The following is a 144179-nucleotide window of genomic DNA, read 5'->3' as shown; positions in this document are numbered from 1 at the left end:
CAACAAATCACACACCTGAGCGTGAGTGTGTGAATAACTAAGCTAAGTACAAGTGCTGACATTTCTGAGGACCTGATGTTTATACAACTTTCGGACTTGAGTGGATAATGCACAAGTCCTCTTGTTGCAAAGCGTAAGCAGCATCATAACAAGAACAGCTTTTATTTATATAGCGCCTTTAACATAGTAAAACGTCCCAAGGCGCTTCATGGCAGTGTTCTAAGCCAAAACAGATAAATTTGACACCGAGTCACATAAGAAATTACAGCAGATGAGAGGTAGGTTTTAAGGAGTGTCTTAAAGGAGGAAAGAGAGGTAGAGAGGCGGAGAGGTTTAGGGAGGGAGTTCCAGAGCTCCGGGCCCAAGCAGCTGAAGGCACGCCCATCAATGGTTGAGTGATTATAATCAGGGATGCTCAAGAAGGCAGAGTTTGAGGAGCGCAGACATCTCATGGGGTTGTGAGGCTGAAAGAGATAAGCAAATAGGGAGGGGTGAGGCCATGGAGGGATTTGTAAACGAGGATGAGAATTTTGAAATTGAGGCGTTGCTTATCTGGGAGCCAGTGTAGGTCAGCGAGCACAGGGGTGATGGGTGAGCGGGACTTGGTGCGACTTAGGACACGAGCTGCCGAGTTTTGGATGACAAAGGCATAGATGAGGGTTTGAGTAGCAGATGAACTGAGGCAGGGGCGGAGGTGAAAGTGGGCAATGGTGGAAATAAAAGGTTTTAGTTATGCCACGGATATGTGGCCAGAAGCTAATTTCAGGGTCAAATATGCCTCGGTTGCGAACAGTCTGGTTTAGCCTCGGATAGATGCTAGGGAGAGGGATGGAGTCAGTGGCTAGGGAACACAGTGGCGGAGACCAAAGACAATGGCTTCGGTTTTCCAAATATTTAATTGGAGAACATTTCTGCTCATCCAGTATTGGATGTCGGAGAAGCAGTCTGACAATTTACAGACCATGGAGGGGTCGAGAGAAGTGGGGGTGAGGTAGAGCTGGGTGTCATCAGCGTACATGTGGAAACTGACACTGTGTTTTCGGATGATGTCGCCAAGGGGCAGTATATAGATGAGAAATAGAAGGGAGCCAAGGATAGATCCTTGGGGGACACCAGAGATAACGATGTGCATAATTTTTTTTTATTCCATCCCTTAAATTCACTCCCCCTTTCATGGTTCAGGAATACCGTAGATTTCTATCACCCAGCACAGTGAAGTCATTTTCAAATTATTTAAATGATTTTGGGCGATGCCTTAACTCTTGGTACTACTCAGTGAACTAAATTAAGAATATTAAAATGCCCAGCACACTGTTAGTTCTGCTTTTTGATATTTTAAAACTATACAGCAATTCAGTTTCCTAGCTGTCACGCCAATAAGAATGTTCTAGGATGAGTTGATGCACTGGAGATAATATCAGTATGAGGATGGGTTTATGATGAGAGTCTGGCATTAGGGCAGAAGTATGATCCAGCCTCTTGAGAACGGGAAGGAGTAACCTCGAAGATGTTCCAGCAGTGGAGGTGTCCACAGGTGAATGTATCTGACTCCGGGAAGAAGATGCAACAGATTGTGTTTAAAATTTCTACACTTCCCCCCTCTGATTCCCAGATTTTCCACTGAAAATTCGCTCCAGCAGAACAAAGTGCCGCAGATATCACAAAACTTGCTTCAGAAACCTGAGCTCCTCTCTCCAAGTGATGCATCTTTTTTCCCATGCTGGAAAAGTAGGCCCCTTTTGTCCTAAGAGCAGACACCATTCTGACCTGTAGCCCAGGTCACCCAATACTGACTTCCCAGCTATTGAATAGGACAGATTGTGGTCTTCAGGGCTGACTCGGCCCGTCATTGGAGTACACCACATTCTCTCAATTCATTGGGCCCAAATTTTCCTATGAGTCGCACCGTTTTTTTTGGTGTAACTTGATTTTTTGGTATATGTTTTTAGTTGCAAATATGGCCGTTTAATTTGCGCAGTGTAAGTGAGTTTGTTAGGTTTTTTTGTTAGGTCAGGTTTTTTCAAAAGCCACTTACACCATTTACGCCAATTTGGCCAGAAAAAAGTTGTACTAAACTAACTTAGGGCAGCGTATATGTCCACTTTTGTCCGCACAGAAAGACCTTACAGTTAAGGAATCGGCGCAAGTAACTACATTCCAAGCACCAAACAAAGCACAAAAGGTAATAAGCAATTAATTAACAAATAAAATAGAAGGAACCTTGCCCCAAAGCATCAAGACCAAAGTAATAAGCAATCAATAAACAACAAATAAATAAAAAAAAATAGAAGGAACCCTGCACCTAAAGCACCAAAATCAATCAGTAAATAAAAAATAGAAGTCCCACGTTAGGGAACGCAGCGGGCTGCCGATGAGGGAGCCCATTCGGCCAGGGGCTATAGGGACGGTGTGCTTCGGGGCCCCTCCCACAGCCTGCAGCACGCACTCACAGATTCGACCTGCCAGGAGCTACTGCACATACGTGCAGACTCTAGCGCGCATGTGCAGAGGTCCCGGCACTGTTTTCAGCGCTGGGACCTGGCTCTGCCCCCAATCCATTGGGCCACGACAGAAGAGAGGCTGGGGAGCGGCCAGAATACCGACGTCTTTTTTCTGCGCGCTTTGAGGCGGACACAAACGGCGGACCTCTGGTGAGGGCGCCAGAAAAACAGGTTAGGGAAACTTGAGCCCATTAACTTCATTCAATCTCAGAGGAATTATTTGACTGCAAGAGGGCATTGGAAAGTCTTATCACACGCTGTGGCAAGAGCCCAATAAATAGCCCTGGTGTCTCATTTTCTTTTGTAAGGGTCTTTTGCAAGGTGACAAAATATGTTTTCCATTTTTGTTGGAAAGTGGAATTGTTGAGGAATTAGATTTTGTTTTTAAATGAAGTCAGCTTGATATTCACCTGAGCACTTTATTTTTCTATTCCCCGCCCCCAAGAAGAAGTTTTCATCAGTTTTTGATTCCACAGGCTGGGTCGGACAATGAAGAGGATTCTCGTGAATACAACAAAGAAAATAGTTTGGAGCTTTCATGTGATGCAGTCCGCGAGCAACTCACCAACAGCATTCGGCAACAGTGGAGAATACTGAAAAACCATGTTGAGAAACTAGACACCCAAGGTACGATTGGCTTGTGTATAATTGAATAGTTTAGGGCAGCGGTGTCCAATCTTTGTCTTTTGAGGGTCACTCGGGAGACTGCCATGGAATTTCACAGGCCATAGAGAGAGTGCACCTAACGGATGGTTCTAAACCAACAGGCCCACAAACTTCAAATGGAACAAAGCAAAGAGAAGAAATGCAAGTGCAAGTGCATGGGCCACTGTTTGCATCCCTGGCTTTACAACACTGGAGAGCAGAAAATAAGATATTGTTTTGCATTATATTGGGATTTTCATTTCTTTATTAGTTTGAGGATTGTGGATTAAATCTTAATCACTTAAACTGAGAAATATTTCAAAACAAATTCAGGCAAAGGTGTTTACTAATTGTCTCAACAGTGTGTCTGTTCAGAAAACCATTGGGGCCGAATTGCCCCTTCCGATAAGGCCTTTGACCGCCTGAAAGTAGCGGCCACAGGTGGCGTGGAATAGCCGCTGAGTTTCCACGGAAGGGCTGCCATTTTGTAAACTGCACTTCCTCAGGAGCGGAGCGGAGCGGTGTCCGGGTGCCCGTTTTCCCGCCGCGGTGTGCACGTGCCAACCTCTTATTGTCTGGCGGGGTTCCCCTCGTGCAATTGCCCTGCTGGAGCAGAGCCACCGCTGGCCGGCGCCCCTAGTGGCGTTTGCTGTTGCTGCGCTCTCTGTGCAAGGGTGGTGTGGCCGCCCTTAAAGGGACTGCCAGGTCGGGCCAACAATTATGGCCGCGGGTTCAGCCGGGCCACCAACAGGCAGCCTGGCACCTACTCTGTGCCAGGTCGCTGGTCCGGCCAAAACCCTCCCTGGTGGCACAGTGGATCTAATGTAAATGAATGCGGAGTTTGCAGTGGCCTTCCCCTTTAACTGAAGGGGAGAGACGTGATGTGCCAGTGCGATGATGCCATCAGCACGGCACTGATGCCTGAGAGCATGGCCACACCGCTCCCACCTCCACCCCCATGAGGAGGCCGCTCCTCGTGGGGAAAAAAACCCACGAGGAGCTGAATTTCGTCAGATAGGCCACCACATCCATTGCAACGGCTAGAACACTTCAAAAATGGGCGGAGCTGAATTTCTACTCCATTAACCCGACTATTACCAAGAGAAACCCTTGGATGGCAAAAGGTGATGCTTTATAAAATTATTTATGCCTCCTATTTTCCAAATTGGATTAATCCCCATATAATTGCCTTTCAAAAATCCCGAAGAACTTGCATTTGGTTCCAATTATAAGTTGGGTATCTCCCTCCTCTGTAAAAAGCTCCTCACTTGCTCAGTTTAAGCTGGCAGTTTTGTGATGAGATGGACTGGAACGATTGGTTGTCTACATTTTGTGCTGGGCCTTGTGAATTGTTGCTTCCTATAGTGAGTAACCTGTAAGTATTTTCTTTGTTCCATTTCAGAAAATGTAGCTAGATCCTTGAATTTTATGATGTCCTTGTACATTCTGCTTACAGTCTGCTGTGACTTGTGTAATGCACGGGGAAAGTCTTGTTCAATTGTTAAATGCAAAGTATGAGCCTTTTAAAATTTTGAAGCCTTCATTTTTTTTTAAATGTAGGTGGAACATGCAAAACTTTACTGTAATCATTTAAAAAAATGCTTGCAGGTGTATGGTTGATTTTCAACACCTCAGGTTCTTGCAGTATTGATGGATTAAGTGTCACTTATTGCAGCATCCTTGGTGAAGTCTGCTTCTCTGGAAGATGATGAAATAATCAGCAGAGAAGATCATGAGCAAGAAATGGAGAAACTAAAAGTAGAAATTCAGCAGTGCAGGGATGTTATCAAAGCCCAGCAGCAATTGTTACAGGTACGCTTTACATTTAAATAAATAGCTCCGATGTGTCGGGTATGTTCTGTAACGGCAACATTGCAATTTGTAGCTGTAAAGCCAGCTGCTGGTTTGAGTCGTGGGCCAATTAGTGCAGTCAGTATGGAGTATGAAAGTAAGAGAACCTTGCATTTATAAAACACCTTTCAGGATGTCCCAAAGCGCTTTGCAACCAATGAAGTGCTTTTGAAGTGTAGTCACTGTTGTAATGTATGGGAAGAGTTTGTTTTTGAGAAGTTGCTGGCTTTATTTTCAACCTGAAAAGAGTTACATAAAATAAGAAATAGGAGCAGGAGTCGGCCATATGGCCCCTCGAGCCTGCTCCGCCATTTAATACGATCATGGCTGATCCGATCATGGATTCACAGCAGACTTTCCTGCCTGCTCTCTATAACCCCTTATTCCCTTACCAGTTCAGAAACTGTCTATTTCTGTCTTAAATTTATTTAATGTCCCAGCTTCCACAGCTCTCTGAGGCAGCAAATTCCACAGATTTACAACCCTCTGAGGAAATAAATTTCTCCTCATCTCAATTTTAAATGGGCAGCCCCTTATTCTAAGCTTATACCCTCTAGTTCTCGTCTCCCCATCAGTGGAAACATCCTCTCTGCATCCACCTTGTCAAGCCCCCTCATAATCTTATATGTTTCGATAAGATCACCTCTCATTCTTCTGAATTCCAATGAGTAGAGGCCCAACCTCCTCAACCTTTCCTCATAAGTCAACCCCCTCGTCTCCGGAATCAACCGAGTGAACCTTCTCTGAACTGCCTCCAAAGCAAGTATATCCTTTTGTAAATATGGAAACCAAAACTGCACGCAGTATTCCAGGTGTGGCCTCACCAATACCCTGTAAAACTGTAGCAAGATTTCCCTGCTTTTATACTCCATCCCCTTTGCAATAAAGGCCAAGAGTCAATTGTCCTGATCACTTGCTGTACCTGCATACTAACCTTTCGTGTTTCATGCACAAGTACCCCCAGGTCCCGCTGTACTGCAGCACTTTGCAATCTTTCTCCATTTAAATAATAACTTGCTCTTTGATTTTTTTTCTGCCAAAGTGCATGACCTCACACTTTCCAACATTATACTCCATCTGCTAAATTTTTGCCCACTCACTTAGCCTGTCTATGACCTTTTGCTGATTTTTTGTGTCCTCCTCACACATTGCTTTTCCTCCCATCATTGTATCGTCAGCAAACTTGGCTACATTACACTCTGTCCCTTCTTCCAAGTCGTTAATATAGATTGTAAATAGTTGGGGTCCCAGCACTGATCCCTGTGGCACCCCACTGGTTACTGATTGCCAACCCGAAAATGAACCATTTATCCCGACTCTGTTTTCTGTTCGTTAGCCAATCCTCTATCCATGCTAATATATTGCCCCCAACCCCGTGAACTTTTATCTTGTGTTGTAACCTTTTATGTGGCACCTTGTCAAATGCCTTCTGGAAGTCCAAATACACCATATCTACTGGTTCCCTTTATCCACCCTGTTCGTTGCATCCTCAAAGAATTCCAGCAAATTTGTCAAATGTGACTTCCCCTTCATAAATCCATGCTAACTCTGCCTGACTGAATTATGCTTTTCCAAATGTCCTGCTATTGCTTCTTTAATAATGGCCTCCAACATGATCCCAACCACAGATGTTAGGCTAACTGGTTTATAGTTTCCTGCTTTTTGTCTGCCTCCTTTTTTACATAGGGGCGTTACATTTGCAGTTTTCCAATCTCCTGGGACCTCTCCAGAATCTAGGAAATTTTGGTAAATTACAATCAAGGCATCCACTATCCCTGCCGCTACTTCTCTTAAGACCCTAGGATGCTCGCCATCAGGTCCAGGGGATTTAACTGCCTTTAGTCCCATTATCTTACTGAGTACCACCTCCTTAGTGGTTGTGATTGTGTTAAGTTCCTCCCCCCGCTATAGCCTCTTGACTATCCACTGTTGGGATATTGTTGGTGTCCTCTACCGTAAAGTGATACAAAATATTTGTTCAGAGTTTCTGCCATCTCCATGTTCCCCATCACTAATTCCCCGGTCTCGTTCTCTAAGTTCTATTTATTTGTTTCCCACCCCACTTGCCCAACCCAAGGCTGACTCTTGCTGGGGTAAAATTTCATATAAACACTTCAAAAACAAAAGTAATTCAGTAGGTGTGAAGTACTTTGGGACATGCTGACGATATTAAGTGCAAGTTCTTTCCTTCTGGTTGGGTTGTGATGTAACACATGCACAGGCAACTAGACCATAGGGACATTTCTTTTTTAAATTCCTTATGATTTAGAAGACTACATCTTTTAACGATCTCACAATGCAATTTTGAAGTCCTGTAAAATGAGTAGCAGGGAACAGTGTTTCAATGTGACTGACCATAGGATCAATCAATCACCACCGAGAAGGACAAGGGCAGCAGGCGCATGGGAACACCACCACCTCCACATTCCCCTCCAAGTCACACACCATCCCGACTTGGAAATATATTGTTGCTCCTTCATCGTCGCTGGGTCACAATCCTGGAACTCCCTCCCTAACAGCACTGTGGGAGCACCTTCACCACACGGACTGCAACGGTTCAAGAAGGCGGCTCACCACCACCTTCTCAAGGGGCAATTAGGGATGGGCAATAAATGCCGGCCTTGCCAGCGACGCCCACATCCCAGGAATGAGTTTTTTTTTTAAATGTGCTGGTGGCATTAGAAATGCATTTGTCCTCCATATCAAATAAGCCAGTGTTGTTCAGTAGTTTAGTCATTAACCACACGGGGCTAATTAGGAATTCAGATGTGGCTGATTGCATTTCTGATTAAATATAAAGTGAGTAATCGACAGTTTTTTGACATGTGATCTCAGTACTCATTTGCACTGCGTATGTTTGTGTACTGTAACATGTTTTTGCATATTTGTTCCTAAAATAGTAAGATGAAAAATAGACCAAGTGTTTTTGATCATTGTTTGTGCTTTACTTCCTTGGTTATTGAATGATATTTGTAAGCAAATATACATGGGAGTGTACATGAGCTGTTTTTCTACTAAAATTAATGCAGTGACTAAAATGGTGTCCTTGTGGCCACACTTGGTCAGTAATATCTATCGCACAATACTGAAATAAGCTAAATGGAGCTGACAAGCTGCAACCCCATTTCTGCTCAGATCAGCAGCGGTTTTAGTAGTACTGTACCTCAGTGAAGGAGGAGCATTCTGTTTGCTGGTGCATATGAAAGTTCTTCACTTTATTTGAAGTGTAAATTGTAAGTGTTGGCCAAACGGCTGCGATGAAACAGTGGCAGCAACAGCAGCTGTGCTTTTATTTTCTTGCTGCTATAAATGTGATACTTGGACTCCATTAACACTTAGTTACATCGGATGTTCAGCACAGAAGCTGGCCATTCAACCCAGCCACTGTTTACCTTCCACACCAGTGTGGCTGCACTTCTGTTTTACTAGATTGGTTTTGTTACAGATCTATTGCATACAGACATTGACTGCTTCATTATCTGAGGAATTGTGAATGCACCTGATCCATTTTGATCCTTATTTTTTAAGGTGTTGGATATTGAATTTTTTAAGGGAAAAATGCCTAGAAACATAGAAAATAGGTGCAGGAGCAGGTCCTTCGAGCCTGCACCACCATTCAATAAGATCAAGGCTGATCATTAACCAGTCACCTTTTTCGAAATGTGAAGGTTAGTCTTGGTTTTTCTTTTCCAAAGCAACAGCTTAATGCCCAGTGTGATGATGAAACGGCCATACTACTGCGCGACTGCTACTTACTAGAAGAGAAAGAACGACTGAAAGAAGAGTGGAGACTATTTAATGACCAGAAGAAAAACTTTGAAAGAGAGAGAAGGAACTTTACCGAAGCAGCTATTCGACTGGGGCATGAGGTAGCTTTTTGATTATTTTGTGTTTGTTAGTCTCCACACAGAATAGTTAGCCCAGTCATTTTATAGACCAACTACAGAGGATTCTGTCACTTATCACTAAATTTGGAATTGCTGTGAAATGGTCATGCTTTCCATAGTTGATTGAGAGCACTGATTTGTTACCATGAAATGGTAAGCAGTTATCTTCTTGAATTTTGTATAGAACATCTGACTGTGCAGCACAAAAGGTCAATACGGTATGTGACATGCAGAAAGATTGTGTGGATTGCATGGATTCCATAATCTGCAGTCACATGTTTTCCAGCCATCAGGGAAAGGCGGGTATGAAAATTATAAATTGCAACTTGTAAGCAACTGTGTGTTTATGCAGAGCTGAGCTCACTATTATAAACAGGACAGAGTCTAAGGGCCCAAGTTTCCACCTTTTTTTTTCCAAGAATTGCAAATATCTGCACCATACTATAGAGACGGTACCCGATGTAAATAGGTCTGTAAACATGTGGAAACATAGGGCCCAAGTTTCCACATGATTCGCGCCTGATTTTTAGGAGCAACTGGTGGAGAACGGACTATCTTAGAAATCGCAATTCTCCACATTTTTTTTCTGCAGTTCTAGTCAGGTAGAACAGTTCTACTTTGGAACAGAATTTTTTCTTCAAAAGGGGGCGTGTCCGGCCACTGACGCCTGATTTGAAAGTTTCCACAGTGAAAACGTACTCCAAACTAAAGTAGAATGGAGCAAGTGAAGATTTTTGTAGAACTGAAAAAACCTGTTCTACACATTAAAAAATCAGGCGCAGGTTACAAATTAGGCGTCCAGAACGAGGTGGGGGGGAAGGGAAGTCATTAAATTCGACAATAAATCCTTATTTATACTTCTACAAATATTATACAAATAAATCCAACCTGAATAAACATTTATAAGCAAAGAAAAGATTAAATAAACCATCTTCCTACCTGTGTGAAAGTGCTTCAGGCAGGGAGAATGCTGCAGTCAGCCTGAGGCGCCCACTCTGCCCGCGGGGGGGGAGAGAGGAGAGGAGGCACCCGTTCTTCCCGCAGGGGGGGTAGGAGGCGCCCGTTCTTCTCGCGGGGGGGGGGGAGGGGAGAGGAGGCACCCGTTCTTTCCCGCGGGGGGGAGGCGCCCGTTCTTCCTGCGGGGGTGGGGGGGGGGAGGGGGAGGAGACAGTGAGAAGGCTGCAGTGAGATGTGCTGATGGCAATGTGCTTTTATTAAAAAAATGTTCAAAAATTGAACAGCTACAAAGAACTACAAAAATGGCCGAGTGCCAATGTTTTTTTCACACTGCGCGTGCGCGAACGCTCCAATGCGCACGCGCAGCGTTGCCGACAGGAAAAAAACTAATTTAAATAGTGCCCGCCCCCTCCCACTTATAAAATCGGCACGAGTGTAGGCTCCACCCCCCTGGGCGCCGCGCCAAACAGACAAGGAGCTGCAGAACGCTCCAGAATCGCGATTTTTTTTTTTAGGCGCGAAAAACGGGCGCCCAGCTCAGAGGGGCGCCCGTTTTTTATCGTGTGGAAACTTGGGCCCCATATCACTGGCACGCCCAGATATTATAAGAGTTCTTCCACGTGGAACCAATCCATGATATAAAGTTGGCATAAGGATTTGTTTTCTAGTTTTGGCAGTATATTGTTTTTGATAACTCTGTATCTTGATTCTCAAGAAAATGCATTTCATATTTCTGAAGCTAGCACTTATTAATTTACATATATTTTATCAAGCTATTGTACATTTTGATACAGTTGTGGGAGGAATGCATTGATGGAAACAGAAGGGACATTTAGTGACTCTTTGCCTTTCTATCTGCAGAGGAAGATTTTTGAGGAAGATCGTGCAACACGGTTGAAGCAGCAGTTTTTGAACATGACTCCTTTTGTGGAGAGCAAAAGGCCAAAAATAATGAAGCCACAAAGTGCCTTGTCATTTAGTAAGTTTTATAACCAAATGTACAGACAACTGAACACTTGGAATGTGATTCCGTGGCCACTTGTGCCTCTGTCCTCTGATGCCCTTCAACTAACGAATGTTTAGATTCATACATTTTTATTATTCAAGTGTTTTCTTGTCATAATTATTTTCTATAGTATGCTGCCTTGGGCTAACCTTCACTGCCATGCAGTTTCCTGAGCAACAACAACTTGTATTTATATAGTGCCTTTAACATAGTAAAACGTTCCAAGGAGTGTTCAAAGATAAAAAAATAAAATTTGACGCCGAGCCAGATGAGAGAAAATTACGGCAGATGACCAAACGCTTGGTCAAAAAGGTAGGTTTTAAGGAGCGTCTTGAAGGAGGGTAGAGAGGCGGAGAGGTTTAGGGAGGGGGTTCCAGAGCTTAGGGCCCAGGCAGCTGAAGGCACGGCCACCGATGGTTGAGCGATTATAATCAGAGATACTCGAGAGGGCAGAGTTTGAGCAGTGTAGATATCTTGAGGATCTTGAGGCTGAAGGAGATTACAGAGATAGGGATATAATCTTGGTCAATTCTCCAAAATTCACACATACCAATACTTAGTAAGCACTCCAGTCCAACTACTTTTGCACCATTACTTGAAACATTTTAAATAGGCAGTTTGGGAAAGAACTCGTGTGGCAGTCCTGTTGGAAGCTCACATTTAATATTAATATTTGCTGCTTTAGTATTAAGATTCAAATGGTCAAGCAGCAAGAAATGTAGATATTTCCCTGGCAGGTTATTAAAATGTATAGGTAGGTGCAGCCTCAACTTTGTAACTTAATGTTTAGGTAACTTTGTTTTCACCATTTTATATCCAAAGAAAAGTGTGATCCAGCAGAAAATTCTATTCAATCTTCTTTGATTCTTTCACCCCTGGGGAGTATGCGTTCTTAGCAAAACGAATTGCACAGAACGGGCATTGGGAACTGAGTGGGATGGGGGGGGACAACGTGCTGGGATTGCCAAGTGGCACGGATGAATGAGATTCACATGGGAACTATTAAGGTGCCCTTTCAGTTCACAGTCCAGGTTAGAATAGAGTGAACATAAGAAATAAGAGCAGGAATAAGCCATACGGCCCCTCGAGCCTGCTCCACCATTCAATAAGATCATGGCTGATCTGATCATGGACTCAGCTCCACTTCCCCACCCACTCCCCATAACCCTTTACTCCCTTATCGCTCAAAAACCTGTCTATCTCCGCCTTAAATATATTCAATGACCCAGCCTCTACAGCTCTCTGGGGCAGAGAATTCCACAGATTTACAACCCTCTGGGAGAAGAAGTTTCTCCTCATCTCAGCTTTAAATGGGCGACCCTTTATTCTAAGACTATGTCCCCGAGTTTTCCTTTTCCCATGAGTGGAAATATCCTCTCTGCATCCACCTTGTCGAGCCCCCTCATTATCTTATTTGTTTAGATAAAATCACTTCTCATTCTTCTGAATTCCAATAAATAGAGGCCCAATCTACTCAACCTTTCCTCATAAGTCAACCACCTCATCTCCGGAATCAACCTAGTGAACCTTCTCTGAACAGCCTCCAATGCTCTCGTATCATATATTAAATCAACTTGTAAGGTAAATAGTGTCTGATGGCAACCCATTGAATGAATCGAGAATTTGTTGTGCTCTTCATTTGGGTGAACATGACTTCATAGAATCAGAAATTTACAGCAGGGAAGGAGGCCATTTTGGCCCATCGTGTCCATGCCAGCCAACAAGAGGCTATCCAGCCTAATCCTACTTTTCAGCTCGAGGTCCATAACCCTGCAGGTTACAGCACTTCAGGTGCACATCCAAGTACTTTTTAAATGTGGTGAGGGTTTCTGCCTCTACCACCCTTTCAGGCCGTGAGTTCCAGACTCTCTCAACTCTCTGCGTGAAGAAATTTCTCCTCAATTACTTTAAATTTATGCCCTCTGGTTGTTGACCCTTCTGCTAAAGGAAATAGGCCCTTTCTATCCACTATCTAGACCCCTCATAATTTTATACACAATGAGGTCTCCCCTTGGCCTCCTCTGTTCCAATGAAAACAAATCCAGCCTATCTAATCTATCCTCATAGCTTAGATTCACCACTCCCGGCAACATCCTCGTAAATCTCCTCTGTACCATCTCCAGTGCAATCACGTCCTTCCTGTAATGCAGTGACCAAAACTGCACGCAGTATTCCAGCTGTGGCCTAACCAGTGTTTTATACTTCGAACATAACCCCCCCTGCTCTTGTATTTTGTGTCTTGGCTAATAAAGGCAAGCATATTCCGTATGCCTTCTTAACCACCTTATCTACCGGGCCTACTTTCAGGGATCTGTGGACATGCACTCCAAGGTCCCTTTGTTCCAATACATGTCTCGGTGTCCTACCATTTAATGTGTATTCCCTTTCCTCCCCAAATGCATTACCTCACACTTCTCTGGATTAAATTCCATTTGCCACTGCTCTGCCCACCTGACCAGTAGATTGATATCTTCCTGCAGTCCGCAGCTTTCTTCTTCATTATCAACCACACAGCTGATTTTAGTATCATTGCAAACTTCTTAATCATACTCCCTATATTCAAGTCTAGATCATTGATGTATATCTCAAAAAGCAAGGGACCCAGTACTGAGCCTTGCGGAACCCCACTGGAAACATCCTTCCAGTCGCAAAAACCCCCATCAACCTTGCATAGTATTTTGATACTTTGGTTCCACTTCCTTTGAGATGAGAAGCAATATATGATGGTTTGTGTTGAATGGACTTGTAAAGATTTATTGAGGTTTCCTGATTGTCTGAGATCCATGTTAAACATGACCTCCGGACCTCGGCCGTCCTGCCCGCCGCTCCTCGCCATGCAGAGGTCGGAAACGGAGTGGAGCGGAGCAGACAGATGAGGTACAGAGGAGCGGAGAGGTCAGAGCCCAGAGGTGGAGCAGCATGGACGAGACTAAGGGAACGCGTAGCATGGGCCAATAGCGAGGCTGTGAGGTCGTGAGGCTCACGTTGCATACTATGAATTCACGCAGAGAGGTGACCTGTGGGAAGGAGGACAGTAGGAGTATGTATTGACACATGCGGCAGAGCTTGGTCTCCAGTCGTCTTGGATCCCCTTGCCACTGGACCAAGACCTTGCTCTGTCAAGCCTGTGTGGTGGCTATTGTGCAATGGCCACCCCATTTTAAAAGAATTCATGCACAGGCATCTTCCACCGTTTAAAATGAGTTTTCATCAGTCTCCTGAGAACTCATTTTTAGTGTGGAAGCAAGTCATCCTTGACCCTGAGGGACTGCCTATGATGATAAACATGAAGTAAGCAGTGGCTCCCATCATTTCTGTAGTACTAGGGATGAGGTAAACATTAAAATGCCACATCATTAAACCTGGGAAAGGTTTGAGCTCCCCAGCAGTTAAATGAATCACATGGTCCAGTATTCAGTCAGACCTGGTGCAGAAAGAGCACAGATTGGACCCTGTCTATGCTGAAGTAGCTGATTTCAGCTGTGGTGGTAATAGTGAAGTACTGTTGATTTTAGTACCGTGGGCTAGGCGGGAAGTTAAAATTGCCAGGTTTCCTACTCCTTCTCCCCATCCATTGGTCCTCACGAGTAACTGGGTAAAGTTAGGATGCCCACGATTGAGCATTCTGCCAACATTCGATGACTTCACCAAACATTTACAAATGAGCACGGTAACTTCAAATGCAGTTTTGATGTTCATCATGTGTGAACATAGCATGTATCTTTATTTTTTGCTCCCAATGTGCTTGCTTTAACTTTATCAACTACTTAAACACTTCTATTAATTTGATTAACTTAATCTTTTACATACCATGAATATCTTCCAGGTCCAGAGCAGGATAAGCACACGATACAGTCACAGCCAAATATGTCTGCTTACTTCCGACCAAATACAGCTCCAGTAGCTACACCTGAGCCTTCAACAAAAATCAAATTTCCTCCAATAAATTGTGCCACGTCCGCAGACTCGGGACGAACCGAGCGCCTCGCTCCAGGAACTAGGTGTGTAACAAATCTGTGTGTGCATTTTCTGTGTCTGGTCTTTTAATACACCTGGGGATGGTAGGAACATGAATTTTAGGATAGGAGTGGATTGGAAAATAGTTAAATTATAGTAAATTGCAAACTAGCAGCAATAATCTTGAAGTTTCAATCCTTCAGTCAAACCAGTATTAGAGATTTGCTTATCTCTAGTCTTTCAAATAATTAAATTCAAGTGTAAACCAATATGGTGAGTATATTGTGTTTAATTGGAGTTTAGGACTATATATAGTTATACAGCAAAAACATACCACCGTGATAAATAACTCGCTCTCGCTCTCCGAAAAAGTGTTTGACTACTTGATCCATTCTTGGGAACTCCTCACTCCATGGTCTGCCTGATAATCTTCAGCTCTTCCTTTTATTCTCTTTTTAGGGGTGGGCCTGGGATCGAATTATTGACGAGACGATTTGACCTACAGATGTTCCCCATAAAACTCAGTGCCCAATGGGACGTCGAGTTCTTTGTCTAAACTTGCCGATGAAGCCACTCCCTAAAAGAGGGGTCTTGACAACCATTACACATCTTTTCTTTATACGCTTTGGAGGCCGATCCATCTATCTGGACTCTGTTATCTCAGCCAGCCCTGTCCCCCCAAAGCTATAGTCTCTTATCTCAACTGGTCTTGTCCTCTCCATATCTCAGGCACAACCTTGGGCCATTTAATCAGAATCCCTAGGCTAGAACTGTCCCCTTAATCTAACAGACTGTTCCATCCTGCGATGGTACCCTAACTCCCAGAAATTCTTCTATGTATTTTATACTCATTAACTTTTAATTATCTTCGCACGCAGTTCTGTTAAACAAATTCCAAATTCTACCTTAGCATTATAGTATGATTACTAGTAATAATGCAAGAAACAGGTTGGACCTTCATTGGCCAACTTAAAGGCTAAGTCAAAATCCTAAACTGGCAGCCGACAAGACAGTCTAGTCTGATAAGGCTATAAAGCTGTGGGGTCCCATTTGGAATGGTATGCATCCTCTAATCTACTCATTAAAAACACACTCTCTCATCCTAATGTTTTGTTTTCCGAGGAAAACGACACTTATAGTTTCAGTAAGACATTAACCCTACTTGTCTCGAGCAGAAACATACAATCATTTAAACACAGTATTATTCGCGCCACAGTTTCATTCGCATAGCCATACATTTTTAGGTATATCTAATTTCTAACACCTGCTACAATTTTTCCTGTTCAACCTGCACATGTGTGACTTCTTGGGTGGGCAAGTTGGAATTGTAAAAATAACTCTGCTGTTTTTGTTGGAAGCCAGGAAGGGGAGAGAAGGAAGAATTGTAGGTCAACGTCTAAATATATCCCGTCCCTCCCTGGTTGGATTGGACTGTACATAGCAACCCTCCACATTTGATGCAAGACAGTCAGTGTTTTGGGGGCATTGCCCACGTTTGTTGGTACCAAGGACCTCCAGTTGATTGATCAGGTTTTCAATACTATGAGTTCCACTTTTATTTTTGAAGCATGATGTAATGGTTAGGGCTGAACACAGGGGTGATATGCCAATTAACTCCAGATAACTAATCTCTCATAAATAGTATGGGTCCGCTTAAAGTATCCCAATAGCAACAATCTGGAAAAAGAACTAACATTTGATTGTTTTGAGATGGAGTGTTGCTGAAAGTTTGCACAGTACATAAAAACATACGAACAAAAGAAATAGGAGCAGGAATAGGCTATTTGGCCCCTCGAGCCTGTTCCACCATTCAATAAGATCATGGCTAATCTTCTACTGCAGGCAAATTGCTGTGAAGTCCAAAAACCATAGGGTAGTATTAGTAGGGGATTTTAACTATCCAAATATTGATTGGGACAAATTTAATGTGAAGGGTATAAAGGGTGCCGAATTCTTGAAATGCATTAAAGAGAACTTTTTTAGTCAGTATGTAACAAGCCCAACATGAGAGGTGGTGGTCTTGGATTTAGTTTTGGGGAATAAAGCTGGGCAGGTTGAAGGGGTATTAGTGGGAGAGCACTTGGGTGCCAGTGACCATAATTCAGTCAGATTCAAGGAGAGGCCTGGAATAAAAGTCCCAAATTGGGGAAAAGCTAATTTTGTTAAGTTGAGTGATTTGGCCATAGTGGACTGGAAACAGCTACTTGTGGGTAAATCCATGTCGGAACAGTGGGAGGCATTCAAGGAGGCGATCCGGAAGGCTCAAGACAAACACGTTCCCTTAAAGAAAAATATTGGGAAAAATAATTCTAGAACCCCCTGGACGTCTAGGAACTTACAGGGGAGGATTAAGAAAAAAAGGGAAGCTTATGTCATATACCAATGGCTAAATGCTATAGAATCTTTAGAGGAATATAGAAAGTTAAGAGGCAAAATTAAAAAGGATATTAGGAATGCTAAGAGAGAGCACAAGAAATTCTTGGCCAGTAAAATTAAGGAAAACCCTAAGATGTTCTATAAATATATTAAGAGTAAGAGGGTAACTAAAGAAAGGGTAGGGCCTATTAGAGGCCATGAGGGTAATCTTTGTGTGGAGGCAGAAGATGTTGGGAGGGTCCTTACGAATACTTTGCATCTGTTTTCACAAAGGAAAGGGGCAATGCAGATACTGCTATCGAGGAGGAGTGTGATATTCTGGATGAAATAAATATAGTGACAGAGGAAGTATTAAGGGGTTTAGCAGCTTTGAAAGTAGATAAGTTCCCAGGCCCGGATGAAATGCATCCCAGGCTGTTGAGCGAAGTAAAAGAGGAAATAGCAGAGGCCTTGACCATCATTTTCCAGTCCTCTTTGGATCTGGGCATGGTGCCAGAGGATTGGAGGACTGCTAATGTAGTACCCTTGTTTAAGGAAGAAAGAAAGGGATAGGCCGAGTAATTACAGGCCTGTCAGCCTAACCTCATTGGTGGGAAAATTATTGGAAAAAATCCTGAAAGACAGGATAAATCTGCATTTGGAAAGGCAAGGATTAATTGGAGACTGTCAGCACAGATTTGCTCAGGGAAGATCGTGTTTGACTGACCTGATTTTTTTTATTTGAGGAGGTAACGAAGAGGATCGATGAGGGTAGTGCGTACGATGTAGTATATATGGACTTTAGCAAGACTTTTGATAAGGTCTCACATGGGAGACTGGCCATGGGATCCAGGGCAAAGTGGCAAGTTGGATCCAAAATTGGCTTGGAGGTAGGAAGCCAAAGGTAATGATTGTTGGATGTTTTTGTGACTGGAAGGATGTTTCCAGTGGGGTTCCGCAGGGCTCAGTACTGGGTCCCTTGCTTTTTGTGGTATGTATCAACGATTTAGATTTGAATATCGGGAGTATGATCAAGAAGGTTGTGTGGTTGATAATGAAGAGGAAAGTCATGGGCTGCAGGAGGATATCAATCTACTGGTCAGGTGGGCAGAGCAGTGGCAAATGGAATTTAATTCAGAGAACTGTGAAGTGATACACTTTTGGAGGGCTAATAAGGAAAGGGTATACACATTAAGCGATAGGCCACTTAATAGTGTAGATAAACAAAGGGACCTTGGAGTGCTTGTCCACAGATCTCTGAAAGTAGCAGGCCAGGTGGATAAGATGGTTAAGGCATATGGAATGTTTGCTTTTATTGGCCGAGGCATAGAATATAAGAGCAGGGAGGTTATACTTAAATTGTATAATACTTTGGTTAGGTTACAGCTGGAATACTGTGTACAGTTCTGGTCGGCATATTATAGGAAGGACGTGATTGCACTAGAGAGGGTGCAGAGGAGATTTACTAGGATGTTGCCTGGAATGGAGAATCTTAGTTGAGGACAGATTGGATAGGTTGGGTTTGTTCTCATTGGAACAGAGGAGGTTGAGAGGAGACCTCATTGAGGTGTACAAAATATGAAGGGGCCTGGACATAGTGGATAGTAAGGGTCTATTTCCATTAGTGGAGGGGTCTATTACAAGGAGGCATAGTTTTAAGGTGGTTGGTGGAAGGTTTCGAGGGTATTTAAGGGGGGGCTTCTTTACACAGAGGGTTGTGGGGATCTGGAACTCGCTGCCTGGAAGAGTGGTGGATGCAGAAACCCTCACCACTCTTAAGGGATGGTTGGATGAGCACTTAAAGTGCAGTATCCTGCAGGGTTACAGACCTAGAGCTGATAATTGGGATTAGACTGGATGACCTTTTGTTGGACGGTGCAGATATAATGGTAAGTACTGCAGGGAATAGAATACGGCCAGGGTGATCTCCTGGACTAGTGTCGATCGTCTGGATAGGTCGGAGAGGAATTTTCCCAGATTTGCTTTCCCTAAATTGGCCTGGGTTTTTATCTGGTTTTTGCCTCTCCCAAGAGATCACATGGCTCCGGTTGGGATGGAGTGAAGAATGTTTCAGTATCAGGGGTGTTGCAGTTGTGTGAGGCGGTCTGGTTTGGGCTGGGTGCTCTCTTTCTTTCCGTCATTGTTCATAGGTTTATATGCAACCTTCAGGGTTGCTGACCGAGGGCCGTGTGGCTCTTTGTCGGCCGGCGCGGACACGATGGGCCAGAATGGCACCTCTGCGCTGTAAGTTTCTATGTTTCTAACTCCACTTTCCTGCACTGTCCCCATATCCCATGATCCCCTTAATATTCAAAAATCTAGTGATCTTTGCCTTGGACATAATCAAACACAGGCTCCATAGCCCTCTGGGGCAGAGAATTCCAAAGATTCACCACCCTCTGAGTAAAGAAGTTTCTCCTCATCTCCGTCCTAAATGGCCGACCCCCTATCCTGAGACTGTGACCCCTGGTTCTAGACTCCCCAGCCCAGGGAAACATCCTCCCTGCATCTACCCTGGCTATTCCTGTAAGAATTTTAAATGTTTCACTGAGATCACCTCTCATTCTTCCAAACTCTAGAGAATATAGGTCTAGTATGTTCAATCTCTCCTCATAGGACAATCCCCCCATCGCAGGAATCAGTCTGATGAACCTTCGTTGCACTCCCTCTATGGCAAGTGTATCCTTCCTTGGGTAAGGAGACCATAATACTCCAGGTGCTGCCTCACCAGGGCCCTATATAATTTCAATAAGTTGTCTTTACTCTTATCCTCAAATCCTCTTGTAATAAAGGTCAACATACCATTTGCTTTCTTAATTGCTTGCTGTACCTGCATGTTAACTTTCAGTGATTTGTGTACAAGGACACCCAGGTTCCTCTGAGCACCAACATTTCCCAATCTCTCTCCATTTTTAAAAATACTCTGCTTTTCTAGTTTTCCTACCAAAGTGGATATTTTTACATTTCTCCACATTATATTCCATTTGCCATGTTCTTGCCCACTCACTCAGCCTGTCTATATCCCCTTGAAGCCTCTTTGCATCCTCCTTACAACTTATATTCCCAACTAGCTTTGTATCATCAACAAATGTAGATATATTACATTTGGTCCCCTCATCCAAATCATTGATACAGATTGTGAATAGCTGGGGCCCCAGCACTGATCCTTGCGGCACCCCACTAGTTACAGCCTGCCAACCCGAAAATTACTCGTTTATTCCTATCCTCTGTCCCTCTGTTTTCTGTCTGTCAACCAATCTTCATTCCTTGCTGGAATATTACTCCCAATCCCATGAGCCTAAATTTTGTTTAATACATCTTGTGTGGCACCTTATCGAATATCTTCTGAAAATCTAATTAAACCACATCCACTGGTTCCCCCTTTTCTATTCTACTAGGGGGTTACAACCTTAAAAAGTTCAACAGATTTGTCAAACATGATTTCCCTTTCATAAATCTGTGTTGACTCTGCCCAATCCTATTATTATTTTCTAAGTGCCCTGTGACCACGTCCTTAAAAATAGATTCTAGCATTTTCCCTTCGACTGATGTCAGGCTAATTGGTCTGTAGTTCCCCGTTTTCTCTCTCCCGCCTCTCTTAAATAGCGGGGTCACATTAGCTACCTTCCAATCGGGAGGAATCATTCTCTAATCATTGGCTTTTTGGAAGATGACAACCAATGCATCCACTATCTCTATAGTCACTTCTTTCAAAACCCTAGGATGTAGGCCATCAGGTCCAGGGGATTTATCGGCTTTCAGTTCCATTATATAAGAATAGGAGCAGGAGTAGGCCATTTGGCCCCTCCAACCATTAATTTCTCCAGTACTTTTTGTACTAATTTATTTCAGTTCCTCATTCTTGCTAGACCCTTGGTTCTCCACTATTTCCGCGAGGTTTTTTTGTATCTTCCGTGAAGACCGATACAAGTATTTACATTTTCTGACTTTTCCTTATTCCCTATTAGAATTTCTCCTGTCTCAGCCTGTAAGGGACCCACTTTTACTTTCGATAATCGTTTCCTTTTTACATACCTATATAACATTTTGCTGTCTATTTTTATGTGTCTCGCTAGTTTACTTTTATATTCTATTTTGGCAACATTTAGAAGCCTCGTCCTTTGATCTAATACTATCTTTAGCTTCTCGTTAACCACGATTGGATCATTTTACGTGTGGGGTTTTTGTGCCTTAAGGGAATGTATGTTTGTTGTAAATTATGTACTCTTTAAATTTCTACCGTCATACCTTTTCGTGTAGTTTCCCAATCTACCTTGGCCAACTCGTCCCTCGTACCTAGTAGTTTCCTTTGTTTATTTAGATTTAAGACCCTAGTTTCGGATTTAACTAAATCACTTTCAAACTCGATATAAAATTCTTTCATATTATGCTCACTCTTCCCTACAAGCCCCTTTTATGCAAGGTTATTATTTAACCTGTTCTCATTGCACAATACTAGATCTAAAATAGTCTGTTCCCTCGTTGGTTCCTCAACATATTGATTTAGAAAACCATCTTGTATACATTCCATGAATTCGTCCTCCACACTATTACTGCATATTTGGTTTGCCCAATCTATCTGTAGATTAAAGTCCGCCATGATTACTGTATTGCCCTTGTTACATGCACCTCTAATTTCCTGATGTATACTGTGCCCTATATTACCAATTACTGTTTGGGGGTCTATAAACAACTCCCACCAATGTTTTCTGCCCCTTGCTATTTCTTAGCTCCACCCAAATTGATTCTACTACTTGATTTTCCAAGCTAAGATACTTTCTCTCTATTTTTATCCTATCCTTTATTATCCGGGCTACCCCCTCCTCCTTTTCCATTTTGCTCATCACTTCTAATAGTTAAGTATCCTGGAATATTTAGTTCCCAACCATGGTCACTTTGCAACCATGTCTCCGAAATGGCTATTAATTCATCTATTTTGTTATGAATGCTTCGCGCATTCAGATATAATGCCTTTAGCTTTGACTTTTTTCTATTTTTCCCTGATGTCACCTTAGTCAGTGATGCCTGATTACCTTTGTTATTCTCTCTGTCCCTTCCTGACCCACTCTGCTTATTTTAACCCAAAACTCTGCTCTGCTCTAGAGCCTTGACATTTCTCTTACTGCTTTTAAATTTATTCTTTCCTGAATCCTCCCACCCCTCCATTAGTTTAAAGCCCTGTCTACTGCCCTAGCTATTTGATTCGCCAGGGCACTGGTTCCAGCCCAGTTCAAGTGGAGCCCATCCCAACGGAACAGCTCCCTCTGTAGAAATACAGTGATCGGATTATGTTTGGGTGTGTTTTCTTTAACCAGATAGGCGTTCCTTGGGCTAAATACAAGTGAATGCAATCCAGATTGACGTGTTGTGATTTTATTCATTTTATTTTCCATTCCAGCTCGAGACCTCTACCAAAAAGAGGAAATGCAGGCAGTTATGATGTGAAAAGAAACAGTAATGGAACAGCTCATGAGAAATGGAGGGGCACTTCAAAGCCAAGCCCTGATCACAGATATCATAACGGCTGTTCGACACTCTGGAACCATTTGCAGGAGGCGGAGGACTTGGCTGAAAATTCCTTACAATCTGCAAATGAGCCGAATCTCGAATGACTTGAGCAGAAGGCAGAAACTATAACTCCAGATTCTGTAAAACTGCCCAGGGTCCTTGGAATGTAGTGTTCTATTTAAATAATGCACTTGCATTTAAACATGTCATGGTGACATTTAAACTGAGGATCACTTCAGGCCGCACTTTGAGTGGAAACTGTGAGAGTTGTGACTATGAAGCCTGTGATTTCTGGTTTTCCGTGGGTGCACTATGTTTTTTGTAAATGGGTATGAAGAATCTCATTTTAAATGATTGTTTTAGTTTATTTCTCTTTTTATTGATTATTTAAGGAGTAGCTGCAAACTTTTTAATTTTAAATGTTTCTATGATTTTTTTAAATCTTTATGTCGGTAATGTGATCATCTGGGGAAAAAAATAGTTTTTAAACCTTTTGACAAAACTGGCTATGCTGAAAAAGCCTTGCACGTGTCAAATCATCACTACAGACAATTGCTCCACTTAAATCAAGTCCTTGAAGTGTTCTGATAGAATTTTAATTTCAATTTTTAAAATCTAGTTGCTGCTTTAAATGTAACACATGAAGTTTTGTCCTAGAAAGAGGGGATCCTAATAAAATGTGTTCACAGTAGATCTGCCGCAATAACTTTATTCAAGGATTTGCGACTCTTAAACATCATGATCTAACTTAGCCACTGCTTGAGAAGTTTACACGTGCCTGGCTCAGAGTGGATTTGTGGGGTTAAGTAGACATTTGAAGGTTTTGTGCTTCGAACCAGAGTAGAATACAGGGCTGGAATTTCCAGTGGTTTACCGCCCGGTTTCTGGGTGATATTGGCCATTGTGGGCGGTAATCAGTTGAGTGAGAAATTCCTTACCTGAGTTACGCCGGAGGTTGAGGTACTGCTGGGGAGCGGACTGTCGGCGTGCACCGTCCATAGATTGCCCTGGTGCGATATTTGGCTCAGCGGTGACCTGTAGGTGAGTATTAAAAAAAAAACGCCCACGAGGATCAGCGAAGCTGGATGGTAGGTGAGGACCTCTGCAAGAAAAAGGTTAGTAAGTGGTTTTTTACTAATTATTTGAAAAATCTGTTGTGATTATTTTGTTTTAAAGTGTCTTGGGTATGTTTTTTTTTAGGTGATTTTTAAAAAAAATAATTTGTATTGTTTTTCTGGTTTTAGGCCTCGTGGTAAATTTTTATGTTTTTTACTCTATCGCCCATTTTGTTTAGGAATGGCTCAATCGACCCTAAATTGCACTTTTTTGCCCAGAATGGGGGTGCAACGCCCATGTTCTTCGCTCGGCGTATTTTTAAATTTTTTGGGGGGGCGCGGGTTTCGCCGACGATTATCTTCACAATCTTGGCGGTCTTTTGGCGGCAATCAGGCACTGCCTGGCCGATTGGAAATTCTAGCCCATAGAATCTTGAAGCACAGAAGCGGCCATTTGGCTCATCATGCCTGTGCTGGCTCTTTGAAAAGAGCTGTCCAATTTAGTCCCATACCTCTGCTTTCCCTCCAAAACCTTGCAAATGAGTCCTCTTTAAATGCATGTCCAATTGCCTTTTGTAAGTTCCTATGGAATCTGATTCCACCGTCCTTTCAAGTAGCGTGTTCCAGATGATAACTGTTGTGAAATAATTTTGCCTCATTTCCCCTCTAGTTCTTTTGTCAATTTTAAATCTATGACCTCTAGTTATTGACCCACTTGGCAGAGGAAACAATTTCTACCTACTTGCTCTATCAAAACCCCTCAAGTCTCCCCTCAACTTTCTCTGTTCCAAGGAGAACAATCCCAGCTCCTCAAATTGCTCCACATAACTGAATCCCTCATCCCCAGTATCGACCTGATATACCTGCTCCAAGGCCTTTACATCCTTCCTAAAGTGCGGTGCTCAGTATTGTACAATTGGCTGCCGCTGGGGCCCTACCAGTAATTTGTAAAAGTTTAGCATGACTTGTTTTGGTATTCAATGCCTCTACTTTCAGATCAGACGTTAAACCGAGGCCCCGTCTGCCACCTCAGGTGGTCGTCAAAGATCCCATGGCACTATTTTGAAGAAACATAGAAAATAGGTGCAGGAGTAGGTGCCATTCGGCCCTTCTAGCCTGCACCTCCATTCAATGAGTTCATGGCTGAACATGCAACTTCAGTACCCCATTCCTGCTTTCTCGCCATACCTCTTGATCCCCCGAGTAGTAAGGACTACATCTAACTCCTTTTTGAATATATTTAGTGAATTGGCCTCAACAACTTTCTGTGGTAGAGAATTCCACAGGTTCACCACTCTCTGGGTGAAGAAGTTTCTCCTCATCTCGGTCCTAAATGGCTTACCCCTTATCCTTCGACTGTGACCCCTGGTTCTGGACTTCCCCAACATTGGGAACATTCTTCCTGCATCTAAACTGTCTAAACCCATCAGAATTTTAAACGTTTCTATGAGGTCCCCTCTCATTCTTTTGAACTCCAGTGAGTACAAGAAGAACAAAGGGAGTTATCCTCGGTGTCCTGGCCAATATATTTATCCCTCAATCAACATAACAAAAAAAAATATATTATCATGTTGCTGTTTGTGGGAGCTTGCTGTGCGCAAATTGGCTGCCGTGTTTCTCTCATTACAACAATGAGTACTCTCCAAAAGTACTTCATTGGCTGTAAAGCACTTTGGGACATCTGTGATCATGAAAGGCGCTATATAAATCCAAGTCCTTTTTACTTACAAAGCCAAGTATCCTATATGCTTTCTTAACTGCCTTATCAACTAGTTCCTTCAAGGAGTTGTGAATATGCAATCCCAGTTCCCTATGCTCTTGCACTCCCCTCAAAATAGCGCCATTTAGATTATACTGCCTCTACATGTTGTTTCTCCCAAAGTGCATCACCTCACACTTAACTGCATTAAATTGCATCTGCCATGTATCTGCCCATTTCACCAGTGTGTCTTCCTGAAATCTGCTGCTAACCTGCCCACTGTTTACTACATTGCCACATTTTGTATTATCTGCAAACTACAAAATTCCTGAGGCATTGGGACCGATTCTAGGGGAGATGGGACCTATACAAACCGGACGGGTTGCATCTCAACAGCACCAGGACCAATATCCTCGCAGGGAGTTTTACTAGTACTGTTGGGAAGAGTTTAAACTAGCTTTGCAGGGGGATGGGAACCCGAGAACAAATTCAATAGGGAAAGAAGTAAAGCTGAAATTGGAAAGCAAGAATGTAGAAAGTGAATCTGTAAGACAGAGGAAACAAGGGTTAGTAAGTAATCAAGGAGGTCTTCCTGTACTGAATGACATATACTTTAATGCTAGGAGTGTAGCGAATAAGGCGGATGAGCTGAGAGCACAGGTAGACACTTGGGAGTATAACATTATAGCCATTACAGAGACATGGCTGAAAGGGGCAGGTTTGGCAGCTCAATATTCCTGGTTACAGGGTTTTTAGACTGGACACAGAGAGGGGGGTAAAAAAGAGGGTGGGGTCGTGGTATTGATTAAAGAAACTATTACAGCTGTGAGGAGGGATGATAGAGGGATCATCAAATGAGGCAATATGGGTCGAACTGAAAAATAAAAGGGGCGATCACACTGCTGGGCTTGTATTATAGACCCCCAAACAGTGGGAGGGAGATAGAGGAACAAATATGTCGGCAAATTGCTGTGAAGTCCAAAAACCATAGGGTAGTATTAGGGGATTTCAACTATCCTAATATTTATTGGGACAAATATAGTGTGAAGGGTATAGAGGGTGCGGAACTCCTAAAATGTTCAAGAAAACTTTTTTAGCCTGTATGTAACAAGCCCAACACGGGAGGGGGCGGTTTTGGATTTAGTTTTGGGGAATGAAGCTGGGCAGGTTGAAGGGGTATCAGTGGGAGAGCACTTGGGTGTCAGTGACCATAATTCAGTCAGATTCAAGGTAGTTAGGGATAAGGACAAGAATAGACCAGGAATAAAAGTCCCAAATTGAGGAAAAGCTAACTTTACTAAGTTGAGAAGTGATTTGGCCATAGTGGACTGGAAACAGCTACTTGTGGGTAAATCAGTTTCGGAACAGTGGGAGGCATTCAAGGAGGAGATCCGGAAGGCTCAGGCCAAACATGTGCCCTTAAAGAAAAAGATTGGGGAAAATAATTCTAGAGCCCCCTGGATGTCTAGGGACTTACAGGGGAGGATAAAGGAAAAAAGGGACGCTAATGTCATATTACGACTGCTAAATACTGTAGAATCTCTGGAGGAATATAGAAAGTTAAGAGGCAAAATTAAAAAGGATATTAGGAATGCTAAGAGAGAGCATGAAAAATTCTTGGCAAGTAAAATCAAGGACAACCCAAAGATGCTCTATAAATATATTAAGAGCAAGAGGATAACTAAAGAAAGGGCAGGGCCTATTAGAGACCATGAGGGTAATCTTTGTGTGGAGGCCGAAGATGTTGGTATGGTTCTTAATGAATACTTTGCATCTGTTTTCACAAAGGAAAGGGGCAATGCAGATACTGCTATCTAGGAGGAGTGTAAAATTCTGGATGAATAAACATAGTGAGAGAGGAAGTATTAATGGGTTTAGCAGCTTTGAAAGTGGATAAGTCCCCAGGCCCAGATGAAATGCATCCCATGCTATTGAGCGAAGCAAAAGAGGAAATAGTGGAGGCCTTGACCATCATTTTCCAGTCCTCTTTGGATTCAGGCATGGTGCCGGAGGACTGCTAATATGGTACCCTTGTTTAAGATGGGAGAAAGGGATAGGCCGAGTAATTACAGGCCTGTCAGCCTAACCTCAGTGGTGGGAAAATTATTGGAAAAATCCTGAAGGACAGGATAAATCTACATTTAGAAAGGCAAGGATTCATTAGGGACAGTCAGCACGGATTTGTTAAGGGAAGATCGTGTTTGACTAACCTGATTGAATTTTGAGAGGCGGGTTGATGAGGGTACTGCGTATGATGTACTGTATATGGACTTTAGCAAAACTTTTGATAAGGTCCCACATGGCAGACTGGTCACGAAGGTAAAAGCCCATGGGATCCAGGACATAGTGGCAAGTTGGATCCAAAATTGGCTGAGGTCGGAAGCAAAGGGTAATGATTGATGGATGTTTTTGTGACTGGAAGGATGTTTCCAGTGGGGTTCCGCAGGTCTCAGTACTGGGTCCCTTGCTTTTTGTGGTATATATCAATGATTTAGATTTGAATATAGTGGGTATGATCTAAGAAGTTTTCAGATTACATTGGCTGTGTGGTTGATAATGAAGAGGAATGTCATGGGCTGCAGGAGGATATCAATCTACTGGTCAGATGAGAAGACCAGTGGCAAATGGAATTTAATTCAGAGAAGTGAGAGGTAATGCACTTGGGGAGGGCTAATAAGGAAGGGGTATACACATTAAATGGTAGGCCACTTAATAGTGTAGATGAACAAAGGGACCTTGGAGTGCTCATCCACAGATCCCTAAAAGTAGCAGGCCTGGTGGATAAGGTGGTTAAGAAGGCATATGGAATGCTTGCCTTTATTGGCCGAGGTATAGAATACAAGAGCCTAACCAGTATAGAATAACTGAACATCCTGAAAATTTTCAACTGATCAGAGGGCTACCATGGATTTGTAAAGGGGCGGGGTCATGTCTTACAAACCTGATTGAATTTTTTTGAAGCAGTGACTAAAGTAGTAGATAGGAGACTGTCTATAGCTTATTTATATGGACTGCCAGAAAGCATTTAATAAAATCCCCCATAAGAGACTTAGTTAAAGTTGAAGCTCGTGGAATTGCGGGCCAATTATTGACTTGGTTCGGAGATTGGCTGAGCAGCAAGAGGCAGGGAGTGGGGATAATGGGCATCCCACGGGGTTCTATGTTGAGGCCTGAACTATTCACCGTATTTATTAACAACTTGGATAACAGGATAGAGAGCTACATAGTCGATGACACAAAGATGGGCAGCATTGAAAGCAGTGTAAATGGAAGTGCAAAATTACAAAAATATTAATTAAACTGGCAAATGGATTACAATATAAGCAAGGTGGAGGTCATCCATTTTGGACCTGAAAAGGATAGATCACAGTACCTTCTAAATGGTTAAAAGCTAGAAGCTGTGGAGGTCCAAAGAGACCATTAACGTGGCACTGCCAGTCCCTGGGGTTTGAACCTCTCCCACGGCCCCTTTCCCTGCCAGTCCTCAAGTTTTGAATCACCCGTACGGGGAGAGGGTGGCAGATTTGCCGATTCCAGGAGACCGTTGAACTGAGGTAGCAGTAGTGCCTGCCTTCCCACAATGCAATACAATGGGGAAAAAGGCCCATCGATGGCCATCTCAGGCTGCCCTGCACTCTGGGAGATCAAGTCACCTGACCCTTGATTTGAGAGAGTCACCAGTTGGCTTCTAATCTACACGGTGAAATGCACTGAGCCCACAGGTCCCACAACTCTCCCCTCCACCCCCACCCGCCCACAGACACACTTAACACAATGAATTCTTTGAAAACAATTACCTGTGGGAACTGTAATTTAATTAATCTAAATAGGAATTCAACAAACTCCATGCCGAGGGATGTGAGATTAACTTTGGGGTTGACGTACAGGCACTGAGATTTCCTCTGTCTATTTATTGGAAACTAGGGTGAACTTTAATGGCCAGACTAGATAGACTGGCATCCTAACAGAAAGAAAAAATTGAAACAATTCACATCTCATTACCAGTAGCAAATAGAAGTAATTTCACCAGTGGTGACCATCAGAGATCATTTGCCCTTCTCAATTTGAGCAAAATATATATGGGATCTTTTATGCTCACCTGTGAGGGCAGATGGAGCCTCGGTTTAACGTCTCATCCAAAAGCCGGCACCTCCGACAGTGCAGCACACCCCCAGTCCTGCACTGAAATTGTCAGCCTGGATTATGTGCTCAAATCAATGGAATAGGACTTGAACCCACAACCTACTGATTCAGAAGCCAGAGTGTTATCACTGAGCAACGGCTAACGTTTACGTTCAACAATCCATATCTGGCCATGCTTTTGATGTAGTCTGTGTATTGGTTATATTTCATATTTTAACAGTGCAATATGTTCACTACTAATTATTCTGCTGTGTTTTTGTGTTTCATGCACAAGGACCCCCAGGTCCCTCTGTACTGCAGCACTTTGCAATTTTTCTCCATTTAAATTATAATTTGCTTTTCTATTATTTCTGCCAAAGTGGATAACCTCACATTTTCCCACATTATGCTCCATCTGCCAAATCCCACTCACTTAGCCTGTCTATATCCCTTTGCAGATTTCTTGTGTCCTCCTCGCAACTTGATTTCCCACCCATCTTTGTATCATCAGCAAACTTGACTACTTTACACTCAGTCCCTTCATCCAAGTCATTAATATAGATTGTAAATAGTTGAGGCCCCAGCACCGATCCCTGCGGCACCCCACTAGTTACTATTTGCCAACCGGAAAATGACCCATTTATCCTGACTCTCTGTTTTCTCTTAGCCAGCCAATCCTCTATCCATGCTAATATATTACCCAACCCCGTGAACTTTTATCTTGTGCTGTAACCTTTTATGTGGCACCTTATCAAATACCAGTTCTGTTCAACCTATTTTTTACCTGTGTCTTGAACTATGCCATAAAAGACTTGGAGTTTGGGGTCTACCTGAAATATCGATTAGATGCTTCACTGTTCGACCTCCGCCGCCTTGCTGTAAGGACCAAAGTACGGAAACGACTCATCCTAGAGGCACTCTTTGCTGACGACTGCGCCCTTATGGCACACCAGGAAAGTGACCTACAATTCATACTCAGCAAATTTGTTGAGGCAACAGAATTGTTTGGCCTAACCATCAGCCTTAGAGAACCTCAGTTTTACTATCAGCCTGCCCCTGGCACCACAGCACCTGCTCCCACAGTCTTCATCGGCAGTATACAACTAAAGTCAGTGGACAGCTTCAAGTACCTTGGCAGTACCATATAAAGTGATGGGTCCTTGGACAAGGAGATTGATGCAAGGATCTGTAAAGCCAGCCAGGCACTTGGTCGCTTGGGCACTAAGGTGTTGAGTCACCACCACATCCGACTGTCAACTAAACTTGGTGTATAGAGCAGTCGTTCTCTCATCTCTCCTTTATGGATGTGAGGCCTGGACACCCTACAGGCATCACACCAAAAAGTTGGAAGCTTTCCATATGCGCAGTCTCAGATCTATACTCCACATACGCTGGCAAGACTGGGTGTCAAACTTTGAGGTTCTGGAGAGAGCACAATCAACTAGCATCGAGGTGATGATCATGTGAGCCCAGTTCCGGTGGGCTGGACATGTCATCCGTATGGATGAGTCAAGGATCCCTCGTCAGCTTCTTCACGGCGAGCTCTGTGAAGGTCAAAGACACCAGGGGCGCCCCCGCAAGCGCTACAAAGATTGCATCAAGGCTAACCTCCAGTACTGTGGCATCCGACCAAAGGACCTCGAGAATACAGCAGCTAATAAAATCCAGTGGTGAACCCTCACGAGGACTGCCTGCCAGACCTTCGAAGAAAGCCGATGACAACGCCTGTGGGACACTAGAGATAGACGACATCAGGTGGCAGTACTGTCAGCATCAGGTACATCGAACTTCCCTTGTCCGACGTGCAAGAGACTATGTGCATCCAGAATTGGCCTATACAGCCACTTGAAGACACATGCCATTGATGATTAGCACATCAACGTCTGTTGGATACGACAGACTACTAAGTAAGTATCAAATACAGCACATCCACTGGTTCCCCCTTATCCACCCTGCTCGTTACATCCTCAAAGAACACTAGCAAATTTGTCAAACATGATTTCCCTTTCCTAAAACCATGCTGACTCTGCTTGATTGAATCATGCTTTTCCAAATGTCCTGCTACTGCTTCCTTAATAATGGACTCGGTGAGTCGCAGGAGGAGAGAAGGTGGCCGCCACCAATACACGCACCACGTGTTCGCCATGATTCCTCCAACTGTCTTCGCCTCCACAGTCGAGTGGGGCCGGTGGCCGAAGAGAAATCGATGCTTCGACGGAGGCGGGCCAGTGAGTACTCGGTGGGATCCAAACCTGAGAGTTGGTCGGGAGCTCCCCGGACGCCGACAAGTTCAACTGCGATAACTACAGAAGAATCTCCTTGTTGTCGGCCATTGGGAGAGTCTTCGCAAGAATCCTCGATCATCTTCTCACTGTGGCTGAAGAGCTCCTCCCTGTCGCAATGCAGATTCTGTCTGCTAAGGGGTACGACGGACATGATCTTCACCGTGCGACAACCGCAAGAGAAATGCAGGGAACAGCACCAACACTTATACATGGCCTCCTTTGACCTCACAAAGGTCTTTGACACTGTCAACTGCGAGGGACTATGGAGGCTGTACAGTTCAATGCAGGAATTAGTCTCTGTCACAGGTGGGGCAGTGAGTGGTTGAAGGAAAGGTTGGGTCGGGAGTCTGGTTTGCCGCACGTTCCTTTCGCTGTCTGCGCTTTATTTTTGCATGCTCTCAGCGACGAGACTCGGTGCTCAGCGTCCTCCACTTTGGCCGGTCTTGGGCCAGGGATTCCCAGGTGCAGGTGGGGATGTTGCACTTTATCAAGGAGGCTTTGAGGGTGTCCTTGAAACATTTCCTCTGCCCACCTCCGTTTCGGCTGCCCCCAAAAGTTTGTCACCATCCTCCGTCTGCTCCACAATGACCTGCAAGCCGTGATCCTGACCAACAGATCCACGTCTGAACCGGGGTCGAGCAGGGCTGCATCATCACACCAACGCTCTTCTCGATCTTCCTTGCTGCATTGCTTCATCTCACTCTCAACAAGCTCTCTGCTGGAGTGGAACTAAACTATAGAACCAATGGGAACCTGTTCAACCTTTGCCGCCTCCAGGCTAGATCCAAGATTGTCCCATCCTCCGCCATCGAACTAAAGTATGCGGACAAAGCTTGCGTCTGCGCACACTGAGGCCGAGCTCCAAGATATCGTCAACACCTTCACCAAGGCGTACGAAAGCATGGGTCTTACAGTAAATATCTGTAAGACAAAGATCCTCCACCAACATGACCCCGTCACACAGCCGTGCTCCCCAGTCATCAAAATCTACGGTGTGGCCTTGGACAATGTGGACCATTTTCCATGCCTCGGAAACCTACTTATCAGCAAGGATAGACATCGATTACTAAGTCCAACACCGCCTCCAGTGCGCCAGTGTAGCCTTCGGTTGCCTGAGGAAGAGAGTATTTGAAGACCAGGACCTTAAATCTGGCACAAAGCTTATGGTCTACAGGGCAGTAGTGATACCCGCCCTCTTATATCGCTCAGAGACGTGGACGATATACAGCAGACATCTCAAAGCGCTGGAGAAGTACCACCAGCACTGCTTCTGCAAATCCATTGGGAGGATAGATGCATCAACATCAGTGCTCTCGCTCAGGCCAATATCCCCAGTATTGAAGCACTGACCACGCTCGACCAGCTCAGTTGGGCGGGCCACATCGTCCGCATGCCCGACACACAACTCTCTAAGCAAGCACTCTACTCGGAACTACGACATGGCAAGTGAGCCCCAGGTGGGCAGAGGAAATGTTTCAAGGACACCCTCAAAGTGCAACATCCCCATCTGCACCTGGGAGTCCCTGGCCCAAGACCGGCCAAAGTGGAGGACGCTGAGCACCTCGCGTCTCGTCGCTGAGAGCATGCAGAAATAAAGCGCAGACAGCAGAAGGAACGTCCGGCAAACCAGGCTCCCCACCCAACCTTTCTGTTATGTAATGTCCAGGTACATTAAATGTATAAGTACAATGGCGCGCCACAGAGGGCGCTGTGGTGGGAGACCTGAAAGTACCTGCAAGACAGAGTATAAAAGGCTGCCCACCACACCTGAGAGGCAATCTGGAGTTACACAATAAAGGACAAAGGTCACAGCAGTTACTACAACACCAGACCGTGTGGAGTCAGTGATTGGAGTGCTCTACATGCATCACATTGGCGACAAGGACACGGATGAACTTCATGCATCATGCAACTATGGCTACTCTGGGCTTGTTATAGGATTTTATGGTGGGAAATGATTGGGAGGCCTTTACGGAAAGGCTCGAGTACTACTTCACAGCAAACGACCTGACTGGGCACATGGACGCACTGAGAGAGAAGCGTAAGGCGATATTACTTTCCAGTTGTGGCGATGAGGTTTACTGTCAGGGATTTGCTGGCACCCGGGAGTGCCAGGGACAAGTCGTCATATGAGGAGCTGGTCGTGCTCATTCGTGACCAACTTAAACCGAAGGAGAGTATCCTCATGGCCCGGCACAAATTCTACCACCACTGCAGACCTGAGAGCCAGGATGTCAGCAAATATGCTACGGACCTCAGGAGACTCGCGCCGCCATGTGATTTTGGCAACACACCTTGAAGACTCGTTGCGAGACGTTTTTGTTATGGGGATTGGCCATGAGGGTCTCCTTCACAAGCTGTTATCCACGGAACCTACAGTTACCCTGAAGCAAGCCATCACCACCAGCCGGGCATATATGACCTCGACTTGCAGCACCAAGCAAATGATCCACACAGTCTCGAACCCGGCAGGCACTGTCCACAGGATAGTGCCCACTACGGACAAAACTGTAGAATGTGGCTCTGCCCAGGGCAGAGAGCACAGACCTTGGGGTCCTGGAACTCCGAGTCCGCCAAGGGGGGCTAATCGAGTAGCACCATGCTGGTGCTGTGGAGGATGCCATGGGGCTCACTGGTGCAGGTTTGCGGAGTACACGTGCAATACCTGCCACACGAAAGGCCACCTTCAGTGTGTGTAAAAGACACCTGACTCACCATGTGGTTGAGGAGATGGCAGAGGGTCTATTTTCCAGGTGAGGAGCAGGCAGAAGACGACGAGGCTTTGCTTGGACTGTATAAGTGTATCGAGGGTTCGGCCCCAGCGATTATGGAGGTCAAGATTAACGGAGTCCCAGTGAGTATGGAAGTAGATACTGGCTCGGGTCCGTCGTTGATGAGTCAGAGAACCTTTGATAAACTGTGGGGTAACCCGGCCGCACGATCCAAGCTGGTCCCGGTTACGGCAAAGCTGCGTACCTACACCAAGGAACTGATACCTGTTCTCGGCAGAGCGGAGGTGCAGGTATCTCATGGGGGCAAGACGCACGGTTTACCTTTGGCAGGAGATGGATGGGAAAGGTCCGTGGGAGCTGGGAAGACTTCACTCCTCCACAGACCGCTGTCCCCCAGGTCCCCAAAGAGCAGCACCGACCGAGCTGGAGAAGAAATAAGCAGTTCGTCAGCAGTCTCAATTCCACAGGCCACAGCAACCCTGCAGCCCCAACCCTGGAAGTGCAGCTGTTCAACCCGGCGGCAGGTGCTGGAGCAGGAGTGGAGGCCGCAGGAGAGGCGGCAGGGGCGGAGGCTGCAGGAGAGGCGGCACCAGCGGCAGGGGCGGAGGCTGCAGGAGAGGCGGCACCAGCGGCAGGGGCGGAGGCTGCAGGAGAGGCGGCACCAGCGGCAGGGGCGGAGGCTGCAGGAGAGGCGGCACCAGCGGCAGGGGCGGAGGCTGCAGGAGAGGCGGCACCAGCGGCAGGGGCGGAGGCTGCAGGAGAGGCGGCACCAGCGGCAGGGGCGGAGGCTGCAGGAGAGGCGGCACCAGCGGCAGGTACGACTCTGGAGAACCCGATTTCTCGGGCAGATGCAGGAGCCAGAGCAGAGGATACGGCCAGATTCAAGATCATGTTTTGGCTGTTTTCTTTCCTTCTTTCTTCGTTATTTCTTTTACAGAGAGTAAAACGGCAGGCCAGCGAGCTCAAGATGGCGGCAGCAGAGCTCTGCAAAGAACAAAGGCAAGCAGTACAACTAAAATGGCGGCGCCCAAGCCTTGTTGGGACCACAAGATGGCGTCTTAAAAGGGAAATGCACCCGGGAGTCTTAAGAGCCTTACACCATTGGTGGTCCCCACAGAGACTTTTGTAAGGCAAGAGCGAGTCTAAATGAGCAATGTGAATGTAGGATGACGGATTTATGATGAGTTAATATTTTAATGCTGAATGGTTACTGTGTTTAAAATTATGGATATGAATTACGAAAAGAATTAATACCACGAGGTTCAAGTAAAAGGGATATGGACCCATGATCAACGGGCTAATGCGATTTTCGATTTAGGGGATTCATGCAATGGTTCAGCGGCTGCTAAGGCGACTACTTCATGAGAACAGAGGCAACGCACCAGTTGCGATACCCTGTCTCAGTGCAGCCCATTACCTCGGACAAAAAGGGGCAGTATACCGCCACCGTACCTCACCCAGAGGAGCTGGGATTAAATAACCGTTCAGTGTACCGGCAACTTTTTGACATAACATCTGTACCATATATTATATGTACCATACAAATGTACCGCCTATGTATACCTGCTTTCTGTTGGAGGTTATGCTCGTGTACCTTATCACCCATGTAAGGACTGCAAATACCACATGTGTGCACCGGGTCCTCCACATGGGGGAGAAGAGGGAAGTGGATGGTCATGGATTCACACTCACAAATCAACCAGGATGAACAAGGCCGAGGTCACCGGCAATGGCTTTTGGAACTGTGGGGAGCGGGGGGGAGGAGGGAGAGAGGGAGATGTTCCGTGTTGTCCAGGTACATTAAATGTATAAGTACAATGGTGTGCCATAGAGGGCGCTGTGGTGGAAGACCTGTAAGTACCTGCGAGACAGAGTATAAAAGACTGCCCACCACATCTGAGAGGCACTCTGGAGTTACACAATAAAGGACTAAGGTCACAGCAGTTACTACAACACCAGGCTGTGTGGAGTCAGTGATTTGAGTCCTACATACATCACACTTGCCTTCAACCACTCACTGCCCTACCTGTGACAGAGACTGTAATTCCTGCATTGAACTGTACAGCCACTTGATAACTCATATTTTTAGAATGGAAACAAGTCTTCCTCGATTTCGAGGGACTGCCTATGATGATGATGAATAATGGACGCCAGCATTTTCCCAACGACAGTTGTTAGAAACTATAGTTTTTTGCTTTCTGTCTGCCTCCTTTTTTTTTAAAAGAGGGGCGTTATATTTGCAGTTTTCCAATCCGCTGTGATCTCCCCAGAATCCAGGGAATTTTGGTTGGTTATAACCAATGCATCCACTATCTCTGCAGCCACTTCTCAAGACCCGAGGATGCAGGCCATCAGGTCCAGGGGACTTGTCCGCCTTTAGTCCCATTATTTTACTGAGTACTACTTCTTTCGTGATAGTGATTGTATTAAGTTCCTCCCTCCCTATAGCCCCTTGATTATCCATTATTGGGATGTTTTTAGTGTCTTCTACTGTAAAGAACAATACAAAATATTTGTTTAACGTCTGTCATTTCCCTGTTCCCCATTATTAATTCCCCAGTCTCATCCTCCAGGGGACCAACATTTACTTTAGCCACTCTTTTCCTTTTTATCTACCTGTAGAAACTTTAACTATCTATTTTTATATTTCGTACTAGTTTACTTTCGTAATCTATCTTCCCTCTTTATGTTTTTTAGTCGTTCTTTGCTGGCTTTTAAAAGTTTCCCAATTCTCTGGCCTCCCACTTGTCTTGGCCACTTTGTATGCCCTTATTTCCTTCGTTAGCCACGGATGGTTATCCCTTCTCTTAGTCTTTCCTTCTCATTGGGATATATTTTTGTTGAGAGTTATGAAATATCTCCTTAAATGTCTGCCACTGCTCATCAATTGTCCCACACTTTAATCTATTTTCCCAGTCAACTTTAGCCAACTCTGCCTTCATACCTTTGTAGTCTCCTTTTGTTTAAGCTTAGGACACTGGTTTGAGATCCAACTTTCTCACCCTCCAACTGAATTTGAAATTCAACCATGTTATGGTCACCCGTTCCTAGAGGATCCTTTACTAGGATATCATTTATTAATCCTGCCTCATTACTCAGGACAAGATCTAAGAGAGCCTGCTCCCTGGTTGGTTCTGCAATGTACTGAGATGTTTGCCTGCTTTGAAGATGCTATATAAATTCAAGCTGCTGTTATGATATTGATCAATAATAACTTGCATTTATATTGCGCCGTTAAAGTAGTAAAGTGACCCAAATACTTCTGAAATCTGAAATACAAACCGAAAATGCTGGAAACATTGCCAGCAGCATCTGTACCGAGAGAAACGCACGTTAAAGTGTCTGGAAACAGGCACGTTTCAGGTGCAAACTCTGTTTTGAGTTGGTTTATAAGGGATTACCAAAACCTTGGACATAAACACAAACCCTAATCCATCTCTCTACATCTTGTACCAGGAGGGATAACCTGTTTTTCATCCAAGGTTAGTGTGATTATAACTCAGACACAGACGGTGTCTTTTGCACTGGATGAAGGACCACCTTCATCTGGGAGAGCAGTTCTGCCTCTGTGTGACATCTGCAATAAGCTTCTGGTCATATCTTGTCAAAAAAACCAGGAATTTCGAGTAAGACCAGGGCTAAAAGTTGCATGATAAAATTGTCACCACGTCCAGGAGAGGAGTGGAGAAAATTGGCTTTACAAGCAAGAATAAAAAGAAACTAACAGTAGCTTTCCGGAAAGCGATGTAAATCACAGCAGCACAAAAAACTTTCCGGACTTTCAATCTGTGTATATTAACTTACTTCTAATCTTTAATTGTATTTCTTTATACAAGACCAAGGGTAAACACAGCACAGCGGCCTAACAGAAATGAATGTATCTGTTGATTTTTGTTTATTGCTGACTGGATCATTTTGGTTAACTTTTTTCCTGCATTTTGCAACCCATATACTTCTGAACGTAGAGAGTGGGGGCGGATATCAGTGAAGGTGCCCAATCATCCTGCTGACTAGTATGTTGTACACAGGACGTGAGATCAGGATAGGAATGAGCTGTGACGCTTCCTATAGTTGAATAGCTAGTCAAAATTAAATGACAATTTCCAAAGCTCCACTTTCCGGAGTCTTGCTGCACACAGTGAGTAATCAGACCCACAACATGGCGGCCCTATCTCCTTCCCAAACACGCATCGAGTATAATTCTGCACCTACATCTGAGGCATCCTGATATTGTTCTCTGCTGTGCTCAGTGGGTAGCCCTCGCTTCTGAGTCAGAAAGTTGTGGATTCAATCCGCACTCCCAAAACTTGAGCACGTAATCCAGGCTGACATTCCCAGTACTGGGGGAGTGCTGCACTGTCAGAGGTGCCATTAAACTGAGGCCCTGTCTGCCCCCTCAGGCAGATGCGAAAGTTCTCCTGGCACTATTCGAAATGTGTCCTGGCCAATATTTATCCCACAACTAACTTCGATAAAACAAATAATCCGGTCATTTCGCCTTGTTGAGTGAGGGAGCTTGCTGTGTTTAAATTGGCTGCCATGTTTCCTACATTGCAATAGTGACTACGCTTCAAAAAGTATTTCATTGGCTGTAAAGCAATGGGATGTCATGAGGTTGTGAAAGGCACTATATAAATGCAATTCTTTGTTTTCTTATGCTCACGGGAAGAATAGCCACTTGGCTGAGATACCAAAGATCATCTGGTGCCCATAGAACTGTACCTCAGCAATAATAATAACCTTCAGGCAGAGAAGGGAGGAATTTGGAGGGGAGAGGGAGGCGTGGGGTGGAAAGTGAAATGTTTTCGTGATGATTGAGGGATATCGGCCAGGACACTGGAGAGGAGTCCCCTGCTCTTTGAACCGTGCCATAGGATCTTTCACATCCACATGAGAGAGCAGAAGGGGCCTCGATTTAACAACTCTTCTGAAAGACGGCCCCTCCCACAGTACAGTGCTCCCTCAGTACCGCCCCTCTGACAGTGCGGCGCTCCCTCAGTACTGCCCCTCCGACAGTGCGGCGCTCCCTCAGTACCGCCCCTCCGACAGTGCGGCGCTCCCTCAGTACTGCCCCTCCGACAGTGCGGCGCTCCCTCAGTACTGCCCCTCCGACAGTGCGGCACTCCCTCAGTACATGCACGAGGAGCGTCAGCCTAGATTTTGTGCTCAAATCTCTGAACATGTTAACCATAAAAGACTGCAGTCCTTGTGGTGAAGGTGCTCCCACATGTTATGCTCCTCCTGTACCATGTGGGAACTCAGGGACGCTTCCAGTGTCCCTGACGACTACGTGTGCGGGAAGTGTATCCACCTCAAGCTCCTGACGGTCCGCGTTACGGAATTGGAGCTGAGGGTGGATTCACTCTGGAGCATCCACGATGCTGAGAATGACGTGAGTATCACGTGTAGTGAGTTGGTCTTACCGCAGGGAAAGGGTCCACAGCCAGATCGGGAATGGAAGACCAGCAGGAAGAGTAGTGCAAGGAAGGTAGTGCAGGGGTCTCCTGCGGTCATCCCCCTGCAAAACAGATACACCGTTTTGAGTACTGTTGAGGGGAATGACTCATCAGGGGAGGGCAGCAGCAGCAAAGTTCATGGCACCGTGGCTGGCTCTGCTACACAGGAGGGCAAGAAAAAGAGTGGGAGAGCAATAGTGATAGGGGATTCAATGGTGAGTGGAATAGATAGGCGTTTCTGCGGCCACGACCGAGACTCCAGAATGGTATGTTGCCTCCCTGGTGCAAGGGTCAAGGATGTCTCGGAGCGGGTGCAGAACATTCTGAAATGGGAGAGAGAACAGCCAGTTGTCGTGGTGCACATTGGTACCAACGATATAGGTAAAAAAAGGGATGAGGTCCTACGAAACGAATTTAAGGAGCTAGGAGCTAAATTAAAAAGTAGGACCTCAAAAGTAGTAATCTCGGGATTGCTACCAGTGCCACGTGATAGTCAGAGTAGCAATCGCAGGATAGCGCAGATGAATACGTGGCTTGAGCAGTGGTGCAGCAGGGAGGGATTCAAATTCCTGGGATATTGGGACCGGTTCTGGGGGAGGTGGGACCAGTACAATGCAAGTGCTGTTGGGGAGGATTTAAACTAATATGGCAGGGGGATGGGAACCAATGCAGGGAGACAGAGGGAAACAAAAAGGAGACAAAAGCAAAAGACAGAAAGGAGATGAGGAAAAGTGGAGGGCAGAGAAACCCAAGGCAAAGAACAAAAAGGGCCACTGCACAGCAAAATTCTAAAAGGACAAAGGGTGTTAAAAAAAACAAGCCTGAAGGCTTTGTGTCTTAATGCAAGGAGTATCCGCAATAAGGTGGATGAATTAATTGTGCAAATAGATGTTAACAAATATGATGTTGGGATTACGGAGACGTGGCTCCAGGATGATCAGGGCTGGGAACTCAACATTCAGGGGTATTCAACATTCAGGAAGGATAGAATAAAAGGAAAAGGAGGTGGGGTAGCATTGCTGGTTAAAGAGGAGATTAATGCAATAGTTAGGAAAGACATTAGCTTGGATGATGTGGAATCTATATGGGTAGAGCTGCAGAACACCAAAGGGCAAAAAACGTTAGTGGGAGTTGTGTACAGACCTCCAAACAGTAATAGGGATGTTGGGGAGGGCATCAAACAGGAAATTAGCGGTGCATGCAATAAAGGTGCAGCAGTTATAATGGGTGACTTTAATATGCACATAGATTGGGCTAGCTAAACTGGAAGCAATACGGTGGAGGAGGATTTCCTGGAGTGCATAAGGGATGGTTTTCTAGACCAATATGTTGAGGAACCAACTAGGGGGGAGGCTATCTTAGACTGGGTGTTGTGTAATGAGAGAGGATTAATTAGCAATCTCATTGTGCGAGGCCCCTTGGGGAAGAGTGACCATAATATGGTGGAATTCTGCATTAGGATGGAGAATGAAACAGTAAATTCAGAGACCATGGTCCAGAACTTAAAGAAGGGTAACTTTGAAGGTATGAGGCGTGAATTGGCTAGGATAGATTGGCGAATGATACTTAGGGGGTTGACTGTGGATGGGCAATGGCAGACATTTAGAGACTGCATGGATGAATTACAACAATTGTACATTCCTGTCTGGCGTAAAAATAAAAAAGGGAAGGTGGCTCAACCGTGGCTATCTAGGGAAATCAGGGATAGTATTAAAGCCAAGGAAGTGGCATACAAATTGGCCAGAAATAGCAGCGAACCTGGGGACTGGGAGAAATTTAGAACTCAGCAGAGGAGGACAAAGGGTTTGATTAGGGCAGGGAAAATGGAGTACGAGAAGAAGCTTGCAGGGAACATTAAGGCGGATTGCAAAAGTTTCTATAGGTATGTAAAGAGAAAAAGGTTAGTAAAGACAAACATAGGTCCCCTGCAGTCAGAATCAGGGGAAGTCATAACTGGGAACAAAGAAATGGCAGACCAATTGAACAAGTACTTTGGTTCGGTATTCACTAAGGAGGATACAAACAACCTTCCGGATATAAAAGGGGTCAGAGGGTCTAGTAAGGAGGGGGAACTGAGGGAAATCTTTATTAGTCGGGAAATTGTGTTGGGGAAATTGATGGGATTGAAGGCCGATAAATCCCCAGGGCCTGATGGACTGCATCCCAGAGTACTTAAGGAGGTGGCCTTGGAAATAGCGGATGCATTGACAGTCATTTTCCAACATTCCATTGACTCTGGATCAGTTCCTATGGAGTGGAGGGTAGCCAATGTAACCCCACTTTTTAAAAAAGGAGGGAGAGAGAAAACAGTAGTGGGTAAAATGATGGAATCAATTATTAAGGATGTCATAGCAGCGCATTTGGAAAGAGGTGACATGATAGGTCCAAGTCAGCATGGATTTGTGAAAGGGAAATCATGCTTGACAAATCTTCTGGAATTTTTTGAGGATGTTTCCAGTAGAGTGGACAAGGGAGAACCAGTTGATGTGGTATATTTGGACGTTCAGAAGGTTTTCGACAAGGTCCCACACAAGAGATTAATGTGCAAAGTTAAAGCACATGGGATTGGGGGTAGTGTGCTGACGTGGATTGAGAACTGGTTGTCAGACAGGAAACAGAGTAGGAGTAAATGGGTACTTTTCAGAATGGCAGGTAGTGACTAGTGGGGTACCGCAAGGTTCTGTGCTGGGGCCCCAGCTGTTTACATTGTACATTAATGATTTAGACGAGGGGATTAAATGCAGTATCTCCAAATTTGCAGATGACACTAAGTTGGGTGGCAGTGTGAGCTGCGAGGAGGATGCTATTAGGCTGCAGAGTGACTTGGATAGGTTAGGTGAGTGGGCAACTGCATGGCAGATGAAGTATAATGTGGATAAATGAGGTTATCCACTTTGGTGGTAAAAACAGAGAGACAGACTATTATCTGAATGGTGACAGATTAGGAAAAGGGAAGGTGCAACGAGACCTGGGTGTCATGGTACATCAGTCATTGAAGGTTAGCATGCAGGTACAGCAGGCGGTTAAGAAAGCAAATGGCATGTTGGCCTTCATAGCGAGGAGATTTGAATACAGGGGCAGGGAGGTGTTGCTACAGTTGTACAGGGCCTTGGTGAGGCCACACCTTAAGTATTGTGTACAGTTTTGGTCTCCTAACTTGAGGAAGGACATTCTTGCTATTGAGGGAGTGCAGCGAAGATTCACCAGACTGATTCCCGGGATGGCGGGACTGACCTATCAAGAAAGACTGGATCAACTGGGCTTGTATTCACTGGAGTTCAGAAGAATGAGAGGGGACCTCATGGAAACGTATAAAATTCTGACGGGTTTAGACAGGTTAGATGCAGGAAGAATGTTCCCAATGTTGGGGAAGTCCAGAACCAGGGGTCACAGTCTGAGGATAAGGGGTAAGCCATTTAGGACCGAGATGAGGAGAAACTTCTTCACCCAGAGAATGGTGAACCTGTGGAATTCTCTACCACAGAAAGTAGTTGAGGTCAATTCACTAAATATATTCAAAAGGGAGTTAGATGAAGTTCTTACTACTCGGGGGATCAAGGGGTATGGCGAGAAAGCAGGAAGAGGGTACTGAAGTTTCATGTTCAGCCATGAACTCATTGAATGGCGGTGCAGGCTAGAAGGGCTGAAAGGCCTGCTCCTGCACCTATTTTTCTATGTTTCTATGTTTCTATGACACTAAACTGGGTGGCAGTGTGAGCCGTGAGGAGGATGCTAAGAGGCTGCAGGTTAGGTGAATGGGCAAATGCATGGCAGATGCAGTAAAATGTGGATAAATGTGAGGTTATCCACTTTGGGGGCAAAAACACGAAGGCAGAATATTATTTGAATGGCAGAAAATTAGGACAAGGGGAGGTGCAACGAGACCTGGGTGTCATGGTACATCAGTCATTGAAATTTGGCATGCAGGTACAGCAGGCGGTGAAGAATTCAGATGGTTCGTTGGCTTCATAGCGAGGGGATTTGAGTATAGGAACAGGGAGGTCTTACTGCAGTTATACTGGGCCTTGGTGAGGCCTCACCTCGAATATTGTGCGCAGTTTTGGTCTCCTAATCTGAGGAAGGACATTCTTGCTATTGAGGGACTGCAGCGAAGGTTCACCAGACTGATTCCAGGGATGGCTGGACTGACATATGAGGAGAGACTGGATCAACTGGGCCTTTATACAATGGAGTTTAGAAGAATGAGGGTTTCTCATAGAAACATATAAGGTCTGAGGGGACTGGACAGGTTAGATGCAGGAAGAATGTTCCCGATGTTGGGAAAGTCCAGAACCAGGGGTCACAGTCTAAGGATAAGGGGTAGGCCATTTCAGACTGAGATGAGGAGAAACTTCTTCACTCAGAGTTGTTAACCTGTGGAATTCCCTGCCGCAGAGAGTTGTTGATGCTAGTTCGTTGGGTATATTCAAGAGGGAGTTAGATGTGGCCCTTGCGGCTAAAGGGATCAAGGGGTATGGAGAGAAAGCAGGAAAGGGGTACTGAGGGAATGATCAGCCATGATCTTATTGAATGGTGGTGCAGGCTCGAAGGGCCGAATGGCCTACTCCTGCACCTACTTTCTATGTTTCTATGCTGTTGGGTAGAAAGTTTCAGGGTTTTGACCCAGCGACAGTGAAGGAAAGCTGATATATATCCAAGTCCGGATGGTGTGTGACTTGGAGATGCTAAAGATGACAGGTGTGGGAGGTGCTACTGAAGAAACCTTTGTGAGTTGCTGCAGTTCCTCCTGTACCAAGCACACACTGCAGCCACAGTCTGCCAGTGGTGGATGTTGTACCATTGAATTTAAAATGTTTTTTCTAGCTACTGTCTTGCTTTAAATGAATAATCAGTGTGCAGATACGTCAGTGTGCCATTGCTGCTTTAGTATGCACAATATTGCTGTATTAGTTTGAACTAAAGGGAAACTTAGGAACATGGAAAGAGCAATTGGCCATTCAGCCCCTCAAGCCTGTTCTGCCATTCAGTGACATCTTAGCTGATCAGTATTTCAACTCCATTTTCCCACCTTTGCTGCATATCCCATGATACCCTTGCAAAACAAAAATCTATAAATCGCAGTCTTGAAATTTTCAATTCACCCAACTTGCACAGCATTTTGGGAACGAGTATTGCACATTTTCACTACTTTTGTGTGGAAAAGTGTTTTCTGATTTGAATCCTTTTTGTACCTGTGCACTAGCCTTTTAGTAACTTGTGTACCTGAGCACCTATATCTCTGCTCACAGTTTCTCACCATTAAGAAAATATCCAATTTGTTTTTCTCCAATGTGAAGTGCACACTTCCCCAGATTGACCTCCATCTGCCATCGTTTGAACCATTCCGTCTCTGTGCCTTTGCAGATTCTTGCTCCTATCCACACAATGCAGTGGGCTTCCTAACTTGGTGTCAAACGTGCATACAGAACTATTTAGTCCTTCATCCAAGTCATTGATATGTGGTGTAAAGCTGAGGCCACAATATCTTTGGGAACATCACTGTCACATCCCACCAATCAGAGACTGTTCTCTCTGTACGTATTCTCTGTCTCCTATCCCAATCAATTACCAATCCATGTCCGAAGGTTACCTCCAATTTCATGGGGCCGAAAGTGTGTGTGTGTTGAAGGTGGCGGCTTGTGGCAGACGTACACACCGCCGAAAAAACTCCCGCGCTGAAAATGCGTCGCGGGGGCCAATCGATCAGAATGCGGTGGCCAGGCAATTTTGCCGAATGGCCGCCGAAACCCACGGTAACAGTCCTTCCCGGGACCGAGTTTTGGCTCCCATGTGTTTTCATTTCCCTAATAATCCCTTGTGTAATAAACCTCAGTAAATGCTTTCTGAAATCCAGATGGATAACATGGACTCTACCCTGTCCACCATGCTAGTGACCTCCTCAAAAAATGCAACTAAATTAGTCAGACATGACCTGCCCTTCACAAATCCATGCTGATGTTGTTTGATCAGTTCATACTTGTCCAAGTGCTCCGTCAACAAAAAGAAAACCTGATTAAACAAAACATGTTGCACGTGTGTTGTCCCAACAACACCTTCATCTCCATCCAGGTCACTGTAACCTGTGCAATTATACTTCTATGTGAAGTCAATAATTCTTTACATCAAATCATACTATTCCAAAAAGACTTTGTGGATCCATAAAAAGTTAATTATTCAGCAAAAGTGTATGGTCATGTGGTACTAAATAAACTTCTATATAACACTGGACACGATCCACCAAGCCTCCATTGGAGGTCAACATGAGGGCCATAATTTTCCTGTTGATTATATCCCTTGTGGGTGAGTTTGTGTTACACATAGCCAATGTATTTTTTATCCGAACTGTAAAAGATAGATTTTAAATATTCAATGTCAAATTATGCTCAATTGTTTTTGTTTTTCTAGGTAGTCAAAAGTTAAACTATGGTGAGTGCCACTTAGTTAAGCAGGGGAATGTTTTGAACACACATTTCATAATAGATTTTGCTACCAATATCTTACTGCTATTTTAACTTGCCTGCAGAACACAGTTTCACTGAAGGCATGATGCACGTTTACAGGTATGAAGGTATTATTCTGACTGGACTTCCAGAAAGTGGTTTAAACAGAGCTGGTGTGAAAATAAACTGTGGACTGGGCATTATTCCACTGGGACATAGCACCTACCTCCTTAAGGTAAACAAATCTAAGAATATGTTTTTAACTGTTGTACATTTAAAAGAAATGTGTAAGAACAGAAGAACATAAAAAAATAGGAGTAGGAGTTGGCCATTTGGCCCTTCGAGCCTGCTCTGCCATCCAATAAGATCATGGCTGATCTGCCTTAACTCCAGCGGTCTGTATTTTCCCCATATCCCTCGATTCCCTCGATATCCAATCTCTGTCTTGAATTTTTTTGATAGCATTCCTGTGAAATGCCTTGGGATGTTTTATTATGTTAAAGGCACCAGATAACTCTCAGTTGTTGCTATTGAATGTACTCTGAGCATCCACAACCCTTTCACAGATAGTTCACCGACGGAATCGGGGAAGGTATTGGGGTTTATAGGACCACGCAGATTGAAGGAAGGAAGGAAAATGTTAACCCAAGGAGATCAGCTTTTTATAGACTCAACAGTTAGTTTGGCTGTGACACTGGCCCATATTTCTATTGCCAAACAAACAGGAGTGTCTGAGGATAGTTATTTATTTTGCCCACATACAAAACACAGTGCACTCTAACTTTTCAAGAAGGTTGCTGCTTGGGTTAGACGACGAGGGGTGGGAGAATGCTCATGTGGAGCAAGAGGTTATTGAACAAAATTCGGACTCATGGGATTTGGGTAATTTACTAGCGTGGATTGAAGATTGGTTAACGGACAGAAAACAGAGAGTAGGAATAAACGGGTCATTTTCAGGTTGGCAGGCTGTAACTAGTGGGGTGCCACAGGGATCGGTGCTGGGGCCCCAGCTATTCACAATCTATATCAATGATTTGGATGAGGGGACCAAATGTAATATATCCAAGTTTGCTGATGATACAGAGCTCGATGGGAATGTAAGTTGTGAGGAGGATACAAAGAGGCTTCAAGGGGATATAGACAGGCTAAGTGAATGGGCAAGAACATGGCAAATGGAATATAACGTGGAAAAATGTGAAATTATCCACTTTGGTAGGAAAACTAGAAAAGCAGAGTATTTTTTAAATGGTGAGAGATTTGAAAATGTTGGTTTTCAGAGGGACATGGGTGTCCTTGTACAAGAATCACTGAATGTTAACGGGCAGGTACAGCAAGCAATTAAGAAAGCAAATGGAATGTTGTCCTTTATTACAAGAGGATTTGGGTATAAGAGTAAAGATATCTTACTGCATTTATATAGGGCCTTGGTGAGACCACACCTGGAGTATTGTGCACAGTTCTGGTCTCCTTACCTAAGGAAGGATATACTTGCCTTTGAGGGAGTGCAACGAAGGTTCACCAGACTGATTCCTGGGATGGGGGGATTGTCCTATGAGAAGAGATTGAGCAGACTAGGCCTATATTCTCTAGAGTTTAGCGAATGAGAGGTGATCTCATTGAAACAGACAATATTCTTACAGGGATTAACAGGGTAGATACAAGGAGGATGTTTCCCCCGGGCTGGGGAGTCTAGAACCAGGGGTCACAGTCTCAGGATAAGGGGTCGGCCATTTAGGACTGAGAGAGGAGGAGAAATTTCTTCACTCAGGGTGGTGAATCTTTGGAATTCTCTGCCCCAGAAGGCTGTGGAGGCTCAGTCGTTGAGTATATTCAAGGCAGAGATTGATAGATTTTTGAATATTAAGGTGGATCAAGGGATATGGGGATCAGGCGGGAAAGTGGAGTTGAGGTCGAAGATCAGCCATGATCTCATTGAATGGCGGAGCAGGCTCGAGGGGCCGAATGGCCGACTCTGCTCCTAATTCTTATGTTCTTAAACAATGGCATGGACCAGTTAGACAAATGGCCTGTTTCTTTCCTTTAAACTCTGATAACTCTATGTAAGTTTGGGTGATGATTGAAAGTGTGACGTACAGGGCAGGTTGATGGTCCGTGAAGTTCATCAACTGTTATTAACTACTTATAATCGTTGACCTACAGAATAGGGTTAGTTGCCAAGCAAATAGATATTGTTTTCACTTTGTTTCATATTTTCCTTCTAAAGGCCATAATTAATTAGGAACAGGAGCATTCCTGCATGGCCTTTGAAAATCTGATGCACTCCGTATCCTGCCATGGTATATCAACATGGCATTGCTGCCATTTGTCTAAGGACTTCATCGCTTGTGTGCTTCAGTCACCCTACGAGTTGTGCCACGGCATTCGTAACGTGGAAAATAAATCTGGTGTTTCGGATAATACTACAATGCATAGCCACGGGTGAATTACAACAGACTATAGGTGCTACTTGTTGCACTGGAATTGTATATGCGCGAATTGCATCAATGCTCATAAATATACTGGCACAAAGCCATTCCGTGGTTGAATCTGTGCGTAAAATTTGGCCCAAAACATCCATTGTTAACTCCCAACATAAGCAATGCTATTGTTTGTTGTTGATCCTGTAACGCCCTATTCCATATATTTTGTGCATACGATCAAATTCATGTGAAGTGCAGGCTTACCTGTGGAAGTTAACTTTTGTAGAGAGATCAATTAACAAGGAAATGGCCCAAATTGTAAAAGAAACATCTACATTTTGAAATATATTGTGTTTCAGCCAATATGTCCCTCCATTTTGAAATTCCCTTCCAAAATCCATTCACGTCTTCAAAAGCCTCCTCAAAACCCATTGCTGGATACACCTTTGATTATCGCCCCTAATTTTGGCTCAGGCTCCATTTCTTTCCACCCCACCCTTTGCAAAGTGCCTTGGGAGGTTTCACAGCATAATAAGATTCTGCTTAAGTTCTTCACTAACAGATAGACAACCTTTGAGTCTGATAGCGCCCCACAGCTTTCAGCATCTGTATGACTGGATCGACTAGGCCTGTATTCACTGGAGTTTAGAAGAATGAGAGAGGATCTCATAGAAACATATAACATTCTGACGGGATTGGACAGGTTAGATGCAGGAAGAATGTTCCCAATGTTGGGGAAGTCCAGACCAGGGATCACAGTCTAAGGATAAGGGGTAAGCCATTTAGGACCGAGATGAGGAGAAACTTCTTCACCCAGAGAATTGTGAACCTGTGGAATTCTCTACCACAGAGTGTTGTTGAGGCCAGTTCATTAGATATATTCAATAGGGAGTTAGATATGGCCCTTACAGCTAAAGTGATCAAGGGGTATGGAGAGAAAGCAGGAATGAGGTACTGAAGTTGCATGATCAGCCATGATCTTATTGAATGGTGGTGCAGGCTCGAAGGGCCGAATGGCCTACTCCTGCACCTACTTTCTCTGTTTCTATGTTTCTATTAAACATACAATTTCTTAAATTGTTTCTCAGATCACAGATGCTCGAATTTTGGAGTACAATGGCATTTGGCCAAGGGATTCCTTCACCTCAGCACATAAACTGACGCAGAAACTGGCTCCAGAGCTAACCAAGCCCGTGAAGTTTGAGTACAACAATGGCCGAGTGGGAAATATCTACGCCCCTCCAAACTTACCTGAAGATGTGCTGAACATCCACAAAGGAATCCTCAACATTTTTCAAATCACCATGAAGAAGTCACAAAATTTCTACGAGTTGCAAGAGGTATGTTTTTTCCCCACATTATATCCCTTGCCCTGGCACTATTTCACATCTTTCATAATGAGCTACATTTGTTTTCCTACCTACAGGCTGGAATTGAAGGTGTTTGCCTCACCAATTACATCATTCAGGAAAACAAGAAAGCTCATCGAATGACTGTCACCAAATCGAAAGACTTGAACAACTGCCAGGAGAAGGTTATGACGTTCACTGGTGCAGCCTACGCAAAACTCTGCCCTATTTGTCAACAGGTAAACCTCATCAATTCATATTTTTTCCCCCTACTGATAACTCCAAGGGGCTGAAATTGGTGAAACACATGGTCCGCCCGTTTTTCGGCGGTCCCCGGGTGGTTCATCATTTTTGTACCGCTGGGGCCGAGGGGGGGGAATTTCATCGCACTTTTCTTGGCGGTGAGCGGAGTGCAGCCGGCGGTGTGCAGCAGAGGAGGCCTTTTGACTCGGGAATGGTCGGCTCCCGAGTTGTGCGCATGTGCACGCGGCTCAAGGGAGAGAGATTGCTGGGGGGAATGGAAAGTCGCGGTGGGTAGGTGGAGGAAAGAGAGAGATCGCGGGGAGGGGTGAGAGAGAAAGAGAGAGATCACTGGGAGGAGTGAGAGAGAAAGAGAGAGATTGCGGGGAGGGGTGAGAGAGAAAGAGAGAGATCGCGGGGAGGGGTGAAAGAGAAAGAGAGATCGCGGGGAGGGGTGAGAGAGAAAGAGAGATCGCGGGGAGGGGTGAGAGAAAGAGAGAGATCGCGGGGAGAGAGAGAGAGAGAGAGAGAGAGATCGTAGGGAGGGGTGAGAGAAAGAGAGAGATCGCGGGGAGGGAAGAGAGAGATTGCGGGGAGGGGTGAGAGAGAAAGAGAGATCGCGGGGAGGGGTGAGAGAGAAAGAGAGATCGCGGGGAGGGGTGAGAGAGAAAGAGAGATCGCGGGGAGGGGTGAGAGAGAAAGAGAGATCGCGGGGAGGGGTGAGAGAAAGAGAGAGATCACGGGGAGGAGTGAGAGAGAAAGAGAGAGATTGCGGGGAGGGGTGAGAGAGAAAGAGAGATCGCGGGGAGGGGTGAGAGAGAGATCGCGGGGAGGGGAGAGAGAGAGAGAGAGATCGCGGGGAGGGGTGAGAGAAAGAGAGATTGCGGGGAGGGGTGAGAGAGAGAAAGAGAGATTGCGGGGAGGGGTGAGAGAAAAAGAGAGATTGTGGGGAGGGGTGAGAGAGAAAGAGAGAGATCGCGGGGAGGGATGAGAGAAAGAGAGAGATCGCGGGGAGGGGAGAGAGAGAGAGAGAGAGATCGCGGGGAGGGGAGAGAGAGAGAGAGAGAGAGATCGCGCGGGGAGGAGAGAGAGAGAGAGAGAGAGAGAGAGAGATGGAGGGGAGAGAGAGAGAGAGAGATGGAGGGGAGAGAGAGAGAGAGAGATCGCGGGGAGGGGAGAGAAGAGAGAGAGAGAGAGATCGCGGGGAGGGGAGAGAGAGAGAGATCGCGGGGAGGGGGGAGAGAGATCGCGGGGAGAGAGAGATCGCGGGGAGGGGGGAGGGGGAGAGAGATCGCGGGGAGGGGGGAGAGAGAGAGAGAGAGAGAGAGAGATCGCGGGGAGGGGAGAGGAGAGAGAGAGAGAGAGAGATCGCGGGGAGGGGTCAGAGAGAGAGAGATCGAGATCGCGGGGAGGGGTCAGAGAGAGAGAGATCGAGATCGCGGGGAGGGGAGAGAGAGAGATCGAGATCGCGGGGAGGGGGGAGAGAGAGAGATCGAGATCGCGGGGAGGGGGGAGAGAGAGAGATCGCGGGGAGAGAGATAGAGAGATCGATCGCGGGGCGGGGAGGGGAGAGAGAGATCGCGGGGAGGGGAGAGAGAGAGAGAGAGAGAGAGATCGCGGGGAGGGGGGAGGGGAGAGAGAGATCGCGGGGAGGGGGGAGAGAGAGAGAGATCGCGGGGAGGGGAGAGAGAGATCGCGGGGAGGGGAGAGAGAGATCGCGGGGAGGGGAGAGAGAGAGAGAGAGAGAGATCGCGGGGCGGGGAGGGGAGAGAGAGATCGCGGGGAGGGGGGAGAGAGAGAGAGATCGCGGGGAGGGGAGAGAGAGAGATCGCGGGGAGGGGAGAGAGAGAGAGAGAGAGAGATCGCGGGGAGGGGAGAGAGAGAGAGAGAGAGAGATCGCGGGGAGGGGGGAGAGAGAGAGAGAGAGAGAGAGAGAGAGAGAGAGAGAGAGAGAGAGAGAGAGAGAGAGAGAGAGATTGAGATTGCGGGGAGGGGAGAGAGAGAGAGAGAGAGATCGCGGGGAGGGGAGAGAGAGATCGCGGGGAGGGGAGAGAGAGATCGCGGGGAGGGGAGAGAGAGATCGCAGGGAGGGGAGAGAGAGGGAGAGAGAGAGATCGCGGGGAGGGGAGAGAGAGATCGCGGGGAGGGGAGAGAGAGGGAGAGAGAGATCGCGGGGAGGGGAGAGAGAGATCGCGGGGAGGGGAGAGAGAGAGAGAGAGAGATCGTGGGGAGGGGTCAGAGAGAGAGAGAGATCGCGGGGAGAGAGAGAGTGAGATCGCGGGGAGGGGGGAGAGAGAGAGAGATCGCGGGGAGAGATAGAGAGAGAGATCGCGGGGAGGGGTCAGAGAGATCGCGGGGAGGGGGTGGGGGGGAGGTGAGAGAGATTGCGGTGGGGGGTTTATCACCAAACATACGCACATTTTTAATAAGGGTGTCCAGGCTTCCACTTGTGAGTAACCTGGTTTTAAATCACGGAAAAATTCTTTAAAAATCTATACTGGACCTTTTAACAGTTTTATTGGTGTACACGAGTATAATGCCTGTAAGCTTGTAATGGTTGTAGCACCACACTGTGGATGTGGACGTATTGTGTACTGCAGCTACAGAGTTAATAATTAAACAGAACCGTGCATGTTCCGGAAGCTTCCGAGAGAACTGCTTGCCATGTTAGAAGCTGTGTTCAGTGCTCTGTCAATTTATCACATTTGGTGGCGAGATGGGATTTTTCGGATGATTTAAAGCTGAAATTTTGTTGGTGAAGGATTCAGCCAGCTGACAGAGACTTTGAAAGCTTCTCTGTCTTTGGAAAAAGCTACAAATCCGAGGTAAAATACAGCATACTGTGTGAACAGCTAGCGATTAAAATGGCAGCACCTGCAGGTGTAATGGGACATTTGGGTTGAATATAGACATGACCGTGAACATATGTGGATCGGCTAGAAATGTATTTCACTGCAAATAACACAATCGAAGTTCCAGACAATGCAGTCCAGAACCAGGTGATGGTGGAATGGAAGCGAGCTATCTTCTTATCGGATGCTGGACCGGAATTGTTTGAAACTCCTTGTAAATCTGCTTGTGCCTCACGAGCCAAAGGACACAATGCTTAAAGAGATTTTAACGAAGCTGGAGCAGCAATATAACCCCAAACCGTTAGAAATTGCTGAAAGCTATTGTTTCGGGATATGGAATCAAAAGTCTGATGAAAATATCAGTGATTAAATTGTAGCATTAAAAAAAACTATCTGCACTGTAATTTCAGAAACTTTCAAAACTGAGCATTGCGGGATCGTTTTGTTTGTGGGGTGAAAAATGTTGCGATCAGAAGAAAGTTATTGATGATGGATGACTTGACTTTTGAGATTGCTTGTCAGACAGCGAGGTCGATGGGCATGGCTGAACAATATTCCCGAGAATTTTATAATTGCGGTCGTCAGTCGACCGAGGTAAATCACCTGCAGGTTCAAAGTAAAAGACGGTGGGGGCCCAAAGTCTCAGAAACTGGAAATTCTAACAGAGCGTCGAAGTCATGCTATAGGTGCCTGGGACAACACATTGCTCAAAGTTGTCCATACGTGAAGGCAGAGTGTTTCTTCTGCAGAAAGACTGGGCATCTTGCGAAGGCATGCTGACTGAAGGGTAAACCAGCGTACAAAGCTGAGTCCAGCGTTCAAAACTGTGTGTAGAAATCCCAAGAGACTACATAGCATGGAAGAACAACAACAGGATGAGGAGATGTTAGAGTTACACAACCTCGTGCTCCTGATGACAACGGACAGTGATTCGGAAAGTATCAAAATCCACATAGAGGTTGCGGGAGTCAAGATACCAATGGAAATTGACACGGGTGCATCTGTGAGTGTAGTACTGGAGTCACTGTACCTCGACAAATTGCGTGATTTTCAACTGGAGAAATCCAACATAGAGCTGCAAGGCTACTCGGGAGAGAAAATTCCTGTAGTAGGTCGTATCACCATAACGGTGAAATATAAAGATCAATTTCAGAACTTGCCTCTAATTGGAGTGAAAGGAGACAAGTCTGCCTTACTAGGAAGAAATTGGTTGAGCTCACTGAAGCTGGATTGGAGTAAGATTTTCTGTGTGGAAGCGAGATTTTCATCAATGGATGAAGTTATCAAGAAGTATCCGAAGGTGTTTTGCAAAACGGGCAGTCCGATCCAAGGCTTCAAGTGTCAGGGTACAGAAGGACACTAGATCGGTTTACTACAAGCCACATTCCATACCATATGCACTCAAGGAGAAAGTTGAGCAAGAACTCAAAAGACTAGAGACTGAGATCATTATTTGTAAGATAGATCGATGTAATTGGGCTACACTCATTGTTGTTGTACCTAAGTCCGATGGTAAGATAAGATTGTGTGGTGATTATAAAGTAACCGTAAACCAGGTTCTAGAGGGTAATGTCCCCAATACATTGCCGAGTATAGAAGATTTGTTCACAACACTGACAGGTGGTCAGATCTTCTCCAAACTGGATCTTACGAATGCCCACTTACAGCTTGAACTAGATGAGGAGTCCAAGTCACGTTTGACTATAAATACTCATCTAGACTTGTATCAATTTAATAGGCTACCGTTTGGAGTGTCTTCCGCCCCTGCCATATTCCAAGGGGTGATGACCCAGATTTTGCAAGGTATTGTAGGGGTAGTATGTTATTTGGACGACATATTAATTTCAGCACCAAATAGGCAAATTCATAACATATTGAATGAAGTCCTCAAATGGCTAGAGAAGCACAGAGTACGAGTGTCTGCTCATAAGTGTGAGTTATTTAAAAACTCAGTGGAGTACTTGGGGTACAGAGTAGACAAAGATGGTTTACATCCAACCATGGGAAAGCTGGATGCAATCAGAAATGCACCCTATCCCAGAAATGTCACTGAACTTCGTTTGTTCTTGGGACTTTTGAACTATGATGGGAAGTTCCTACCAAATTTGGCTACAGTATTACATCCACTGAATGAACTTTTGAAAAAACAGGTCCATTAGAAGTGGTCAAAAGAATGCGATACAGCATTCAAGGAGTGTAAAAGCAAATTGGTAGTGAGCACCATGTTAGTTCACTATGACATATCTAAGGAGATTAAGCTAGCATGTGATGCCTCTCCGTATGGAGTTGGAGCAGTGATCTCTCATGTATCACGCAGTGGGGAGAAGAGACCAATTGCTTTTGCATAGAAACATAGAAAATAGGTGCAGGAGTCGGCCCTTCGAGCCTGCACCACCATTCAATAAGAGCATGGCTGATCATTCACCTCAGTACCCTTTCCTGCTTTCTCTCCATACCCCTTGATCTCTTTAGCCGTAAGGGCCACATCTAACTCCCTCTTGTATATATCCAATGAACTGGCATCAACAACACTCTGCGGCAGGGAATTCCACAGGTTAACAACTCTGAGTGAAGAAGTTTCTTCTCCTCCTCAGTTCTAAATGGCCTACCCCTTATCCTTAGACTGTGACCCCTGGTTCTGGACTTCCCTAAAATCGGGAACATTTTTCCTGCATCTAACCTGTCCAGTTCTGTCAGAATTTTATGTTTCTATGAGATCCCCTCTTATCCTTCTAAATTCCAGTGAATACAGGCCCAGTTGATCCAGTCTCTCCTCCTATGTCAGTCCAGCCATCCCGGGAATCAGTCTGGTGAACCTTCACTGCACTCCCTCAATAGCAAGAACATCCTTCCTCAGATTAGGAGACCAAAACTGAACACAATATTCCAGTCCCTTCACGCACTCTCAGTGCCAGTGAGAGTAATTATGCGCAAATTGAAAGGGAAGCTTTGGCATTAACTTTTGGGGTCAAGAAGTTTCACAAATACTTGTATGGTCGTAAGTTTACCATCGTTACAGACCCTAAGTCCCTAACAACAATCCTCCATCCAAAGTCCCCAGTTCCAACATTAACTGCAGCCCGAATGCAGAGATGGGCTTTGATTTTGTCAGCATATACATATGATATTGAATACAGACGATCAGCTGATCACAGTAATGCTGATGCAATGTCTAGATTGCCTTCCCCATCACAAGTTACACCCGATAGGGAAGAAGTGTTTTATTTTTCATACATGATGAACTGCCAGTCACAGCTGAAGAGATTGGTAGAGCAACCAAACGTGACCCAGTGATGTCAAAGGTGTATGAGTATATTGCAAATGGATGGCCAAACCAGGTAACAGACAAAGATACATACCCATTCTTCATTCGTAGGAATGAATTATCAGTCGATAAAGATTGTAGCATGTGGGGTGCAAGAGTGGTTATACCAAATAAATTCAGGTCCAAATTATTAGGAGACTTCCATGACCAGCTCCTGGGAATGTGCTTGACCAAGAGTTTTGCACGCAGTTATTTATGGTGGCCAGGAATTAATAAAGATATAGAGTACATCGTGAGTCAGTGTACGACATGTCAATCGGTAAGCAAGTAACCACCACCAGTACCATTACAGCCATGGAAATGGCCTCCCAGGGTGTGGCAAAAGCTACATATTGATTTTGCTGAGTTAGAAGGACAACAATTGTTTATTGTGATAGCCATTCGAAGTGGGTCTAGGTGTTCCCAATGTAGAAAATAACAAGTAAAACATTGGACATTTTACGAAGATTATTTTCTTCATTTGGCCCCCCAGAAGAAATTGTTTCGGATAATAGACCACAATTTCATTCAGAAGAATTTGCACAGTTCACGAGCAAAAATGGTGTGAAACATACCAATGTTCCACCATACCACCCTGCTTCGAATGGTGCAGCAGAGCGCACTGTACAAATTGTAAAACGTGCCCTCATAAAACAAATGTTAGATCCAAATCCAAAGAAATGACAGTTGTCATTGGATCACAAATTGGCTAATTTTCTAATTACATATCATAATACTCCTCATACAACTACTGGTAGAACACCAGCAGAGTTGTTTCTCAAATGACAGCCACGAACCAGATTCTCGTTGTTAAAACCAAATTTGGCACAGTCCGTATAAGAGAAACAATTAAGACAAAGAGAATTATGATAGAGGTAGAGTAAAAGAGAGAAGTGTGAAATTAAACCAGAAGGTGAGAGTGAAGAACCATCACCATAAATGGTTAAAGTAGTTACTAGGAAGCGTGGTGAAGATATGTGGTCCTCGCACATATTTGGTAAAGATGTTTGATAATGGACAGGTTAGGTTTGTCCATATTGATATTTCACCCACAGTCATGGAAGGAGTTGAGAGTGCGAGTGATTCAATTATTTCTGACTCATCAGATAGTTTTGATACACCAGTAGCAAATCCTAAATCCAGGAGAGAATCAGAATGAAGGTCTGAGTCCAAGTCAGGAAAGCAAAGAGCCTGAAGTTAGTGAGTTCAAATGAAAATCAAGGAAATTCCGTGGAGGAAAACGTTCCTCATGATGAGTCTTGAATGAGTTTAAATTCACCACCATGTTTGGAAGGTTCTGTTCGAGAGCGAAGGTATCCTCTTCGAATCCGAAAACAAGTGGTAAAGTTAAATTTGTAAATATGGAAAAAAATAAGTTTATGTCCGGTGTTATGTATAAACATGAAGGTTATGCATGATGTTTGTTGTAATAACTTCTTCATTTAAGGAGGGAGAAGTGTAATGTCTGTAAGCTTGTAATGTTTGTAGCACCACACTGTGGATGTGGATGTATTGTGTACTGCAACTATAGAGTTAATAATTAAACAGAACCAGGCATGTTCCAGAGGCTTCCGAGCGCTGCCTGCCATGTTAGAAGCTGTGTGTGCTGTGCTCTGTGAATATATCACAACTAGTCAGTTTTTTAGTAAATTAAATCTGTTTTGATGTGAGGAAAGGTTTGAAACGTGTTGACCAGTGCCCGTGTGCCTCAGCCAATGAGCGCGATTTGAGGAGCCTTCCCGAATCAGCGCAAATCGGCCGAATCTCGCAATGTCCACTCGGGCGGGGCCAATTTTGTTAGCGGGGCCTGATCCGGGTAAATTTAATCTGAAACCAGCGGAAAAGATCGCGGAAAGCACAAATGTAAGTGGTTTTGGGAGTAACTCACATTTTAAACTTCCCTGATATTTTGCGCTGGTTGGGTCTATTCCATTCAGGTTGTGCTGATATTGATGGAGTAAATCAGTAGAAACTCTATCCCAAGCTCATTGTGTTCTGACCCATGTCCCCAGTGAAAACACCTCTGTTACATGTCTAAGGTGGGTTGGGGGAGTTAGAGGTTTGACCATGTTTGCTAAACCTATTAATGGAAGTACACAGAATGTAACTATGGTGTTGTTTTCTCGATCTTCAGAGAGGCAAGAATATACGTGCAACTGCTAGTTCCACCCTGGTCCTAAAACCTACAGCATCTGGTGCAATCCTTCAGGAAGCCAAAGTTCGAGAAGTGCACCAGTTCACCCCATTCCATGAACTTGACGGAACTGCTATAATGGAGGCAAGGTAAGTCCCATTGTACAATTCATTATCATTACTTCACTTCGTGGTCTAATTTATCATGATATCTGGAACTGGGTATGCTTCCTTCTGTGTTGGGATTAAGTTTGATTGTAATTTGTACCCGAAACACAGAACGGTTTGCTGCATCTTATTAGTTTTCTGCATTTCTAATAATCTAAACCTGATTTTCCCTCTTTGAATTTCTCCCATTGGGCCACGTTGCCTATAGCTTTTCTTACATACCATTTGATTTACAGACAAAACCTCATGCTGGTTAATATCAAGGCTGCAATAATACTTCCGCTGCAAGTTCAGTTTGTGGGACGAGGAACCTTGAGATATCACTTTGAAGAGGGTATACTTCGGAGACCAGTACAATTAATGAAACTCCCAAATGTGGAAAATGCGGTAAATATCACCAAAATACTATTTGTGTCTTATTCCCTCTGGTAAAGCTATTAAGAGCATAAGAAGTAGGAGTAGGCCATAAGACCCCTCGAACCTGCTCCGCCATTCAATAAAGACCATGGCTGATCTTCGACCTCAACTCCACTTTCCTGCACTATTCCTTTGATTCCCTTAGTGCCCAAGAATCTATTGATGTCAGCCTTGAATATACTCAACAACTGAGCATCCACAGCCCTCTGGGGTAGAGAATTCCAAAGATTCACAATCGGCTGCATAAATAAATTTCTCCTCATCTCAGTCCTAAATGGCCGACCCTTTATCCTGAGACTGTGACCCCCAAGTTCTAGACTCCCCAGGCAGGGGAAATAATCTCTCAGCATCTATACTGTTAAGTCCTCTAAGAATTTTATACGTTTCAATGAGATCACCTTTCATTCATCTAATCGAGAGTATCGGCCCATTCTACACACTCTCTCCTCATAGGACAACTCTCTCATCCCAGGAATAAACCTAGTGAACCTTTTATTGCACCCCATCTAAGACAAGTATATCCTTCCTTAGGTAAGGAGACCAAAACTGTACACAGTCCTCCAAATGTGGTCTCACCAAAGCCCTATAAAATTGTTGCAAAATGTCTTACTCCTCCATTCTAACCTCTTGCAATACAGGCTAACCTAATTGTTTGCTGTACCTGTATGCTAACTTTCCATGATTCATGTCCAAGGACACCCAAATCCCTCTGAATACCAACATTTACTAGTCTATCACATTTTTTTTTTTAAATTCTGCTTTTCTATTCTTCCGACCAAAGTGGATAATTTCATACTTACCCACATTATACTCCATCTGCCACCATATAGACTTAATGGGTCTATATCGCTTTGCAGCCTCTCTGCGACTTCCTCATAGCTTATTTTCCTTAAATGACCTTAATATCACATGACTTCTGACATGCAACACATGAGAGGCTGACGGGTGACCTAATGAAGGTCTTTAAAGTTATGAAGCACTGGTGGACGTAGGATAGATAGAAACATAGAAAGTAGGTGCAGGAGTAGGCCATTCGGCCCTTCGAGCCTGCACCACCATTCAATGAGTTCATGGCTGAACATGCAACTTCAGTACCCCATTCCTGCTTTCTCGCCATACCCCTTGATCCCCCTAGTAGTAAGGACTACATCTAACTCCTTTTTAATATATTTAGTGAATTGGCCTCAACAACTCTCTGTGGTAGAGAATTCCACAGGTTCACCTCTCTCTGGGTGAAGAAGTTTCTCCTCATCTCGGTCCTAAATGGCTTATCCCTTATCCTTAGACTGTGACCCCTGGTTCTGGACTTCCCCAACATTGGGAACATTCTTCCTGCATCTAACCTGTCTAAACCCGTCAGAATTTTAAATGTTTCTATGAGATCCCCTCTCATTCTTCTGAACTCCAGTGAATACAAGCCCAGTTGATCCAGTCTTTCTTGATATGTCAGTCCCGCCATCCCGGGAATCAGTCTGGTGAACCTTCGCTGCACTCCCTCAATAGCAAGAATGTCCTTCCTCAAGTTAGGAGACCACATTTGTACACAATACTCCAGGTGTGGCCTCACCAAGGCCCTGTACAACTGTAGTAACATCTCCCTGCCCCTGTACTCAAATCCCCTCACTATGAAGGCCAACATGCCATTTGCTTTCTCAATCGCCTGCTGTACCTGCATGCCAACCTTCAATGACTGATGTACCATGACACCCAGGTCTTGTTGTACCTCCCCTTTTCCTAATCTGTCACCATTCAGATAATAGTCTGTCTCTCTCTTTTTACCACCAAAGTGGATAACCTCACATTTAGCCACATTATACTTCATCTGCCATGCATTTGCCCATTCACCTAACCTATCCAAGTCGCTCTGCAGCCTCATAGCATCCTCCTCGCAGCTCACACTGCCACCCAACTTAGTGTCATCCGCAAATTTGGAGATACTACATTTAATCCCCTCGTCTAAATCATTAATGTACAATGTAAACAGCTGGGGCCCCAGCACAGAACCTTGCGGTACCCCACTAGTCACTGCCTGCCATTCTGAAAAGTACCCATTTACTCCTACTCTTTGCTTCCTGTCTGCCAACCAGTTCTCAATCCACGTCAGCACTTGTGTGGGGAGACCAAACTTAGGCATCATAAATATCAGACAGTCACTGATAAACCCAGTCGGGAATTCAGGAGAAACTTCTTTACCCAGAGAGTGGTGAGAATGTGGAACTCGCTGCCACAGCGAGGGGTTGAGGTGAATAGTATCGATGTATTTAAGGGGAAGCTGGATAAACACATGGGGGAGAAAGGAATAGAAGGATATGGGGATAGGGTGAGATGGAGAGGGGTGGGAGGGGGCTGGTGTGGAGCATAAACCCCGGCACGGAGCGGTGGGGCATAAACCCCGGCACGGAGCGGTGGGGCATAAACCCCGGCACGGAGCGGTGGGGCATAAACCCCGGCACGGAGCGGTGGGACATAAACCCCGGCACGGAGCGGTGGGGCATAAACCCCGGCACGGAGCGGTGGGACATAAACCCCGGCACGGAGCGGTGGGGCATAAACCCTGGCACGGAGCGATGGGCCCAATGGGCTGTTTCTGTGTGTAAAATTCTGTGTCATTTTATGTAACTTACCTCCTTTTTGTAGATACTTGAAACCCTGAAAAACTTGGAGCAACACAACCTGGAGAAAGTCCACTCTGACACCCCAGCTAAATTTCTGAAGCTTATACATCTTCTTCGTTCCGCACCAGAAGAAACTATTGCTGCCGTGTGGGAGATTTACAACGGCCACCAGTTTCGGTAAATGACTCGCTGCTATCTTGCTAATTTACTAGTTTAAACAGAAATCTGAAACATTCATTGAGAGGCATCGCTGTTCCACCATTCCATTAGACTATGGCACATCGGTATCTAAACTCCATCTACCCGCCTTAGTTCCATCACCCTGAATAATCTTGCCTCACATAAATTGATCAATCTCCATTTTGAAATTTTCAATTGAGTACAACAGATTTTTTGGGGAGAGAGTTCCAGGTTTTCACTGCCTTTTGTCTCAAGAACTGCTTCCTGGCATCACCCCTGAATGGCCTAGCACTTTTCTTCCCCACCAGAGGAAACTGTTACTCTCTATCTACTTTATCAAATCATAGAATCATAGATGTTTACAGCATAGAAGGAGGCCATTCGGCCCACCGTGTCTGTGCCAGCCGAAAAGAGCTACCCAGCCGAATCCCACTTTCCAGCTCTCGGTCAGTAGCCCTGTAGGTTACAGCACTTGAACTGCACATCCAAGCACTTGTTAAATGTGATGAGGGTTTCTGCCTCTACCACCCTTTCAGGCAGTGAGTTCCAGACCCCCACCACCCTCCGGGTGAAGAAAAGTGCTCCTCAACTCCCCTCCAATCTTTCTGCCAATTACTTTAAATCTGTGCCCCCTGGTTGTTGACCCCTCTGCTAAGGGAAATAGGTCCTTCCTATCCACTCTATCCAGGCCCCTCATAATTTTATACACCTCAATCAGGTCTCCCCTCAGCCTCCTCTGTTCCAAAGAAAACAACCCCAGCCTCTCCAATCTTTCTTCATAGCTAAAATTCTCCAGTACTGGCAACATCCTCATAACTCTCCTCTGTACCCTCTCCAGTGCAATCACATCCTTCCTGTAATGTGGTGACCAGAACTGCACGCAGTACTCTAACTGGCCTAACCGGCACGGACTAGTTGGGCCCAATGGCCTGTTTCTGTGCTGTAAAATGCAGTATCATTTTATGTAACTTCCCTCCTTTTTGTAGATACTTGAAACCCTGAAAAACTTGGAGCAACACAACCTGTGAAAGTCCACTCTGACACCCCAGCTAAATGTCTGCAGCTTATACACCTCCTTCGTTATACAGTTCTAGCATAACCTTCCAATCATTTTAAATACCTCCATTAGATCACCCCTTAATCAACTATACTCAAGGGAATACAAGCCTAGTCTACACAACCTGTCAATTTAACCCCTTTAGCCCAGTATCATTCTGGTGAATTTAGGCTATATCCCCTCCAAGCCCAATTTATTCTTCCTGGGGTGCAGTGGCCAGAAATGAACCTGGTACTTTCAATGGTATCTAACTGGAGCTTTCTACAACTGTAACAAGCAGAGGCAGATCGTGGTCAATGAGGTAGGAGTGAATTACTTTTAACTTGCTCGAGCAAAGAGCCAGCTCAGGCACAATGGGGGCAAGTAGTCTCTGTTTATGATGTAAATGTCTATGGTTCTACCAGTGTGGTGGGGTCTTTCTTTCTACAGGTAGAGTTGAAGTATGTCGCACCAGTTTAGAGGGAGTTTTACTGAGTCTTCAGTGTGGCCATCCCTCCGCTTGATCACTGCAACATTTTCAACAACTTAGAAGTGGCCTATTTGCCCACAGACAGTTGAACAAATGATTGATGATATAGGAACAGGAGGAGCTCATTCAGCCCCTTGAACCTGTTCTGCCATTGAATTAAGATCATGGCTGCTCTGTATGTGGATGTGATAGAAGGAAATAAAACCAAGTACATGGATAAAGCAAGCAAATGTTCTAATTTTTGTTTTGTAACACTAGGCGCTGGATTATATTTGCACTTCCTGCTGTAGGAACAACTGGCGCACTGAAATTTCTCAAAACCAGAATTCAGCGAGTTGAAGTCACAATGGGTGAAGCAGCTCAGGCTTTAGTTGTTGCCATGCATCAAATCACAGCTAACCTTCAAAGCCTATCGGTAGTCAGAGTGAGTATGAGCCTATTTTACTCAGAGCAGCAGTTTCGGCTCATTTGTGCCTCTGTTAGCCCTCTGACGGTGGCGTTAAATGCTGTTTTTGGGCGTTATGCCGACGTCCAGGATTTACCGCCCAGGCGAAAGATTCGGCTATTGGTTTGCACCGCCGCAAAAACTTACCGCCCCGTCCTCTGTTTTTAGCATGATGATGATGTGTCACCGTGCGGCGCTGCGCTAGTGCCCCGGATGGAACTTTCGGCCTTAACGCCTCATTTAACACCGCCCCAGGCAACCCCCCAGAAAAAAACAGGCGGTCCCAGGGAGCAGCAGGCGGTATTAGCAGCATCTTTAAAGGGAGGGATGAGAATCCTACGTCGCAGGTCACATTGACTGCAACGGTTACGTACATAACGCTGCGTGAAGCTCCAACATGCAAACTTCACTTTTATCTGCCATTACAGTGTCCTTACAATGTCCGTGAGAGAATTTAATGGGGGCATTACTAGTTCGCCAGTGTATCATGCTCCATGCTATTGTCTGGCGATGTCAAGCTGGAGGAAGAACTCTTGGCCATGTCAGTCCACGGATGATGAGAGGCCAAAGATGTCCGGAGAGGAGGGCTTATCCCCCAAGGGTTTACAGGCACCAATGCTCAGATCTCCAGCTCTCTGAGGAGCAGTGTGCAAGAAGGCTGCGATTCCGAAACTCTCTGGAGGCAGCCTTCAATACTCTCCTCATCAGGTATCTGAATTCATTGTGGTGTGCTGCATGTTGCTCAGCTTGGCCATCCTGAGGGGCCAGGCATTGCCATGGGGATTGCAGGCCCACCTGGCGAGGCCCCCCATTGGATAACCACCTGATCCACAGGGGAGGCAGAGTGGGCCAACACTCTCCTGTCGCCAGTTCATAATGGACCGGCTCTCCTTAATGGGGGAAACTGAGGGATTGAGCTAATACTGGACACACTATGTGCCCCCATAAAGGCACATCTCCGATGAACGTTGAAATGATGCACAAGACACCAATGGCAAATGATGAGTCATAAATGTTACTGCAACAAAGTCACTAAAACGCCCCCCCACCAAAATAAAACCATACAATATACAACATTATGTTGCAGGGCACTAAACAACAATAAAACTTCTTTATCACTGCAAGTTTCGGTTTGGGTGCACACAGTTTGTTGTGTAACTCCTGACTAAACCTTCAATGGAAGGTGCAAACTATTTTCAGGTGCTAACTTTGGGATTGAGCCGTGATTAACGGCCCGAAATCCAAAAAGTCCAAAATCAAGCCCACAGAATCATATTAGCACAGAAGGAGACCAATCAGTCCCACTCCCCTGACCTTTTCTCAAAACCCTGCCAAATTTTCCCCCTTCAAGTATTTCTCCAATTCCCGGTTTGAAAGTTACTATTGAATCTGCTCCCACCGCCCTTTCAGGCAGCGCGCTCCCGATCACAACAACTCGCTGCGTAAACACATTCTTCCCATCTCCCCCTCTGGTTCTTTTGCCAATCACCTTAAATCTGTGTCCCTCTGGTTACCGACCCTTCAGACATTGGAAACATTTACTCTTTCAAAACTCTGTGAATTTGAACACCTGTATTACATCTCCTCTTTACCTTCTCTGCTCTAACGAGAACAGTCCCAGCTTCTCTACACGTAATTGAAGTCCCCCATCCCTGCTACCATTCTTGCCTCTTTCAGAAAACAGGTGGCCAAAAAAATGTTTTGATGCTCACCATTGCTCTAAAAAGTAGCAGCTAACTTTGATTGTTTTCTTTGCAGGAACTATTCAGTATTGTTCAAGTGCAACAGTCCTCCATTCTCCGTCAGATTGTCTACCTAGGATACGGTTCCATGATTTTCAGATACTGTACAGAGCAGTCAACGTGCCCCGACAATATACTTAAGGTGATCTGATGCGACTCATTGACCGGCCATGACTGTGCTGCGTTGATGCGTGTTGCACATATTTCTTACCGAGGCTCTCTCCTTCCAGCCGCTCCATGACTTGCTCGCTGACGCTATTGTTCAGACCAATGAGGAGGACATGGTTCTCGGCCTCAAGGCGATCGGCAACGCGGGGCAGCCAGCGAGCATCAAGAGTATCGTGAAACTGTTACCCGGATTGGGAAGAGCGGCAGCCAGCCTCCCACTGAAAATCCGAGTGGATGCTATCATGGCGCTGCGTAACATTGCAAAGAAAGACCCAGAAAAGGTACAGCAAAATGTTCAGCAGTTCCACGCAAATTAAGAAATAACAATAATGAGGTTGGGGTTTGTGGTGATCACCTATTTTTTTTTTTTATCTTCGCTGCGTTTTGGCAGCTTTTCCGTTTCAAGTTCAGACCTGGATACATTTGAAATTTGCTGTTTTTTCTCTCTCTCCACTTTCTCACCTATTTTGTTTGTCTTTCCAGCCTCCACTATTTTCATTCCATTATCCTTTTTACATCCAGGAACATAGGAGCAGGAGTAGGCCATTCAGCCCCTCGGGCCAGTCCCGCCATTCAGTTAGATTGTGGCTGACCTGTGCTTCAGTTCCATTTACCTGCCTTTGATCCATATCCTTTACTGAACAACCTCTGTCTTGAAAGCTCCAATTGACCCAATCTACAGTCTTTCGTGGAGAGAATTCCACATTTCCGCTAGTCTGTGTGGAAAAAGTGTTTCCTGATTTCACTCCTGAATGTTCAAGCTCTAACTGTAAGGTTATGCCCCCTAGTTCTTGATTCCCCCACCAGATGAAATAGCTTTTCTGTATCTCCTTTTTATCATTTTAAACACTTTAATTAGATCCCCTCCCCATCATCTAAACACAAGAAAATATAAATCAAATTTATGCTACCTTTCATCCTCACCTAACCCTTTCAGCCTCTCTTGAACTCACTATATAATCTAACTGGTTTCTATTGGGGAGTCTGCAGATCATACAACCCACTAACTCCCCCTTGTCATGTATCTTACATTATTATATATAACTGTATCCTAACATGCTATACATGACTGTAATAAGATATGACCTGTGACCACCAGCATACCTTACCACCAGGGGTGTACTTGCAAGAGACAGGTATATAAGGACAGGTCTCAGGCAAGTGCAGCATTCCAGAGCTGTGAAATAAAGGTGCAGGTCCAGAGTGACCTTGACTTCACTACATGCCTCATGTGAATCTGTACTGAGGGGACAGGACTTTACAGTGGCGACGAGTTACGGGATTACAGAATCCACAGAATGGCGAACAACGGATCAGATGAAAAGTACAATGCGGGAGACAATTGGGAGGACTTTATAGAAAGGCTCCAGCAAAGCTTTGTAACCAAAGACTGGTTAGGCGACGATAAGGCAGACAAGAGAAGAGCCCATCTCTTGACCAGCTGTGGCTCGAAAACATGCTTTAATGAAGGATCTGTTGGCACCCGAGAAACCAGCAAGCAAGTCGTTTGAAGAATTGAGCACACTGGTAAGAGACCACCTGAAGCCAGCGAGCAGCCTACACATGGCCAGACACAGGTTCTACAACTACAGACGCTGTGTGGGCCAGAGCATACCCGACTTCGTGGCGGAACTTCGGAGGTTGGCTAATCTATGTGAGTTCTCTGATGAACTGAGGAGAGAAATGCTGAGAGACTTTTTCATTGAAGGAATAGGCCACGCAGGCATATTCCAAAAACTCATGGGAGACCAAGAACCTGACCTTAGAGGCAGCAGTACTGGTTGCACAGACATTCTTGGTAGGGGAAGAAGAAACGAGGTTGATTTACAATGCAGGTACGACAACTAACGAAATATCGGAACAAGAAGTTCACAGCACTAAACAAGCTGCTACCCCCACGCACAGACAAAACCGGGAGAACAGGCTCTCGACAGCAGGCAGAAGCCATCAAGGGCCACAGGAACAGCCGTTCACACCTCATCAACCCACAATGTCAGCAATCAACGACAAACTGAGAGAAGCTCAAGAGAGATCAGCCAGACGCAGCTCATTCTTTGGGAACAATAGAACAGGTCTGTGCTGGAGGTGTGGGGGTGGGCACTCAAAGGGGATGTCGATTTCAGCAGGCTGTTTGCAGAAATTGTGAAAATACAGGGCATTTGGCTCGCATGTGCAAAAAAACGGCAGCTCAGCTGGTATACGAATCGGATGGGTCGGAAAGCGGACCAGAAGATGGTGGGGACAGTACCCGGGACACCCGGGATGTACAGCGGGCCAACACGATCAATGGTCGCTGCTCCTACAACAGGATGCCTCCTATAATGATGAGGGTCCTACTCAACGGGATATCTGTCAACATGGAGCTGGATACGGGAGCGAGTCAATCTCTCATGGGCGCTCAACAATTTGAACAACTGTGGCCGCATAAAAGAGACAGATCAAAACTCACAAGGGTCGACACCAAACTAAGGACCTATACCAAAGAAATTGTACCAGTCCTCGGCAGCGCCATGCTCTCTGTCACACACAAAGGGACAGTGAACCGACTTCCCCTGTGGATTGTCCCCGGAGACCCCCCAGCACTGCTGGGGAGAAGCTGGCTGGCAAAACTAAACTGGAAATGGGATGATGTCCATGCCATGTCATTAGAGGAATGGACCCCATGCTCAACAGATATAAAGCAATTTGAACATCTCTTTCAGCCAGGTGTGGGCACTTTCAAAGGGGCCAAAGTCAAAATCTACATCACACAGGATGCTAGACCGGTCCATCACAAGGCCAGAGCTGTACCCTATGTGATGAGGGAAAAGATTGAACATGAACTAGACAGGCTTCTGCGGGAAGGTATTATATCACCTGTGGAATTTAGCGACTGGGCAAGTCCCATCGTCCCAGTCATGAAGCCTGATGGATCCGTACGAATCTGTGGGGACTACAAATCTACCATATACATAGTCTCCCTACAGGACCAGTACCCGCTGCCCAGAGCGGAGGACTTATTTGTCACATTGGCTGGAGGTAAACTTTTCTCAAAACTAGACCTCACATCTGCGTATATGACGCAAGAATTGACCAAGGAATCCAAGCTACTCACCACCATCAACACACATCGAGGCCTTTTCATGTACAATCGATGCCCATTCGGCATCAGGTTGGCAGCTGCCATATTCCAGCGCAACATGGAGAGTCTGCTCAAGTCCATCCCGGGGACAGTTGTATTTCAAGACGACATACTTATCACTGGCAGGGACACTGACTCCCATCTCCGTAATTTGGAAGAAGTACTAAAGCGGTTGGATCAGGTAAGCCTACTCGTCAAGAAATCCAAGTGCCTGTTTCTCGCACCCGAGGTTGAATTTTTGGGCAGAAGGATTGCCGCTGATGGAATCCGCCCAAGAGAGTCCAAAACAGAAGCAGTTCGCCTGGCACCCAGGCCCCGGAATGTCTCAGAACTGCGCGCCTTTCTCGGGCTACTCAATTACTTTGGGAACTTTATGCAGAACTTAAGCACGCTGCTGGAGCCTCTCCACGTGCTACTCAGGAAGGGGTGCGATTGGTTTTGGGGGAACACCCAGGAACGCGCCTTCAATAAGGCACGCAACCTTCTGTGTTCCAACAGTGTTTTGACTTTCTTTGACCCAGGTAAAAAGCTAGTTCTCACATGCGATGCGTCAGTGTATGGGGTCGGGTGCGTTTTGCAACATGTCAATGGTGCGGGCAAATTACAACCCATAGCTTATGCCTCCAGGTCACTTTCGCGGGCGGAGCGCAGGTGCGGAATGATAGAGAAGGAGGCGCTCGCGTGCGTGTACGGTGTCAAAAACTGCACCAATACCTTTTTGGGGCCAAGTTCGCGTTAGAAACCGACCACAAGCCCCTCACGTCCCTCCTATCCGAGAGCAAGGCAATAAACGCCAACGCCTCGGCGCAAATTCAATGGTGGGCACTCATGCTGGCGTGCTACGACTATACCATAAGGCACAGACAACTGTGCCGACGTGCTCAGCAGGCTACCCCTGGCGACCACGGAAGGATCTGATGAACAGGACTGAGATAGTCATGGCAATCAATACCTTTGAGTCCACAGGTTCGCCCATGATGGCTCGCCAAATCAGAGCCTGGATGGCCAGCGACCCCACGTTATCCTTAGTAAAAAGATGTGTCCTAACCGATGACTGGGCAGAGGCTCGCGATGCCTGCCCCGAGGAATTAAAACCCTTTACAGGCGCATGCATGAGCTATCACTATAAGCAGACTGCCTGACGTGGGGCAGCCGAGTAGTCATGCCTCTGTGAGGCAGGGAGGCATTTGTCCAGGAGCTCCACCGCGAGCACCCGGGGATCGTTCTCATGAAGGCCATAGCCAGATCCCACGTCTCGTGGCCTGGTATTGACGCGGACTTGGAGCTCTGCGTCCGAAGGTGCACCATTTGTGCTCAACTCAGCAATGCCCCCAGGGAGGCTCCACTGAGCCCCTGGCCTACCAAACCGTGGTCGCGGGTGCACGTAGACTATGCGGGCCCATTCATGGGCAAAATGTTCCTCGTAGTTGTAGATGCATTTTCAAAGTGGATCGAATGCACCATTTTAAACTCGAGCAAAACCTCCACCACTGTGGAGAGCCTCGCAACCATGTTTGCAACGCACGGAATCCCTGACATATTGGTCAGTGACAATGGTCCGTGCTTCACCAGCGCAGAATTCCAAGACTTTATAATTGACCACGGCATAAATCACGTCAAGATGGCACCATTCAAGCCGGCCTCCAACGGCCAGGCGGAGAGAGCAGTGCAAATCATTAAACAAGGCATGCTTAAAATCCAAGGTCCCACGCTGCAGGGTCGTCTGTCGCGACTGCTGCTGGCATACAGATCTCGTCCGCACTCATTGACTGGGATCCCCCCCGTGTAACTGTTGATGAAAAGGACTTTAAAAACAAGGCTCTCATTAATCCTCCCAGACATGCACGAAATCGTTGAGGCAAAGCACCGTAAGCTGACTGAGTACCATGACAGAAATTCGAGGGGGAGATGGAATGAGATAGGGGACAAAGTGTTTGTACTAAACTATGGCAGGGGTCCCAAATGGCTTGCAGGGACAGTAACAGGCAAGGAAGGAAACAGGCTACTGGTAGTACAAATGGACAATGGCAAAACCTGCCAGAGGCACGTAGACCAAGTCAAAAGCAGATTTACCAACAACACTGCGGAACCAGAGGCAGACTACAATGTGGAACTCGCACCACACCTGGTGGACAGACAGAGGGAACAACCTGAGGAAAGGGCAATCCCAACAGACAGCCCAGGCGAGTCAACAACAATCACACCAATCGAAACAGACAGCCCAGGCGAGATACCAGCAACCACACCCAAAGAAAAACAGACACCAAGGCAAACAACTGAACCACAACTCAGACGCTCCACGCGAGAGCGTAGACCACCTGAGAGACTGAACCTATAAAGACAATAAGACCTTGGGGGAGGGTGATGTCATGTATCTTACATTATTATATATAACTGTATCCTAACATGCTATACATGACTGTAATAAGATATGACCTGTAACCACCAGCATACCTTACCACCAGGGGTGCACTTGCAAGAGACAGGTATATAAGGGCAGGTCTCAGGCAAGTGCAGCATTCTAGAGCTGGGAAATAAAGGTGCAGGTCCAGAGTGACCTTGAGTTCACTACATGCCTCGTGTGAGTCTGTACTGAGGGGACAGGACTTTACACCCCTGTGATTGCTGCATCTCCCTTTTGCTCTTTATATTTTCCAACCTTCATAAAATGCCTGTTTATCTTTGTCTTCAATCCTGATGCTGGGTATAAACCCAAAAAATCATAACAGTTTTTTTTCTCTCACAGTAGCTGTTTGACTTGTTCTGTATTTTACAACATGTTGTATTTAATTTCAGATTTCCAGGTTTTTTTTAAATTATTTTATTTGATATATTTTGTTTACTATGCATAGTAAATTTTGGTAATTGGGATTAGACTGGATGACCTTTTGTTGGACGGTGCAGATATAACAGTAAGTACTGCAGGGAATAGAATACGGCCAGGGTGACCTCCTGGACTCGTGTCGATCGCCTGGATGGGTCGGAGAGGAATTTTCCCAGATTTTTTTCTCCCTAAATTGGCCTGTGTTTTTATCTGGTTTTTGCCTCTCCCAGGAGATCACATGGCTCCGGTTGGGGTTGAGTGTAGAATGTTTCAGTATAAGGGGTGTCGCAGTTGTGTGAGGCGGACTGGTTGGGCTGGGTGCTCTTTGCCTTTCTGACATTGTTCATCGGTTTATATGTAACCTTCAGGGCTGCTGACCGAGGGCCGTGTGGCTCTTTGTCGGCCGGCGCGGACACGATGGGCCGGAATGGCCTCCTTCTGTGCTGTAAATTTCTATGTTTCTATGTTTCTAAATTTTCAAAGTTAATATCAAACATCAGTTTCGCAAAATGAGACAACAAAAATTATAGCATCATACATACTCTACCATGAAGGCCTCTACTCATTGGAATTCAGAAGAATGAGAGGTGATCTTATCGAAACATATAAGATTATGAGGGGGCTTGACAAGGTGGATGCAGAGAGGATGTTTCCACTGATGGGGGAGACTAGAACTAGAGGGCATGGTCTTAGAATAAGGGGCCGCCCATTTAAAACTGAGATGAGGAGGAATTTCTTCTGAGGGTTGTAAATCTGTGGAATTCACTGCCTCAGAGAGCTGTGGAAGCCGGGACATTGAATAAATTTAAGACAGAAATAGACAGTTTCTTAACCTATAAAGAAATAAGAAGTTATGGGGAATGGGCGGGGAAGTGGAGCTGAGTCCATGATCGGATCGGCCATGATCGTATTAAATGGCGGAGCAGGCTCGAGGGGCCGTATGGCCGACTCCTGCTCCTATTTCTTATGTAGAGCATTCTGGTGGTTTAATGGCTATTTCTTTCTTTTGATACAGGTACAAGCCATCACTATACAGTTATTCATGAATCAAAAGAATCATCCTGAATTACGAATGTCTGCTTGTGCAATATTTCTGTGCACCAAGCCACCTGTGAATTCATTGTTGGTCCTCGCTAGTTCTCTGTTGAAGGAGACCAGTTTGCAAGTGGCAAGTTTTGCCTATTCCCAGTTCCGATCTCTGGCGAGAAGTTCGATCCCATCTCTCCGTTCCCTGTAAGTACATACACTTCCCAATGTAGGAATTGCACGTCATTCGCAGATTACTGAGCGTGATACTTTTATGGTCGTGATGCAACTGCTGTTTTTTACAGGTCTGCAGGCTGCAACATCGCTGCAAAACTCTTGGGTCCCAAATTTGACAGACTTGGTTTCCGATTCAGCCAGGTTTTTCAACCTGACCTATTCATCCGTAAGTGTGTTTCTAAACCGCTAAAAGAAAGCGTTATCTCGCCCATTGAAACAGTTACAAATTTAATAGAACAGCCTTTTTAAAGGAAAGGTCTGGTCAGGAGAAAATATTAAAAGAATATAGAAACATAGAAATTTACAGCACATAAGGAGGCCATTTCGGCCCATCGTGTCTGTGCCGGCCGACAAAGAGCCGCACGGCCCTCGGTCAGCAGCCCTGAAGGTTACATATAAACCTATGAACAATGACGGAAAGGCAAAGAGCACCCAGCCCAACCAGTCCGCCTCACACAACTGCGACACCCCTTACACTGAAACATTCTACACTCAACCCCAACCGGAGCCATGTGATCTCCTGGGAGAGGCAAAAACCAGATAAAAACACAGGCCAATTTAGGGAGGGAAAAATCTGGGAAAATTCCTCTCCGACCCATCCAGGCGATCGACACGAGTCCAGGAGATCACCCTGGCCGTATTCTATTCCCTGCAGTATCTGCTCCGTCCAACAAAAGGTCATCCAGTCTAATCCCAATTACCAGCTCTAGGTCTGTAACCCTGCAGGTTACTGCACTTTAAGTGCCCATCCAACCATCTCTTAAAAGTGGTGAGGGTTTCTGCATCCACCACTCTTCCAGGCAGCGAGTTCCAGATCCCCACAACCCTCTGTGTAAAGAAGCCCCCCCTCAAATCCCCTCTAAACCTTCCACCTACTACCTTAAAACTATGCCCCTCGTAATAGACCCTTATTATCCACTATGTCCAAGTCCCTCAATATTTTGTACACCTCAATGAGGTCTCCTCTCAACCTCCTCTGTTCCAATGAGAACAAACCCAGCCTATCCAATCTGTCCTCATAACTAAGATTCTCCAATCCAAGCAGCATCCTAGTAAATCTCCTCTGCACCCTCTCTAGTGCAATCACATCCTTCCTATAATACGGCGACCAGAACTGCACGCAGTACTCCAGCTGTGGCCTAACCAGAGTATTATACAATTTAAGCATAACCTCCCTGCTCTTATATTCTATGCCTCGGCCAATAAAGGCAAGCATTCCATATGCCTTCTTAACCACTTTATCCACCTGGCCTGCTACTTTCAGGGATCTGTGGACAAGCACTCCAAGGTCCCTTTGTTCATCTACACTAAAGTAACCTACTGCTTAATATTAAACTGAATACAGGGGCCTAAAAAGTTATCAAGAGTTTTGTTACTCCAAGATATTTCAGCTTCCATATTTTAGATTACATAAAAATACAGAAGTCACAGCACCAGAAACAAACCATTTAGCCCAACCAGTCCATGTCAGCACTTAGCCTCCACACAAGTAATAGTTGTGCTCACATTTACACCCCCCCCCCCACCACCCACTCCCAGATTCCTTGCACCCCTTTACCTTCCGCCACCTATCAAACCTCATCTTAATGATGACATAGTTCCTTCCTCAATCACGAATTCCACAGCCTCAAGATTCTCTGTGTAAAGATGCCTCACCCGTTTTCTGTTCCAAATCGCTTACATTAAATATTCTACCTCTAGCCCCTCACTCTTGACCCCTCGACTACTGCAAACAGTCTGTTTCTATCTACGTTGTCCCATCCTTTCATAATTTTGAACACTTCTATCATCATCAGATTACAATCATAGGTGAGTCTTAATTACTCTCATTGATGAGACTGAACTGTCAATCACCTTGTGCCTATCTGCACTGACCCTGATGTATGCTGAGCGGTTTTGAGAGCATGCCCTGGATAAAGAACAGAGAATCTTTTATATTATGGGAGGATTCATTCCATATCTCCACAGGATTCCTCCTCATATTTGACAATCACAGTTTAACGCTAAGAGGATTTGTTTAAATGCTGAAACAAATTATTTCCAATACCTCAAGTTAAATGATCAAATAACTTTATCTTTATGTAGTTATTTTATTTTATTATAGAAGAATCTGCTTAACTTTTCTTTTGTGGTTTTCTTTGAAAATTTCTCTTTGTAGCTCCCACACAAAACGTAAAGATTTCTGAATGGCTCAGGGCTAATAAATAAGCCAAAAGAGTTATTGGTGCTTATTGGAAATGACTCCTAAATTCAAAAGGGGCAGCCAATTGACCGGATACCTCAACCAATCACGCGACGAGTTTATGTCCGAAATGTGTGGATTGGTTCCTCCGTCAAACAAGTTTGGTCATAGCCAATTAGCAATCTCACCATTGTATCTATAGGCTGGGTTGGCTTTTGTGCAGGAGGCTGGTCTTTAACTCCTTGTGTACTGTAGCCAAATCAGAAGAGCCAATACCAAGCTAAAAATAGGCAAACTGCTTCACTTTAGGTGCAGGTTGGATCTGAAATGTTTATCCATCTTCTCTCTTCGGCACTGTCTGAATTGCTGTATGTTTTCATCCCTCCTTTTTAATACTGTTTATACCACACTTCTGATTTTCAACCATCCTGAGTATAAAAAAAAAGTCCATCAAATGGAATTCAATCCAAAATTGGCTTAGAGGTAGGAAGCAAAGGCTTATAATTGATGGGTGTTTTTGTGACTGGAAGGATGTTTCCAGTGGGGTTCCACAGGGCTCAGTACTGGGTCCATTGCTGCTTGTGGTATACATCAATGATCTTGATTTGGATAAAGACCTAGCTCTGTCAAGCCCGTGTGGTGGCTGGTGTGCAACGGCCACCCCACATGAAAAAAATCCACGCACAGGCATCTTCCACCCCCTCAATTGGAGTTCAGGACCGAACATCGGGTCCTTCATCGAAACACCTGTGAACTCATGTGGAAGCAAGTCATCCTCGTTCGAGGGACTGCCCGTGATGATGAGATTTGAATATAGGGAGTATGATTAAGAAGTTTGCAGACGACACTAAAATTGGCTGTGTGGTTGATAATGACGAGGAAAGTCATGGGCTGCAGGAGGATATCAATCTACTGGTCAGGTGGGCAGAGCAGTGGCAAATGGAATTTAATTCAGAGACGTGTGAGGTGATGCACTTGGGGAGGAAAGGGTATACACATTAAGCGATAGGCCACTTAAGTGTAAATGAACAAAGGGACCTTGGAGTGCTTGTCCACAGATCCCTGAAAGTAGCCGGACAGGTGGATAAGGTGGTTAAGAAGGCATACGGAATGCTTGCCTTTATTGGCCGAGGCATAGAATATAAGAGCAGGGAGGTTATGCTTAAATTGTATAATACTCTGGTTAGGCCACAGCTGGTGTATTGCGTGCAGTTCTGGTCACCATATTATAGGAAGGACGTGATTGCACTGGAGAGGGTGCAGAGGTGATTTACGAGGATGCTGCTTGGAATGGAGAATCGTAGTTATGAGGACAGATTGGATAGGCTGGGTTTGTTCTCATTGGAACAGAGGAGGTTGACAGGAGACCTCATTGAGGTGTACAAAATATTGAGGGGCCTGGACATAGTGGATAGTAAGGGTCTATTTCCATTGCTGGAGGGGTCTATTACAAGGGGGCATAGTTTTAAGGTGGTTGGTGGAAGGTTTAGAGGGGATTTGAGGGGGGGGGTCTTCACACACAGGGTTGTGGGGGTCTGGAACTCACTGCCTGGAAGAGCGGTGGATGCAGAAACCCTCACCACATTTAAAAGCTACTTGGATGGGCACTTAAAGTGCAGTAACCCGCAAGACTAGAGCTGGTAATTTGGATAAGACTGAATAACCTCTTATTGACTGGCGCAGATACGATGGTAAGTACTGCAGGGAATCTAATACGGCCAGGGTGATCTCCTAGACTAGTATCGATCGCTTGGATGGGTCGGAGAGGAATTTTCCCAGATTTTTTTTCCCTAAATTGGCCTGGGTCTTTATTTGGTTTTTTGCCCCTCCCAGGGGATCACATGGCTCTGGTTGGGGTGGAGTCTTGAATGTTTCAGTATAAAGGGGTGTTGCAGTTGTGTGGGGCGGACTGGTTAGCCTGGGTGCTCTTTACCTTTCCGTCATTGTTCGTTGTTCATAGGTTTATATGTAACCTTCAGGGCTGCTGACCGAGGGCCGTGTGGCTCTTTGTCGACTGGCGCGGACACAATGGGCCGGAATGGCCTCCTTCTGCGCTGTAAATTTCTATATTTCTATGCGGAATTATTAGAGGAGTTCCAGAGGGCTGAGGCCTGAACTTGCACTGGTGAGCGATGGAAAACGATTGTCCACCCTGGGACTTAGTCTCTGGAGAATGAGGAGGAACTCCGAAGATTTTTATGGTATGGAGGAGTTGGAGCCAGGACAATTATTCTGTTGAGTGTAGGATTAACAGACACATTCTCAAGTTAGGGTGTCAAAAGTAAACAGGAAATTTGCCAACTTTGTTTTAGTAAGGGATTAATAGAACTGTGCAGTAGATTACCAGTAGTGGTGGTAAAATGGAAAACCATGACAAGATTTTACAAAGCAATTGAGCGATTTCCGACTGGGATCCAGAAACATGGTAAGGAGGTTGATGGATAATTTGGATTGGTAGTGTAGATGGATCAATGTTCTTTGCCTGGCCAAAACATTAGAATGTCAATAATTTAAAAATTTTCATGCTTGTTTTCAAATCCCTCCATGGCCTCACCCCTCCCTATCTCAGTAATGCCCTCCAGCCCTGCAACCCCCCCCCCGCACCCAACCGCCGAGATCTCTGCGCTGCTCTAATTCTGACAGCCATGCCTTTAGCTACCTGGGCCGTAAGTTCTGGAATTCCCTCTCAAAAACCTCTCCGCCTCTCTCCCTCTCTCCTCCTTTAAGTTGCTCCTTCAGAACTACCACTTTGGCCAAGCTTTTGTTTGCCTGTCTCGTTGTCGGTGCCAAATTTCTTCTGAAAACGCCCTTGTGAAGCGCCTTGGGACACTTTACTATGTTAAAGGCACTAGATAAATGCAAGTTGTTGGTGTAATTATAATTTCTTCTTTCTAACGCATTAGAGCAACCATTTGACTCGCTGTTGATCTTTACGATGTAGATAATCTGATGGCAGGAGCATTTGCTAAAGTCGTTCTGATGAATAATGCTGGCAGCCCCATCCCAACAGTAGTAGCAGCTAAGCTCACCGGTTACACCTTGGGCGTTTCCGCCGATCTTGTAGAGGTAATGCCCCACTCAGCTGGTGAGATTCTACCTGTCGGGAAACTTCTGTCTTCTCCATGGGTTTATCTTGTACGTGTGATTTACTCAAATAGTTTCTTAAAAATAAATTTTTTTTTTTACTCTACAAAGGTTGGTTTACGAATGGAAGGTATCCAGGAGGTCATGACAAAAAGTCGTGCATCAGTCAGGGGAGCTCCTGACATGAAACAAATTCAACGCATTTTAAATAAGGTAAGACCAAGTTAGCCCTGGCACTAAAGCCTGGAAAACACATCGGCAGTCAGGCAGCATCTGTGGAGAGAGAAACAGTTAACGTTTGAGGGCGCTGACCTTTTGTCCGAACTGGAAAAAGTTAGAGGTGGGTTTTAAGCAAGTTCGGAGGCAGGGAAAGGGGAGGGTGGAGAGGAACGAACGAAAGGGAAGGTGTGTGACGGTGGAAGACAGCAGTGATTAAATAACAAAAGGGATGATGGTGTGAGGCAAAAGGGGATGGTAATTGGACAATAAAGATGCAAAAGATGGGTCCAGGGGTGGAATAAATGTAAGCAGGATTGGCAGGTGTTGGCTCTGTCATGTTATACTAATGTCTTGTGGACTGTGTATTCATACAAAATACATCTTTCTTCTTCAGTTTCCAGATGGGAAATCCTTGCCAGAAAAAACACCTCTAGCTTCAGCATACATGAAGCTATTTGGTCAGGAGATAGCTTTTGTTGAATTCAGAAAGGATGAAATTTACAAAGCCATTCAGGTAAGAGTGCACTATTGCAGATACATGACTTGTTTTATTTTTAAAAAATGCATTCGACTGAGCTGATCAGAGGGAAATTTTGCCTGGCATATTGTGGTCATATATCAATTGCTGCATTTTTTCTTCACAGTCAGTCACTGGTGTACATGATAAACACAGTACATTGAGAAAACTTGTAAACCGACTCCAAAAACCGCTTGAGTTACGGCCTTCCGCGTCGCTACTGACTGCTGAGCTGAGGCGCGTTGTACCGACATGTCTGGGTCTGCCCATGGAACTGTCCTTGCATTCAGCTGCTGTGGCAAAAGCCACACTCAATGGTAAAGGCTTTTGTTACATTTTACTTTTCTTTCCTTGAAAAGCTTTTTAACCCTCCACATTCTCCTTCAGCTTACAGGGCAGGTGGACAAGGCACCAAACTCCCAAACTCTACTTATAGCCACTATCCTTCCACACTCTGCCAATAGGAGATGACTTCATGTTTTGAGTTGAATGTCATGTGTGTTCTGACCATAGCATCGTCCTCGGTAGGTCGTCATGGCCGTATTTACTGAGGCGTACTAAAGCATGGGCCAACTATTTAAAATCTATGTTAACGACTTGGAAAAAGGGACCGAGTGTAATGTAGCCAAGTTTGCTGACGATACAAAGATCGGAGGAAAAGCAATGTGTGAGGTGGACACAAAAATCTGCAAAAGGACATAGACAGGCTAAGTGAGTGGGCAAAAATTTGGCAGATGGAGTATAATATTGGAAAGTGTGAGGTCATGCACTTTGGCAGAAAAAAATCAAAGAGCAAGTTATTATTTAACTGGAGAAAGATTGCAAAGTGCCGCAGTACAGCGGGACCTGGGAGTACTTGTGCATGAAACACAAAAGGATAGTATGTAGGTACAGCAAGTGATCAGGAAGGCCAATGGTATCATGGCCTTTATTGCAAAGGAATGGAGTATAAAAGCAGGGAAGTCTTGCTAGAGTGATACGAGGTATTGGTGAGGTCACACCTGGAATACTGCGTGCAGTTTTGGTTGTAAAGCATGCAGTCCCATGTTCCGCCACCAGGGAGTTCATCCCCTGAAGTCCCAAGGGATCCCAGCATCCCTTGGGCGAACTGTATATAAGTCAGCCCCTAAGGCCTGTTCCTCACTCTGGAGTGTCTTAATAAAGACTGAGGTCACTGTTACTTTAACTTCCCTGTGTGCAGCCTCATCTGTGTTAGGAACACAATAACTGACGACGAGTATACGAATCCAACGCAAAGATGCAACAAACTGGGCATCCTGGAGAAGTTCTCGGAGGGTGAGGACTGGGAAGCCTATGTCGAACAGCTAGACCAGTACTTTGTAGCCAACGAGCTGGACGGAGAAGAAAGCATTGCTCACAGTCCTCCTCACGGTCTGCGGGGCACCGACCTACAGCCTCATGAAGAATCTTCTGGCTCCGGTGAAACCCACAGATAAGTCGTATGAGGAGTTGTGTACACTGGTTCGGGAGCATCTTAACCCGAGGGAGAGCGTGCTGATGTCGAAGTATCGGTTCTACACGTGCCAGCGATCTGAAGGTCAGGAAGTGGCGAGCTACGTCGCCGAGTTAAGGCGACTTGCAGGACAATGTGAGTTTGATGGCTACCTGGAGCAAATGCTCAGACTTTTTTATACTGGGCATTGGCCACGAGACCATCCTACGAAAACTTTTGACTGTAGAGACACCGACCCTCAGTAAGGCCATTGCGATAGCACAGGCGTTTATGTCCACCAGTGATAACACCAAACAAATCTCTCAGCACACAAGTGCTAGCAATGTTCATAAATTAACTGGAACTGTGTTTGCGAGCAGAAATGTACAGAGCAGAACCCACGAGTCTGCAACTGCCAGCAGGCCTCAGGTGACCCAGGTGACTCAGAGTCCCCAACAAAGGATGAATGCAAGGCAATTCACACCTTGGCGTTGTGGAGGCTTCCATTCATTCTATTCATGCCGCTTCAAAGGGTATGTTTGCAAGAGCTGTGGAACAATGGGGCACCTCCAACGAGCTTGCAAATGAGCTGCAAGCTCTGCAAAACCTGCTCACCACCACTTGGTAGAGGAAGATCGGTCCATGGTGGATCAAAGCAATTTCAAGCCTCAGAGAGAGGAGGCAGATGCTGAAGTACACGGGGTGCACAGTTTCGATGAAATGTCCACCTATAATGCTAAACATAAAATTGAATGGCCTACCCGTAGCCATGGAACTGGACACTGGCGCTAGCCAATCCATCATGAGTAAAAGGATGTTTGAGAGACTGTGGTGCAACAAGACATTCAGACCAGCCCTGAACCCCATCCACACGAAACTGAGAACGTACACCAAAGAGCTTATCACTGTCCCGGACAGCGCCATGGTCAAGGTCACCTACGAGGGCACGGTGCACGAACTGCCACTCTGGATTGTCCTGGGCGATGGCCCCACACTGCTTGGAAGGAGCTGGAACTGGGATGATATCAGAGCGTTATCACATGTCGATGAGGCCTCATGTACCCAAGTTCTTAACAAATTTCCTTCCCTTTTTGAGCCAGGCATTGGCGGATCCACTTGGTTCCAGAGGCACGACCCATTCACCACAAGGCGTGAGCAGTACCTCACATGATGAGGGAGAGAGTGGAAATCGAGCTGGACAGGCTGCAATGCGAAGGCATCATCTCCCCAGTGGAATTCAGCGAGTGGGCCAGCCCGATTGTCCCAGTACTCAAAAGTGATGGCACGGTCAGGATTTGCGGCGATTATAAAGTAACTATTAATCGTTTCTCGCTACAGGACCAATACCCGCTACCTAAGGCAGATGACCTATTTGCAACGCTGACAGGAGGCAAGACGTTCACCAAGCTCGACTTGACTTCGGCCTACATGACGCAGGAGCTGGAGGAATCTTCGAAGGGCCTCACCTGCATCAATGCGCACAAGGGACTGTTCATCTACAACAGATGCCCGTTTGGAATTCGGTCGGCTGCAGCGATCTTCCAGAGAAACATAGAGAGCCTACTCAAGTCAGTACCACACACGGTCTTTCAGGATGACATATTGGTCACGGGTTGGGACACTGTCGAGCACCTACTAAACCTGGAGGAGGTCCTCCAGCGACTGGATCGCGTAGGGCTGCAGCTGAAGAGGTCGAAATGCGTCTTCATGGCAACAGAAGTGGAGCTTTTGGGGAGAAAGATCGCGGCGGACGGCATTCGGCCCACAGACGCCAAGACAGAGGCTATCAGGAACGTGCCCAGGCCACAGAACGTCACGGAGCTGTGGTCGTTCCTGGGACTCCTCCAACTATTTTTGTAACTTCCTACCGGGGTTAAGCACCCTCTTAGAGCCTCTACATGTGTTATTGCACAAAGGTGAGAACTGGGTATGGGGGAAAAAAACAAATAATTGCTTTTGAGAAAGCCAGAAACATTTTATGCTCCAACAAGCTGCTTGTATTGTATAACCCGTGTAAAAGAGTTGTGCGAGCATGTGACGCGTTGTCGTACGGAGTCAGGTGTGTATTACAACAAGCTAACGTTGCGGGGGAGTTGCAACCTGTCGCCTATGCCTCCAGGAGCTTGTCTAAGGCTGAGGGGGCCTACAGCATGATTGAGAAAGAGGCATTAGCGTGTGTGTTCGGGATAAAAAAAATGCATCAGTACCTGTTTGGCCTCAAATTTGAGCTGGAAACCGATCACAAGCCCCTCATATCCCTGTTCGCTGAAAACAAGGGGATAAATACTAATGTCTCAGCCCGCGTACAAAGGTGGGCACTCGCGCTATACGCGTATAAATATACCATCCGCCACAGGCCAGGCACCGAGAACTGTGCGGATGCTCTCCGTTGGCTACCATTGCCCACCACGGGGGTGGAAATGGCGCAGCCTGCAAACTTGTTGATGGTGGCATAGCCCGCAGACTTGTTGATGGTCATGGAAGTGTTTGAAAATGATAAATCACCTGTCACGGCCCGCCAGATTAGTACTTGGACCAGCCAAGACCCTCTGCTGTCCCGTGTAAAAAAAACTGTGTACTGCATGGGAGCTGGGCCAGCATCCCCGTTGAAATGCAAGAGCTAATCAAGCCGTTCCAGCGGCGAAAGGACGAGCTGTCCATTCAGGCAGACTGCCTGTTGTGGGGTAACCGCGTAGTGCTACCAAAAAAGGGCAGAGAGACGTTCATCTTGGATCTCCACAGCACACACCTGGGTATAGTAATGATGAAAGCGATAGTCAGATCCCACGTGTGGTGGCCCGGTATCGACTCTGACTTAGTGTCCTGTGTACGGCAATGCAGTGTATGTGCTCAGTTGAGCAATGCGCCCAGATAGGCACCACTAAGTTTGTGGTCCTGGCCCTCCAGACCATGGTCGAGGATCTATTAAGTCCTGACTCTTATGTACTGACTTACATGAGATGCATGCTGACGTCAAGGTCACTCAGGACCTGCACCTTTAATTCCAGCTCTCCAGTGCGACACTTGCCTGAGACCTCACTTTATATACCACAGTGGGACAGGTATGGAGTGTCTCCTGCAAGTGCACCCCTGGTGGTAAGGTAAGCTTATTGTTATATAGAAACATCGAAACAAAGAAACTAGGTGCAGGAGTAGGCCATTCAGCCCTTCGAGCCTGCACCGCCATTCAATGAGTTCATGGCTGAACATGCAACTTCAGTACCCCATTCCTGCTTTCTCGCTATACCCCTTGATCCCCTAGTAGTAAGGACTTCATCTAACTCCTTTTTGAATATATTTAGTGAATTGGTCTCAACAACTTTCTGTGGTAGAGAATTCCACAGAATTCACCACTCTCTGGGTGAAGAAGTTTCTCCTCATCTCGGTCCTAAATGGCTTACCCCTTATCCTTAGACTGTGACCCCTGGTTCTGGACTTCCCCAACATTGGGAACATTCTTCCTGCATCTAACCTCTCTAAACCCATCAGAATTTTATAAGTTTCTATGAGATCCCCTCTCATTCTTCTGAACTCCAGTAAATACAAGCCCAGTTGATCCAGTCTTTCTTGATATGTCAGTCCCGCCATCCCAGGAATCAGTCTGGTGAACCTTCGCTGCACTCCCTCAATAGCAAGAATGTCCTTAAGTTAGGAGACCAAAACTGTACACAATACTTAAGGTGTGGCCTCACCAAGGCCCTGTACAACTGTAGTAACATCTCCCTGCCCCTGTACTCAAATCCCCTCGCTATGAAGGCCAACATGCCATTTGCTTTCTTAACCGCCTGCTGTACCTGCATGCCAACCTTCAATGACTGATGTACCATGACACCCAGGTCTCGTTGCACCTCCCCTTTTCCTAATCTGTCACCATTCAGATAATAGTCTGTCTCTCTGTTTTTACCAACAAAGTGGATAACCTCACATTTATCTACATTATACTTCATCTGCCACGCATTTGCCCACTCACATAACCTATCCAAGTCACTCTGCATCCTCATAGCATCCTCCTCGCAGCTCACACTGCCACCCAACTTAGTGTCATTCGCAAATTTGGAGATACTACATTTAATCCCCTCGTTTAAATCATTAATGTACAATGTAAACAGCTGGGGCCCCAGCACAGAACCTTGCGGTACCCCACTAGTCACTGCCTGCCATTCTGAAAAGTCCCCATTTACTCCTACTCTTTGCTTCCTGTCTGACAACCAGTTCTCAATCCATGTCAGCACACTACCCCCAATCCCATGTGCTTTAACTTTGCACATTAATCTCTTGTGTGGGACCTTGTCGAAAGCCTTCTGAAAGTCCAAATATACCACATCAACTGGTTCTCCCTTGTCCACTTTACTGGAAACATCCTCAAAAAATTCCAGAAGATTCGTCAAACATGATTTCTCTTTCACAAATCCATGCTGACTTGGACCTATCATGTCACCTCTTTCCAAATGCGCTGCTATGACATCCTTAATAATTGATTCCATCATTTTACCCACTACTGATGTCAGGCTGACCGGTCTATAATTCCCTGTTTTCTCTCTCCTTCCTTTTTTAAAAAGTGGGGTTACATTGGCTACCCTCCACTCGATAGGAACTGATCCAGAGGTCATATCCAGTTACAGTCATATATAGCATGGTAAGATACAGCTATATACAGTAATGTGAGATACATGACATAGTCCATGTCGACTATGCGGGCCCGTTTCTCGGTAAAATGTTCCTGGTGGTGGTGGATGCTTTTTCAAAATGGATTGAATGTGAAATAATGTCGGGAAGCACCGCCACCGCCACCATTGAAAGCCTGAGGGCCATGTTTGCCGCCCACGGCCTGCCTGACATACTGGTCAGTGACAACGGGCCATGTTTCACCAGTGCCGAATTTAAAGAATTCATGACCCGCAATGGGATCAAACATGTCACCTCGGCCCCATTTAAACCAGCCTCCAATGGGCAGGCAGAGTGGGCAATACAAACCATCAAACAGAGCCTTAAATGAGTCACTGTAGGCTCACTCCAAACCCGTCTGTCCTGAGTACTGCTCAGCTACTGCACGAGACTCCATCGCTCACAGGGGTGCCCCCGGCTGAGCTACTCATGAAAAGGACACTTAAAACCAGACTCTCGCTGGTTCACCCCAACCTGAATGATCAGGTAGAGAGCAGGCGACAGCAACAAAATGTAAACGATGGTCGCGCCACTGTGTCACGGGAAATTGATCTGAATGACCCTGTGTATGTGCTAAACTATGGACATGGTCCCAAGTGGATCGCGGGCACGGTGATAGCTAAAGAAGGGAATAGGATGTTTGTAGTCAAACTAGACAATGGACAAATTTGCAGAAAGCACCTGGACCAAACGAGGCTGCGGTTCACAGACTGCCCTGAACAACCCACAGCAGACACCACCTTTTTTGAGCCCACAACACACACCCAAAGGATCAACGACACCACGCCGGACCAGGAAATCCATCCCAACAGCCCAGCAAGGCCAGGCTCACCCAGCAGCCCTGCAGGGCCAACAACACGCCAGCCCAGCGAGGGCACAGCCAACACACCAGAACAGACATTTGTACCGAGGCGGTTCACCAGGGAAAGAAAGGCTCCCGACCGCCTCACCTTGTAAATAGTTTTATAGTTTTCACTTTGACTTTGAGGGTGGAGTGATGTTGTGTATCTGTAAAGCATGCACTCCCATGTTCCGCCAGCAGGGAGCTCATCCCCTGAAGTCCCAAGGAATCCCAGCATCCCTTGGGAGCACTGTATATAAGCTGGCCCCTATGGCCGGTTACTCACTCTGGAGTGTCTTAATAAAGACTGAGGTCACTGTTACTTTAACCTCCTTGTGTGCAGCCTCATCTGTGTTAGGAACACAATAGTTTTGATTTCCATATTTACAAAAGGATATACTTGCTTTGGAGACAGTTCAGAGAAGGTTCACTCGGTTGATTCCGGGGATGAGGGGGTTGACTGATGAGGAAAGGTTGAGTAGGTTGGGCCTCTACTCATTGGAATTCAGAAGAATGAGAGGTGATCTTATCGAAACGTATAAGATTATGAGGGGGCTTGACAAGGTGGATGCAGAGAGGATGTTTCCACTGATGGGGGAGACTAGAACTAGGGGGCATGGTCTTAGAATAAGGGGCCGCCCATTTAAAACTGAGATGAGCAATTTCTTCTCTGAGGGTTGTAAATCTGTGGAATTTGCTGCCTCAGAGAGCTGTGGAAGCTGGGACATTGAATAAATTTAAGACAGAAAAATGCAGTTTCTTAAACAATAAGGGGATAAGGGTTATGGGGAGCGGGCGGGGAAGTGGAGCTGAGTCCATGATCAGATCAGCCATGATATTTCTTATGTTATGTTCTTACACTAAACATCTGTAAGACAAAGGTCCTCCACCAACCTGACCCCATTACACAGCACTGCCCCCCCGTCATCAAGCTGCTCTGCGCAATCCTGGACAATGTGGACCACTTTCCATACCTTGGGAGCCTATTATCAGCAAAGGCAGGCATCAACGACGAGATCCAACACCACCTCCAGTTCGCCAGCGCAGCCTTCGGCTGCCTGAGGAAGAGGGTGTTCGAAGATCACGCCCACAAATCTGGCACCATGCTTATGGTTTACAGGGCTGTAGTAATACCCGCCCTCCTGTATGGCTGAGACATGGACCATATACAGTAGACACCAAGTCGCTGGAGAAATTCCACCTACGATGTCACCGCAAGATCCTGAAAATCCCCTGGGAGGACAGACGCACCAATGTTAGCGTCCTCCATCAGGCCAACAGCCCCAGCATCGAAGCACTGACCAAACCTGTCCAGCTCCATTGGGTCGGCCACATTGTTCGTGTGCCTGACACAAGACTCCCAAAGCAAGTGCTCTACTCGGAACTTCTACACGGCAAGCGAGATCCAGGGGAAGAGGACACCCTCAAAGCCTCCCTGATAAAGTGCAACATCCCCACCGACACCTGGGAGTCCCTGGCCAAAGACCGCCCTAAGTGGAGGAAGTGCATCCGGGAGGGCGCTGAGCACCTCGAGTCTCGTCGCCGAGAGCATGCAGAAACCAAGCACAGGCAGCGGAAGGAGCGTGCGGCAAACCAGTCCCACCCTCCCCTTCCCTCAACCACTGTCTGTCCCACCTGTGACAGAGACTGAGGTTCTCGTATTGGGCTGTTCAGTCACCTGAAAACTCACTATTGGAGTGGAAGCAAGTCTTCCTCGATTCCGAGGGACTGCCTATGATGATGATGATTATTTATCGGCCATTTCCTGATACCAGCACAACATCTGAATGGCTTGCTAGGCCACTTCAAAAAAGATTAATAACCAACCACATGGTATGGGTTAGAGTCATGTGTGGACCGGACCCGATAGCATTTACAAGTTGCCTTCCCTAAAGGACATTAGTGAACCAGTTGGCTTTTCATAACAATCCATCAACTTTGATGGTCTTTTTTTCTGGTGGCAACCCATAAATTAGTAATTGTGAAACTGAAAATGAATTATTGAATTTGGTTTCACATTGTGCAATTTGTAACATTTGAACTCTTGACTTCCGACAGCTAGTGCCCCAATCACTACTAAGGATATTGAGCAGTAGCTCCCCTGGCCAGCCTTCTTCCTCCTTGAGGTCATTGTGAGGTCATCCAAAACTCTGCTGCCTGTGTCCTAACTTTCACCACATTCCGTTCACCTGTCACCCTGTGCTCGCTGACCTACATTGGCTTCCAGTCCAGCAATGCCTTGATTTTAAAATTCTCATTCTTCAAATCCCTCCATTGCCTCGTGCCTCCCTATCTCTGTAACCTCCTCCAGCCTCACAACTCTGAGACCTCTACACTCCTTGAATTCTGACCTCTTGCGTATGCCTGATTTTCAGCGCTCCACCATTGGCGGCCGTGCCTTCAGCTGCCTGTGTTCTAAGTTCTGGAACACCCTCCCTAAACCTCTCCGCCTCTCTCCTCCTTTAAGACACTCCTTAAAACCGACCTATTTGACCAAGCTTTTTATCGCCTGTCCAAATATCTCATGTGGCTCGGTGTCAAACATTGTCTGTGCTCCTGTGACGTGCCTTGGGATATTTTACTATGCTGAAGGTGTTATATAAAAGCAAGTTGTTGACAGAGAATCGTGATCGTATGTCAGGAAATAAATATTGCAATTGTGACTGACATTTCTCTCTTCCTTTTCTCAAATAGTTGAATCAAATGTCCCTTCTTCCATCTCTACTCTTTCACAGTTGCTCAATGCCAACATTCAGCTGAAGGCTCAGATCAACCCAAGGTATTTATTTCAAACTTTAAAAAAATCTTAAGTTCCAAAGACTGGATATAATATAATCCAAACCACATTCTGAATTATTATTCACCGAAGCAGTCTGATAGTTTCAACAGCCTCCCCAAGTTTCCTGTGCCTTACCCAGTTTAATGTGTCTCTGTTTTTTTTTCAGTGTGGCTGTGTATAGTAGAGCCATTATGGGAATAAATACACCCTTCATCCAGTCCGGTCTGGAACTCGAGGCAAAAATCCATTCTGCTGTGCCCATAGATGTATCTGCGAGGATAAATGTAAAAGAAAGGAATTTGAAGATTGAGAGTACACCATCTCAGCAAGAGAATCGTATAATATTTTTCAAGTAATGAATGCTAAATTTATTTTTCTCTACTTACCTTCCTTTCCCCCTCCTGCCTGAATGCAATGACTCGGCCTAGGATATAGATAGAGGAAATGTTCCTTTGCCTTAGCTCTCCGTGTGTAAGTGTAGGCACTGGAGCTGAGACTCCTCAAACTGCACTCGGCCTTATCCCCTCACAATGTCTGCACTTCTACTGGTGGTCAAGAGGAGGAAAGTGCTGCCCAATTTCTGCCCCGGTCTAGGGGGAGGAGGGTTTGGGAGGTATGAGTGGTCCAAGTTAATAACATTTTCCTCACTCTGCACAGATCAGGGATTAAACTTGGAACTCGTTTGGTCAGTACAGCTCCGTACCAAACCATCAACTGTATTTACATTGAAACATAGAAAATAGGTGCAGGAGTAGGCCATTCGGCCCTTCTAGCCTGCACCGCCATTCAATGAGTTCATGGCTGAACATGCAACTTCAGTACCCTATTCCTGCTTTCTCGCCATAACCCTTGATCCCCCTAGTAGTAAGGACTACATCCAACTCCTTTTTGAATATATTTAGTGAATTGACCTCAACAACTTTCTGTGGTAGAGAATTCCACAGGTTCACCACTCTCTGGGTGAAGAAGTTTCTCCTCATCTCGATCCTAAATGGCTTACCCCTTATCCTTAGACTGTGACCCCTGGTTCTGGACTTCCCCAACATTGGGAACATTCTTCCTGCATCTAACCTGTCTAAACCCGTCAGAATTTTAAACGTTTCTATGAGGTCCCCTCTCATTCTTCTGAACTCCAGTGAATACAAGCCCAGTTGATCCAGTCTTTCTTGATATGTCAGTCCCGCCATCCCGGGAATCAGTCTGGTGAATCTTCGCTGCACTCCCTCAATAGCAAGAATGTCCTTCCTCAAGTTAGGAGACTAAAACTGTACACAATACTCCAGGTGTGGCCTCACCAAGGCCCTGTATGCACCAAGTCTTCCGGGGAGGTCTATTTTATTTAACCGATAACACAACAACAACTTGCATTGATATAGCGCCTTTAACGTAGTAAAATGTCCCATGGCGCGCCTCAGGAGTATTATAAGACAAAAATTTGACACAGAGCCACATAAGGAGATATTAGGACAGGTGTCAGAAAGGTAGGTTTTATGGAGCATCTTAAAGGAGGAAAGGGTGGTGGAGAGGTTTAGGGAGGGAATTCCAAACCTTAGGGTCTCGGCAACAGAAGGCTGTACTGACCAAGCGAGTTCCAAGTTTAATCCCTGGTCTGTGCAGAGTGAGGAAAACGGCATTATCTTGGACCACTCATATCTCCCAAACCCCACTCCCCCCTAAACTGAGGCAATAATTGGACACCAATTTCCTTCTCTTGATTACCACTAGAAATGCGCACATTGTAACAAACTAAACATAGCATTGACTGGAGAAGCTAGAATTGTTCTCAGAGCAGAGAAGGTTAAGGGGCGATTTGATGGAGATGTTCAAAATGCTGAAGGGTTTTATGGAGTAAATTAGGAGACACTTTGTTTCTAGTGGCAAAAGTTACACAAATCTTTGAAAGTGGCAGGAGAGGTAGAGAAGGCTGTTACAAATGCACACAGGATCCTAGGCTTTATAAGCAGAGACATGAAGTATAAAACACTGGTTTAGGCCCTAGCTGGAATATTGTACCAATGCTGGGTGCCACACTTTAGGGAGGCCTTTGTGAGGGTGCAGAGGGGATTGACCAGAATGGTAGCAGGGATGAGGGACTTCAGTTACGTGGATATACTGGAGAAATTGTGCTTGTTCTCCTTAGAGCAGAGAAGATTAAAAGGCAATTTGCTAGAGTTGTTCGAAGGCATGCAGCGTTTTGTGGAGTAAATAAGGAGAAACTGTTTCCTGTGGCAGAAGGGTTGGTAACCTGAAGACACAGATTTAAGGTGATTGGAAAAAGACCCAGAAACAATATGAGGAAACATTATTTACGCAGCGAGTTGTTGTGATCGGGAACGCGCTGCCTGAAAGGACGGTGGGAGCAGATTCAATAGTAACTTTCAAACCGGGAATTGGATAAATACTGGAAGGGGAAAGAGCAGGGGGGAGTGGGACTGATTGGATCACTCTGTCAAAGAGCCGGCACAGGCCCGATGGGCCGAACGACTTCCTTCTGTGCTGTATCATTCTGTCCTTCTATTGTTGATGATCAATGTGACATTTGACCTACAGATCAGAGGTGTTTGCTGTTTCAAGAAATATTGAGAATTTGTCTGCAGAAAAATTGACGCCAATTTTACCTGAAACAAAAGAAATCAGCATTACAAATCAAAAATTCAAGTCTTCAGGGTATAGTCAGACAAATGTAAGTTTTGTTTTGCATTAAATAGCATGAACTAAGCCTTAACTGTGTCGATTGCTGCAGACTTCTGCTGTGTCTATCACAAAGGTTGGTATAAATCTGGAACTCTCTCCTCTCAAAAGGCCGCGGATGCTGGCGAACAATTGGAACTTTCACGTCTGAGGTCATTAAATTTCAGCTTGGTAAAAGCATTGTAAGACAATTCAAATCTGACAAACCAAATATGGTTGAAACATAATCCATTTATTGTGTTTGACCAAATCTAGACACACGCAATGTCTTCAAGCAGTCGACGTGCAGAGAAATTAACCCAATTATATCTTATTTTTCCCTGGGTGGAGAGGTAACCTTCATCGATCCTTTCGATACTGCCTCTACAAATTGTTCAGAAAAGTTCAAGATCTTTATAGGCCCCTAGTCATGCACAATGTCCTTGCTGATTCATTAAGGCACAAGTGTTATTGTGAACAAGACGGAGTAGTTGAGGCGAGAAGTATAGATGGATTTAAGGGGAGGCTGGGTAAGTATATGAGGGAGAAGGGAATAGAAGGTTATGCTGATAGATTTAGATGAGGAAAGAGGGGATGAGGCTCAAGTGGAGCCATGGACTAAGAACATAAGAAATAGGAGCAGGAGTCGGCCATACGGCCCCTCGAGCCTGCTCCGCCATTTAATACGATCATGGCTGATCCGATCATGGACTCAGCTCCACTTCCCCGCCCGCTCCCCATAACCCCTTATCCCCTTATCGGTTAAGAAGCTGTCTATCTCTGTCTTAAATTTATTCAATGTCCCAGCTTCCACAGCTCTCTGAGGCCATAGATTTACAACCCTCTGAGAGAAGAAATTTCTTCTCCATCTGTTTTAAATGGGCGGCCCCTTATTCTAAGATCATGCCCTCTAGTTCTAGTCTCCCCCATCAGTGGAAACATCCTCTCTGCATCCACCTTGTCAAGCCCCCTCATAATCTTATACATTTCGATAAGATCACCTCTCATTCTTCTGAATTCCAATGAGTAGAGGCCCAACCTACTCAACCTTTCCTCAAATCAACCCCCTCATCTCTGGAATCAACCGAGTGAACCTTCTCTGAACTGCCACCAAAGCAAGTATATCCTTTCGTAAATATGAAAACCAAAACTGCACGCAGTATTCCAGACTGGTTGGGTCGAATGGCCTGTTTCGGAGCTGTATAGTCTATATAAAAACACCAGGCGCAAACTTGTTTATCATGCTGGCTTTTTGTCTCACTTCCTATTTCACGACTGTCTTGGCAATCTTGTTTCACAATGTAAGCCAATTGGCACGAAACACACATTTGGCACTTTCAGCAGTAGCTAAACAGCACAGTCAGCTAAATTGTACCCAGACACATCAAACCCTAAAGCATCCTGGGAATGAACAACATTTAACCATTTCATTATTTCTTGCTACACGATATTTATAAGTAAAAATAAAGCAAAACCTTAATCATGAGGTTGAATAGAATCCTAATCCTACGTATCTACATATACAATGACTAGAGTATTTTATAGCATCAATGGGTATGGAGCAAAGGTGGGAAAATAAGTTCAGGTGCAGATCAGCCATGATCGAATTTATTATGTCTGTAATGTACCTATGAATGACTCCACCAGGCAATGTGTTGTACTCAAACTGTAGTGACCTTGGTCCTTTATTCGTAACTCCAGAGCGAGGCACAAGCACGGTGGGCAGCCTTTTATACTGGGCCCTGCCACCAGGGCAGGAAACCCCGGTCTCCACCAGTTGCACCCTCTAGTGGTGCCAGCATAGTATATACACAGTGTAAACCTTATTGACAGTACATCAGGTAAACAAGTCTCCATCTTATACAACAATACAGTGACTACAGAGTATTTCTATAGTCTGCATATATAACAGAATTGAACTGGAGAGTCGGCTCGAGGGGCTGAATGCCCTACTCTTCCCAATGTTCCTGTGTGTTAGTTGGTGTTCAGAAAGAAACAATTTGCATTTATATAATGCCTTTCATGACTTCAGGACGTCCCAAGTGATTTCACAGCCAATGAAGTACTTTTGAAAAGTAGTTAGTATTAAAATTACATGCTTTTTTGTTGCATATGCCTAACCAGTTATGATATGTAACAGCAAAATAAAACTCCAGCCACTCGCACTATTGAAGTGTTGTGTTGTTTGCTTGCATGTCTACAGCCACTGCTTTATTCAGGAATCGAAGCGGTTGGAGCTGAATGCCCTCGAGAAGCACAGCGGCCAGCACCAAAGCCCTCCGTGTATAACACTTGTATGAAAATGACTACATTTGGCTTCGAGGTGTGTCTGGATGCAAAAATGGCAAATGCTGCTTATGTTCGACATAGTCCACTGTACAAGCTGATCGGAGTTCATGCTGCCAAAGTTTTAATCAGACCAGGTAAAGACGTGCCAAAACAGATATTGCACTGTGATCCGTGCTACTCGTTGCACACATCTCCCAATTCATAACACAACCTTTTTTGTTTTCCAGTCCGTTCTGAGACAGAAATTGAGAAGCTGGTGCTAGAATTACAGACCGGCCCCGAAGCCAGTTCAACAATGATTCGCCCTCTGGAGAAAGAGGAACTGCTACCTGAAAGAGCTCGTAGACAACATACGGTGCTGATGAAAGAAACAGGCTCACAGGTACCACGTCTATCCATCATGCAATTAACACAGCGAGACGGCCCCGACCTGCGAGAGACCATCCGCGGCAGGTCGAGGCCATTAAAGGAGCAGGGAGCGGCGGCCCCTGGACAGCGTGGTGCAGTCCCACTTCAAGGTACAGCGCGAGCTGGTGCAGGAGGGCGACTGCAGCGAAGAGGGATGTCATCAAGGTCCAGGTCGGTGATTGGAGCGTGGGCAGAAACAGCGAGGTCGGGGTGAAGGAGCAGCGAGAGATTGTAGAGGGATGTGATCAGGGCCCAGGAGAGGCGAGGGCCCAGGGGCAGCATGGGCCCAGCTCACACTGCGATATGTGCGCGCACTGGGTCTGTGCAGCAGAGCAGGTCTCCAGGTGACCTGGGTAACCCTTGCCACTGGACCAAGACCTCGCTCTGTCAAGCCCGTGTGGTGGCTGGTGTGCAACAGTCACCCCACGTTAAAAAAATCCTGCACAGGCATCTTCCACCCTTCAGGATGTAGTTCGGGATCTGGAATATTAGGTCCTTCATTGAAACACCTGTGAACTGATCCCTTTTTGGCGTGGAAGCAAGTCATCCTTGATATGAAGGACTGCCGATGATAAACACATTTAGTGAAGCTTCAAATAACATTTCCAATTTAACAAAAAATAGAAAGAATTGCATTTCTCTCGCACCTTTCATGGCCTCAGATTGTCCCAAAGTGCTTTACAGCCAATGAAGTCCTTTGTTGTAGTGTGGGCACTGGAGATGATAAAGGGAGAGGGGAAGAAGTGACTCATTGTTTTTTCTTTACAAAGTCCCTCCTTTGTGCAAAGGAAGAAAGGTTTGGGTTGAGGAGAATTGATTTTTCTTTCCTTTCTGGAAACCAGGTTTATAGCTCAGTCTAAGTATTAAGGGGGATGTATGGGGGGGAAGTGGGGAGGTGGGCTAGTTTCCCCCTCACCATTATAGACTTTCTACAAAATGATGAACTGATAACAGTTTGGATCTTATTCAATTTGAGATCAGAGAAATGAAGCCAATGTTAGGATTCACACCCTCGCTAATGGCGCTTGCATGTTAGATCGCTTGGAGGAATTCATATGTCCTGCTTTCATCTCCGCTGTGGGACACACACATCTCTCCTCTTACCTAAAATGGTGTCTTGTTTACAGGCTAAAAGGCAAAAGCACACTTTGAACAAAAGCTCCTCATCCAGTTCACAATCCAAAGGCTCCTCTCGAAGCTCTTCATCACCCAGTGCCCAACCACTCAGTCGGCACCACGAAGTTTATGAGAAAGACGACCGACCAGGTTCAGTATCCAGAAAAAGAACCAACAGCACAAATCATCCTGGGAGCTCCAGCAATAGTGGACACACGTCTTCTGCTGCTACATGGGTGCACATTCCTTTTCTTATCCGTTTTCAAAGGCTTCAGTTATGAAACATTATTTTGAAACGGGTGCACCCTTGTCGGGGAGCATTGCGTTATTAACTTGGCTGTGCGTGCACTGGGAGCAATAATTAGGGCTGGATAAACGGAGGCTGGCCGGGAATAGTTTACCTTTTGGTAAGGAAGTTTCGGCACCTGGGCCCTGCGTCGGGGGGGTGCAGCGCAAAGCGAGGCGTTGTACGCTTTCCGTGGCGCAAGGATGGGAAACTCGCAAACTAAAGAGCTAGGCCGGGAGCGCTCCGAGAAACGGCGGGGGGGGGGACTTTCAAAAAAAAATACGCAAACGTTGCCCAGGCCACCACACACATCCCTAAAAAAATTAAAAGGACAAACATTCGCACTTGCCTTCAGAGTAGCTTCCCTTCCTCACCGACAGCTATGCCGAACTGCCCTGATTTCCCGGGCGGTGATTGTGGGCAGACGGATCGGGAAAATGTCCAAATTACTGCCAGTGTTGTACACCCGGCACAGCTCTTCCCGGCAGTGCTGCTCGGTGCCACCGCAAAATCCGACCGGAGGATCGCGGTGGGGCATAGGAGATCTCACCGCCGCCTTTCACACCGCTCCGGGGCGAAACCCCGAGTGCAAAGGGCCCAGAAATCCAGCCCATGTTTGAAGCAGCTTATTCCATCTTTATCCCCAGAGACTGATTGGTTAACGGGATTGGGGAAACCTGTGATCATGTTATTTGAGAATGTTTCCCTTGCATTACAATGCTGCTACTGGCTTAACCTTTCCTCCTACTGGGATATGGTTTCGTTTGTTCGGGGGCGGGGTGAGGCACATAGAAACATAGAAAATAGGTGCAGGAGTAGGCTATTCGGCCCTTCGAGCCTGCACTGCCATTCAATGAGTTCATGGCTGAACATGCAACTTCAGTACCCCTTTCCTGCTTTCTCTCCATACCCCTTGATTCCTTTAGCCGTAAGGGCCATATCTAACTCCCTTTTGAATATATCTAACTAACTGGCCTCAACAACTCTCTGTGGTAGAGAATTCCACAGGTTCACAATTCTCTGACTGAAGAAGTTTCTCCTCATTTCGGTCCTAAATGGCTTACCCCTTATCCTTAGACTGTGACCCCTGGTTCTGGACTTCCCCAACATCGGGAACATTCTTCCTGCATCTAACCTGTCCAGTCCTGTCAGAACTTTATGTTTCTATAAGATCCCCTCTCATCCTTCTAAATTCCAGTGAAAAGATGCAGTTGTGCCATTTATACCAATAGGAAAAAGCCAGAATTGAGATTTAGTTGCAGCAAAAGTCTGAACATCATGTTCTTTGATCAGCACAAGTTAATACTTCACCGTAATGAGGATGCATCACCTTGCTATTTAACCGTCTTAAATCCGATCTTGGATGATACAGCGCTGAAGGAGGCCATTTGGCCCATCGTGCCTGTGACAAATGCACACATTCTAGTCATGTCCTACATCCAACTATGCTGAGCAGCAATCTAACGGGTCAGAAAGATCAAGAATGATCCAGCCCGTCAGCCCATGCCTACTTATGGTGACGATAAGTAGGATCAGCAAGCATGTGCTCTGCCTCCAGTGACTGGGAAGTCAGTCATCACTTGCTACAGCATTCAGGCTAGCATAGATCTTATTGTTAACAGCAAGAAGCTGCTTAATGGAAACCAATTTGGCCCAATCACCACTGTGTATACGTGCAAATATCTGCACCATACTATAGAGACGGTACCCGATGTAAATAGGTCTGTAAACATGTGGAAACATAAGATTACATTTCCATTCAGTTTTATAGATTGTTTAGGTTGCTAGGCAATGAATTGGAATTTTGAGTTGCCAGCCACAAAGCAGAAATATTCATTTATTGGGTCAACATTCATCAATCTGCCCCAATGATCTGAAATTGTGGGAATTACTGGGGAAATTTAGCAATTCAGGCTCCCAGTTGGGTGGGGCAGGTGGGAGTGGTCCGGGGGGTGGAGGGTGTTATGTTCGAAGGGAGAGCATGTCGGGGAATTGCAGCAACAGCGGAGTCCTGACCCCAACCTTCAGCTGGGAGCGGGGGAATCACTGAATTAAAATATCTCTATTATTGTGACTTATCAATGTATCTTCTTCCTGGTTTCAGCGTTTTGAAAAATACACACTTCTTGAACTAAAGTCGAATGGCTTATTTAAGATCGGACATTTAAGCCCGAGTTTCCCTGTAGTAGGCTATTTTTCCCCCTCTGGGTGATTGGAGGCAGAGAGAAGGCCCAGTCATGGCTTGTCCTCCCATTCCCCACATGGGCCACAGATACAGACTTGCTGAAGACCTTGCTCCAGTCCAAGGGGGGGGAAGGGTGCAGTGAAAAGGTTGCTGCTGCCTTTGCTGTGCTTTGCCTTGTTAAAGCTATTCCCACCTCTCCCCTCCTCGTGCAGCAGTGGGGTCCCTATTGCTGGCAGTGGTCCTGCGACAAGCCCCTCCTGCAGAGCTGATAAGCCCCAACTCAGGAAACTGGGCCAGGGGGCAGTCAGAATAACACATGGAAGTCCTGCCCCAACTTTCAGGAGAGGATTAGGAAAATCCAGGCCTTGGTTTCTAAAAAGGGCCTAGTTTTCTCCATAAATATATATGTACCAAAGTGTTGATGTTACCAAGGGAGTTTGATGTATTCTGTAAAAAAAAAGAATGAGCATATGATTTTTTTTTATATATACCTTTTCACAGAGAATAAACCAGGAGCTCTTGGAAGTTATGTTCAGATCAGGCCAACGCAGCGAGGTAAGATAATATTCTGCCGTGATATTTCAGATAGACATTTTTCCCTTGTGTATTCCCACTCCAGAGACTTGAGCACAAAATCTAGGCTGATACTCTCGGGTGGATGTAAAAGATCCCACGGCACTATTTCTCACAAGAGCAGGGGAGTTCTCCCCAGTGTCCTGCCCGATACTTATCCCTCAACTAACATCATTAAAAAAGCAGATTATCTGGTGATTATCATCGTGCTGCTTGCTGAGCGCACGTTGGCTGCCGTGTTTCCCTTCACGATAACCGTGGCTGCACCTCATTGCCTGTCAAGCGCTTTGGGACATCCTGAGATTGTGAAATAGAAACTCAAGTCTGTCTGTCTTTTTATTGGAAATTTATGTCAATGTTCAAAAATTGAAAGGCTATAGCCGGACTGCGCTTCCTCTGAATTTAGCTCACCTCACTGACTCAAACCTTTTCAGACCGCATGCTACTGTTTAACCCAGTTGCCATGTCCTCCTGCGGCTAATGTAGAAAGAGCCGCTAAAAGCATGACCCGCTTTCATCACTTTATTCCACCGCTCCCTTGTACATCTCATTTTAACTGCTGAGTAGCATATCAAATAATTGCTCACGCCATTGGTCATAGTGTCTTTGTGTACTTTCCTTTTCTGCATTTAGGGTTGTCATGTATTTCACCATCTTGCAATGACAATAGTTATGTAACTGTAATTCATGCACACTGTACCTGTACCCTAGAAATGCACACCCTGACCACAGGTGGTGAGCTTGTGGGAGACCCTCCTCACCTGGGTTTCCAGGTATAAAAGGGGAGGACCCACCCAGGGTCAGCATTCCTTGGTCCTGGGAATAAAGTGAAGGTCACAGAGTGACCGTGTCTGATATCTACATGCCTCCTGTGAGTTTGTAACAAGGTGCAGAGACACTACATTTGGCGACGAGAAACGGGAATCACCGAACCACAAGGATGGCCACCGGTGGCACAGAGGAACGTTACTGTGTGGGTGAGGACTGGGACGACTTTGTGGAAAGACTCCAGCAGAGCTTTGTCCCAAAGGACTGGCTGGAAGAGACAGCGGGAGGGCGCATCTACTGACCAGCTGTGGTCCACAGACGTTTGCGCTGATGAAAGACCTGCTCGCACACCAAAAGCCAGCAGACAAGTCCTTCGAAGAGCTCAGCCAGCTGATCAGTGAGCATCTCAAGGCGGCAAGTACCGTACACATGGCCCGGCACCGGTTCTACTCTCTCCGGCATCGGGAGGGTCAAAACATCTCGGACTTCGTGGCGGAACTGCGGCATTTGACCAGTCTCTAAGTTCTCCGATGCCTGCAGGGGGGAGATGTTAAGGGACTTTTTCATCGAGGTCATTAATCATGCCGACATTTTCATGAAGCTCATAAAGACCAAGGACCTGACTTTAGAAGGGGCGGTGTTGATGGCTCAGACCTTCATGGCAGAGGAAGAGGAGACCAAGCTAATTTACGCACGCAGCCCTGGTTTTAACGTTGCGATGAACCAGGGAGTTAATGTTGTAAAAGTGATACAGAACCCAACAGGCAGGCAAGGGCAATTCGAAACTGCCCAGGCAGCAACAAGCTCCAGGGCGGGCCTGCAACAGGGACAATGGAAAGGGGATCGGCAATTCAGAGAGTTCATGTGGCTGACGTCCACAGGCTATCTTTCAGCGGAACATGGAAAGCTTGCTCAAGTCCATCCCTGGAACAGTCATATTCCAAGATGACATCCTTATAATGGGTCGAGACACCGAGGAACACCTCCGCAACCTGGAGGAGGTGCTACGCCGATTAGATCGGGTAGGCTTGCGGCTGAAAAAGGCCAAGTGTGTGTTTTTGGCCCCAGAGGTCGAACTTTTGGGCAGGAGGGTTGCCGCAGACAGGATCCGGCCCACTGAATCAAAAACTCAGGCGATTCGCCGGGTGCCCAGGCCCGGCAACATGTCGGAGTTGCGATCATTCCTGGGACTTTTGAACTATTTTGGGAACTTTCTGCTGAACTTAAGCACATTGTTGGAGCTGTTACACATGCTCCTGCGTAAAGGTTGTGAATGGTTTTGTGGGGACTGTGAAGAACGGGCTTTCAATAAGGCGAGGAACCTGCTGTGTTCCAACAAACTGTTGACTTTGTATGACCCCTGTAAAAAAACTGGTCTTAACATGCGTTGCGTCATCCTACGGGGTTGGGTGTGTGTTGCAGGGTAACGATGACGGCCGACTCCAACCGGTGGCTTACGCCTCCAGGTCGCTCTCCCAGGCAGAGCGTGGATACGGTGCGGTCGAGAAGGAGGCACTCGCGTGTGTGTATCGTGTGAAAAAGATGCACCAGTACCTTTTCGGTAGACAGTTCGAGCTAGAGACTGACCACAAGCTGTTAACATCCTTGTTGACCGACAGCAAGGCTGTCAACGCTAACGCGTCAGCTCGCATACAGCGATGGGCCCTCACGCTGGCTGCGTATGACTACACCATACGGCACCGGCCAGGCACCGAAAATTGCGCTGACTCACTCAACAGGCTCCCACTGGCCACCACCGAGGGGGCATCGGAGCAGAGCGCTGAGATGGTCATGGCCGTTGAGGCTTTTGACACTGCGGGCTCCCCCATTACAGCCCGCCAGATCAAACTCTGGACCAACAGGGACCCCCTCCTATCCATGATAAAGAAATGTGTCCTGACTGGGGATTGGGCGCCCGCACACAGGGCATGCCCCGAGGAAGTCAGGCCATTTCAGAGACGGATGGATGAGCTCTCCATCCAAGCCGACTGCCTGCTATGGGGCAGCCGGGTAGTCATACCCCAGAAAGGAAGGGAAGCGTTCATCAGGGAACTCCACAGTGAGCACCCTGGCATCGTGTTAATGAAGGCCATTGCCCGGTCACATGTATGGTGGCCAGGGATTGACTCAGACCTGAAACACTGGGTTCGCAGGTGCACGCCCCCAGGGAGGCTTCACTCAGCCCATGGCCCTGGCCCACCAGGCCATGGTCACGTATTCACGTAGACTATGCGGGCCCGTTCATGGGGAAAATGTTCCTGATCATTGTCGATGCATACTCGAAGTGGATCGAGTGCATCATATTGAACTTGTGCACGACATCCATCACAGTGGAGAGTCTGCGTATAGTTTTCGCGACCCACGGCTTGCCAGACATCCTGGTCAGTGACGATGGCCTGTGTTTCACCAGCCAGGAGTTTATGTCGGGCAATGGGATCAAGCACATCCAGACAGCACCGTTCAAGCCGGCTTCCAATGGCTAGTCAGAACTGGCGGTCCAAGTCATAAAACAGGGCATGCTACGCATCCAAGGACCCTCCCTTCAGTACCGCCTATCGTGCCTCCTGCTGCCCTACAGGTCCCGCCCGCACTCGCTCACGGGAGTCCCGCCAGCGGAACTCCTCATGAAACTAACACTCAAGACGCGGCTGTCCCTCATTCACCCAGCCCTGGCAGACATTGTTGAGGGCAAGCGCCAGTCCCAAACCGAGCTCCATGATCGAGGCTCAAGGGGGAGGTGTATAGAAATAGATGACCCGGTATTTGTTCTTAACCATGCTTTGGGACCCAAGTGGCTTGAGGGCACAGTAATTGGCAAAGAAGGAAACAGGATCATGGTGGTCAGACTAAACAATGGGCAGATATGCCGCAAACACTTGGACCAAGTAAAGACAAGGTTCAGTGCAGACTCGGAGGAACCGGAAGAAGAGCATAGAAACATAGAAACATAGAAAATAGGTGCAGGAGCAGGCCATTCAGCCCTTCTAGCCTGCACCGCCATTCAATGAGTTCATGGCTGAACATGAAACTTCAGTACCCCCTTCCTGCTTTCTCGCCATACCCCTTGATCCCCCGAGTAGTAAGGACTTCATCTAACTCCCTTTTGAATATATTTAGTGAATTGGCCTCAACAACTTTCTGTGGTAGAGAATTCCACAGGTTCACCACTCTCTGGGTGAAGAAGTTTCTCCTCATCTCGGTCCTAAATGGCTTACCCCTTATCCTTAGACTGTGACCCCTGGTTCTGGACTTCCCCAACATTGGGAACATTCTTCCTACATCTAACCTGTCTAAACCCGTCAGAATTTTAAACGTTTCTATGAGGTCCCCTCTCATTCTTCTGAACTCCAGTGAATACAAGCCCAGTTGATCCAGTCTTTCTTGATAGGTCAGTCCCGCCATCCCGGGAATCAGTCTGGTGAACCTTCGCTGCACTCCCTCAATAGCAAGAATGTCCTTCCTCAAGTTAGGAGACCAAAACTGTACACAATACTCCATGATGGCATAGCACCCACACCACTGCCAGTGGACGAGCAAAGACAGCCCTCAGCATGCACAGTCCCTGCGGCCAGCCCGGACAGGCCGGAATCACCTCAAGTGACAGAGACACGTGCTGAGGCTCAGCCACCAGAGTCACAACTGCAGCGCTCCACGAGAGAGCGCCGACCACCCGATAGACTTAACCTCTGACACAAAAAGACCTAAGGGAGGAGGTGATGTCATGTATGTAACCATCTTGCAATGACAATAGTTATGTAACTGTAACTCATGCACACTGTACCTGTACCCTAGAAATGCACACCCTGACCACAGGGGGTGAGCTTGTGGGAGACACTCCTCACCTGGGTTTCCAGGTATAAAAGGGGAGGTCCCACCCAGGGTCAGCACTCCTTGGTCCTGGGAATAAAGTGAAGGTCAAAGTGACCGTGTCTGATATATCCATGCCTCGTGTGAGTTTGTAACAAGGTACAGAGACACTACAAGGGTATTCATTAAAAACCACAGGCTGGATTTTAGGCTTTTCGGATTTCGGGGTGAAAACAGAGGTGGGGCGGGAAAGTTACCGGCCGGGAATAGTTTGCGCTTTGGTGAGGAAGTTTGGGCATCTGGGCCCTGTGATAGGGGGTGCAGCGCGAAGGGAGGCGGTGTACACTATTCATGGTGGAAGGATGGGAAACTCGCAAACTAAAGTGCCGGGCCATGTGCTCCGAGAGGGGCCTGGGGCCTGGGGGGTTGGGGGGGGACCTTAAAAACACAAACATTCCCAAAACGTTGCCCACGCCACTGCAACACACATCGCTAAAAAACATTTAAAGAACAAACATTCGCACTTGCCTTCGGAGTATTTTATCTTCCTCACCGCTGGCTATGCCGGACTGCTCATTTTTCCCAGGCGGGCGGACGGACGGATCAGGCAGAATCCAAAGTACTGCCGGTGTCACAACCAGCGACATTGCATGCTCGGTGCAGCTCTTCCTGGTGGTGTTGTTCAGCACCACCACAAAACCTGACCGGCGGATCACGATGGGACGCAGGAGACCTGAACGCCGCCTTTCACACCGCTCCGAGGCGAAACCCCGAGCGTAAAGGACCAGGAAATCCAGCCCCACATCTCTCAAACCTGTTTTAATAATTTATTTTAATTAAAAATATGGCGGTGAGTTAATGTGCTAAATTTAAAGGCACCATGGTTTCTAGCATGTTTTGGTACTTCAAAATGTGCAGGTCCAATCAAAAAAAAAGCAGATTATCTGGTCATTATCCCATTGCTGTTTGTGGGAGCTTGCTGTGTGCAAATTGGCTGCTGCGTTTCCCACATTACAACAATGGATGTACATCGTGTCCATCTGAGTGGGCAGACTGGGCCTTGGTTTAACATTTCATCTGAAAGACGGCACCTCTGACAATGCAGCATTCCCTCAGTACTGGGAGTGTCAGCCTAGATTTTGGGCTCAAGTCTCCGGAGTGGGAATACACAAGGAATAGGAAAAGGTAAACCAGTCAGCATTAATAAATTAATTTCATGCCATCAACTCTTTCAGGAAGTAGGAAAATTATAATTTTATCCCGACTCGCTCAGCAGAGACCTGGCGGATGGCCAGGTAAACTTGTCCCGGCTCTTCCCTGTCCGAGAGCCGCAGTGATCGCAATATCGGCCATTTGAACCCGCTCTCCTGAGCAGGCAGCAAGGACAGGCGCCCGGAGCCAACAGGGTCCTTCTTTACACGGGCGTGTAGCGGCCTGATGACATCATCGAGACCTGAGCGGGGAATCCGCCCGCAGTTAAAATCGGGGCCATTCCTTCACTGTCAAAACATTCAAAAGAAACAAAATGCTGTATAATTAACATAGCTATCAAAGATGGGAAGCTGTTGTTGTGTGATTTATGATCTGTTCTTCAGAACACACATTTGTCATTTTTTTAATTTGTGAATTCAGCACACAAGCAGAAGATTATCCACTGGGACAAAGCCAAACTCCAGATTAAGACACAGACAGAGCAGCAGTAGCAGCAGACAATCTTCTGAGCAGGTGTGTCTTGCACTCAACAGCCTTTATCTCTCGCAAGCCGGAATGCAAAGCGGTGGAAGTTACGCTACAGTTGTGCATTCAGTTCCAGTCACTGCACCTCGGGAAGGATAACCTGTAAATTACAGACACCCTGGGCATCAGCTGTCCTTTCTGGGCATCAGCTGTCCTTTCTTTTAAGGCGTCTTTCAAAATAGACATTGAAAGTGCGGTAAAAAGTTTCAGTGCAATGGAGAGTCCTTTACCCAGCATCCACAGCGGCGGAGAAACTGCTCTATCCCTGGGACGGAGCTGGGCAAGCATTCAATCCCAGAGATGGAGCACGTTCTCTGCTGCTGTACGTGCCGGGGAAAGAGCTCCATGTCTTACTAAAGCCGTTTCTTTCACCAAACTTTCACCGCCTCATGCTGACCGGTGTACACAGACCCCTCGGGGATTTGGGGGCAGAAATGAAGCAAGCTGCAAGGGGTGCATCAGTGATCCCGACTCGGTGAAAGGGCCTGGTGCATTGAAGGCTGCCCATAGTTTGTCATTTGCCAGTGTCTGTAATTTGAGTGCCTCCTTTATATTTTACCATGCCAGTTATTTGGGGGTCTCTCGATAAGAGCCCGTTTTTTGCAGGTGTCAGTATTCACAGCTTTCACCCTATTGGCCTTGGAGTGGGTGCAGATTCACCAGAATGATCTTCAAATTAGAGCAGGGCAGTGTGGGATGATGTCAGGAGGCAGACAGAATAGTAGAAATCTGGAATCCTCTCCCCCCAAAAGCTACTGCGATTAAGGGTCGGTTGAACATTTATAAAATGGAGATTAATAGATTTTTATTCGGCAAGGGTCTGAAGGGATACAGAACCAGGGCGGGTCGATAGAGTTAAGGTGCGGATCAGCCATGAACTCATTGAATGGTGGGAGCGATTTGAGGGACGGAATGGCCACCTCCTGTTCCTAGTTTCATAATGTTGGTCGTGTTGTCTGTTCATTTTGTTTGCAATTCTAGCGTTCCCTCATTGAAGACATAGGTGATCCGACGCTCATCATCCTTGCTCGAGCTAGAAGGACTGACGGGAAGCAGCAAGGTTATCAGGTCACTGGCTCTGTGCAAAGTTCAGGTGGCAACCCTAAAATGCACCTGCGTATTGTCGAGCTGGCCGAAGGCAGCATGTGGAAAATGTGTGTCGATGCTGCCATCCCCAAAGCACACACAGCAATGGTAATGTACAAATCGTATAATCATACAGCACAGAAGGGGGCCATCGTGCCTGCGCCAAAGGGCTTTCTAATTAGTCCCGCTCTCTCCCCATAGCCCCGCAAATGCTTCCTTTTCAAGTATATTATCCAATTCCTGTTTGAAAGTTACTATTGAATCTGCTCCCACCGCCCTTTCCGGCAGCGCGTTCCCGATCACAACAACTCGCTGCGTAAACACATTCTCCCCGTCTCCCCCTGGTTCTTTTGATGTTCACCTCTCCCAGGAGGTTGCTTGGTTTTGGGTGGGGTGGAGTGTATATATTGTCATACTCGAAGTACTGCAGTTGTGTGGGTCAGGCGCACTGACCAGAGGGTCTTTACCGCTCCGTCACTGTTCATATGTTTGTCTACACTTTAAATCTGTGTCCTCCAGTTACCGGCCCGCCCACCAGTTTCTCCTTATTTACTCTTGTCAAAATCCCTTTCAAATCTATTGCAATGTACATGACTTCTGTACACATTCTGAAGCACTCCACAGATGTTCAGGCAGAAATCCTACTCCTGTGTGGGCTGAGGTTCTAGCGCAGGCTTGGTGGAGGAACCAGGAATTGGGGCAGAACCTGGGGGAGTGAGTGCTTCTGTCTCTCTGCCCCCACAGGCCTGACAGCAGTTTGATGTGTACAGGTGAACCCCACCAGGAGTAATGTCAGCTAGCTCACTGCAAACCAAGGTCCTTTGAGGAGCAAGCAGTCCAGGGTGGACCCTTTGAGGCGTTTGGCAGATGACCCGACTGGCCTGTAGCGCACACCCTGTTGCGATGAAAATCAGAAGCACCGCAAATTTTACCGTAAAAATGTCTTATTGAGTGTGAAAAATGGTGTCTCTTTAAATTTTCTAGATAATGTACAGATGGGGTGAAAACTGCCAGAGATATAAGATATCTTCTAAAGCATCAATGGGCTATCTAGCAAATCACCCGGCTATGAAAATTAAAATTGATTGGTCGCTGATTCCTGATGTGATGGTAACCACTGCAAGGATGTAAGTTTTGTGACACATAATTATCTGACTCTGTTATTTTCCCGGTGCCCTATACACAACACTGAAACAATGCTCTTTTTAAACCAGGGTTGTGCCAGGAATTGCCTTTCTATTGGGATTTTCCAGCAGATTAAAAGCGAACCCTTCACACCAGGTTACAGCACTGGTGTCTCTAACGTCACCGCGGTTCATCGATACAGTTGTTAAACTACCCAGGGTACTGCTGACTTTATTTAGTTCCATTTAACTGTGCACCGAGTCACAATGTTTTAATTTGGGAGCTGCTATTTCTTTACTTGTATGATTCTGAATCTCTTTGTTTCTGTTCCAGTTGACAATCTATTATCAAGGCTTTGAGCTCCCTTTGCCAGTGCACGTCCATGCGATAGCCCCGGTAGTACAGGCACGAGGATTCAAAAGCATCGCTGAAATTCCAAAACTACTTCTGACAATGAATCAACGTAATTATTATTTCTGTGTCTTCCCTCCAAACTCTTCTGCGTGTGATTTCACCTGATGGCCCATTCTTGCTTTAAATCGGAAAAGCCACGTTGGGAAGCATTGCTATCCTGTACTTCAGTTCGTACTGTGACATGTTCGCCAAGGAAAAGATGCTTGGTGTTGAATTAGTGCACCAAAGAGAATTCTTCCCTTGAACCCTGCTGCGACCAGTATCCTGTCCAATCGAGTAACGAGGGCTTTAAACTAAATACGGGGAGGGAGGGTTCAGGTGAGCGGAAATTTAAAAATGCAAAGAGAAAGGAGAAGGCAAAAGAGCAGGGTCGCGATCGAGGTAATGATAACCAGAGTGTGATAGGAAGGGACAGACTGTATAAAAATAAGAGTGTATCAGAAAGTGGGGTCAAAGTAGGGAAAAATGGTAAAAAGACGAAATTAAAAACTCTTTATCTGAATGCACGCAGCATTCATAACAAGAAAGAGGTGTTGACGGCATAAATAGATATAAATGAGTCTGATCTGACAGCCATTACAGAGACGTGATTGCAAGGTGACCAAGGCTGGGAACTGAATATTCAGGGGTGTTTGACAATTCAGAACATCATAAGAACACAAGAATTAGGAACAGGAGTAGGCCATCTAGCCCCTCAAGCCTGCTCCGCCATTCAACAAGATCATGGCTGATGTGGCCGTGGACTCAGCTCCACTTACCCGCCCGCTCCCCGTAACCCTTAATTCCCTTATTGGTTAAAAATCTATCTGTCTGTGATTGGAATACATTCAATGAGCTAGCCTCAACTGCTTCCTTGAGCAGAGAATTCCACAGATTCACAACCCTCTGGGAGAAGAAATTCCTTCTCAACTCAGTTTTAAATTGGCTCCCCTATATTTTGAGGCTGTGCCCCCTAGTTCTAGTCTCCCCGACCAGTGGAAACAACCTCCCTGCCCCTATCTTGTCGATCCTTTTCATTATTTTAGATGTTTCTACAAGATCACCCCTCATCCTTCTGAACTAAGACCCAGCCTACTCAATCTATCATCATAAGGTAACCCCCTCATCTCCGGAATCAACCTAGTGAATCGTCTCTGTACCCCCTCCAAAGCCAGTATATCCTTCCTTAAGTAAGTTGACCAAAACTGCACGCAGTACTCCAGGTGCGGCCTCACCAATACCCTATACAGTTGCAGCAGGACCTCCCTGCTTTTGTACTCCATCCCTCTCGCAATGAAGGCCAACATTCCATTCGCCTTCCTGATTACCTGCTGCACCTGCAAACTAACTTTTTGGGATTCATGCACAAGGACCCCCAGGTCCCTCTGCACCGCAGCATGTTGTAATTTCTCCCCATTCAAATAATATTCCCTTTCACTTTTTTTTCCCCCAAGGTGGATGACCTCACATTTTCCAACATTGTATTCCATCTGCCAAACCTTAGTCCATTCGCTTAACCTATCTAAATCTCTTTGCAGCCTCACTATGTCCTCTACACAACCTGCTTTCCCACTAATCTTTGTGTCGTCTGCAAATTTTTTTAAAACTACACACTGCCACCTCTTCCAGGTCATCTTTTTATATTGTAAACAGTTGTGGTCCCAGCACCGATCCCTGTGGCACACCAGTAACCACCAATTTCCAATCCGAAAAGGACCCATTTATCCCAACTCTGCTTTCTGTTAGCCAGCCAATTCTTGATCCATTTCCTCTGACTCCGCGTACCTTTATCTTCTGCAGTAACCTTTTGTGTGGCATCTTATCGAATGCCTATTGGAAATCTAAATACACCACATCCATCGGTACACCTCTATCCACCATGCTCGTTATATCCTCAAAGAATTCCAGTAAATTAGTTAAACATGATTTCCCCTTCATGAATCCATGTTGCGTCTGCTTGATTGCACTATTCCTATCTAGATGTCCCGCTATTTCTTCCTTAATAGTTTTAAGCATTTTCCCCACTACAGATGTTAAACAAATCGCCCTATAGTTTGCCTTTTGTCTGCCTCCTTTTTTAAACAGGCGTTACATTAGCTGCTTTCCAATCCGCTGGTACCTCCCCAGAGTCCAGAGAATTTTGGTGGATTATAACGAATGCATCTGCTATAACTTCCGCCATCTCTTTTAATACCCTGGGATGCATTTCATCAGGACCAGGGGACTTGTCTACCTTGAGTCCCATTAGCCTGTCCAGCACTACCCACCTAGTGATGGTGATTGTCTCAAGGTCCTCCCTTCCCACATTCCCGTGACCAGCAATTTTTGGCATGGTTTTTGTGTCTTCCACTGTGAGGACCGAAGCAAAATAATTGTTTAAGGTCTCAGCCATTTCCACATTTCCCATTATTAAATCCCCCTTCTCATCTTCTAAGGGACCAGTATATACTTTAATCACTCTTTTCCGTTTTATATATCGGTAAAAGCTTTTAACTATCTGTTTTTATGTTTTGCGCAAGTTTACTTTCGTAATCTATCTTTCCTTTCTTTATTGCTTTCTTAGTCATTCTTTGCTGTCGCTTAAAATTTTCCCAATCTTCTAGTTTCCCACTAACCTTGGCCACCTTATACGCATTGGTTTTTAATTTGATACTCTCCTTTACTTCCTTGGTTATCCATGGCTGGTTATCCCTTCTCTTACCGCCCTTCTTTTTCACTGGAATATATTTTTGTTGAGCACTATGAAAGAGCTCCTTAAAACTCCTCCACTGTTCCTCAATTGTGCCACCATTTAGTCTGTGTTCCCAGTCTAGTTTGGCTAACTCTACCCTCATCCCACTGTAGTCCCCTTTGTTTAAGCATAGTACGCTCGTTTGAGACACTACTTCCTCACCCTCAATCTGTATTACAAATTCAACCATACTGTGATCACTCATTCCGAGAGGATCTTTTACTAGGAGATCGTTTATTATTCCTGTCTCATTACACAGGACCAGATCTAAGATAGCTTGCTCCCTTGTAGGTTCTGTAACATACTGTTCTAAGAAACAATCCCGTATGCATTCTATGAATTCCTCCTCAAGTCTACCCCTTGCGATTTGATTTGACCAATCAATATGTAGGTTAAAGTCCCCCATGATTACTGCCGTTCCTTTTTCACATGCCTCCATTATTCCCTTGATTATTGTCCACCCCACCGTGAAGTTATTATTTGGGGGCCTATAAACTACGCCCACCAGTGACTTTTTCCCCTTACTATCTCTAATCTCCACTCACAATGATTCAACAGTTTGTTTATTAGAGCCAATATCATCTCTCACAACTGCCCTGATATCATCCTTTATTAACAGAGCTACCCCACCTCCTTTCCCTTCTTGTCTATCTTTCCGAATTGTCAGATAACCCTGTATGTTTAATTCCCAGTCTTGGCCACCCTGCAACCACGTTTCTGTAATGGCCACCAAATCATACCCATTTGTAATGATTTGTGCCGTCAACTCATTTACTTTATTTCGAATGCTGCGTGCGTTTAAATAGAGTGTTTTAATACTAGTTTTTAAACCATGATTTTTAGTTTTGACCCCTCCTGCAGCCCCTTTATATTCATACATATTGTCCCTTCCTATCACCTTGTGGTTTACACTTACCCCAGTGCTACTCTGCTCTGTTGCCTCCTGCCTTTTGTATTCTTTCTTGGGGTCCTGTTCATCTGAGCTCTCACGCACTCTAACTAGCTCAGAGCCCTTTCCTGGGTTCCGAATACTCCTTGCATTGAGGCACCGAGCCTTTTTAGAAACATAGAAACATAGAAAATAGGTGCAGGAGCAGGCCATTCAGCCCTTCTAGCCTGCACCGCCATTCAATGAGTTCATGGCTGAACATGAAACTTCAGTACCCCCTTCCTGCTTTCTCGCCATAACCCTTGATCCCCCGAGTAGTAAGGACTTCATCTAACTCCCTTTTGAATATATTTAGTGAATTGGCCTCAACTACTTTCTGTGGTAGAGAATTCCACAGGTTCACCACTCTCTGGGTGAAGAAGTTTCTCCTCATCTCGGTCCTAAATGGCTTACCCCTTATCCTCAGACTGTGACCCCTGGTTCTGGACCTCCCCAACATTGGGAACATTCTTTCTGCATCTAACCTGTCTAAACCCGTCAGAATTTTAAACGTTTCTATGAGGTCCCCTCTCATTCTTCTGAACTCCAGTGAATACAAGCCCAATTGATCCAATCTTTCTTGATAGGTCAGTCCCGCCATCCCGGGAATCAGTCTGGTGAACCTTCGCTGCACTCCCTCAATAGCAAGAATGTCCTTCCTCAAGTTAGGAGACCAAAACTGTACACAATACTCCAGGTGTGGCCTCACCAAGGCCCTGTACAACTGTAGCAACACCTCCCTGCCCCTGTATTCAAATCCCCTCGCTATGAAGGCCAACATGCCATTTGCTTTCTTAACCGCCTGCTGTACCTGCATGCCAACCTTCAATGACTGATGTACCATGACACCCAGGTCTCGTTGCACCTTCCCTTTTCCTACACTTTGACCCTTTAGAATTTTGCTGTACATTGGCCCTTTTTGTTCTTTGCCTTGGGTTTCTCTGCCCTCCACTTATACTCATCTCCTTTCTGTCTTTTGCTTCTGCCTCCATTTTGTTTCCCTCTGTCTCCCTGCATTGGTTCCCATCCCCCTGCCATATTAGTTTAACTCCTCCCCAACAGCACTAGCAAACACTCCCCCTAGGACATTGGATAGACAGAAGGATGTACAGAAAGGAAAAGGAGGTTGGGCAGCTCTGTTAATAAAGGATGAGATCAGTGCAGAAGTGAGAAATGATATTGGCTCAGAAGATCAAGATGTGAAATCAGTTTGGGTGGAGGCAAGAAATAATAAGGGAAAGAAGTCACTGGTGGGGTTAGTCTATATAGGTGCCCTAAAAGTAGCTGCACTGTTGGACAGAGTATAAATCAAGAAATAATGGAGGCTTGCAAAAAAGGTACGGCAATAATCATGGGTGATTTTAATCTTCATATTGATTGAACAAATCAAATTGGCCAAGGTAGCCTTGAGGAAGAGTTCATCGTTAGACACCATCCGTGTCTAACTAATGAAGTAAAGGATGGTATCAAATTGAAAACAGTGGCCAAGATTAGTGGGAGGCCAGAGGATTGGGAAAATTTTAAAAACCAGCGAAGGATGACAAAAAAAAAAAGATGAAAGATAGATTGTGAAAGTAAACTAGCAAAAAACCTAAAAACAGATAGTAAAGCTTCTTCGGGTATATAAAAAGGAAGAGAGCGGCTAAATTAAATCTTGGTCCCTCGGAGGGTGAGACTGGGGAAGTAATAATGGGGAACAGGGAAATGGCAGAGACTTTGAACAAATATTTTATATTAGTCTTCACTGTAGGAGATACTAATAATATCCCAATAATGGATAATCTTGTGGCTATCGGGAGGAAGGGACTTAAAACAATCACTAAAGAAAAAGTAGTCGATAAAATAATGAGACCAAAGGCAGACAAGTCCCTGGACCTGATGGCCTACATCCTAGGATCTTAAAAGAAGTGGCTGCAGAGATAGTGGATGCATTGGTTGTAATCTACCAAAATTCCCTGGATTCTGGGGAGGTCCCAGCAGATTGGAAAACTGCAAATGTAACGCCCCTATTTTTTTTTTTAAAAAAGGAGGCAGACAAAAAGCAGGAAACTGTAGACCAGTTAGCCTAACATCTGTGGTTGGGAAAATGCTGGAGTCCATTATTAAGGAAGCAGTAGCAGGACATTTGGAAAAGCATAATTCAATCAAGCAGAGTCAGCATGGTTTTATGAAAGGGAAATCACGTTTGACAAATTTGCTGGAGTTCTTTGAGGATGTAACGAGCAGGATGGATAAGGGGGAACCAGTGGATGTGGTGTATTTGGATTTCCAGAAGGCATTCGATAAGGTGCCACATAAAAGGTTACTGCACAAGATAAAAATGCACGGGGTTGAGGGTAATATATTAGCATGGATAGAGGATTGGCTAACTAGCAGAGAGCAGAGAGTTGGGATAGATGGGTCATTTTCCGGTTGGGAAACAGTAACTAGTGGGGTGCCGCAGGGATCGGTGCTGGGGCCTCAACTATTTACAATCCATATCAATGACTTGGATGAAGGGACTGAGTGTAATGTAGCCAAGTTTGCTGATGATACAAAGATGGGTGGGAAAGCAAGTTATGAGGAGAACACAAAAAATCTGCAAAGGGATATAGACAGGCTAAGTGAGTGGGGAAACATTTGGCAGATGGAGTATAATGTGGGAAAGTGTGAGGAAAAATATAAAAGCCAATTATTATTTAAATGGAGAGAAGTTACAAAATTCTGCGGTACAGAGGGACCTGGGGATCCTGTACATGAAACACAAAAAGTTAGTATGCAGGTACAGCAAGTGATCAGGAAGGCATTTATTTCAAGGGGGATCGAGTATAAAAGCAGAGAAGTCCTGCTACAACTGTACAGGGTATTGGTGAGGCCACACCTAGAGTACTGCGTACAGATGTGGTCTCCGTATTTAAGGAAGGATATACTTTCATTGGAGGTAGTTCAGAGAAGGTTCATTAGGTTGATTCTGGAGATGAAGGGGTTAACTTATGTGGCTAGGTTGAGTAGGTTGGACCTATACATATTGGAGTTCAGAAGAATGAGAGGTGATCTTATTGAAACATATAAGATAATGAGGAGGTTCGACAAGATAGATGCTGAGAGGATGTTTCCTGTCGTGGGAGAATCTGGAACTAAGGGACATAGTCTCAGAATAAGGGGTCACCCATTTAAAACTGAAATAAGGAGGAATTTCTGCTCTGAGGGTTGTAAATCTGTGGAATTCTCTGCCCCAGAGAGCTGTGGAGGCTGGGTCATTGAATATATTTAAGGCGGAGATGAACAGATTTTTGAGCTATAAGGGAGTGAAGGGTTATGGGGAGCGGGCGGGGAAGTGGAGCTGTATGGCCGCCTACTGCTCCTATTTCCTTATGCTCTTATGTTCTGAGACAGCACAGGCCTGAGATCCAGGGATTGGGTACACTGCTGTCATCTCATCTCGGACCTGTGTTGTATGTGAGCATATCTTCCCCACTGGGAGTGAGGGATTGTTGACGTAATAATTGCTCTTTTCCTCTTAAGAAAGTCTATTTTTCTGAAGTATGGATCGTGAAAGTTGGTCAGAGAAATACAAGGCTAGATTTTTCTCATCGTGGCTCGTTACAACAACAGTTTGCATTTATGTACAACTTTAGCGTAGATAAACATCACAAGGTGCTTCACAGAAGGATAGAATTAAAAGGCAGAGAAGCTACATTAAACTTTATAGAATCCTGGCTCGACCACACTGAGTGCACAGTTTTGGTCTCAATATTACAAAAAGAATATAGAGGCACTGATGGTGCGAAAAAGATTTACAAGGGTGACCTTGGCCACACCACACAAGAGTACTGTGCACAGTTCTGGTCTCCATATTCCACTGGTGCAAAAAAGACTGACGAGGATGGTACTGGAGCTGAGTGGTTATAACTATCAGCAAAGACTGAACATTCTGGGGCTCTTTGCTTTGCAAAAAGAGATGGCTGAGAGGTGACCTAATAGAGATCTTTAAAATTATGAAGGGGTTTGATAGGGTAGATTTAGACGACTTTCAAAACTTGGGGCCATAAATATAAGACTGTCACCAATAAATCCAATGGAAATTCAGGAGAAAGCTCTTTACCCAGAGAGTGTTGGAATGTGGAACCACATGCAGTAGTTGAGGTGAATAGCATAGATACATTTAAGGGGAAACTAGCTAGTGAGAGAGAAAGGAATAGACAAATATACTGATCGGGTGAGATGAGGTGAGGCTCATGAGGAGATTCCAACACCAGCAGGACCAGTTGAGCCGACTGGCCTGATTCTGAGCTGCAAACTCTGTCATTCTATGTCATTAAACAAAAATTAACACCGAGCCAAAATCCTGTCAAAGCTAGGCTTTAGGGAGGAGTATAAAGCCAGGGAGAGAGTTGGAGAGGCAGGGAGATTTATGGAGGGAATTTCAGAGCTTCGGCCTGCTGAAGTCACGGCTGCCAGTAATGGGGCGGAGGGGGTGAGGAATATACAGGAGGCCAGAGTTGGAGGAATGCAGAGTTCTCGGTTGGTTGTAGGGCTTGAGGAAGTTACAGTCAAAGGGAGGCCACAAAGGGATCTGAACACCAGGAGGAGAATTTTAAATTGGAGGCGTTGGGGACCAGTGGCCAATGCAGGTCAGTGAGCACACAGGTGATGGATAAACAGGACTTGGTGCTGAAGAGGATACAGCAGCAGAGTTTTGAGTAAGGTGGTGTATGGAGGGTGTGGGCCAGCCAGGAGAGCACGGCAATAGTTTTAAACAGCAAATTGGCTGAGGTAGGGGCAGAGGCGGGAGATGTAGACAGTCATTATGATGGAGATAATATGGGTTAGATGTCCTAACTTGCCTGGCATCTCTGTGTAAACCCTTCTTTTCGTTCAGACAAGAAAATTCCCATTGGGAAACCCATTAATGCCAGTAATGTTGCTGCAGAAAAGAATAAATGATTTACATCAATTGGTAAACTTAGAGCCCGAATGATACAGGGGGCCTTAGATTGCTGTGCCCATTGATCTGCAGGATACTAGTGCGTCTAAGACACCCTGGTATCCATTTCAAATAGACATTCTTTGTCAGGCATCCTGCCCACCAGAATGGTGGGAAATGACTCTTGTTGTTGAAGTGCCTACAAATAGATATTAAAATAAGACTCCCACAGATCCTGTCCACTGAAATGTGTTGGAATGCAACCGGCAGGGTGGGACTTGTGCCCATTTTCCAAATTCACCATGCAGGACAAAACAGCCCGCTTGCTGGGCATCCCATCCACCACCTTAAACATTCACTCCCTCCACCACCTCCAACACTCACTCCCTCCACCACCGGCGCCCCCTGGCTGCAGTGTGGACCATCTACAAGATGCACTGCAGCAACTCGCCAAGGCTTCTTCGGCAGCACCTCCCAAACCCGCGACCTCTACCACCTAGAAGGACAAGGGCAGCAGGTGCATGGGAACACCACCACCTCCACGTTCCCCTCCAAGTCACACACCATCCTGACTGGGAAATATATCGGCCGTTCCTTCATCGTCGCTGGGTCACAATCCTGGAACTCCCTCCCTAACAGCACTGTGGGAGCACCTTCACCACACGGACTGCAGCGGTTCAAGAAGGCGGCTCACCACCACCTTCTCAAGGGGCAATTAGGGATGGGCAATAAATGCCGGCCTTGCCAGCGACGCCCGCATCCCAGGAACAAATTTTTTTTAAATTCACCTGTGGCAGTAGTACCCAAAAATTATGGTAACAGATGAGAAAAATTGAGGCTATTGTGTCCTATAAGCAAACTTTGGATAATGCACAGATATCAATAAGGAAATCCATACTAAATATTGACAATTGTGTATAACGTTTTTGCTAAGAAGGAAGTCAATAGAATTGTTGATCGGATCTTGTCAACAACTTAGGAGCAATCCTGGAGACCAACATTTCTGTAATCCTTTTTTTCCGCAGGGGGGTGTACTGCAGAAAATGAGCGCGTTGTCACATTTGACAGCAATGAACTAAACTATAAAATACCGAATGATTGCCACTACGTTCTGACCAAAGATTGTTCACCGACTCCAAAGTTTGTTTTATTGATGAGACGCGCTAATAATCAGCAGACAAAGAAGGCAATAAAGCTGCTAATCTCAGTGCCCAATGTGTAAGTAGCTATCACAAGTCATCTTTACCATAATCAGTAATCAGATGTAAATGTCCTTAATGTATGGTTGATAGTACAGGAAGGAGGAGTGGAGGGTAGGCTGCTGTGCACAGGACGCTGGGAACAAGGCTCAATTAGAACAAGGCTGATCTGCGCCACAGCCCCGTTTATCTGTCTTTGCTCAACACCCTACGATACCCTAACCGAACAAAAATAAACTGATCTCGGTCTTGAAAGATTCCATTGACCTCCCGCATCCACAGTCTTTCCGGGGAGAGTGTGTCCGATTTCCACTACCCTTTTTGTAAAGAAATACTTCCTGATTTCACGGCAGAACAGCCTGGCTCTAATGTTATCCTTTGTAGCGGGTTTGGTACAACCAAATGCCTTGCTAGGACACTTCGGGGGCAGTTAAGATTCAACCAAATTGGTGTGGAACTGGAGTCACATATAGGCCCAGACTGGGTAAGGATGGCAGGTTTTCTTCTCTAAGGGGCATTAGTGAATCAGTTTGGTTTGTACAGAAAGAAAGATTTGCATGACTTTAGGACGTCCTAAAGCACTTTACAGCGATAATCTTTTGTTGTGATGTAGATTGAGGGATAAGTGTTGGCCAGGACACCAGGGATAACGCCCCTGCTTTTCTGCAAAATAGTGGCATGGGATCTTTTATGCCAACCTGAGAGGGCAAGTGGGTCCTCTGATTAACGTCTCATCCGAAAGACGGCCCCTCCGACAGTTCCTCAGTACTCCACTGTGTGTGTCAGTCAAGAATTTTGTGCTCAAGTCTCTTGAAATGGGACTTAAACCCACAATCTTGCGACTCAGAAGAAAGTGCCACCACCTGAGCCACAGCTGAACTTCAGGGTTACGTTTACAGATGCCAGCTTTTGATAAAATGGAATTCAAATCCTCAAGCTGTCGTGTGAGATGTGATCTTGCATTTTCTGTATTATTAGACCAGGCCTCCAGATTACTAGTCCAGTAACACAACCAATACTTTATCATGCCCACTTTTCTTTGACTCCATCATTCCTACTTGCTGTTTGTCAGATTTCTGTTTTATTTTTAACAGTGTAATTGAAGCATATCCAACAATGGATGGAATAAAACTCTTAGTGGACAATGTTGAAACTACTCTCAGTAATCAAGAAAAAGTGGTACAAGGTGAGTAACTCTTACAAATAAAGAAACTAGTCATCATCATAGGCAGTCCCTCAGGATCGATGAAGACTTGCTTCCACTTTAAAAGTGAGTTCTCAGGTGGCTGAACAGTCGAACACTCTTTTCCTCAGGCGGCCAAAGGCTGCACTGGAGGCGGCGTTGAATCTCATCGTCAATGTCTGCTCTTGTTGATAAGAGGCTCCTGAAGTATGGGAAATGGTCCACTTTGTCCAAGGCCGCGCCGTGGATCTTGATGACTGGGGGGCAGTGCTGAGGGGCGAGGACAGGCTGGTGGAGGACCTTTGTCTTACAGATGTTTATCGTAAGGCCCATGCTTTCGTGCACCTCAGTAAATACGTCGACTGTGTCCTGGAGCTCAGCCTCTGTGTGCGCAGATGCAGGCGTTGTCCACGTACTGTAGCTCGACGACCGAGGTTGGGGTGGTCTTGGACCTGGCTTGGAGACGGCGAAGGTTAAACAGCTTCCCACTGGTTCTGTAGGGGAGCTTGTTGACTGTGAGGTGGAGCATGGCAGTGAGGAAAATTGAGAAGAGGGTTAGGGCGATGACGCAGCCCTGTTTGACTCCGGTCCGTACGAGGATTGGGTCTGTGGTGGATAAATACCTCAATTGGATAAGTAGATTTCAGAATTTGTAAACCATGTTTAAAAAGCTGTGACAACTAGCTGCTTCTAGTAAAGTTTCCCTTTTCCAACCAAATTCTTCCATTGACTGAACTTCCTTCAACTCAATGCCAAATTAAGGAACACACTTTTTTAATGATGGGAGTTCTTGATGAAGAAATAAACTTTGTTCATTTAGTCTGCCACCATCTACTAACACATCACCTCAATCCGTGAGCATTTCCCTCTGCACCTCATTCTCTGTGCAGGTCAGGCCACCCACTATCCAGCTCACAATCATCTTGTAGCAGAGCGTTTCAAAGCTCTTTGCATTTTACAACATTATCTTAGTAGCAAGAGTCGTCTATATAAAGTGTTAGAAGATCAAAATATCTGGTTGCACAAATGGATGTCTGTCTTGTTCTAGATGTTGTAACTATTCGGGAGCAAGACAACGGCATTATTATAGAAGCACCATCAATCAATATTGCCCAATTGTTCTTTGATGGAGTCAGAGTGCAGGTACCTCATGCTTATTAACAAATTATTGAATGAAATATATCTCTGTTAAACTGTAGTTGAAGGGTATTAATTTGTTTTGCCTTTGTGTGAAGATTGTACTTGACCAGATGATGAGTAAGACCTGTGGTATTTGTGGACTTAATAACGGTGAGAAAAAAATGATGATGCCAAATCAAGAGGAAGCCAAAGATGTTGAGGGCCTTTTCCAATCATGGACATGCCCAGGACAATCCTGCAAAGATGGTAAGAGCATCTTAATTCATTTTAAATCGTGTTCTGTCCAAAAACCATCATTTCTTCATGTTTGCTGCAACAATAGAGACTGTACTTTGTTGAATTTCAGACTGCAAAGTTAGACGGGAATTTGTGGAACTAGGAAAGATCATTGACTTTGACGGGCAACAATCCAAATGCTACTCAGTTGAACCAGTTCAGCGGTGCCTAGCACAATGCTCGCCAACGGAAACACTGTCCCGCCATGTCGATTTCCACTGTTTACCAGTCAGTGAGTCCACAGTATTCATTTATGTACTCTAACAAAAAATAATATTGGAGCAACTTTTATTGTGACAGGAACAAGAGACACATTACATAAGAAATAGGAGCAGGAGTCGGCCATTCGGTCCCTCAAGCCTGCTCTGCCATTTAATAAGATCATGGCTGATCTGATCACAGGGAATTTTATTTATTGTTGTATAGAGTGAAATTCTCTTGTTTCAGCAAAGATTGGGATTTGACCAAGTGCATGGCTCAAAATGTCCCCACAAATCCAGATGAGGTCAAGTAATCCCATTTATAAGCAATACAGAAACAAAATTAAGCATGGTATATCAAAGCCGTGATTAGCAAATGACTCATGGTCTGATATTCACAGAGAGCAAGTTACATAAGTTTATTTTATAAATTGCATTTCATTAATATTAGATTTGAAATTCCCCAGTTGTATAAATGTTTAAGACCATAAGAAGTCCACTCACTGCATGTTGCTGAAGAAATCACCCAGTATTTATTCAGGAGACGTTGTTGCAGTTTGTCATGAGTTCTGTTTGCTGCCGTTCATAGACTATTTTTAAATAGACTTTGTAGACTGTTTGCCGTAGTGCGGATCCTGTTTGCTGAACAAATAACAATACCATGCATGTTTTAAAGCAAGAGAGCCTTGAGAAGAAGGTTGTACTCTAGTGCCGGGAAATCCACGGGAGTAATTTTAACCTAACACTCCCAGTGGGAATCTGCCTGGATTTGGTTGGGCTCCCGTTTTACACCCCGCCCAATTTTTACCTCCCATCGAAGTCCAACTTGCACACTGTAATTCCACAATCAGTGTGACAACTTTGCATGTGCAAAACTCACTTTAAAAGTGGCGAAAGTTGACACAAAAGTGTGGCAAAAGGGGAAATTTGCAGGTTTATGGGCAGAGCAGGGGAGTGCAACTAATTGAATAGCTCTTCAAACGAGGCAGCACAGGCACGATGGGTCGAATGGCCTCCTTTTGAGAAGTCAAGTGCTGCAGACTTTCAATATAATATAGATAAATACGCACATGGAAGCAAGTATTTCTTTTAAACTAGTTCTACAGTGACTCAAGCATGTATTCCTATATCAACAGATCACCCCGTGGATGCAACTGCCATATTCAGTCTCCGTAAGAAACCTGTGGACATGAGTCACTCCGTGGATTCCCACAGTGACTGCTCATGTCACTGTACTGCAGCATGAAGACACCTTGTCCACTCAGAGAATGACAATGTTCACCATTCATCAGTATTATCAACTTTCTGATTGTAATGTTTGTGAATGTGAAACTCATTGCTATATTCATTTGCTTTAAAAACATCAACTACAGTGTTAATTTTCAACAGTAACTGTTCATGTTTTCTAATAAAGATTTATTTCTCAGAGTGCAAGTAACAAATGTGTGTGGATTATTTATTCAGATGCTGACGACAATCACTGAATTTATTCTGGCAGTAACTGAACGAATTAAATGTTCTGGCCGACCTTTCAAAATCAAGGTCATTACAATACCGGTGTGGCATTAATGAAAGATGTGATCTATCTCTGATTGCTAAATGATTTGATTTGACATTGAATTTGACAATGTCGGAGTCCTAATATCTAGAAGAACACTGACTGATTACACTTTAATCAAAAATATTGTTCTATGGCCATTTCTGTAATTCTACCCAGTGAAATCTTCACAGCTACTTGCAACTATATTGTGTTTTTGACGTAGTAAAACATTCTGAGCCACATAGGGATATTAGCACAGGTGAAGAGGTAGGTTTGAAGGAGTCCTACAGGCCAGTTAGTTTAACCTCGGTAATGGGGAAGCTTTTAGAAACAGTAATCAGCAAAATAATTAATAGCCACTTGGATAGGCATAAATTAAGTAAGGAAATCCAGCATGGATTCGTTAAAGGAAAATTGTGTTTAACCAACTTGATCAAGTTTATTGATGAGGTAACAGGGAAGGTTGATGAGGGCAATGCGTTGACGTGGTGTACATAGACTTCCAAAAAAGGCGTTTGATAATAGGCTTGCCAGAAAAGTTGAATCCCATGGAATAAAAGGGACAGTGGCAGCCTGGATACGGAATTGTCTCAGTGACAGGAAACAGAGAGTAGTGGGGAACGGTTGTTTCTGGGACTGGAGGAAGGTATACAGTGGTGTTCCCCAGGGCTCGGGACTGGGACCACTGCTTTTCCTGATATATATTAATGACTTGGATGTGGGTGTACAGGGCACAATTTCAAAATTTGCAGACGACACAAAACTTGGAAATATAGTGAACAGTGAGGAGGGTAGTGATAGACTTCAGGAGGACACAGACAGGCTGGTGGGATGGGCGAGCACATGGCAGATGAAATTTAAGTGTGAAAGTGTGAAGTGATGCATTTTGGTAGAAAGAATGAGGAGAGGAAATATAAACTAAAGAGTACAATCCCAAAGGGGATGCGCGATCGGAGAGACATGTGCAGAAATCGTTGGAAGGTGGCAAAACAGATCGAGAAAGCAGTTTAAAAGGCTTATGGGATCCTGAGCTTCATAAATAGAGGTATAGAGGACAAAAGTGTGGAAATTAGGAAGGAGGTTACAAATATAGCGAGGGGCGAGGCCATCGAGGGATTTGAAAACAAGGATGAGAATTTTAAGCATTATCACGTGCATATCATCATCATCATAGGAAGTCCCTGGGAATCGAGGAAGACTTGCTTCCACTCTTAGCATGAGTTCTGAGGTGGCTGAACAGTCCAATACGAGAACCACAGTCCCTGTCACAGGTGGGACAGACAGTGGTTGAGGGAAGGGGAGGGTGGGACTGGTTTGCCGCACACTCCTTCCGCTGCCTGCGCTTGTTTTCTGCATGCTCTCAGCGACGAGACTCGAGGAGCTCAGCGGCCTCCCGGATGCACTCCCTCCACTTGGGGTTGTCTTTGGCCAGAGACTCCCAGGTGTCAGTGGGGATGTTGCACTTTATCAGGGAGGCTTTGAGAGTGTCCTTGTAACGTTTCCTCTGCCCACCTTTGGCTCGCTTACCGTGAAGGAATTCAGAGTAGAGTGCTTGCTTTGGGAGTCTCGTGTCGGGCATGTGAATAATGTGGCCTGTTCAGTGGAGCTGATCAAGTGTGGTCAGTGCTTCAATGCTGGGGATGTTGGCCTGGGCGAGGACGCTAACGTTGGTGCGTCTGTCCTCCCAGGGGATTTGTAGGATCTTGTGGAGACATCGTTGGTGATATTTCTCCAGCGACTTGAGGTGTCTACTGTATATGGTCCATGTCTCTGAGCCATACAGGAGGGCGGGTATTACTACAGCCCTGTAGACCATGAGCTTGGTGATAGATTTGAGGGCTTGGTCTTCAAACACTCTCTTCCTCAGGCGGCCGAAGGCTGCACTGGCGCACTGGAGGCGGTGTTGAATCTCGTCAATAATATCACAACTGGATGGTGCACATAATGTGCTGCAACTATTATAGTCCTCAATATATGTTCACAGAATGAATACCGTATTTCATAAGAACATGAGAACATAAGAAATAGGAGCAGGAGTCAGCCATTCTGCCCCTCAAGCCTGCTCTACCATTTAATACGATCATGGCTGATCTGATCATGGACTCAGCTCCACTTCCCCGCCCGCTCCTCATAACCCTTTATTCCCTTATCGCTCAAAAATATGTCTATCTCCACCTTAAATATATTCAATGATCCAGCCTGCACAGCTCTCTGGGGCAGAGAATTCCACAGAATTACAAACCTCCAACACAAGAAATTTCTCCTCATCTCAGTTTTAAATGGGCGGCCTCTTCTTCTGAGACTATGTCCCCTAGTTCTGGCTTCCCCATGAGTGGAAATATCCTCTCTGCATCCACCTTGTTGAGCCCCCTCATTATCTTGTTTGTTTTCATAAGATCACCTCTCATTCTTCTCGACTCCAATGAGTACAAGCCCAACCTACTCAACCTTTCTTCATAAATCAACCCCCTCATCTCCGGAATCAACCTATTGAACCTTCTCTGAACTGTCTCCAATGCAAGTATATCCTTCCTTAAATATGGAGACCAAAACTGTACGCAGTACTCTAGGTGTGACCTCACCAATACCCTGTACAGTTGTAGCAGGACTTCTCTGCTTTTATACTCTATTCCCCTTGCAATAAAGGCCAACGTCCCATTTGCCTTCCTGATCACTTGCTGTACCTGAATACTAACTTTTTGTGTTTCATGCACAGGGACCTTTGCGATTTTTCTCCATTTAAATTATAACTTGATTTTCTATTTTTTCTGCCAAAGTGGATAAATTCACATTTTCCCACATTATACTCATCTGCCAAATGTTTCCCCACTCACTTAGCCTGTCTATATCCATTTGCAGATTTTGTGTCCTCCTCACAACTTGCTTTCCCATCCATCTTTGTATCATCAGCAAACTTGGCTACATTACACTCGGTCCCTTCATCCAAGTCATTAATATACATTTTAAATAGTTGAGGCCCCAGCATCGATCCCTGTGGCACCCCACTAGTTACTGTTTTCTAACCGGAAAATGACCCATTTATCCCGATTCTCTGTTTTCTGTTAGTTAGCCAATCCTCTATCCATGCTAATATATTACCCCCAACCCCGTGAACTTTTATCTTGTGCAGTAACCTTTTATGTGGCACCTTATCGAATGCCTTCTGGAAATCCAAATACATGATATCCACTGGTTCCCCCTTATCCACCCTGCTCGTTACATCCTCAAACTCCAGCAAATTTGTCAAACATGATTTTCCCTTTCATAAAACCATGCTGACTCTGCTTGATTGAATTATGCTTTTCCAAATGTCCCGCTACTGCTTCCTTAATAATGGACTCCAGCATTTTCCCAATGACAGATGTTAGGCTAACTGGTCTATAATTTCCTGCTTTCTGTCTGCCTCCTTTTTTTAAATAGGGGCGTTACATTTGCAATTTTCTAATCCTCTGGGACCTCCTCAGAATCCAGGGAATTTTGGTAGATTACAACCAATGCATCCACTATCTCTGCAGCCACTTCTTTTAAGACCCTAGGATGCTGGCCATCAGGTCCAGGGGACTTGTCAGCCTTTAGTCCCATTATTTTACCGAGTACTACTTCTTTAGTGATAGTGATTGTATAGAAACATAGAGGTCAAGTTTCAGCCTGAGTTGTTCCAATTTTTTTGGAGCAACTGGTTTAGGACGGAGTATCTTAGAAATTACATTTAGTTTGCTCCAGTTCTAGTCAGTTAGAACAGTTTCATTTTGGAACAGAGTTTTTTTTCAAAAGGGGGCGTGTCCCGCCACTTATGCCTGTTTTGCAAGTTTAGGCAGCGAAAACTTACTCCAAACTAACTTAGAATGGATAAGTCTAGATTTTTGTATGCCTAGAAAAACCTTGCCTACACTTTAGAAATCAGCCGTAAGTTACAAATCGGGCGAAGGGAATGAGGTGGGGGAAGGGAAGTAATTCAATTTTACAAGCATTCAACAGTCATACTTATACAAATAAAGAGCCATCCTGAATAAAATATTATAAACAAAGCAAATACAAAAGATTGAATATTCCTACCTGTGTGAAGATGCAGCGGCCTTCGAGCTGCGGTGCTTCAGGCCGGCCTTCCTTCCATGTCAGAGACAGTGGCGGCGTCAGTGGCTGACAGCGGCCGAAGACACAGCAAGCAGCCTTCGAGCTGCGAGGGAGGTTGAGGCCATTCGGCCAGTGACAGGGAGAGGCAGCCAGATAGCCAGTTTGAAACTTAAATTTGCAGAATGGGCGCTGCATTGTCAACACCACGGATTATGCAATGGTTCACCAGCAATTCACTGCATCGGAGAGAATTGATTAGAGCTCACCGCACCAGGAATGTCACAGCCCGTAGGCTGATGGGCAGGAGACCTTACCCACGTCGACAATATCGAACCAGGCGCTCGTACCTGGACATGAGCGAGGCTGATTGTGTCAAAAGGCTGCGTTTCCACAGAAAAGTTGTCACTGAGATCTGTGATTTGCTGAGAGCAGATTTTCAGCCCAGAAGCAGAAGGCCAACTGCCTTGTCTGTTGAAGTGAAGGTAACAGCTGCACTTGCCTTCTATGCCTCTGGATCGTTTCAGGCTACAACTGGAGATGTGTGTGCCATCTCTCAACATGCAATACATGCCTGCATTTACCAGGTCACGGCTGCACTTTATGCGCGAAGGAATGACTTCATCAATTTCCCAATGACCGCACAAGCGATCCATGAGAGGACTGTGGGCTTCTTCAGGATTGCCAGCTTCCCAAAGGTACAGGGCTGCATTGATTGTACCCACAGAGCCTTGCGAGCACCCGTGGAGGATTCTGAGCAGTACCGAAATAGGAAAGGTTTCCACTCTATCAATGTGCAGCTCGTGTGTGACGACAAACAGCGAATCATGTCAGTCGATGCGAGATACCCTGGCAGCACCCACGATGCATTCATCCTACGCGACAGCGTGCTATCTGACATGTTTGAGCAGCAGCCAGAAGGGCAGAGCTGGCTACTGGGAGACAAAGGGTACGGCCTGACCACCTGGCTCATGACGCCCATACACGTAACACAGACAGAAGCTGACCATCAATACAACATGGCGCACATTGCGACGCGCAGCATCATTGAGAGGGCCATTGGCATATTGAAACAGCTATTCCGATGCCTGGACCATACCGGAGGACAATTGCAATACTCTCCTCAGATTGTCGGTCACTTCTCTGTTGTGTGCTGCATGCTTCATAACTTAGCCATCATGAGGCAGCAGGAGCTGAAACCAGAAGACCCACGTGAGGGTCCAGTGCATGATGATAGTAATTTGGAAGACCAGGATGAGGATGATGACGACAATCAGGAAAGCATGCAAGTGCCTGATGCCGGAGCACGAGGTCGGAGGAGGGCCGTCCATCGTGCTCCTTTAACGATTGCTCGAGCCTTGCGCCAGCAGCTCATCCGTGAACGCTTCAACTACTGATGCCTGAGGCTCTGCGACCACTGTTGTGCATGGACATGTTTATTCTTTGGAGTTGTTCCTACGTTGTGTTGTGTTAATGGAACATGAAACAGTTTTAATGAAAAAATATTTTATTGAAAAGTTAAAGTTACTGTAATAAAATATTTATATCAAACTATACTTTTTAATATGACACTTGAAGATCACTTAAAAACTTTAAGATCACTTATAAACTTGGAAAGTTACAGAACAATTTCAATGTGAAAAATCTTACACTCTTAAGATCACTTAAACTTCAAGATCACTTTTAGGTGCAAAATTAAATAAGTTACAAAAAGTGAGAGCATTTACACTATAAGATCACTTAAAAACCCGAAGATCACTTATAAGTTGTAAAGTTACAAAATTTACAAAACAATTTCAATGTGAAAAACGCTACTACAGCCACATCAAGAACAAAAGCAGCAAAGAAAGGCTGCAACCATCTCTCATCCACATCTCAGTGAATGTTCACTTCTTCATTTAATGGGGGTGTCATTTGATTGGCCGGCTGTGTGCCCTTATTGCAGCAGCTACCTCCCTGACGGCCTGTGTCGTCGATTGCACTCCCTCGGACATTCCCTCCCTAAGTTCCCGTGTCATTACTGCTATTTCTCCCGTCAGGACCGTCACCTCTTCACCTACTGCACTGACACTACCGATGAGTGATTGGGTAAGCTCATTGGTCTCCATAGCCAATTCCCAAATCTGTTGCAAGCTGCATCTCAGGAGAGCGTGTCTCCAATCTCCTTCTCCTCTGCCTGGGTCTGCCTCGTGGCACCACTACACTGGGAGGCACGGACTGGGATGGTGGGACACTCGGTGTTCCAGACGTCAGTACTAGAGAGAGAGGCTCGGGCTGGGACTTGGGATACTCGGTGTTCCAGACGTCAGTACTAGAGAGAGAGGCTCGGGCTGACACTTGGGACACTCGGTGTTCCAGACAGCAGTACTAGAGAGAGAGGCTCGGGCTGGGACTTGGGACACTCGGTGTTCCAGACGTCAGTACTAGAGAGAGAGGCTCGGGCTGACACTTGGGACACTCGGTGTTCCAGACAGCAGTACTAGAGAGAGAGGCTCGGGCTGGGACTTGGGACACTCGGTGTTCCAGACGTCAGTACTAGAGAGAGAGGCTCGGGCTGACACTTGGGACACTCGGTGTTCCAGACAGCAGTACTAGAGAGAGAGGCTCGGGCTGGGACTTGGGACACTCGGTGTTCCAGACGTCAGTACTAGAGAGAGGCACGGGCTGGGACTTGGGACACTCGGTGTTCCAGACGTCAGTACTAGAGAGAGAGGCTCGGGCTGGGACTTGGGACACTCTGTGTTCCAGACGTCAGTACGAGAGAGAGAGGCTCGGGCTGGGACTTGGGACACTTGGTGTTCCAGACGTCAGTACTAGAGAGAGAGGCTCGGGCTGGGACTTGGGACACTCGGTGTTCCAGACGGCAGTACTAGAGAGAGAGGCTCGGGCTGGGACGTGGGACACTCGGTGTTCCAGACGGCAGTACGAGAGAGAGAGGCTCGGGCTGGGACTTGGGACACTCGGTGTTCCAGACGGCAGTACGAGAGAGAGAGGCTCGGGCTGGGACTTGGGACACTCGGTGTTCCAGACGTCAGTACTAGAGTGAGAGGCTCGGGCTGGGACTTGGGACACTCGGTGTTCCAGACGTCAGTACTAGAGTGAGAGGCTCGGGCTGGGACTTGGGACACTCGGTGTTCCAGACAGCAGTACGAGAGAGAGAGGCTCGGGCTGGGACTTGGGACACTCGGTGTTCCAGACGGCAGTACGAGAGAGAGAGGCTCGGGCTGGGACTTGGGACACTCGGTGTTCCAGACGTCAGTACTAGAGAGAGAGGCTCGGGCTGGGACTTGGGACACTCGGTGTTCCAGACAGCAGTACTGGAGAGAGTGGCTCGGGCTGGGACTTGGGACACTCGGTGTTCCAGACGAAGTACTAGAGAGAGAGGCTCGGGCTGGGACTTGGGACACTCGGTGTTCCAGACGTCAGTACTAGAGAGAGAGACTCGTCTGGGACTTGGGACACTCGGTGTTCCAGACGTCAGTACTAGAGAGAGAGGCTCAGGCTGGGACTTGGGACACTCTGTGTACCAGACATCAGTACTAGAGAGAGAGGCTCGGGCTGGGACTTGGGACACTCTGTGTACCAGACATCAGTACTAGAGAGAGAGGCTCAGGCTGGGACTTGGGACACTCTGTGTTCCAGACGTCAGTACGAGAGAGAGAGGCTCGGGCTGGGACTTGGGACACTCGGTGTTCCAGACGGCAGTACTAGAGAGAGAGGCTCGGGCTGGGACTTGGGACACTCGGTGTTCCAGACGTCAGTACTAGAGAGAGAGGCTCGGGCTGGGACTTGGGACACTCTGTGTTCCAGACGTCAGTACGAGAGAGAGAGGCTCGGGCTGGGACTTGGGACACTCGGTGTTCCAGACGTCAGTACTAGAGAGAGAGGCTCGGGCTGGGACTTGGGACACTCGGTGTTCCAGACGTCAGTACTAGAGAGAGAGGCTCGGGCTGGGACTTGGGACACTCTGTGTTCCAGACGTCAGTACTAGAGAGAGAGGCTCGGGCTGGGACTTGGGACACTCGGTGTTCCAGACGTCAGTGCGAGAGAGAGAGGCTCGGGCTGGGACTTGGGACACTCGGTGTTCCAGACGTCAGTACTAGAGAGAGAGGCTTGGGCTGGGACTTGGGACGCTCTGTGTTCCAGACGTCAGTACTGGAGAGAGAGGCTCGGGCTGGGACTTGGGACACTCGGTGTTCCAGACAGCAGTACTAGAGAGAGAGGCTCGGGCTGGGCCGTTGAGACTTTTGACACTGCGGGCTCCCCCATCACAGCCCACCAGATCAAACTCTGGACCAACAGAGACCCCCTCCTATCCATGATAAAGAAATGTGTCCTGACTGGGGATTGGGCGCCTACGCACAGGGCGTGACCCGAGGAGGCCAGACCGTTTCAGAGACGGATCGATGAACTCTCCATCCAAGCCGACTGCCTACTGTGGGGCAGCCGAGTAGTCATGCCCCAGAATGGAAGGGAAGCATTCATCAGGGAACTCCACAGCGAGCACCCAGGCATCATGTTAATGAAGGCCATTGCCCGGTCACATGTATGGTGGCCGGGGATTGACTCAGACCTGGAACACTGGGTTCGCAGGTGCACGACGTGTGCCCAGCTGGGAAATGCCCCCAGGGAGGCCCCACTCAGCCCGTGGCCCTGGCCCACCAGACCATGGTCACGTATTCACGTAGACTATGCGGGCCCGTTCATGGGGAAAATGTTCCTGATCGTTGTCGATGCATACTCGAAGTGGATCGAGTGCATCATATTGAACTCGTGCATGACATCCATCACCGTGGAGAGTCTGCGTACAGTTTTCGCGACCCATGGCTTGCCGGACATTCTGGTCAGCGAAAATGGCCTGTGTTTCACCAGCCATGAATTCCAGGAGTTTATGTCTGGCAATGGTATCAAGCACTTCCGGACAGCGGCGTTCAAGCCGGCTTCCAATGGCCAGGCGGAACGGGTGGTCCAAGTCATAAAACAGGGCATGCTACGCATCCAACGACCCTTCCTTCAGTACCGCCTATCGTGCCTCCTGCTGGCCTACAGGTCCCGCCCGCACTCACTCACGGGAGTCCCGCCAGTGGATCTCCTCATGAAACTAACGCTCAAGACACGGCTGTCCCTCATTCACCCAGCCCTGGCAGACATTGTTGTGGGCAAGCGCCAGTCCCAAACCGAGTTTCATGATCGAGGCTCAAGGGGGAGGTGTATAGATATAGAAATAGATGACCCAGTATTTGTTCTTAACCATGCTTTGGGACCCAAGTGGCTTGAGGGCACCGTAATTGGCAAAGAAGGAAACAGGGTCATGGTGGTCAGAGTAAACAATGGGCAGATATGCCGCAAACACTTGGACCAAGTAAAGACAAAGTTCAGTGCAGACACGGAGGAATCGGAAGAAGAGCATGATGAGATAGCACCACACCACTGCCAGCGGACGAGCAACAAGGACAGCCCTCAGCATGCACAGTCCCGGCGGCCAGCCCGGACAGGCCGGAATCACCAAGTGACAGAGACACGTGCTGAGGCTCAGCCACCAGAGCCACAACTGCAGCACTCCACGAGAGAGCGCAGACCACCCGATAGACTTAACCTCTGACACAAAAAGACCAAAGGGGGGAGGTGATGTCATGTATTTCACCATCTTGCAATGACAATAGTTATGTAACTGTAACTCCTGTACACTGTACCTGTACCCTAGAAATGTACACCCTGACCACAGGGGGTGAACTTGCGGGAGACACTCCTCACCTGGGTTTCCAGGTATAAAAGGGGAGGTCCCACCCAGGGTCAAAACTCCTTGGTCCTGGGAATAAAGGTGAAGGTCACAGAGTGACCGTGTCTGATATATCCATGCCTCGTGTGAGTTTGTAGTAAGGTGCAGGGACACTACAATGACTTATACTCTGGAGCATCCACGATGCTGAGAATGACGTGAGTATCACGTGTAATGAGTTGGTCTTACCGCAGGGAAAGGGTCCACAGCCAGATAGGGAATGGAAGACCAGCAGGAAGAGTAGTGCAAGGAAGGTAGTGCAGGGGTCCCCTGTGGTCATCCCCCTGCAAAACAGATACACCGCTTTGGGTACTGTTGAGGGGAATGACTCATCAGGGGAGGGCAGCAGCAGCCAAGTTCATGGCACCATGGCTGGCTCTGCTGCACAGGAGGGCAAGAAAAAGAGTGGGAGAGCGATAGTGATAGGGGATTCAATTGTGAGGGGAATAGATAGGCGTTTCTGCGGCCGCAACCGAGACTCCAGGATGGTATGTTGCCTCCCTGGTGCAAGGGTCAAGGATGTCTCGGAGCGGGTGCAGGACATTCTGAAATGGGAGGAAGAACAGCCAGTTGTCGTGGTGCACATTGGTACCAACGACATAGGTAAAAAAAAGGGATGAGGTCCTACGAAACGAATTTAAGGAGCTAGGAGCTAAATTAAAAAGTAGGACCTCAAAAGTAGTAATCTCGGGATTGCTACCAGTGCCACGTGATAGTCAGAGTAGGAATCGCAGGATAGCGCAGATGAATACGTGGCTTGAGCAGTGGTGCAGCAGGGAGGGATTCAAATTCCTGGGGCATTGGGACCGGTTCTGGGGGAGGTGGGACCAGTACAAACCGGACGGTCTGCACCTGGGCAGGACCGGAACCAATGTCCTAGGGGGAGTGTTTGCTAGTGCTGTTGGGGAGGATTTAAACTAATATGGCAGGGGGATGGGAACCAATGCAGGGAGACAGAGGGAAACAAAAAGGAGACAAAAGCAAAAGACAGAAAGGAGATGAGGAAAAGTGGAGGGCAGAGAAACCCAAGGCAAAGAACAAAAAGGGCCACTGTACAGCAAAATTCTAAAAGGACAAAGGGTGTTAATAAAACAAGCCTGAAGGCTTTGTGTCTTAATGCAAGGAGTATCCGCAATAAGGTGGATGAATTAATTGTGCAAATAGATATTAACAAATATGATGTGATTGGGATTACGGAGACGTGGCTCCAGGATGATCAGGGCTGGGAACTCAACATTCAGGGGTATTCAACATTCAGGAAGGATAGAATAAAAGGAAAAGGAGGTGGGGTAGCATTTCTGGTTAAAGAGGAGATTAATGCAATAGTTAGGAAAGACAGTAGCTTGGATGATGTGGAATCTATATGGGTAGAGCTGCAGAACACCAAAGGGCAAAAAACGTTAGTGGGAGTTGTGTACAGACCTCCAAACAGTAATAGGGATGTTGGGGAGGGCATCAAACAGGAAATTAGGGGTGCATGCAATAAAGGTGTAGCAGTTATAATGGGTGACTTTAATATGCACATAGATTGGGCTAGCCAAACTGGAAGCAATACGGTGGAGGAGGATTTCCTGGAGTGCATAAGGGATGGTTTTCTAGACCAATATGTTGAGGAACCAACTAGGGGGGAGGCCATCTTAGACTGGGTGTTGTGTAATGAGAGAGGATTAATTAGCAATCTCATTGTGCGAGGCCCCTTGGGGAAGAGTGACCATAATATGGTGGAATTCTGCATTAGGATGGAGAATGAAACAGTAATTTCAGAGACCATGGTCCAGAACTTAAAGAAGGGTAACTTTGAAGGTATGAGGCATGAATTGGCTAGGATAGATTGGCGAATGATACTTAGGGGGTTGACTGTGGATGGGCAATGGCAGACATTTAGAGACCGCATGGATGAATTACAACAATTGTACATTCCTGTCTGGCGTAAAAATAAAAAAGGGAAGGTGGCTCAACCGTGGCTATCTAGGGAAATCAGGGATAGTATTAAAGCCAAGGAAGTGGCATACAAATTGGCCAGAAATAGCAGCGAACCTGGGGACTGGGAGAAATTTAGAACTCAGCAGAGGAGGACAAAGGGTTTGATTAGGGCAGGGAAAATGGAGTACGAGAAGAAGCTTGCAGGGAACATTAAGGCGGATTGCAAAAGTTTCTATAGGTATGTAAAGAGAAAAAGGTTGGTGAAGACAAACGTAGGTCCCCTGCAGTCAGAATCAGGGGAAGTCATAACGGGGAACAAAGAAATGGCAGACCAATTGAACAAGTACTTTGGTTCGGTATTCACTAAGGAGGATACAAACAACCTTCCGGATATAAAAGGGGTCAGAGGGTTTCGACAGGTTAGATGCAGAAAGAATGTTCCCAATGTTGGGGAAGTCCAGAACCAGGGGTCACAGTCTGAGGATAAGGGGTAAGCCATTTAGGACCGAGATGAGGAGAAACTTCTTCACCCAGAGAGTGGTGAACCTGTGGAATTCTCTACCACAGAAAGTAGTTGAGGCCAATTCACTAAATATATTCAAAAGGGAGTTAGATGAAGTCCTTACTACTCGGGGGATCAAGGGTTATGGCGAGAAAGCAGGAAGGGGGTACTGAAGTTTCATGTTCAGCCATGAACTCATTGAATGGCGGTGCAGGCTAGAAGGGCTGAATGGCCTGCTCCTGCACCTATTTTCTATGTTTCTATGTTTCTACACTCGAGTGGTGTCTGACTGTGTCAGATGAGGGATTATGTAGGGGAGGACAAAAACCCCCTCATTTTACCCAGAAGGAAAAGGGCTGTGGGATCAGTCTGTGCTGTGAATTGAAACCGATACGGTTTGACCTTGGCAGAGCAGTGATTGGACAGGGGAGGACACCGGAGGGCCAATGGTAGGACAGAGTCAGCCTGAAGCATGTGGCTTTCAAGCCAATGGGAGAGCACTTGCTCGAAAACTGTGGGACTGACCCATCGCCATTATCGGACTATTGTCTTCCCCATGTTTACACTATGGAAGGAAATTATGCAGACCTTCAGAAAACTAGGGAACCCAAAACAACCCAAGGGCCTACACAATGGCTACAGGAGGCCAACCCAACTAACACCCACTCAAACCTTGAGTAGGTTAACTTCAGTGGAAAAAAACCGCAATAATCTAAAACTGCTGCATTTTTCAAAATCACAAAGCCCACCAATGGGAAGAATCGATTTCAGCAGGGGAGGCGGACTGGATAATCTGGCTATAAAAAGGGGTTTCTGACGTAGTAAGTGTGGTTCCCTGCCCTCCTGATCCAACAACCAGCAATCCTCTCGACACTGAAGAAAAACCAGTGTCCGAAGACACCGAAGATAGAAGAAACAAACCACCAGACTGCGGAAGGCACAGTAGTGAGTATAACCTCTGGTTCCCAGAACTCCCAACTCAGTTAGGCCAGGAAAGGTGGGAGGTTGGGCATTGTACTGCTAAACTTGTGTAAAGATTTTCGTTGTATCCGTTTAGTGGGATTTAGGGGGATTGTTTTGTTGGTGTATTGCTGTTTGTTGAGATACACCTTGTCAAATAAATTGGAAGCCTAAGTTCCTCTTGGAATCACCTTGCCTCAGTTCTATTGTATTACATCTCCTGATCGTGAGTCTTATGTCAGAACATTGTAAAGGAAGCTAGGAGCGCCTCGAAAACGCTCAACTGTGTGTCACAGGCTCGGGAAGAAGGGGTTAGGAGTGTTTGACACTCACAGGTGCCTCACAGGCGAGGCATAAGCTGTGGGGGCGCACGAGTCTCAAAACCCCCTTCATAAGCTGTGGACACAGTCTCTCCAGGGGTGCTCTTGCAGCACTCAGGGCACCTCACAGGCCAGGCATAAGCTGTGAGGGCAGAGGCCCAGAGAGAGACACCCAAGGCACAACAGCATTCCCTGAAAACCCCTTACAGTTGCATACCATAAACTCGATTTAACACTTGCAGCCACCAGCTGAGATACTGACACTCCGTGTACTTCAGAGGATAGGTTAGACGCGGGACCTGCATGTGGTGAGACATCGGGCACAAGGAGCCTGCAGACAGGGCAGAGGGAAAGGGTAGCGCAGGTGCCAGCTCCCCAGAGGGAGAGGTCTTTGTGCAGAGCTTGGAGCCCATCCTTCCCAGTCTGGAAGTGATGGACAACCCCATTAGCGTATTTGTGGCCCTAGCCATGATACAATGTCAGATGGCCCATGTCTCGGCTTCTATTGCAGCACAAGCAGGAACCACCCAATGTCTGGATGCTGCAGTGAAAGCTCAGACTGCTGCCATTGTGGCTGTGTTTAACGGTGTTGAAAGGGACTTGCAGCAGTGCAACAATCCAACAGATCACTAGAATTGCTGAGGCGCCGGCCCAAGGGATTGGCAGTAGGCCTGTGGAGCAAAACACCACCGTCCTCTCTCAGGGTGACGCCATTCATGTACCACTGCCACTCCGCCAGTGCCCACGCTGTTGCCGGTCAGCCAGCCAGCCCAGACTGCTGCCGCTCATGCTGAGGTGATGCGGTCCGAAGCCGGGCCTTCTCAGTCCAGAGCTGTATGAGGTCATGCTGCAGTCTCTCCCACTAAAAGTCAGCAACCTTCCACCAGCCGTGCTGTATCCACTGGGGTAGCAGCACTAGGGCAGGCAATGAGGGAATGCACAAGGGCGATTAGCTAACTTTGATATGTGATATAGGATGGTTTGATCTCTAAATTTGATTTGGAATGTTTGTTTTGTGGTGGCTTTTGTTGTAGCATTGTGACCAAGAGGACACTGTGATGGTCAGTAACAGAGGGAAGGCAAGGTGTGGGACTGCTGGTGAATGACGAGTTGGAGTTGTGTTCACCGGTACCATTATTGAATGAGTCGATCACAATAGGCCGGCAAAAAAGGGCCTGTGTTGGTTGCCTCCTCATTTCCTTCTCCTCCTCTTCAGCTCAACGCAGTATTCTTGGTGGCAAGGTCTGTGTTCCCCATGATGGCGAGGCTGTGGGTTATCCAGCAGACCACAATGGGTGTTTTTGTGACTGGAAGAATGTTGCCAGTGGGGTTCTGCAGGGCTCAGTGCTGGGCCCTTGCTTTTTGTGGTATTTATCAATGGTTTAGACTTCAATGTACGGAGCATGATAAGGAAGTTGGCATGTGGTACAAAAATCGGCCGTTTGGTTGATAATGAAGAAGAAAGCTGCGGACTGCAGGAAGATATCAATGAACTGGTCAGGTGGGCAGAACAGGGGCGAATGGAATTCAATCCGGAGAAGTGTGAGGTAATGCATTTGGGGAGGGCCAACACGGCAAGGGAAAACACATTAAATGGTAGGACACTGAGAGTGTAGAGGGACAGAGGGACCTTGGAGTGCAGGTCCACAGATTCCTAAATGTAGCAGGACAGGTAGATAAGGTGGTTAAGAAGGCAGACGGGATATTTTCCTTTATTAACCAAAGCATAGAACCCAAGAGCAGGGAGGTTACATAAGAACATAAGAATTAGGAGCAGGAGTAGGCCATACGGCCCCTCGAGCCTGCTCCACCATTCAATAAGATCATGGCTGATCTGATCATGGACTCAGCTCCACTTCCCTGCCCGCTCCCCATAACCCCTTATCCCCTTATCGGTTATGCTGGAACTATGGTGGGAAGTGTAGCATAGGGCTGTGTAACTGGACTCATAATCCAGAGCCTGGACTAATAATCCAGAGACATGAGTTCAAATTCCACTTTGGCAGCTGGGGAATATAAATTCAGTTAATTAAATAAATCTGGAATAAAAAGCCAGTCATTGTCAATACTGGTGACCATGAAAGTACTCCACTGTCAGAAAAAAACATCTGGTTCACGAATAGAAACATAGAAATTTACAGCGCAGAGGGAGGCCATTTCGACCCATCGTGTCCGCACTGGCCGACAAAGAGCCACACGGCTCTTGGTCAGCAACCCTAAAGGTTAATGTCCTTTTAGGGAAGGAAATCTGCCGTCCTTACCAGGTCTGGCCTATATGTGGCACCAGACCCACAGCCTAGCAAACTACTCGGTTGTACCAAACCGCTACAAAGAATTACACTGAAGAATAAAACCGCACCGGACACGACAATGACACACCCAGCCCTGTTGGCCCTCAAAGTCCTGCTCGCTAACATCTGGGGACTTGTGACAAAACTGGGAGAGTGTCCCACACACTAGTCAAGCAACAGCCCAACATAGTCAGTGATATATTCTTTACGACCTCACAAACATACAGGACTTCACAAGATGGCTGTTAACACAGGAACTTGTCAGGTGACTTGTCACCTGATGCTTTTATTCTGAAAACAGCAATGGCTGCATTGCCACAGTAGTCCACTGGGTGGAGCAGTAGTCCGCGAGGTGGAACGATATATTATAGTCAACACTCACAGAATCATACCATTCAGTCAATGTCCCAGACTCCTCCATCACCATCCCTGGGTATGCCCTCTCCCACCGGCAGGACAGACCCACCAGGGGAGGTGGCTCAGTGGTATACAGTGCGGAGGGAGTGGCCCAGGGAGTCCTCAACATTGACTCCAGACCCCATGAAGTCTCACGGCTTCAGGTCGAGCATGGGCGAGGAAACCTCCTGCTGATTACCACCTCCCGCCTTCCCTCAGCTGATGAATCAGGACTCCTCCATGGTGAACACCACTTGGAAGAAGCACTGAGAGTAGCAAGGGCACAGAATGTACTCTGGGTGGGGGACTTCAATGTCCATCACCGAGAGTGGCTCGGTAGCACCACTACTGACCGAGCTGGCTGAGTCCTGAAAGACATAGCTGCCAGACTGGGCCTGCGGCAGGTGGTGAGAGAACCAACACCAGGGAAAAACCTATTGACCTCGTCCTCACCAATCTACCTGTCGCAGATGCACCTGTCCGTGACAGCATTGGTAGCAGTGATCACTGCACAGTCCTTGTGGTGACGATGTCTTTTCTTCAGACTGAGGACACCCTCCACCGTGTTAACATAGAAACATAGAAAATAGGTGCAGGAGTGGGCCATTTGGCCCTTCAAGCCTGCACCACCATTCAATAAGATCATGGCTGATCATTCCCTCAGTACCCCTTTCCTGCTTTCTCTCCATACCCCTTGATCCCTTTAGCCGTAAGGGCTATATCTAACTCCCTCTTGAATATATCCAATGAACTGGCCTCAACAACTCTCTGCGACAGGGAATTCCACAGGTTAACAACTCTTTGAGTGAAGAAGTTTCTCCTCATCTCAGTCCTAAATGGCTTACCCCTTATCCTTAGATTGTGTCCCCTGGTTCTGGACTTCCCCAACATCGGGAACATTCTTCCTGCATCTAACCTGTCCAGTCCCGTCAGAATTTTATATGTTTCTATGAGATCCCCTCTCATCCTTCTAAACTCCAGTGAATAAAGGCCCAGTCGATCCAGTCTCTCCTCATATGTCAGTCCTGCCATCCCGGAATCAGTCTGGTGAACCTTCGCTGCACTCGCTCAATAGCAAGAATGTCCTTCCTCAGATTAGGAGACCAAAACTGAACACAATATTCCAGGTCAGGCCTCACCAAGACCCTGTACAACTGCAGTAAGACCTCCCTGCTCCTATACTCAAATCCCCTAGCTATGAAGGCCAACATACCATTTGCCTTCTTCACCGCCTGCTGTACCTGTATGCCAACTTTCAATGACTGATGAACCATGACACCCAGGTCTCGTTGCACCTCCCCTTTTTCTAATCTGCCGCCATTCAGATAATATTCTGCCTTCGTGTTTTTGCCAGCGAAGTGGATAACCTCACATTTATCCACATTATACTGCATCTGCCATGCATTTGCCCACTCACCTAACTTGTCCAAGTCACCCTGCAGCCTCTTAGCGTCCTCCTCACAGCTCACACTGCCACCCAGTTTAGTGTCATCTGCAAACTTGGAGATATTACACTCAATTCCTTCATCCAAATCATTAATGTATATTGTAAATAGCTGGGGTCCCAACACTGAGCCCTGCAGCACCCCACTAGTCACTGCCTGCCATTCTGAAAAGGACCCGTTTATCCCAACTCTCTGCTTCCTGTCTGCCAAACAGTTCTCTATCCACGTCAGTACATTACCCCCAATACCATGTGCTTTAATTTTGCACACTAATCTCTTGTGTGGGACCTTGTCAAAAATCTTTTGAAAGTCCAAGTACACCACATCCACTGGTTCTCCCTTGTCCACTATACTAGTTACATCCTCAAAAAATTCCAAAAGATTTGTCAAGCATGATTTCCCTTTCATAAATCCATGCTGACTTGGACCGATCCTGTCACTGCTTTCCAAATGCGCTGCTATTTCATCCTTAATAATTGATTCCACAATTTTCCTCACTACTGATGTCAAGCTAACCGGTCTATTATTACCCGTTTTCTCTCTCCCTCCTTTTTTAAACAGTGGTGCTACATTAGCTACCCTCCAGTCCATAGGAACTGATCCAGAGTCGATAGACAGTTGGAAAATGATCACCAATGCATCCACTATTTCTAGGGCCACTTCCTTAAGTACTCTGGGATGCAGACTATCAGGCCCTGGGGATTTATCGTCCTTCAATTCCATCATTTTCCCTAACACAATTTCCCACCTAATAAGGATTTCCTCCTTCTCACTAGACCCTTGGTCCCCAAGTATTTCCGGAAGGTTATTTGTGTCTTCCTTTGTGAAGACAGAACCAAAGTATTTGTTCAACTGGTCTGCCATTTATTTGTTCCTTGCAGTGCATGTCCACAGATCCCTGAAGGTAGCAGGACAGGTAGATAAGCTGGTTTAGAAGACAGATGGAATGCTTGCCTTTATTAGTCGAGGCATGGAATACAAGAGCAGGGAGGTTATGCTTGAACTGTATAAAACACTAGTTAGGCTACAGCTGGAGTACTGCATGCAGTTATGGTCACCACATTACAGGAAAGATCTAGAGAGGGTACAGATGAGATTTATGAGAAAATTGCCTGGACTGGAGAATTTTAGCTATGAGGAAAGATTGGATAGGCTGGCTTTGTTTTCGTTGGAACAGAGGAGGCTGAGGAGAGATATTGAGGTTTGTAAAAAGAACATAACATAAGAAATAGGATCAGGAATAGGCCATTTGGCCCCTCGAGCCTGCTCCACCATTCAATAAGATCATGGCTGATCTGATCATGGACTCAGTTCCACTTCCCCGCCCGCTCCCCATAACCCTTTACTCCCTTGTCGCTCAAAAATCTGTCTATCTCCGCCTTAAATATATTCAATGACCCAGCCTCCACAGCTCTCTGGGGCAGAGAATTCCACAGATTCACAACCCTCTAAGAGAAGAAATTCCTCCTCATCTAAGTTTTAAATAGGCGGCCCCTTATTCTGAGACTATGCCCCCTAGTTTTAGTTTTATGAGGGGCCTGGATAGAGTGGATAGGAAGGACCTATTTTCCTTAGCAGAGGGGTCAACATCCAGGGGGCATAGATTTAAAGTAATTGTGGGGAGGTGCAGAGGGATTTGAGGGGAAATTTCTTCACCCAGAGGGTGGTGAGGGTCTGGAACTCACTGCCTGAAAGGGTGGTAGAGGCAGAAACCCTCACCACATTTAAAAAGTACTTGGATGTGCACCTGAAGTGCCGTAACCTACAGGGCTACGGACTGAGAGCGGGAAAGTGGGATTAGGCTGGGTAGTTTTGTGTCAGCTGCCACGGACATGATGGGCCGAAATGGCTTCCTTCCGTGCTGTAAATTTCTATGATTCTATGATTCTAGTGGCAATGGCTGGGCCCTCATGATGGCCAGTTTGTGCAGCATGTACAGATGACGATGAAGAGGGACACCTGCTCAGCCGAGAACTGGAGGTCTCCTCCCGAGCGGTCAAGGTAGCGGAACCGTTGCTTCAGCACTCGGATGGTCTGTTCGATGATGTTCCTGGTGGCAACATGGCTCTCATTGTATGTGTGTTGGCATGAGTGTTGGTGTTGGGGAGCAGAGCCATGTGGAGGGCAGATAGCCCTTGTCTCTGACCAGCGACCTGCGAGCTTGATGTGGTGGTTGTAAGAGTGTTGGCATACAATGTCCTGTCCACAAAAAGAAGAACAAATACAATCCGGGCAATTACCACCCCATCATAGAAACATAGAAACATAGAAACATATCAGTCTACATTCATCAGCAAAATGATGTTGACAGTGCTATCAAGTGGCACTTACTCACCAATAACCTGCTCAGTTCGGGTCTGCCGGGACCACTCAGCTCCAGTTCTCATTACAGCCTTGGTCCAAACATGGACACACGAGCTGAATTCCAGAGGTGAGATGAGAGTGACTGCCCTCGACATCAAGGCAGCATTTGACTGAGTGTGGCATCAAGGAGCCCGAGTAAAACTGAAGTCAATGGGAATCAGGGGGAAAACTCTCCACTGGCTGGAGTCATACCCAGCACAAAGGAAGATGGTTGTGGTGGTTGGAGGTCAATCATCACAGCCCCAGGACATCGCTGCAGGAGTTCCTCAGGGCAGTGTCCAAGGCCCAACCATCTTCAGCTGCTTCATCAATGACCTTCCCTCCATCATAAGGTCAGAAGTGGGGATGTTCGCTGATGACTGCACAGTGTTCAGTTCCATTCCCAACTCCTCAGATAATGGAGCAGTCCGTGCCCACATGCAGCAAGATCTGGACAACATTCAGGCTTGGGCTGATAAGTGGTAAGTAACATTCACACCACACAAGTGACAGGCAATGACCATCTCCAACAAGCGAGAGTCTAACCACCGTCCCTTGATATTCAACGGCATTACCATCACCGAATCCCCCACCATCAACATCCTGGGGGTCACCATTGACCAGAAACTTAACTGGACCAGCCACATAAATACTGTGGCTACAAGAGCGGGTCAGAGGCTGGGTATTCTGTGGTGAGTGTCTCACCTCCTGACTCCCCAAAGCCTTTCCACCATCGACAAGGCACAAGTCAGGAGTGTGATGGAACACTCTCCACTTGCCTGGATGAGTGCAGCTCCAACAACACTCGAGAAGCTCGACACCATCCAGGACAAAGCAGTCACTTGATCAACACCCCATCCACCACCTTCAACATTCACTCCCTCCACCACCGGCGCCCCCTGGCTGCAGTGTGTACCATCTACAAGATGCACTGCAGCAACTCGCCAAGGCTTCTTCGGCAGCACCTCCCAAACCCGCGACCTCTACCACCTAGAAGGACAAGGGCAGCAGGCGCATGGGAACACCACCACCTCCACGTTCCCCTCCGAGTCACACACCATCCTGACTTGGAAATATATCAGCCGTTCCTTCATCGTCGCTGGGTCACAATCCTGGAACTCCCTCCCAAACAGCACTGTGGGAGCACCTTCCCCACACGGACTGCAGGGGTTCAAGAAGGCGGCTCACCACCACCTTCTCAAGGGGCAATTAGGGATGGGCAATAAATGCCGGCCTTACCAGCGACGCCCACATCCCAGAACGAATAAAAAAAACACCGGTCTGGTGCAGGATGCAGACATCGTGGCTGCCACCGGGCTAGCGGGCATTGACGGTGAGAATTCGCTGTGTGTGGTCGCACACCAACTGCACATTCAGTGAGTGGCAGCCTTTGCGGTTACGGAATACCTCAGGATTGTTAAGTGTTGTCCGCAAAGCGACGTGGGTGCTGTCAATGGCACCCTGCACCGTGGGGAAGTCCGCTATCCTGGCAAAGCCACATGCACGCTCGGCCTGCTTCTCTCTGGCGATGGGGAAGGAGATGTTCCACTTCGCCTTCTGGAGAGAGCCTCTGTGACCTCCCGCAGGCAACAATGGACAGAAAACTGTGAGATGTTAGCTATGTCTCCTGCTGCAGACTGGAAGGATCTTCTGGCGTAGAAATTGACTGCTAGTGAGGGAGTTGTCCTCACCCTGGTCTGAGGCTGGAGATTTGGTATAGGAGGTGGCAGGGCTTTGTGACCACCTCTTTACTGAAGCGGAGCCTCCTAAGACACTGCTCCTCAGTTAAATTGATGTAGGAGAAGTGCTCCCGGAATGCCCTGGGAGGGTAAGGCCTCCTGTTGAGAGCCCTGTTGGCCCTTCTCCCGCTGGCCACATTTTCTAATCTTTCTCTCTCCCTCCACTGCCTCCCACGTTGTTGCTGGAGGGCGAGCTCGCGTGCCATTAACCTATCCAAGTGTAGCACTTTGCAATCTCAGCAGAATGAAAGTGACCAATTGTTAGCCGGCAGAAGTCTCCTGAAAGTAAGAAAGGTTTAACTCACTGACAGTGGTTGCTTCGCTATGTGAAACTGAGAAGGTGGCATCGATTGGCGATAAAAATCAAACTGGATGTTGATCCCTTAAATACCACTCTGACAGCAACCATCCAAATCCATCACACCTCCGCTTCCTGCTGTTGTTCACACCGGTGCTAAGGCGGGGGGGGGCAACAGTCTGGGCCGTTAAAGGGGCACTCCAACGTATTGGCGTCACCATCTGGCAGGCCCTATAAGCCTAGGTGCTAAATGATCGCATGGGCGCTAAATCCTGGGCGAATATCACGTGTGGCACTGGATTCGCCACGGCCCGCCTCAAACCCCTTCTTCTTCTTAGACAGTCCCTCGGAGTCGAGGATGACTTGCTTCCAAACTAAAAATCAGTTCTCAGGTGAATGAAGAGACCAATGCGGGAATTACAGTCTCTGTCACGGTGTGGGGCAGACGGTGGTTGAGGGAACGGGTGGGTGGGGCGTCTGGGTTGATGCACGCTCCTTCCGCTATCGACGCTTGGTTTCTGCATGCTCTCGGCGACGAGACTCGAGGTGCTCAGCGCCCTCCCGGATGCACTTCCTCCACTTAGGGCGGTCTTGAGCCAGGGA

At 46.2% G+C, this 144179-nt stretch overlaps 2 protein-coding genes across 4 annotated transcripts in view; both read left to right on the top strand.

The window, feature by feature from the left end:
- The window catches only part of ssx2ipa (synovial sarcoma, X breakpoint 2 interacting protein a), a 114314-nt gene extending 90956 nt beyond the window's left edge, over positions 1-23358 (top strand). For 2 of the 3 annotated variants that reach the window (XM_070886449.1, XM_070886451.1), the window contains 6 exons: positions 2978-3128; positions 4822-4958; positions 8693-8866; positions 10703-10820; positions 14674-14848; positions 22558-23358. In XM_070886449.1, the coding sequence (XP_070742550.1) occupies positions 2978-3128; positions 4822-4958; positions 8693-8866; positions 10703-10820; positions 14674-14848; positions 22558-22771 (969 nt within the window). In that variant the 3' untranslated portion in view covers positions 22772-23358. The remainder of the gene's footprint in view (positions 1-2977; positions 3129-4821; positions 4959-8692; positions 8867-10702; positions 10821-14673; positions 14849-22557) is intronic. The other variant, XM_070886450.1, reaches the window with a different exon arrangement.
- A 9290-nt stretch (positions 23359-32648) lies between these two features.
- LOC139268358 (vitellogenin-like) lies at positions 32649-121215 on the top strand. The gene is made up of 37 exons (XM_070886431.1): positions 32649-32741; positions 35498-35559; positions 38017-38042; positions 46422-46442; positions 46540-46691; positions 49965-50216; positions 50303-50464; positions 58756-58904; positions 59159-59309; positions 61977-62131; positions 63919-64084; positions 65864-65989; positions 66078-66296; positions 72976-73193; positions 73292-73389; positions 78347-78471; positions 78601-78702; positions 79103-79222; positions 79353-79542; positions 88879-88963; positions 89130-89315; positions 91514-91646; positions 93837-94064; positions 94161-94263; positions 95603-95682; positions 98419-98472; positions 104698-104790; positions 105784-105996; positions 106873-107015; positions 107103-107232; positions 107347-107476; positions 116997-117189; positions 118265-118356; positions 119402-119496; positions 119589-119739; positions 119840-120001; positions 121106-121215. The coding sequence occupies exons 1-37, from the start codon at positions 32649-32651 to the stop codon at positions 121213-121215; spliced, it is 4968 nt and encodes a 1655-aa protein (XP_070742532.1).
- Positions 121216-144179: the final 22964 nt, after the last annotated feature.

The sequence above is a fragment of the Pristiophorus japonicus genome, chromosome 8 (assembly GCF_044704955.1).
Source record: "Pristiophorus japonicus isolate sPriJap1 chromosome 8, sPriJap1.hap1, whole genome shotgun sequence".
Classification (NCBI taxonomy): domain Eukaryota; kingdom Metazoa; phylum Chordata; class Chondrichthyes; family Pristiophoridae; genus Pristiophorus; species Pristiophorus japonicus.
Note: the sequence above shows the minus strand (reverse complement) of the source record. Positions and strands in the feature narration are given on the sequence as shown.

Bases quoted from the DNA above. Each gene is read 5' to 3' on its own strand.
- LOC139268358 (XM_070886431.1), top strand. From the start codon at position 32,649: ATGCGGACAAAGCTTGCGTCTGCGCACACTGAGGCCGAGCTCCAAGAT. The intron at 35,560-38,016 runs GCAAGCAGTACA...ATCTTGTACCAG, and splicing joins GAGCTCTGCAAAGAACAAAG to GAGGGATAACCTGTTTTTCA. The intron at 73,194-73,291 runs GTAAGTACATAC...TGTTTTTTACAG, and splicing joins ATCCCATCTCTCCGTTCCCT to GTCTGCAGGCTGCAACATCG.